The sequence below is a fragment of the Emys orbicularis genome, chromosome 4, assembly GCF_028017835.1.
Source record: "Emys orbicularis isolate rEmyOrb1 chromosome 4, rEmyOrb1.hap1, whole genome shotgun sequence".
NCBI classification, from domain to species: domain Eukaryota; kingdom Metazoa; phylum Chordata; order Testudines; family Emydidae; genus Emys; species Emys orbicularis.
The window spans coordinates 143,502,887-143,646,171 of NC_088686.1; the positions used below are offsets into that span (position 1 = coordinate 143,502,887).

General features: G+C 48.9%; 3 protein-coding genes across 3 annotated transcripts; all 3 read right to left on the reverse strand.

Moving 5' to 3' along the window:
- Window positions 1–10,391: 10,391 nt before the first annotated feature.
- Window positions 10,392–42,345, reverse strand: SLC41A1 (solute carrier family 41 member 1). The gene is made up of 10 exons (XM_065402971.1): window positions 41,962–42,345; window positions 30,980–31,087; window positions 19,388–19,459; window positions 18,991–19,135; window positions 18,762–18,908; window positions 17,949–18,096; window positions 16,768–16,847; window positions 15,716–15,850; window positions 14,351–14,499; window positions 10,392–11,732 (listed from the first exon to the last, which is right to left on the reverse strand). Exons 1-10 carry the CDS (start codon window positions 42,343–42,345, stop codon window positions 11,547–11,549), a joined length of 1,554 nt encoding a protein of 517 aa, XP_065259043.1. The 3' UTR covers window positions 10,392–11,546.
- Window positions 42,346–65,161: 22,816 nt separating this feature from the next.
- On the reverse strand, window positions 65,162–81,377 carry PM20D1 (peptidase M20 domain containing 1). Its single transcript, XM_065403776.1, has 13 exons — window positions 81,179–81,377; window positions 77,925–78,011; window positions 77,019–77,251; window positions 76,090–76,176; window positions 75,129–75,262; window positions 73,077–73,196; window positions 72,102–72,177; window positions 71,744–71,805; window positions 71,358–71,436; window positions 68,616–68,687; window positions 67,038–67,206; window positions 66,203–66,302; window positions 65,162–65,327 (listed from the first exon to the last, which is right to left on the reverse strand). The coding sequence occupies exons 1-13, from the start codon at window positions 81,375–81,377 to the stop codon at window positions 65,198–65,200; spliced, it is 1,548 nt and encodes a 515-aa protein (XP_065259848.1). The 3' UTR covers window positions 65,162–65,197.
- Window positions 81,378–86,048: 4,671 nt separating this feature from the next.
- SLC26A9 (solute carrier family 26 member 9) lies at window positions 86,049–117,877 on the reverse strand. The gene is made up of 20 exons (XM_065403947.1): window positions 117,753–117,877; window positions 115,137–115,276; window positions 114,406–114,516; window positions 113,910–114,085; window positions 111,205–111,369; window positions 109,509–109,661; window positions 108,104–108,186; window positions 105,935–106,082; window positions 102,795–102,908; window positions 101,494–101,571; window positions 100,102–100,197; window positions 97,326–97,432; window positions 96,588–96,657; window positions 95,645–95,737; window positions 94,361–94,480; window positions 93,063–93,380; window positions 92,618–92,672; window positions 90,889–91,034; window positions 87,119–87,196; window positions 86,049–86,096 (listed from the first exon to the last, which is right to left on the reverse strand). The coding sequence occupies exons 1-20, from the start codon at window positions 117,875–117,877 to the stop codon at window positions 86,049–86,051; spliced, it is 2,424 nt and encodes an 807-aa protein (XP_065260019.1).
- Window positions 117,878–143,285: the final 25,408 nt, after the last annotated feature.

Below are 143,285 nucleotides of genomic sequence, written 5' to 3' on the forward strand. Positions count from 1 at the left end.
ATATAAAAAAGGATGAATGTATCACCTGCCCCCCCCCCCCCAAAGTCACAAATAATTCACCCTGCTTCTCTTCCAATTTGGTATCTGGTCAAAATTTTCTGAATTTGGATGAAAAAATGTTCGGTTCAAATTTTGACCAAAAAAGGTAGAGATTTTCCCAGTTTCTTTCCCATATTTTTTGGTCATTTCTATTAATTAATGCGCTCCTGTGAAATGATATCTTCAGCCCATGTATCACATGTCTGAATTGTATTTGCCATATCCAGTTGGCAGTAAATACTGTGAGCTCTTCAAAGACATAGTAACCTCTATGGGTGTATGCACCTGAGTACACAGACAGTGCTCAATAAGCACATTGCTTACTGACTTCAAAGGGATGAAGTGAGGTTTAATTAAGAGCTACAAAAGATATGGAAATATCAGAAGAAAGATACTATGTAAACACATATTGTAATGAACTGCTGCCACGGCCCTTATGCTGGGTAGAATGCAGTCATAGGCCCTATAGTGCTAAGAGCTAATGGAGATTCTCCTTCAGCTCAGGTGGTAAGGGCTTGTGCATTTAAAGCAGGAGGAACTGCATTTGATCCTGGCTACAAAGTCTCAACTTGGCACAGACCAGGAATTTCAGCGTTAGCTAGGATTAAATGTAAACTGCAATTGTATGCTGTTTGGAGCAGGGACTGTTTTTCATCGTATGTTTCTATTACACAGTGAGGTACTCCCATGGTTGAGACCTGTAGACACTATCACACTCTAAATGTTAAATAATGATTAAACACAAAGGATGGATTGAAGAAATAATCATGAAAAAAGTTCTCCTAGAATCTGGGTCAGGGATAAAGGAATTTTGATGTGTTAAAATTTTGTCGTAAAGAAGAAAGAACCTAGCAAGTTTGTAGGTTTTGCTCCCACATCTCAGGCCTGGCTCCATCCAGCTTCCAATCAGGTATCAGACCACCTGTTCTAATGTTAAATTCACTAGGAACAACACAGAGGAGAGTGAGACCAGTTGGCATGAGCAAGATGTAAGCAGCTTGCAGTAATGCCAGCTCTTGTGATATCTGGCCCCAGCTTCTGGAGTCTTGTGATCACAGGATCTCACTTTAAAAAAAATGAAATTTAAGTTGTAGCCCTTGCAGTTGTATAGAAAAATTAGAAAATGCCCTAATGGCTGAAAAACAAGAAGGCAACTAAAAATAACTCAACATTAGAAAAAAAAAATCTCATGATTTTTAAGATTTTTTATTCTCAAGGGCAGAATTTCACCCAGGATTTTTGAACACTCAGGGTTGGAGAAAAGGACCAAAAGCAAGGTTCTGTCTGAAAAAACAGCCATTAAGAAATCTTCCCACAGATTCCAGTGAATAAATAGACAGTGGCAAGAGACCCCTTTGGTTTTTATTCATATTGGGTTGTTTGTTAGGCCTGGTCTACACTACACCTTTAATTCGGATTTAGTGGCTTTAATTCGAATTAACTCTGGAACCGTCCACACAACGAAGCCATTTAATTCGAATTAAAGGGCCCTTTAATTCGATTTCTGTACTCCACCCCGACGAGCGGAGTAGCGCCAAAATCGAATTTGTCAATTCGAATTAGCGTTAGTGTGGCCGCAATTCGATGTTATTGGCCTCCAGGAGCTATCCCACAGTGCACCATTGTGACCGCTCTGGCCAGCAATCTGAACTCGCATGCACTGGCCAGGTGGACAGGAAAAGCCCCGGGAACATTTGAATTTCATTTCCTGTTTGCACAGCGTGGAGAGCACAGGTGACCACAGAGAGCTCATCAGCACAGGTAACCATGCAGGCTGATAATCGAAAAAGAGCACCAGCATGGACCGTACAGGAGGTACTGGATTTGATCTCTATATGGGGAGAGGATTCAGTGCTAGCTGAACTGCGTTCGAAAAGACGAAATGCCAAAACTTATGAAAAAATTTCCAAGGGCATGATGGAGAGAGGCCACAATAGGGACACAGATCAGTGCCGCGTGAAAGTCAAGGAGCTCAGACAAGCCTATCAAAAAGCAAAGGAGGCAAACGGTCGCTCCGGGTCAGAGCCGCGGACATGCCGCTTCTACGCTGAGCTAAATGCATTTCTAGGGGGGGCCGCCACCACTACCCCACCTCTGACTGTGGATTCCGAGCTGGGGATAATCTCATCAGGGACACCTGATGATTCCGCGGAAGGGGAAGAGGAGGAGGAGGAGGACGAGCTGGCAGAGAGCACCCAGCTCTCCGTTCTCCCCAACAGCCAGGAACTGTTTCTCACCCTGACTGAAGTACCCTCCCAAGCCTCCCAAGCCAGCACCCAAGACCATGACCCCATGGAAGGGACCTCAGGTGAGTTTACCTTTTAAAATATAAAACATGGTTTAAAAGCAAGCATTTTTAATGATTAATTTGCCCTGAGCACTTGGGATGCATTCGCAGCCAGTACAGCTACTGGAAAAGTCTGTTAACATGTCTGGGGATGGAGCGGAAATCCTCCAGGGACATCTCCATGAAGCTCTCCTGGAGGTACTCCAAAAGCCTTGCCACAAGGTTTCTGGGCAGTGCAGCCTTATTCCGTCCTCCATGGTAGGACACTTGACCACGCCATGCTAGTAGCAAGTAATCTGGTATCATTGCCTGACAGAGCCTGGCAGCGTATGGTCCCGGTGTTTGCTGGCATTCAAGCAACATCCGTTCTTTATCTTGCTGTGTAATCCTCAGGAGAGTGATATCGCTTAGGGTAACCTGGTTGAAATAAGGGAATTTAATTAAGGGGACTGAGGTGGCCGTTCCTACTGGGCTGTTTGCCTGTGGCTGAAAAGAAATCCTTCCCTGCATTTAGCCAAGTGCAAGGGGGGGGGGGAGGATTGGCCCAGAGCTTTTCGCGTTTTGCTAGCAGGGATCTTCCCTGATACCAGCCAGGCGGTGGGGGGAGGGATAAAGCACTCATCCCAGAGAATTCATGGCGGGTGGGGGGGGGGGGTGTTAGTTTGGTTCCTGCAGGGATCTTCCCTGATACCAGCCACGCGGTGGGGGGAGGGAGAAAGCACTCATCCCAGAGAATTCATGGCGGGTGGGGGGGGGGGTGTTAGTTTGGTTCCTGCAGGGATGTTCCCTGATACCAGCCACGCGGTGGGGGGAGGGATAAAGCACTCATCCCAGAGAATTCATGGCGGGTGGGGGGGGGGTGTTAGTTTGGTTCCTGCAGGGATCTTCCCTGATACCAGCCACGCGGTGGGGGGAGGGATAAAGCACTCATCCCAGAGAATTCATGGCGGGTGGGGGGGGGGTGTTAGTTTGGTTCCTGCTGGGATCTTCCCTGATACCAGCCAGGCGGTGGGGGGAGGGATAAAGCACTCATCCCAGAGAATTCATGGCGGGTGGGGGGGGGGGTGTTAGTTTGGTTCCTGCAGGGATCTTCCCTGATACCAGCCAGGCGGTGGGGGGAGGGATAAAGCACTCATCCCAGAGAATTGGATGGGGGGGGGGGTGTTAACCTTCAGCAGCAGAAAACAAGCTAACAGGAAAACTGCAGCACAACGGGCTTTGCTTGGTATGTGGGAAAGCAGGGCGCAGAAGCCTAAAGACAGTGGCTTACCATGGCAGCATGCAAGGTGAATTCTGTTGCCCCGACCTGCGTCTGTGATCTCTAGCAGCAAAGCCACAGGCACTCAATATTAAGAGGCAAAATGCGACCTTGCACAGAAATCACATGTGCTATGTAATGTGAATAGTATACACCGTGAAAGAGTATAAGCATTGTTCTGAAAAATGTATCTTTTAAAAAAATTCTCTCCTTTTTTCACTCCCTCCAGCAGGTGCAAATGTTTCAAGCCTCCCTCCTCCTTCCCGAAGGCTATCCCAGATAAGGCGTCGTAAAAAAAAAACGAGAGAAGAGATGTTTTCCGAAATCATGCAATCCACCAGGAATGAAAGAGCTCATCTGAATGAGTGGAAGGAGACGGTTTGCAAGTATAGGAAAGAAGCCAGTGACCGTGAGGACAGGAGGGACCAACGTGAGGACATGAGGGACCAACGTGAGGACATGAGGGACCAACGTGAGGACAGAAGGGACCAACGTGAGGAGAGGAGAGACGCTCGAGATGAGAGGTGGCGGCAGGAAGATCAGAGGAGTCGGGAAGCAACGCTGGGGCTGCTGCGTGAGCAAACAGACATGCTCCGGCGTCTGGTGGAGCTTCAGGAACGGCTGCTGGAGAACCGAGTGCCGCTACAGCCCCTGTATAACCCCCCTACCTCCTCACCATGTTCCATAGCCTCCACACCCAGACGTGTAAGAACACGGGGGGGGAGGCTCCGTACACCCTCCCATTCCACCCCAGTGGACAGCCCAAGCAAAAGGCTGCCATTTTTTTAACCTTTTTTTACTGGGCTTTTCCTTCCCGCTGATCCTCCTCCCAAACCCCACTCAGGTTCTGTGCCGCTACAGCCCCTGTATAACCCCCCTACCTCCTCACCATTTTCCATAGCCTCCCCACCCAGATGTGTAAGAACACGGGGGGGGAGGCTCCGTACACCCTCCCATTCCACCCCAGTGGACAGCCCAAGCAAAAGGCTGCCATTTTCTTAACCTTTTTTTACTGGGCTTTTCCTTCCCGCTGATCCTCCTCCCAAACCCCACTCAGGTTCTCTCCCTCTTTTTATAATCAATTCATAAAGAATAAATGATTTTTAAACAATGGTGACTTTATTTCCTTTGAAAGCAAGCTGGGGGAAGGGGGAGGGTGGGTTCCTTACAGAGAATGAGTCAATAAAGGGGGCGGGTTTTCAGGAAGGATAAACAAACATAAATTTCACACTGTAGCCTGGCCAGTCATGAAACTGGTTTTCAAAGCTTCCCTAATGCGCAGCGCTTCATCGTGTGCTCTTCTAATCGCCCTGGTGTCTGGCTGCGAGTAATCAGCAGCCAGGCGATTTGCCTCAGCCTCCCACCCTGCCATAAAGGTCTCCCCCTTGCTCTCACAGAGATTGTGAAGCACACAGCAAGCAGTAATAACAATGGGGATATTGGTTTGGCTGAGGTCTGAGCGAGTCAATAAGGATCGCCAGCGACCTTTTAAACGGCCAAATGCACATTCTACCACCATTCTGCACTTGCTCAGCCTGTAGTTGAACAACTCCTGACTCCTGTCCAGGCTGCCTGTGTATGGCTTCATGAGCCATGGCATTAAGGGGTAGGCTGGGTCCCCAAGAATAACAATTGGCATTTCAACATCCCCCACGGTTATTTTCTGGTCCGGAAAGTAAGTCCCTTGCTGCAGCCGTTTAAACAGATTGGTGTTCCTGAAGACGCGAGCGTCATGAACCCTTCCCGGCCAGCCCACATGGATGTTGGTGAAACGTCCCTTGTGATCCACAAATGCTTGCAGCACCATTGAGAAGTACCCCTTGCGGTTTATGTACTGGGTACCCTGGTGCTCCGGTGCCAAGATAGGAATATGGGTTCCATCTATTGCCCCACCACAGTTAGGGAATCCCATTGCAGCAAAGCCATCCACTATGACCTGCACATTTCCCAGAGTCACTACCTTTCGTAGCAGCACCTCCGTGATTGCTTTGGCTACTTGCATCACAGCAGCCCCCACAGTAGATTTGCCCACTCCAAATTGATTCCCGACTGACCGGTAGCTGTCTGGCGTTGCAAGCTTCCACAGGGCTATCGCCACTCGCTTCTCAACTGTGAGGGCTGCTCTCATCTTGGTATTCTGGCGCTTCAGGGCAGGGGAAAGCAAGTCACAAAGTTCCATGAAAGTGCCCTTACGCATGCGAAAGTTTCTCAGCCACTGGGAATCGTCCCACACCTGCAACACTATGCGGTCCCACCAGTCTGTGCTTGTTTCCCGGGCCCAGAATCGGCGTTCAAAGCCTATAACCTGGCCCATTAACATCATAATCTCCAAAGCACCGGGGCCCGCGGTCTCAGAGAATTCTGTGTCCGTGTCCATGTCCTCATCACGCTGGTCGCTGCGCTGCAATCGCCGCCTCCTCCTCCTCCTCGCCTCTTTTTTCTGGTCCTGTGTAAGCATAAACTCCACGAGAAAGCGCGAGGTGTTTATAATGTTCAAGACTGCGTTCTGGAGCACAACGGGATCCATGCTTGATGCAGAATGGAGTCTGCAGAGTTCACTCAGGAAAAAAGGCGCGAAATGGTTGTCTGCCGTTGCTTTCAGGGAGGGAGGGGGAGGCTGTACCCAGAACTACCTGCGACAATGTTTTTTGCCCCATCATGCACTGGGGTCTCAACCCAGAATTCCAAGGGGGGTGGAGACTGCGGGAACTATGGGATAGCTATGTAAAAGCTACCCACAATGCAACGCTCTGGAAATCGATGCTACTATGGTAGCTTGGACGCACACCACCGAATTAATGGTGCCTAGTGTGGCCGAATACATTCGAATTTATAAAATCGGTTTCCTAAATTCGAATTATATAAATTCGAATTAATCCTGTAGTGTAGACATACCCTTAGAGGAAGCAGAGTGATGGGTACTTCCAATTAAAGGGGACTTTGCGAAACAAAAGTTACTTCTCACCTGCAAATGTCTGCTTCTGCTTTTTCTGTAAAATTTATACATTTCTCTCTCTCTCTTTCTCTATCACACACACACACACACACACACACACACACACACACACACACAGGGGAGAATTAGAACTCAGCATGACAAGTTACACAGCAGGATATAGATTCAGATAAGAGAGACTTTGGGAGTAAATGAAGTCTCACTGGTTTTCACTTGTCCTTAATGCAGTGAGACAGCTTGGGTTGGTTTCAGAAAACACAAGGTGACCCTTGCTCAGACAAGCAGTCAAAAAGCACATCCATACAGGATAAGAAATGGTCCATGGTCTTAAAAAAAAAAAAAGGCAAAAGGCTGCAGCTGTAGGGAACTGGTTGTGGGCTCCAGTACCAGCAGGTCTGGGAGGTTGCTTAGCATTCACTGTGCATGGGCTCGAGCGTCCTTAGCTGGCGTAGACCTTGACAAACAGATGATGGGAGAAGAGGAGATACATGTTAATAGAGATGCCCTGCCATCAGAGATTGTGATTACAAAAACAGCAAAGGGTTCTGACGCACATCATGTGGCTGAAAAAACAACGGCATTCTCCGCCTAGAACTCGCACTGAATTTATAGGAAGCCATCTGAACGCAGCGCTATGGCTGGGATGGGTAGAGGCTAGTGGGCTGCAATATACCTTTTTCATGGAACACGTGTGGCTTGCTATGCATACAAATTTTTACATATATTCCATTGATTGTTACAACACTGAGTTGCTAGAAAGCTTTAGCGAGAGCCAAGATGAGCCCAGAGAAAGATCTTTAGTCAAGTGGCTGCTGGACTTGACATACATTAAAGCACAATGTACTAGGCAAGATGTTATTAATTCAGACAATGTACCACGTTCCAAATCAATTATTAAGCCAGATGTGCCGCATGAATAAGCCACTCATGCAAACCCCTTAGCATAAACAAGGACAAGAGAGCAACTTTGACCAACCGCGTGAACTCCTGCCTTTTGAAATCCACTGAGAATAGATATCAGCTTCCTGGCCGTCCACTCGGTGACCTTGCCACAGGGATAGCCAAGTGGCTAAGCTGCCAGCGCTTCCTTGTTCAAGTTTATAATTCTTGAATCAAAAGGTTATCCTTAAAGCTGATGTGCAAGCTGTCTTGCACATACACTCTCCAGAAGGAGACTACCCCACCTTCACCCACATTTTTTTTCTCCAGTTTTAAAAAGTGGGATTGTGTGTGTGTGTGTGTGTAAGTTCCCATTTTGTTGAAAAGCCGTTTCTATTTAAAAGATGGAAATATTTCAACCAGTTATGTCTCTCTCCGATGCAAGCAGGGACAGCTGCATGCTTCTCCCTTCCGAAATAGGGGTAGGGATCCAGACTGTTGACTGTATGGGACCTTGCTCCAGCAGAGGCCAGGCAGCTCCCTTCCTCAAGGACATCATCAGCTTGTAGGATCTAGTGCTGTGGGGGACTTTCAGTCGGCCTTCTGTCTGCATTACGTAACTATTAGAGAGCATCTTGGCATGATCTGTAAGAGTAGGGGCTTGTCCTGGCATCCCAAGATGCCCTGTGTGTGCTGGTTTGGTGTCTTCCTTCAGCCCTGTGGTAGCTGAATGTGAAGTAATGGTGTAAATTCTTTGGGATCCTCCAGGATGGACTCTGCTATAGAAACTGCAATAGAATTTCCCCAGTCCTCCCTCTGATAGCCTGCAGATCCAAGTTGTCTATATGTAACCTCGCCTTTCCTCTCCTCAGCTGAGCCAGTGCTGTGGGGAAGCCTTGTATCACACTAAGGACTTTTACATGGTTAGGCCACAGCACCGTGAAGTATTTAATTTTAAATTCCCAATACTCTTGTCAAAGTAAAGGAGCATAGCCCAGTTTGTGATTCAGTCTCTTTGGAGACTTTCATAGGGTGAAGTGTTAAGACTGGACCATCCAGTTCAGTTCCCTACCAACACAAAGATGTTCCCTGAATTTTCTAGGATGGAGTCTGGTTTTAAGTGCCTCAGACAATGGGATTCCCACCATTTCACTTGGGAGACTACGCCACTCTAAAAAGTCTCCCACGCAGGGGAAATCTTCCTCAATATTCACCTTACATTTCCCTTTTCCTAACTTTCAGGGATTTTGTCGGTGCCCAATCCAGTACGCAAAGCTTATATCGCTATGGAGGGTGCTTTCTCGGTGATTGAGCTGCTTTTCCACAGCTGCACTAATTTGCCTCACAACCAATTCATATGAAAGGGGATCTATTCCAGTTTTATGCTGCATGAGAGCATATACTAGTGTTATTCAATGGCCAATTCCTTATCAGACAAGAGTGTACATGTCAGCATCAAACCTGTAACCTTGGCTAGCAATAGCCTATGAACTAGATTTCTCTCTGACTCTGTTTACAGAAAAGTGTAAATATCTCCACTGAAGATACATCAGGGTAGAATTAGTAGCGGTGCAAACAAAATCAGGCCCCTTAGCTGAAAGCACAGAGCTTCCTAGTTCAGGAGGACAATTTTCAACTAATAGACAGGGTGAGCAGTGTTCACAAATTATGGCTTGAAGGAAAAAAGTAGGCCACAATCCACATAAATAAATGCCATCTTTATTTTACCAAATATAATTTAAAATCAGTTAAGTTGACATTTGTCAATTCAGTTATATAACTATAAATATTTAAGACAGTCTTTTTTAATTTTCATACAAAGAGGAACCCAATATTCTCTTCATTTGCAGCCAGATCTAAAGTACACATGCATTCGCGTTCAACTGGTGAAAAATAAAAAAAAATAAAAAGAAGTTTTCCTTCAAAGCTTTTTTAAATTTAAATGTAAATTAAAGTTCTTACCCTCCCTGCCCACCCTCCCTTCCCTCAACCTGGTAAAAATGTAGGTACCTCACCCAAGTAGAACTATGGCTCTTAAAACAATCACCTCTACCTCCCTCAGTTTTTCAGCTGAGACCATGGAGGGTTTGTCTCTTTCACTGGCACAAGTCTTTAGTTAGGGAACTGATGAGGCATGTAAAATAGTAGGAGTGGGTCTACTAAAAGCTTACGTGTTAGGGAAGGGAAATCTCAAATATATCTCTCAATACTGGGCATGGAAGCAAGTGAACAGTTTTTTGCGTCTGTTAACGTTGAGGTGCAGGAGAAGGTCTCCAAGAAATTGAGACTTCAGTGCAGCAAAATTTCGACAGACGCCCTGGACAAGTTAGATTCATGAGAAGTTGCTGGGGTGAAGAGATGTGAATTTCAGAGCTACAATCACAAGTGACATTTGAAGAGAGCAGTTCCGAGGCTTTCTAACCTAGAAATGAAAGCCCTCTGGAAAAACACTCCCTACTAGCGCAGGGTCTGCGAGACAGCACTCTATTAAGAACTGCAATTCTGTGATTTAAGGCAGTCTTTATGTAAGCCCGGTCTCCCAAATACCCTGTACAGTTAAGGCCATAAAAAAGAGGCATCCCTCAGTGTGAAACAGAAAACGATTCTTCTACAAGTACCTTTAGACAGTGGTCCCTCAGCTCTTATCTTTTTGGCATGCAAGACACTAAATGTGGTTTGGTTTAGACACCTATATAGGTTCCTGTATTTTTTGGTATTGTTTCCCCAGCAGTTCATGATGGAACTCCCCTTTTAGTTTCAAACCTGTCAACATGCCTGGCAGGGCCGGCTCTAAGCACCAGCCCAGCAAGCAGGTGCTTGGGGCGGCACGTCGGGCTGTTCGGCAGCGGGTCCCTCTGGGAGGGAAGCACCTGCCGCCGAATTCCCGCCAAAGAAGAAAGTGGCGCGGTGGAGTTGCCACCGGAGTGCCGCCGATCGCAATTGCGGTCGTGGCTTTTTTTTTTCCCCCCCGCCGCTTGGGGCGGCAAAAACCCTGGAGCGGGTCCTGATGCCTGGCCTTAAACCAGGTCTCTAGCACTGAACTGCAGGGAAAGCTCTGAGCCAATTCCAGACTGGAATTTTGCAGCATGGGTCTATTGCTGGTCATGACAGATACACTTGGCTGGGCTGTTGCGGTCTTGCTTGGCCCACAGTAAGGGCAAGGTGGGGGTGGTCTTCCAAGCAAACCACTCCCTCCCAAGAGAGTCAAGACTGCCATACTTATGTGGCTGTGGTAGAGTGCCAATATATTGAGCAGCACCATCACCCCCTGAAACTGAGCCTCACTTAGGGCGAAGAAGGTCAAAATCTACACAACACATCAAGTATCACTTCGCACTTGTTGCACGTAATACCCAGCTCTCTGGGAAAAGCCAAAAAAGAGAAAAACAGCATTGTTTTAAGGAGCTTGTGGGAAAGACACAAAAGTTGACCCAGTATCAGAAAATAAGAGCCACTACAAGAGTGCGGGGTGTGTGTTCTGGAAAGAGGAATGCATTTCAGACTTTTTAAAGGGAAAACTAAAGCCCTACATACAATTAAAAATCCAGCAACTTTAGGGTTATGTTTTAAAGCCTCAAATAAACCGGGTGAGCGCTCCTTGTAAGCATCTGGGGGTGGGAGTGGATGTTTAAAAGGCCTCTTTCTGGCACACTCAAGCTAGTTCTCTAACCAGAATCTTCTTTGATTTAGAATCCAGGCATAAAGTGGGGCTTTGGGGGAGGATCTGGGGATGTCCCAAATCCTAATTTATAGAGTGTTCCCTCCTGGGAGGTGCCTGTTCAGTTTATAATTAAAACAAACCTGAATCGTATCTTGAACATTGAATGCTTATGAACCAAAAGAGTGACGCTTCACCTCTAGTGATGGGTGCGGGTTTCCTTTATGATCCGACTACTCAATCAACATTTCCACTAGAACCTTGGTTCAGATGCTACTGCTATAAAATTGCACTTGGTGATTGTCTCTTACACTTTTTTTTGTGTCCTTCCTAAAACTAGATTTTTCTGTACAAACTGGGCTTGAAATATAAACCACATAAAATTCCCATTGAAAATAATGAGAATCCAGGATCAAAGCTGAAGTCCCAAGAGAGACAGAAGGAAGGGAAGGAGGAAAGAAGGGGAGAGCTAGTCTCCCACGTCCGTGTCCCGGTCACCGATGAGCCAGAGAATGTGGAAACTGAGAGCCAAGAGACCTGTCCCAAGCAGGTCACCCAGCGCCGTCAAGTAAGGGATGGAAAAGTTGTCGGGATCCAGGCCCCTACCCCACATCCAATGCACCATCCAGTCGGCAATGTAGAGTAGAATGAGAACCTGGAAAACAGACAAGAGGAAAGAGCCATATTATCTACTAATCCAGACTGTCACGCCCCTTTCTTCCCCAGGACAAAGCTTCCCAAGTTCCTCTATATTCAGGCACTTGCATTTCAGCCTGATTGAAGTGCGAGCCCCTATTAATCCCATTCAAGCCTAAGGAATAGTTTAGAGGAGTAAGAGATGGGTCTTGTTGTTAAGAGGAACATCCTCAAGCAAGGGAAAACCAAAGATTTGATGGTGGGTACATTTCAGATTGTGGGCGGAAAGGGGCATGCCTGCAAGTGAGCATTTAGGGGGCACAAGAAGATGTAAGCTGGGTTTTTAATTCCCCTATGTGCCTTTGAAAACCTCCCCTTACTGCTCTATGCCCAATGCATCACCATCAGTTTATTTTAGGTGTACGAGAGAGTTCACTGCATGTGGGCTGAAAGCCTCCAAAATGAGGAGGCTCTGACCCAGATCCAAGTTTTGCAGCTCAGGTCACAACTCTAACCAAAAAAAAAAAAAAAAGAGGAGCAAGTGGACACAGAGCCAGGGAAGTAGAGGCAGGATCCAATCCACAGTTCACACCAGGGTGCCTCAGAGGTGAGCAGAAAGCCTAGCGAAAGGGGAGCAGAGTTGGAGCAGCAGAGTCCTGGCTTCCTGGGGGCAGGACAGCGTCTCTGAGCAGTGACATGAATCCCCAGACGGTCACGTTCTCACCTTTGCTCTAGGACAACACTCAGGGTATCCCAAGTCAGTGGTTCACACTGAGTCCTAAGCAAAGCCAGGAGAAATGCTCACAAATGCATCTAGCAGATCAGGTACAGACATTTAAAGCCATCAACTTGTGACCGGAGTGAGGGCTGGAAGGATTAGGCCAAGGCCCCCTCCTTCACTACAATCCATTTAGTTACCCATGAGCCCCCACTTTGCTCGCAGGCCTGTAGCTTCCCACAATGCACCTCACTTTCTGCAGGGGGAAGAGCACCAGGGACTTTAGAAAGTGGTTGCTAAAGGACTTCCCTTCATGTGTCCAGCACACAGCAGGGGCTCGCGACTTAGACTAGCTGCCTTGTCTAGTGCGCTCTGTTTCTCTTTCTTGTGGATGCTCTGACTCATTTCCTGGAGCTCAGCTCGGTTGTTGATTTTAGGGGGATGCTAAAACCAGCAACAACTTCCACAAGCACCAGGAGGTGGCTGTGTTTAGTAGGATAACTCCTTGGCCACAGTCTCCCCTCTGTCTGCCTGTGTAGGAGGGGAGGGATATATTGGCTGCCTGAGTTTCTTGAAACGCCAAAAATCCCCCCTTATATCCCTGAGTGCACATTCCTCACCTCAAGCACTGATTGTTATTTTACATAGAATCGGTTAGGAGCATGGGAGCCCAATGCTGGCAGTGCAGCCAGATTTCTCCTGTGTGGGAAAGGCCCAGGGAAGGGAGGAAGAGCCCTACGAGTCATGGGAGACACTGCACACTTCACATCCTGTTTTCTCTGCCAAGCCGTTTGAACACTGCTACAGCCCCGCTAGGCGCTCACAGCTCTTTACAGCCAAGGAGGCGAGTTTCCTGCTCCTGAGGATTTTAAAAGCCAAGTGTAGGCTGCAAAGCTACGGAAAGCAGCAGGTAAGCAGAATGAGTGCCCTGAGCACGGAAGGGAGTCTAATGCACTCATCTTCGCAGGGTTGCCGAAGCAGACAGAAGCACCTCAGTTTACGATGTGCTGCTCTGTTCTATGGGAATTTTAATTCTACTCCTGTGACAACCATTTGTGAGATAGTGGGTTCCCTGCAGGGAAGGCGCTGTAGGGAGGAATGTAACAACAGACGAGGATAGAGAGAGGCACCCTGAACCAGCCAGCCCCACCTGACTGTTCCAGCTACAAAGGTTCTTTTGCCGCCCGCAGCACCGTAGTATCCAAACGCCTCCCAGTCACATGTTAAGTGAGGTGACCGGCGTCTGTCACACGTGGCTTGATCTCGCCCCCTCCCGAGGGAGAGCTGTGTGTGCAGTGGAGTGTTCGGAACAGCAAGGAGCACACTGCGCATCCCAAACATCTCTGTTCTCTGAGGGGCATTTGGGATGCAAGAGGAGCGCTAGATCGGGGCCAGGAGATGCCCATTTCATGCGCTCTCTCTCTCTCTAGTCAAGGGAAGGGGTATTTTGTGTAAGCTCCCTGGAATAGGGATAGTCTTTGTGCTGCGGCTATACAGCGCCTAGCACAACGGGGTCCTGGACCATGACTGGGGCTAGCAGGCATTATGCTAAATGCAAATAAAGGGATATTTTGTATCCGTCCCAGGTGCAAGAATCACGTCATCTGTACTTATAGCTCTGCCCCATGCAGATTCCCCTTACTGAGGAGAAAGTGCCTCACTCCATCCCACTTCTGAGGTCTGTCTACACTGAGGGGCGGCTGCCAGTGGGTCCCACCGAACTGGTGCGGAAACCGTTTTCTCTGCAACTCTAAATGAGACAAACCCTGTTTTCAGGAGCACGGGAGGTGACCCCTTTGCAGCAGATGGCCAGTTTTCCACTGCAGGTGGTGCGTTAGTGTCCGTTATTCTAGCATGGGGATCGCAGTCCCTGCAACGATTCACGCAGAGGAGACGGGTCAGGCAAAGCCATCTCTTACCTGGAGAAGTGCAGCTGTCATGTAGAAGACTACGAAGATCAGGGTGAGCGTGGTGTGCCCGCCTTGCATGGAGCTGATGGTGTAGAGGAAAACCAAGTGCCCAGGAACCACCAGGAGAAAGAGCACGCGGGCAGAGCGGGAATTCACATCTGGAGGGAAATTGAGAGGATGGAGCTCAGGATTTAAACAGATAATGGAACTCTGCAGCCAGCTCCCTGGGTGCCAGCATGGATGTGTCCACTAATCAGCAGACTACGTTCTAGTCCGATCACATGCCACAGCATATTGGAGCCACACCTCTATGTGCTAAGTGCAAGGAGCGTAACAGAAATGCCCCGGAGCTCTGAACACTGGCTTAGAGACCCACCCGTACTGGGATCAGTTAGAGATAACACACTTCTGCTCCTAGCACAGACAGGGCCAAAAGGGACAGGCGAACGAAGAGGCTCTACACAGATCCCAGTGGCCATAAAAGTGGTACCTTTCAGCAGGTGCTCAGTACGCAGCTTTCCGTAATTCATTGGGAGGCTGAATTTACTAAGGGGAATTCATAAGAGCAACTAAAGCAAGGTGCTTGGTGCTCTCAAGGGCTGTACCTGCCCCCTTTGGGGGCTCATTTTTCCAACCCTCTGTCCAGCACAGCCACACCGGACGTCTCCCAACACACATTGTAACAGATAATGCTGACATCCGAGACCGTAAAGCACCGGGCTCAGCGCCACAAGGCCACTCTTCTGGGGGCTGCCTTGCCCCCAGAGGCCAGGCCAGTCCGGTCCCAGGCTACGGGCTGCCCCAGGCATGGTAGAGAATAAATCTCAGCACGTGCACTGCATGAAATGCAAATCAGGATTCCCGCTGCAACGTTCCCCCCACCATGTCCATCCTCACTTGAAACGTCTGGGTCTGCAGCTAAATAATGGAAACATTATGGAGCCTCTATATTAACAGGAACCTTTTCTGGAGCTTCAGTTATACTGGCCAGGCCAAGCCGAGTCGCTGGCTGGCAGCTTCTGCAGCCCAAAAGCACTTGGTGAGGATTTAGAAGGTGGCGGGGAAGAAGTCATTCCAATGCTGGGGAGTTAGAGGCGGCCTTCTTTTCCTAACCCAGCGGGGACGCTCCACCTCACCAAAACAGCACTGACACTGTCTCTGTAAGCAAGAGCAAAGGCCAGGCCAGCGCCTGGTCTCTCTGCCTCCCAGCAGGTCTCAGCTCCCATTTCCCTTCCTTGCTGCTTAGTGACCCCTCCCTCAGTGCAAGCTGAGCCAGCTAATCGTCAAGCCATTTCAGGATGCCGGTGAAGTGAACTGGAAGTCCCCTAGCTCGGAAAGCCCCAGCGCATGGCGCTGGGTAGAAGGAACAGATACCTGAGCTGAAGAATGTGCTGCAGGGGGTGGGGCACTTGCGCGGGGCCATCTCTGAGCTCTCGCCCGGGATTCCGCTCATGTGGAGGTAAGTGGAGATGCGACTAGCCTGGACAGCTACCAGGTTGCCACCGACACCTGCAGGCCAGAAGGGGAGCAGTGAGAGCGGGCGCGTAACTCAACCCCCGCAGAACTCGGGCGCACTTGAGACTTCAGGAGCCAAGTTAAACTCTATTGGCCTTTGAACTTCAACCCTTTTAATGCCTCCGGAACAGCCAGACCAGCAGGTGAACGAGTCCTCTCTTGCTCCTCGCAGGCAGAATTCTTTTGCTGTGTTGTCAGAAAGCAGCTGCAACTGCTTCAGTTACAGATCGAGCTGTCAGCCCTCGATTTCTGGCCCACATTCCACTTTTGCAGAATGCAAAAAGCCAGAGAGAAAGGACACTGCTCTACAAGCCCCCTTTATGACCCCTGCTGCAACTGCATTATTGTAGAGCCTTAAGTGCAGTGCGTGGGACACAAAAACAATGGGCCAGTCATGGCAGTAAGTTGAAAACTGCTAAGAATTTTGTTTGAAACACAGAGCATTACCTGCGGAACTCACTGCCACAAGCCCAAGAGATTCATAGCATTTTTTAAAAAGTGTGCGACATACAGATAATGAGCAGACCCACAGTTCTATTAGCAAAGAAGCCTAAGGCACTAGAAGTTTCAGACCCAAGCTCAAGGAACAGGGAAAGGGCATCAGACTGGATAAAATATTCAAAGACACTTACGTGCATAGGTGCATCTTTGCTGAAGTATCAACTCAAGGGTAGATCACTTGAGATCCTTCCCTCATGTTAATCTATCACCAGGAGCAGCAGCCACACAGCAGAGCAGCCGAGTTGCTCTAACACCCTGTCTCAAGCCTAGGAGCCAAAATCCCATTGGCATCTACAGATGCAGGCTCCTAAATCACTTTTGAAAATGGGCCTTGGGCGCTTTTGAAGATTCTACCCACTGTTTGGCAGGGACTGCTGAGAGGCTCATTGGCAGAGCAGAAGGGAACTCACCATTAATCACCGGCGTAAAGACGGCTATCCCCGCAAAGTTTGGATCCGACACAGTTTTGTCCAATATTAGCCCTCCAACACTGCAAGGGAAGACATTGAAGGAGTTGATGCCCAAGAGAAAATGACCACTCAGAACATCCAGAGACTCCCAAGCAATTATGATGGTCACACTTATGTAGGCATGAGAAGCAGTGCCCACTGTTTGTGAGGCTGGTTACTGCAACTGTACACACGTCACAGGCATCTACACCCATTTACGCAATGGCAGCAGTTGCACATGGACTCTGGGGCCTCTTAAAGTTGGTGCGTAATATCAGAGCATCGAGGGAAAAGGGTTACTAGTGTGTCATAGTAAAAGACAGTTTTGGCAGGAGCCGCAGAGTCAGGTAGGGGGTGCTTTCCCATGATGCAAGTTGCATTTTGGCACACATCACACCAGCTGGTTTGTAAGTTTCAGTCAGACAAAATTCCCCAACAGGAACAGAGATCGTAAATCCTTGTGTACCTAGTGTAGAAAGAGCCTTTTGTTGTAACAAACCCGTCTGGGGCAGTCACTTCCTAGAGATGGCTCTTGTGGTGAAGGCGCTAGACTGGGACTCAGGAGGTCTGGGTTAAATTTCTGGCTGTGCCACAGACTCTCTATGTGATTATGGGCAAGTCACTAGATCTCTCTGTCTCTCAGCTCCCCACCTGTAGAACAGGGATAACAATACTTTCTTCCCCCCATTCTTTGGGAGAGGGACTGTCTCACTATGGGTTTGTAGAGTGCCCAGCCTGGTGGGGCCCTGATCCCAGGTGGGACCCTTAGATGCTAAGGTGACAGCAAACAGACAGGTACTTGGGGGCCCTGTTTTAGGAGATACTTGTTTGGTGCACATTAAAATCTGTTTGACATACAGCGGGTGAAATCCTGCTCTCAGATCCAGAGGAGCACCCTCCGACAGTTGCATAGGTTTAGGAGCAGAATTAGCCCACTTATGCTGGAGGGATGTGCCACTGTTGCTCTATTCCTAGAGAGGGGCATGGGCTGTAGATCTGAATGTTAACATTTGAAGGGGTTCGGTTCCACCATCTCAGTTTCTTATGCACAGCATGCACCATTCGGGCAAGCACCTGAAGGGAAGCCAGGGTGTCCCTTCCTGGTAAGGCTGGGGCAAAACAGTCATTTCGTGCCTTCCTACCTGCTAATAGCCATGGCAATGATGACTGGTTCCCACCCAGAGTACAGCACCTCCCGGGTTACTGGATTCCTCTTGGCAATGATGATCCAGAGCGGTAGCAGGGCTATGAAGAAGGCACACACCAAAGGATTCACGTACGCTTTGTCCTCTGAAAAGAGAAGCAACAGGTCAACAAGCCCTCCTGCCGGATGTCATGGGTCACTACTCAACAGCAGTGTTGGACAGCAGACCTGGTCCCATTTCCCCTTTGACCTCAGGCCCTGGGAGTCTGCGAGAGCCAGACATGGCCACCCCGCCTTCAGGAGGTATGCTATTGTCAAGGCTGCCCTCTCTGGATCAGCTCTTACCGCTGCTGACGACGTGCCCTCTAGGAAAAGCCCGGTTCCCAGCCTCTCACCCCGTCCAGCCTTCACCTGCTGGGCAAAACCTAGCAGCCACGCCTGCCCTCTCCTTGGAATGTCGTTGAAGACATGTCCCAACCAAGGAGACAGCCACAGCTCTGCTACTAGGGACCCGCCCAAGCCTTACGCCAAGGATGCTTTCTAGCTTCTGGCATTTGCCAAAAAGTAGCCCTTGCCTGTCTGACGGGCAGGGTGCACCCAGAGCACCCCCAAGCCTCTCCGCACCTGTGTGGTCTATGAAGATCCTTTACATTTCTCTCCCCTCCCCTCGGTCATCTCTGAGTATGCCTTAGAGAGACAGCCTCAAGATCAGGCATTACATAGATCCCCTTAAAAGCTGGAATGGAGGGCAAGATGCCAGGGAAATGCTGCAGCGCACGTTAGGAGGGGATATGCATCTCTCACATCTCACCCAGCTCTATGTAGAGGCCCCAGCTGATCCCTGAAAGCAGCGCCAAGGTGATGAGGTCCCCCAGGCTGGCAGCAATGGGCGTGGCCACGTTATCCGGGTTGATCCCTATCTTTCTGGATCCGATGATAACTCCGATCATGATCATTCCTAGGCCCAGAGGAAGAAATGGTGAGAGCCGAAGGGCACCGCTGCTCAGACTGAGCGGCCGCGGCCGAGGGTTTAGGCTTACCCAGCACGAGTGAAGCTATGAAGGCTGTGGCGACACTACTGGCACAGAGCAGGATGGCATGGCCAATGCTGAAGTGCCCATCTGGGATCCAGCCAAATATCACGGCAGCAATCGAAGCCAGGAAACCGACCACTGTAGCTTGAACCTAGCACACATAAGAGGTTAAACCAGACATAGGTTGGGAAGAGAGAGAAACCAGTCCCAGTCCCACCTGGATTAGTTGGGAGGAAGAAGAGACCGCAATATACCAGTGGGGGAAACTTTTAGGGAGGATTAATTGCGGCACAAGAAGTCACCGTTTGCTTTTCCACCAGACATTCTGCATCAGTATTTAAACTCTCCTTCCAGTGTCACTGTTGCACAGCCCCCACAGCCAGCCCCATTTCCCCCAATTTACCTGAATCAGAGCCATGTTCCCCATTATCATCCTCCAGAGCTCCTTGGGTGTGTCTATGTGCCCGATGTTAGCCTGTAGGAAGAGACCATGGTATCGGTTAGACTGAACCCCTCTCAGATGGCTAGCGCTCAGGGAACTTGTTCACAGTGGTGGTACATTTGGCGTGGGGCAGGGGAGAACAATTTGAGACCCAAGCCCTCCGGGATGATGGTTCAAGAGAAGAAAAAATTAGCATTCCATCGCTGTTTGTGACATTCCTAACGGCCCCACGCGTCAGCCGGGTGATAGGAACAGAGCAGCAGGATGCGGACACGAGCAAGGTGGCCAATCGCCTCCCACCTCCAGCTGAGAAGGGAATGAGCTACAGAGTCAAGAGGGCTTCCTCTATGGCTTTCGGGGTTCTCAAGGTCCTCAATTCTTGCAGACAAAAGAGACTCCTGCACCCAGCGGCTGACAGATCAGTGAAGGAGGAGCTGGGTATCAGCTATCTTGGTCTACTGCTCTGAGCACAGAACAGGGTGGCAGGAATGTTCCATTTCTAAGTCCAGAGCCACACTCCAGTCCCCCTTAATTGCCTCCATTCTCCTAGCTGCAGAAGCCAGGTTAACACGTATGCCACAAGGGCAGAGCAAGGATTCAGGGTTTGCCAAGTGCTCTGGAGACCAGGGTCTACAAAGACTTTGCCAGCGAATCTGGGACGGTGGCAGGACCTCCTCCATTTCCCCTTTAGCACACGCTGGAATGGGGAGTGAGACATTGCTGATGCTTTCCCAATGGAGCTCCTAATACCACGTCTCACTACCAATTCTGGCTCACACCCATCTGGGTCATGCTGCTCCCACAGCTGGCCAAAGGGCTCAATACCCCAGCTCTGCTATCAGATCGGACCCTAAGCTCTGATAAGGAAGGCCAGGGTGATGGCAATGAGAGTTTTTCCTGTTAAATAACATTCGGTAAACAAAGCTAATGCCCTGTGGAAGCCTGGTGAGTGGTGGGAAGCAGTCACAGCACATGGGGGTCTTTTGGCACCAGGGTGGCTGCAAAAGACACTAATCAGCTTAAACAGAACAGACTGAAAGTTGCTGTAATCTGGCAGCAGACAACTTTGCTGTTTTGCAACATTTGAGCAGAGAGTTACTGCAGAAGGCCCTGCCATACTGTCCTTTGCAGGTCTCTATGCGATTTAGAGACACTAAGTATCACAGCACCCCCAGAGATGCAGAGCAAGGATTGTGGGGCCCAATTTAATAACAGAAACTGATGCAGAGAGGGGAAGTGACAAGCCAAAGGTCACAGTGACCGAGTGTCAGAAACAGAACCCAGGCATCCTGACTGCTAGCCCCTGGTTCAAGCCACGAGCCTACGCAGATCCAGGAGAACATCCGATGCAGTGGGTTCTAGCCCACGAAAGCTTATGCCCAGATAAATTCGTTAGTCTCTAGGATGCCACAAGGACACCTCGTTGTTTTTGCTGATACAGACTAACACGGCTACCACTCTGAAGTGTGTAAAGGGTTCCCTAAAGCACAAACAAGGCCGTTAACAGCTAGAAGGGATATGGTGGCAGTTTCCTTCCCTCCAGTTTCTGTGCCAGAGAGAAATCAAGGTCAGGCAGCTCAAATCAGCATTCTTTCCCCACTGCCCAGTCCCTGCCACTTCTTGTACATTTCCATAGCATCTTCCAAACCAGCGATTGCAGAGGCTCTGACAAAGCACTTCATCCACTACTGAAATGCAGCCATTTCTGGGGTGGAGCACGGCAACTCTAAACTGTTCAGGACAGGAAGGGAAGAAAAACAACGTAGCCAAACGAGTTGGCCGGGTCAATTTAGTAAAAGAGAACAGCTGCCCAAGTTGGAATGTGACCATGACTCCAGGGTAACACCCCTCCTCTTGCGGCATTCTACTCTCATTTGAAATCTATTCCCAGGCCTCAAGTTACCAGGGCACGTGGCATGTGGGTGCCATTCTCTTCAGGAAGGAAGAGCATCCATGCCTGAAAATAAGTCTTCAGACATAGGCCTGGTCTACACTACGAGTTTAGGTCGACTTTAGCCGCGTTAAATCGAATTAATCCTGGACACGTTCACACGACGAAGCCCTTTCTTTCGACTTAAAGGGCCCTTTAAACCGGTTTCTTTACACCACGTCGACGAGGGGATTAGCGATAAAATCGGCCTTAGAGGGTCAGAATTGGGGTAGTGTGGACGGAATTTGACGTTATTGGCCTCCGGGAGCTATCCCACAGTGCTTCATTGTGACCGCTCTGGACAGCACTCTCAACTCAGATGCACTGGCCAGGTAGACAGGAAAAGCCCCGCGAACGTTTGAATTTCATTTCCTGTTTGCTCAGCGTGGAGAGCACAGGTGACCACGCAGAGCTCATCAGCACAGGTAACCGTGATGGAGTCCCAGGATCGCAAAAGAGCTCCAGCATGGACAGAACGGGAGGTACGGGATCTGCTCGCCATATGGGGAGATGAATCAGTGCTGGCCGAAGGCCGAAGCAGTAAACGAAATGGCAAAATATTAGAAAAGGTCTCCAAGGCCATGAAGGAAAAAGGCCATAACAGGGACGCACAGCAGTGCCGCGTGAAAATTAAGGAGCTACGGCAAGCCTACCACAAAGCCAGAGAAGCAAACGGAAGGTCCGGGGCTGAGCCGCAAACATGCCGCTTCTACGCGGAGCTGCATGCCATTCTAGGGGGTGCAGCCACCACTACCCCAACCGTGTGCTATGACTCCCTCACTGGAGAAACACACAGGGAAGAGGGTTCGGAAGAGGAGGATGGAGGAAATGTAGATAGCTCACAGCCGCAAGGAAGCGGAGAAACCGGTTTCCCCAACAGCCAGGATATGTTTGTCACCCTGGACCTGGAACCAGTAACCCCCGAACTCACCGAAGACCCTGAGGGCACACAGGGGACCTCTGGGGAGTGTACCTTTGTAAATATTACACATGGTTTAAAAGCAAGCGTGTTTAATGATTAATGATTAATTTGCCCTCGCAATCGCGGCCAGTACAGCTACTGGAAAAGTCTGTTAACGTGTATGGGGATGGAGCGGAAATCCTCCAGGGACATCTCCAGAAAGCTCTCCTTCATGTACTCCCAAAGCCTTTGCAAAAGGTTTCTGGGGAGGGCTGCCTTATCCCATCCGCCATGGTAGGACACTTTACCACGCCAGGCCAGTAGCACGTAGTCTGGAATCATTGCATAACAAAGCATGGCAGCGTATGGTCCCGGTGTTTGCTGGCATGCAGACAACATCCATTCCTGATCGCTCTTTGTTATCCTCAGGAGAGTGATATCATTCACGTTCACCTGGTTGAAATGGGGCAATTTTATTAAGGGGACATTCAGAGGTGCCCGTTCCTGCTCTGCTGAACAGAAATATTCCCCGCTGTTAGCCACGCGGTGGGGGGAGGGGTGAAGTGATCATCCCAGAGAATTGGGTGTGGGGGAGGGGAATTAGTTGGGTTTGTGCTGCATGTTAACCCTGAAACCGCAGCCCCTCCTTTTACATTGCAAACCCATTTTAAATGGCCAACCCAACAGGTGCTTGGTATGGGAAATGAGAGCACTACTGTTTTAAACCATTCCCACATGTTAAGAAGGTTAAAAAAGCCAAAAGACTGTGTCTTACCATGGCTGCCTGCAAGCTGAAATCTGTGGCCTGGCACTGCGTGAGTGATCTCTCACACCAAACCGGCAGGCCCTCAATATAAGAGGAAAAATGCGACCTTGTAACGAAAGCACATGTGCTGTGTAATGTGAACAGCAAAATTTAACGTGAAAGAGTGTACCCATTGTTCTCTAAAATGTGTCTTTTTTAAGCACCTCTCCCTTCTCCTCCACCAGCTGCAAATGTTTCTCCTTCACAGAGGCTAGTGAAGATTAGAAAGAGAAAGCGAAGGACACGTGATGACATGTTTACAGAACTACAGATGTCCTCCCACGCTGACAGAGCACAGCAGAATGCGTGGAGGCAGTCAATGACTGATTATAGAAAAGCCCAATAGGAACGAGAGGAGAGGTGGTGTGCTGAATCGCGGGATGAACAGAGCAAGTTGTGGGCTGAAGATGATAGGTGGCGTCAGCTTGCAGACAGAAGGCAAGAGTCGATGCTCCGGCTTCTGGAGCATCAAACTGATATGCTCCAGCGTATGGTTGAGCTGCAGGAAAGGCAGCAGGAGCAGAGACCGCCGCTACAGCCCCTGTGTAACCAACAGCCCTCCTCCCCAAGTTCCATAGCCTCCTCGCCCAGACGCCCAAGAACACGGTGGGGGGGCCTCCGGCCACCCAGTCACTCCACCCTAGATGATTGCCCTAGCATCAGAAGGCTGGCCTTCAATAAGAGTTAAAGTTTTAAACTGCAGTGTGTCCTTTTCCTTCCCTCCTCCCCCACCCATCCCGGGCTACCTTTGCAATTATCCCCCTAGTTGTGTGATGAATTAATAAAGAATGCATGAATGTGAAGTAACAATGACTTTATTGCCTCTGCAAGTGGTGCTCGAAGGGGGGAGGGTAGGGGAGGGGGGGTGGTTGGTTTACAGGGAAGTAGAGTTAACCGGGTGGGGGGGAGGGGCGGAGGGTTCATCAAGGAGAAACAAACAGAAGTTTCACACCGTAGCCTGGCCAGTCACAAAACTCGTTTTCAAAGCTTCTCTGATGCGCACCGCGCCATGCTGTGCTCCTCTAACCGCCCTGGTGTCTGGCTGCGCGTAATCAGCGGCCAGGCAATTTGCCTCAACCTCCCACCCGGCCATAAATGTCTCCCCCTTACTCTCACAGATATTGTGGAGCGCACAGCAAGCAGCAATAACAATGGGGATATTCTTTTCGCTAAGGTCTGAGCGAGTCAGTAAGCTGCGCCAGCGCGCTTTTAAACGCCCAAATGCACATTCCACCACCATTCGGCACTTGCTCAGCCTGTAGTTGAACAGGTCCTGACTACTGTCCAGGCTGCCTGTGTCTGGCTTCATGAGCCATGGCATTAAGGGGTAGGCTGGGTCCCCAAGGATCACGATAGGCATTTCAACATCCCCAACGGTTATTTTCTGGTCCGGGAAGAAAGTCCCTTCCTCCAGCTTTCGAAACAGAGCAGAGTGCCTGAAGACGCGAGCATCATGTACCCTTCCCGGCCAGCCCACGTTGATGTTGGTGAAACGTCCCTTGTGATCCACCAGGGCTTGCAGCAGCATTGAAAAGTACCCCTTGCGGTTTATGTACTCTGTGGCTTGGTGCTCCGGTGCCAAGATAGGGATATGGGTTCCGTCTATGGCCCCACCACAGTTTGGGAATCCCATTGCAGCAAAGCCATCCACTATGGCCTGCACGTTTCCCAGAGTCACTACCCTTGATATCACCAGGTCTTTCATTGCCCTGGCAACTTGGATCACAGCAGCCCCCACAGTAGATTTGCCCACTCCAAATTGATTCCCGACTGACCGGTAGCTGTCTGGCGTTGCAAGCTTCCACAGGGCTATCGCCACTCGCTTCTCAACTGTGAGGGCTGCTCTCATCCTGGTATTCTGGCGCTTCAGGGCAGGGGAAAGCAAGTCACAAAGTTCCATGAAAGTGCCCTTACGCATGCGAAAGTTTCGCAGCCACTGGGAATCATCCCACACCTGCAGCACGATGCGGTCCCACCAGTCTGTGCTTGTTTCCTGGGCCCAGAATCGGCGTTCCACGGCATGAACCTGCCCCAGTAACATCATGATTTCCACATTGCTGGGGCCTGTGCCTTGTGAGAGATCTATGTCCATGTCAATTTCCTCATCACTCTCATCGCCGCGCTGCAATCGCCTCCTCGGCTGGTCCTGGTTTTGCTTTGGCATGTCCTGGCTCTGCATATACTCCAGGACAATGCGCGTGGTGTTCATAGTGCTCATAATTGCCGCGGTGATCTGAGCGGGCTCCATGATCTCAGTGCTAGCTATGGCGTCTGGTCTGAAAAAAGGTGCGAAACTAGTATCTGACGGACCAGGGGAGGGGCGAGTGACGACATGGCGTACAGGTACAGGGAATTAAAATCAACAAAGGTGGCTGTGCATCAGGGAGAAACACAAACAACTGTCACACAGAATGGCCCCCCCCAAAGATTGAACTCAAAAGCCTGGGTTTAGCAGGCCATTGATTTGACGGAGGGAGGGGGGAAGCAAATGAATACAGAACAAATCTATTTTTTACATCTTAAGACGACGGTGCAGCATGACTGATAGCCCTCGGCATCTTCTGGGTGCTTGGCAGCAAATACTGGGCGCTTGGCAGTAGCCTTCAGGCCTATTGCACGATCTGCTGCTCAGGGAAGACTCTGCTAATGTGCGATGATCCAACAGGGCGCTTGGCAGAAAATGGCATACTACGACTGATAGCCATCATCATCATTGTGAAGGTAGCAGAATATGACTGGGGGGATGGGGGACTGGGGGACATACGGAGTTCCAGCCACTGCTGGACTGAACATGTCTGCCCAGGTGCCCATGATCGACAGCCACTGCTGTAAGACGAGGACGGTTACCAGTCGTAATAAACCATCTACTGCCAAAAGGCAAAAGGCAAGGGCTGGTGCAATGCAGCCCCACGGCTGCCAGCACCCAGATCGCCGATGAAGGCTACCAGTCATGCTGCACCGTCTACCGCCAAAAGGCAGTTAGCTGCTGCTGCTGTGTAGCAATGCAGTCCCACGTCTGCCGGCACCCAGATGACATATGGTGACGGTGAGCTGAGTTGAGCGGGCTCCATGCTTGCCGTGGTATGTTGTCTGCACAGGTAACCCAGGTAAAAAGGCGCAAATCTATTGTCTGCCGTTGCTCTGACGGAGGGGGAGGGGCCTGACGACATGTACCCAGAACCCCCCGCGACACTGTTTTGCATCATTCGGGCATTGGGATCTCAACCCAGAATTCCAATGGGCGGCGGAGACTGCAGGAACTGTGGGATAGCTACCCATAGTGCAATGCTCCGGAAGTCGACGCTAGCCTCGGTACTGTGGACGCGGTCCGCCGACTAGAGCACTTACAGCATTTTATGTGGGGACACACACAATCGGCTGTATACAACCGATTTCTATAAAACCGGCTTCTATTAATTCGACCTAATTTCGTAGTGTAGACATACCCTAAGGGAGCCTGGGTTTAAGGGGCATTCTCAGGAATTTCTGCAGTCTGGCCAGTTCAATGCAGGGGGGGGGGGGGGGAGAAAAGAGAGGCAACTACAGGAACAATCAGCACATACCCCACAGGTATTTTAGCTCAGTATGAAGCTGGATCTTAAATTCCTGCCATCAGGTCAGGATTAACATAACCTGGCTGTAGTCAGTAGCAACAAGATTTTAATCCCCTAACAGGAAAGTTTTGCTTCCTAATGGTGAAAGGAACTGGCTGGGGAGCATTAATGCAGCTTTAATGAGGAATGTGGAGCCTGCAGAAGCCATTCCAGGCTGCTGTCCTGCAGAACCAGCACAGTGACCACGTCCCAAGCGATTCCTTTGAGAAGGGCTCTCCGCTGCCACTCTACAGGTGGCCTCTTACGCCTAGGAAGGAGCAGAGCAAGAGGGGAATAAAAAGCAAGCCAGATGGGTCGTTGGATCCCATCACACGCGCATGCCGAAGAGACCCCGAGGAGGCCAGAAGGGAGTTTAACAGTTTAAAAGGCAGCGTGTCATTCCCCCCCCCATGCACCAAGCTATAACTGATCCCCTATGGGCCGGAAGCCACGCTAATTTCTCCACACTAGTCAGATCAAGGTCATGGCATGTCAGTAGGCGGCACAAGGAGACCCAGCTGGCACAGACAGGGCTGCTCGCAGGCACAGAGCGTCAGAGGGAGGCAGATAGGCTGGGTCATCGCTCTCTCTGTGCCCTGGTTCTCTTGTGGCCCTGCCGTGGACATGGAGGGAGATAGGAAAGTTTGGCATTCCCCTGACTTTCTGCACAGCATGGGCAGTCTCGGTTCCCTGCTAAGGCCCCAGCCCTGGGCCAGCACCACTGCTGGGAAGGTGGGGGATGGAGGAAGCAGTGCACTCTGCCTTTGTCCCAGAAGAGCTAAGCTCTGATCCCAGCGAGGCAGTGGGGGCTGCATGCTTAGTGCATGGCTGGACAGAGCCAAGCCAGCTAGCTGAGGAAACTGCTCGCTCCTCCACACCACCCCCCAAAAGACCTCACATCCCTTACATGCTCCAAACAATGAGGATGAAACAAAGGGTTTTGTTTCCCCAAGTGGAAGAGCAAACAAAGTCTGGCCTGCACTGACATTAGCTTCACCACTCAGCCTTTGCCTCTGGCAGAATCACAGCTGGCTTCTGCTCCCACCCGGCACAATGAGGAGGGGAAAGCTTGTTCCCACCATCAGCTGGAGACAAGGAAGCTTGGCACCGAGATGACAGCCTCGGCAGCAGGCGCGGCGTGCCAGCCGGTAGTTGGCAATGTCATTTCCCGGCCAGATCTCTGCTTGCTTCTTAGGAGCAAGGGCACCACGGCCAAGAGCTGCAGAGGCTGGATTCAAGGAGGAAGAGGAGTTGTTCTAGTCAGCGGTAACCAGCTGGGGAGTTGTAGCGGTAGGATGCCCTCTGTGCTTCACCGTACAGGCAGAGCTGAACCAAGAGCTAATCCAGATAGAGCCTCTTTCTCGCTACCCACCCCAATGTTGGCCAGGGAGCCCCGATTCTGACGTGGGGGCTAGAGACTAAGCAACCCACCTCTCTGCAAACTAGACGCCTCCAGAACACTGAGCCAGCGTGACGCGGCAACACAAGCGTCACCGTGCACCGGGGCAAGGTCCTGCAGGACACATGGAAATGTAGCGGCTGTTCAGTGTGGGAGAGGGGCTGCAGCAGGAAGAGCAGAAGATGAAGTCAAGAATACTTTGAGAGCCTGCTCTTCTGCCTACAAGGAAGAGCCATGCACTTGGCCTGCTGGCATCGGGGCACAACAGGGGCCATGTGAGTCAGTCAGGGAGGCAGAGGAGGGGCAGCTGGTCTCGGAACCACAGCTGGCATTACTCCCCTGGGTCAGGGCTCAGACATACTAAAGAGGCCTGGCAGAGACAGAGACACGCGCAACTCTGCCCAGGCTTTCTGCCAGCTGTGCTCACTGCTCCCCTCTAACCTGACAGTGCTCGATGAAGTCCTGCGAATGCCTCGCCCCCCAAATCCTCCCTGGGTAGCAGTCTGAGTCAGCAATTTCTGAGCACAGTTTCCTGCGCCTCTGTCCCCCGAAGACCAGGTCCGGGCTGTTTGCTTTGAGGGCTGCACTCTGAACGTGTTAATTCAGAGGGCGGAGAGAGGTAAGAGTTGAGCTGCAAGCAGCTGGTACTGTTGTGCTTGAAGAATCACAGCTGTGGACCCCATTGTGGGATGTGCTGTGAAGCATGGAAACATCCAACAGTCACCTGTTGTCACGCCCTGGAAGAATGGGCTTTATGGAAAGGGAGGAGAATTTCCAATCCCTAACAGGAAAGGATTCCAGGCCTCCTGCCCAGCTCAGCTACAGGGACAGAATGCTCCGTTAGTGCCAGAGCACTGATGAGAAGCAGTTCAGTTATAACCGCGCTAACTTGGTATTCAGGCGCTTAGCCTAGTCCTGTCTTGGCAGTCTGGAGCGCCTGCCCCCATCTCAGTCGGGAAGCTCACTATTTTATGGATCTGGCCATTACACTCACACAGAGGCAATGCCCGATCTTGCCCTTCCATTGACTTCCAGAGGTTTTCCAGCTAGGATGCCAATGCTCTCTGCAGGATTCCACTGGACAGGAGAACTTGCCTCCAACCTTGCCCCTGCAGCACGATTCTCTCAAAGCCCTGCAGCCTCTGCCACTCACAGGCTTTCCCCAGCCTGCTTTTGGGGCATTTCTGAATTTAGTTTCCTGAAGCACAAATCAGATCCCTTTCAACTAGATCAGAACTCTCCCAGCTAAACACACCCACCCCCTTCTGGATCCAGCAATGCTTCCAGGCAGAGCAGCACTCACGGCAGGGGAGAGCCGTACACCAGGCTTTAGGACTTTAAACAGTCTTCCTGCTCGACTCATATTCAAAACACCTTCCTGAATTGCCAGGCTCTTGACAAAATGGCCACTGTGACAGAGAGCAATTTCCCGCAACATTCTGGACACACCTTATCGAATGAAGTTTAATACTTTCAGGGTCCATGGATTAAACATGCAATTGTTGATGTGTTATTGTAGGATTGCACGTAACTTTTCCAGGAGACTGACTAATGTAAACCCTGGGGAAGTGTTAGGAACTTAAAAAAAAAAAAAAAAAAAAAAGAGAGAGTTTGTGACAATGTGTGTGAAGTAGGCTTCATAGGAGGTATTAGAGAGGCCTTTTTAAGCTATGCTCTGGGGAGAAAAATCCACTGTCTACTGAATACCTGCTCCTGGAAACTCCAATTCAAAGACCCCTGAACTGTATAAAAGATGGATTAAACTTCACATGAGTGAGCTAGTGCTGAGCTGAGGCTATTACGAACCTGTACCCATAGAAGAGACCCCTTTGGGGGTTTAAAGGACTATCAATTGGCAGAACCCAGGTCGGAGTTGGGGTGATCCCTGGGAAGCTTATTAGCATGTGTGTAGGTTCTTTTATTGTTTTTAATAGGTTCTCTCTGTAATGTTTTTACCCTAAAAATAAATAAGTGCAGGGAAAGAGCTGGGCAGTAGCCTAACTGTGTCAGTTACTCTGTTATTAGTCTCGGTGCTGGGGTCTGCTTAGACAGTCTGTCTTGAGCTGGGAATAACACAGTGAAGGCAGGGAACTGTTCAGCCTGAAGATACCCCAGTCAGAAGGGAGAGAAGTGTGTCTCCATCCATGCATGGCAACTGCCAGTGCGTGCCCTTGCTGGACCACTGAGGGGAAAAACAGGTGTAGTTGCCATGAACTGTGACAGGCACCATTTTTGCTGACTGCTCATCTGACTTGATCCCAAAGGCCCCCCTGCTTATGGGAGATGCTTAAAATCAGGCTCTTCTCTTCCCCCCCCCCCCCCTGCATCCCAAAAAATGGTTCTTCTTTCTCTCATGACTCAGTACCCCGCTAATCAAAGCAGGGCAGGGCAATAGCTGCGTGAGCTGGCGTCCTGGGCACGGGATCCCCGTGAAGATAGTTCAGGGACAAAGAGAGAGGGGGCAGACAGGAAATGTCTCGACTGCTCTGACTGGATGGAATCACGAAGAGGAGGGGTGACATTTACCCGGACTTCAGGAACACTCGCTACCGTGCAATACTGAAAACTCACTGAGAAGCATAGCGAGGCCCCCCCTCGGAGGGCAAGCCAAATGAATGGACTGGCAGTGGCACTGGCCAGGGGAGAGCTGGTGCAGCCTGGGATAGAGAGAGGAAACTGGTGGAGCCCTGGAGACTGGCAAACCCACAATGATACAGTTCAGAGCAACTGCATAATGAAGTGTCTATATCTAGGCAAATCCATCAGTGATTTAAGCCACCACAAAGTCAGTGGAAGGTGCAAAGGAGTCCACGGGCAACGGCTACATGCCCCCCCCCCCCCAACAGCTCTCTTTTCCCCTCCTCTCCACAGACAAACACAAGCAGACATGGAATTTCCCTCCCCATCCCATCCCAGATAACTCACAGCTGTAGAAAGACGAGATGCCAGCGTCATCTCTAGGTTCCCCTTCAGTCCCAGCAATGCAGGAACCAGGATAAATACTTCAGTCACATTTTTGAACACGTCCCAGTGCTGCAAGACAAAAAGAGTTTATGTATTATACATAGTGTACACACACACACACACACACACACACACACTCTCTCTCTCAGAATCTTGGTACAAGGTAACAGCTGCAGATGGTAAGCTCTTTGGGGGCAAGGATGGTCTTTTTGTTCTGTTTGGACAACACCTAGCACTGTGAGTTCCTGTTCCATGACTGGGATTACAAGGCACTTCCATAGAATACCAGCCAGACTGTAGAGGAGCTTAATTTCTAGCTCTCCTTCCTTCAGAAGTACATCTGTGGCAGGTGAAACACAGAACTGGTAATAACTGTAACTCCCCAGCCTCAAATGCTTTGACTATACCCCCAGCTCTGGCTCCATTCCTTCCGTTTCAAGACCGCGGGACCGCCAAGCTCTTTGCAAAGTGGACCCAAGTGTTGGAAAGCCTCTGTTTTCCTATAGCAATGACTGGAGTCATCCTCCACCTCCTACCGCAGCACAAAGGCAGTGGCAGGATTTGAACACTGTGCCTCTCTTCGTCAATGGTAAGAGCAGTGGCGTAGTCAGGTGGAACGAACAGGGGAAGCGATCACAAAAAAAGGCGCCACCCGCTGCGGCACTTTTACTCACCCGGCGGCGCTTTTACTGACGGGGCGGCGCTCCGGGTCTTCAGCAGCACTTCGGCGGCGGGTCCTTCAGTGCCGCCGAACACACCCGGAGCGAGTGAAGGACCCGCCGCCGAAGTGCTGCCAAAGACCCGGAGCACCGCCAGGTGTGTAAAAAATTTACCGTAAGAGCCTGCTCAACTATAGATCAAGCGTCTATCTACTGAGACCAATAGGGCCTGCTCTTATGAACGGACGCAGACCGGTTAGAGTCAGTTATCGGAGAAGCCTAACTGTGCTACACCTTCGTTCTGAAGTGAATTTCAGGAAAGCTATTTCATTATTTACGCAGTTGGACATTTTGACTCTGTGTAGCCCGTGAATACATGAAACTAGAACAAACCTTCTCTGGGACGCTGTAGGCCCAGCTGAGATCACAGCCCCATTGTGCGAGGGGCTGTATATACACCTCGTAAGAGAGGGTCCTTCCCTGGAAAGCTCATGCTCTAAACAGACAAGACATTTTACAAACACGGAAACGGAGGCACAGAGAGATCCAATGTTGGACAGTCACTTGAAGTGTTTGGCAGAGCCAGGAACTGGACCCAGGTCTCGGTCCCAGTCCAATGCCCCACCCACAAGACCATCCCCTCCGCGTGTGGGGTGCAAACACAGACGTTATGCTGCCAAAATTCCCACTGCCTTCCTCCTCCGCCAACCCCAGAAAAAGACAGCATCACATGCTCTTGGCTTCTGCCGGAGCAGGACAGACTGATTTATCCTGCTAAGGGAGGGAGCCTGCCCTCCCTCGCTCTGGAACCTGCATTGCTAAGAGACATGTTGCTGCCTACTCCGCCCCCACAGCCAACTCGGTTTCCTTGTGCTAGAGACAGAGCTAACAACACTGGGCTGTTCAGGAAAGAGATGAAGAGTAATTGCAGGGTAAAGAGCCCAACAGCAGAGCAGCTGGCTTCCTAAGGCAGGATGGGGAAAAAAACCACTGAGACCACAGCTGAAAAACGGAAGGCTTAGAAAAACCTCAAGGGGTCAACGTTTTACTTTCATAAGCATTGAGCAAAAGGCTTCTTTGCTCCCTCTATTGCCGAGATCCTGCCTGCCCGCAAGGGGAGCTAAGCATCATTGGAATAGATCCGGATGGCGATGGTGGTGCCTCAATCTCTGAGTAAGGCCATCTGCCTTCCCAACAATACGTATGTTATGCAATGTATGTTGCCCTTAGGCAACACTACAGAGAACGCCATGAGTTGCCTCTCTCCTGACAGGATGGTGGGGATGCAGACAGGACGCTTTTCCCTTCCCGTGGTGGCACACGCTGGTATCTCAAAGATGGGGGCACTCTGACCCTGAGCACGGGTCAAAACCAAGTCTGAATGTAAAGCTGTTTCATTGTGTCCTGGCACTCCCCCGTCCAGCTGTACCTACCTGTTGTCTCCAGTCTAACACCTGGACTGTAAGTTCTTTCGGGGCAGGGACGGTCTTTGTGTTCTGTGTTTGTACAGCGCCTAGCACGGGGGGTCCTGGTCCAGAGTTAGGGCTTCCGGGTGCTATGGTAACACAAATTAGTAACAGCAAAGGCTGGGCAAGACTCATACAGGTGCAACGGCACCAGCATTACCGTGCTCTCTAGAAAGCTGCCACTGGATGTTCCCACAATTAACGTATTTGCAGCCACGGCCCCTGCTGCTCTCATGATATCCCCTAAGGCCTTGACTACGATGGGCTGTTTAGATCTCCCACAGCTGCACTGCCATTGGTGCAGCTCTAGACTGGCAGAGATCCCGACAGCTGGCCAGATGTGTGCTCTTGTCTATTCCAAGGAGCCCTGCACACTTAAAACTTACTGCAAACAGGGAGCTCTCTACCTGCATTAGTAACCCCTTCCCTCAGGGAAGGATTTCAATCACCTTGTTTATTTTTCCATTTTTTGTGCCCTTTACCTTCAGTGGTGGGACAACAGGAGTCAGGGAGGACAGTTTCTCTGCCAGGTTCTCAGCACTGCAGTGCTTGGCTTACTCCTGGCAGGAGAGTGGTGGTTTGAGAGGAACTATTTCCAATGGAATTAAGAAAACATCATGGCAACATCTCTATCAGTCTGCGGTTTATTTTAAGAACAGTCATCCAGATTTGGGGCCAAAGCAAAACCAAAGGCCTCACTTAAACCACCTGCAAGCCCTGCAGGTTCAGTCATGAACAGGGTCATTGGCCCATCCCTCCCAGCCACCTATCCAGCCTTGTCGCTGCCCTTCCCAGAATCACACAGAACGCAGCTCGGGAGCTGGATTTGTCTCACTGTTTTTAACCTATTGTCCAGTGCTTAGAGCAACAGCCTGGGACTTAAGCCCAGGTTTAATTCCTTGCTCAGCCACAGACTTCCTGTTTGACCGAGTGCAAGTCACTCGGTCTCTCCATGCTGCAGTTCCCAATGGAGACATTCCTTCCCGGCCTCACCAGGGTGTTGCTAGCATTCTTTAAAGACTGACAATGGATATGGATGAATCTGGTTGCACGTGGGGCCTAAAACATGTCCCACTTTCCTCAGAGGGTCTCCAATCTGAATTGAGTGGGATTTTCCCTAGGCACCTTAGCAATTTAGGACCATCGTAAGCCTTCTAGCGTTCCTGTGAGATGGGCAAGGGTTAGCCCCATTTTGCAGATGAGAATAACGGAGCAGGTCAGTTACCTGCAGCCCTTCCCCCAAACCTAGTTACACAGCAACTCCACGGCAGAGTGGGGACAAGCACCCAGGCCTCTGCTGCCCTTCACCAACCTGAGCAAAATCCTCCCAGCTCCAATTCCGGATGCGATAAGGAGCTGAAGCCAGTGCATTTGAGCAGCCTAGTCAAGTGATCGTTCTCAGCTCCTGGTCCAGGGACCTTTGCATCACCGCGGAGGGCTTTGTTAAATGGCACAGTTTCAGGGTCAGTACTTGAGCACATCTGGCAAAGGGGGTGTCAATCTCAGCGCCTGAGGGGGTAGGGAGGAGCAGCAGCAGTGCCCTCAAACATTTTGTTGGCCACAGGGCTTGTCAGGCCGGCTTCCTTTAAGGTCACAGATAGGAGTGGCTGAGCTCCACTTCCCCGAATGACTCTTTTTAGGCCTGCAGTAGGAGATGCTGCGGTTATTGCACTGCCACCTCTGTGGGGGCATCCGGACAGCCTGATAGGGCCGGCCCTATCAGCACACACATGCACTCAATCGCTGGTTACCGTGCTTCCCACATGCAAGCCGAGGGAGTCAGGAGTCCCTGGGGCTGCTCAGGGAAGACAACATGCTCTTGTTCAATCACAAGTTGGACCAGGAGGAGGAATCACTGGGCAAAGTTCCATGGCCTGTATTATGCAGGTCAGACTAGATCATCTGAAGGGTCCCTTCTGGGCTTAAAAATTTAAAAAAAAAAAAAAAAAAATCTATGGCTACACCAAAATCTGTCTGGGGATTGGTCCTGCTTTGAGCAGGGGGTTGGACTAGATGACCTGCTCAGGTCCCTTCCAACCCTGATATTCTACGATTCTATATGGGCACTTGCCTCTCTAAAGATCCTTTCGTCCGAGCGGGAACAAGGTCTAGTAGTCACAGAATGGGAATCAGAATTCCTGGGTTCTAATCCCAACCCTCACACTTAGTGACCAAATCATTTCACCTCCATGTCTGTGGCTCCATCCATTTAATGGGGATAATGACGCTTGATTCATTGGAGATGGATTGCAGAGGTGCCGAGCACCTGCAGCTCCCATTGACCCACTTCTGCAGGTCACCTTTAAAGCACCGGATATCGCGAGTGATCAGCACTTTTGGAAAAAGAGCTCAGCTATCTATTATTTTATCTGGGGCTCAGTGTGGCCAAGGGGACTGCTGCTGCAGGGCTTTGGAAAACCTCCCCCATCTACCAAGTCCAGGCCAGGCCCTATGGCAACAGTAGGCAGCGCAAGCATTAGCCTGGGAGCTAGAGAACAAGAGAAGGCCGCAGGGTCAGTCTGTATCCAGCAGCCCCTTTGTATTAATTATACAAGAGCCCTGCCTTTGTCACAAGGGACACTACAGCAGGAGGTCCAGGCGGCAGCAAGAGGAACCTCCAGCCGTCTCCCTGTCTTGACCACATATACTGCCATTGTACATTGACCTTTAAAAGTCTACACAGTAAGCTAGTGCCAGGAGAGCTGCTGGAACTTGTAACCAAAACCTGCTACAGCACGTTTGCTCAGCAGGGCAGACGCTGGGCCAAGTCAGGGATGTTCCTAGAAGAAGGGAGCGGAAAAAAGCTGTTCCCAAGGAGGGAAAACAAGACTTTTCACCTGCATCAGCAGCTTGCTTGCTGCAGAGGGCAGGACCCACGGGCTCCTGCCAACTTTCTTATTATAAGATGTTACACAAGCCCAACGTACGGGCATATTTATATCAGCCCCAATGGCTCCTATGGGGCACAAAGCTCGCTGCAGTGGAGTGTGCCCAAGGAACAGGCCTTTGGGGGATAATGCAACTCCCCCCTTCCCCCCGCTTAAGTGCTATTGTGCACAGAACTTCAGGAGAGACCCATGCCATTGATAGAGTCATTCAAATCCCCTCTGGCTCCTGTCAACAGCATGAGAAAAAGTGTTTTTAAGGCTGAAGAGGGGAATCAGACAGTCAACAGGAAGACCGAACAGATCCTGGCAGTCTCAGCTGTCTGCTGACACATCTGCTGACTTGAAACTTGGGCAGTGCCTGATCTGTGCCAGGGCAGAGCCCCAGCACCCGTAGGCTTGGCAGTTCACAGCCCCGGCACCACTGGGCTCGCTGCATCAGTTATGAATGTAAAATAATTGCTAGAGCCCCGGCACCTCTTTCATTCCAAATTAAACACTGAACTGGGAGTAAGATTTTCAGAAGCACAAGAACCTAAATCCCTTTTGCAAACATGACTTAGGCACTTCGGAAACCAACTTTAAATGAAAGTCAGTGAGACTTATGGTCTTAAATCCCATTCACTTTCATTGAAAGTTAAGTCTCATTTTGAAAAGTGCCTTTGGAACCCAGGTGCTTTTGAAAGTTTTACCAAGTCAAGCTTTTAAATTCCTGGTAGTAACGAGAGATAAAAATACAGCGAGACATGGACTCTATTCTGCTTCACATACTACACTGTCAGTTAAGCTCCCCAGCAGAGAGTATTATGGGTGATCGGTCATAGAAGACACAAGGGGTAAATTGCTTCATGGTCAAACCACAGGATGTATTTGCAGCCCTAGCAGTTAGGAAAATAGGAGCGCCTGGAGACTGAATTTCCACCCTTTGAGAATAAATATGGAACCATATCAAACTTTTTTTTATTTTCAAGTCACACAAACTTCCAACAGTAGCCGCAGTTTAAAGTCACGGACTATACTTGTAAAGTTCAAGAGCTAGCACATGCCATCAAAAGCCACCCACCTGCCAAGTGGAGCTTTTACAACAGTCTTGCTGAATAAGAGATGACCCAGGCCTGTGCAAAAGTGCTGTTACTTCAAGGACAACAGCTGCATCTAAAACTCCGTCATGTGTTTTGGGTAACCATATCTGGGTGTTTCAGAGCAGCACAGTTCTGAACAGGAGCAGGGTCCTGATGCATGATGTTTAGTGATCCCTGGAAAGGAAGAGGTGAAGCACCCTGGGGAGGACACAAGTTAGGCCAGGGAGTAAAGACACTTGGCATATTCTGCCTTCTGTCCCCATGCCATGTCCCTCACGACACCCCTAGAGTGTTAGGTCAAGGGGCTGGGCCCCAATCTCCACTCAAAACCAAACCCAGAAGTCAGGCCCCAGGTCACCAGTAAATACTTGGTGCCACCTGCAACCTGGGAAAACATAGTTGTTTCAACACCACTTCGCTTTGAGTCATTTGACCCCAAAATTCGGGGTGCGTGTGAAATGCAGGTGACAAGGAGGTTTCATGTCATGTGCAGTTCTCCTCATGAATTACAGGCACGTGCAGGGACCATGTCCCCTTTCCATATCTTACATAACTTTCTATGGGCTGGACAACGATCAAGGAGAGCAAACATGTGATGCCCATCCTAGCTCTTTCCCTCTCCCCTTCACACCCCCCCTCCAGCCCAATCCCCGCTGGCAGAGTCAAGCTGTGCTTAGATCATGTTACAAGCCACATGGACAGATCATGATCCACCAGCTCCCAGACTCGATGTTCCATCAGAGAGCGGGTTAGTTCTTATGTATTTCTCCTATTATACAGCATACTTGGCATGCCATATCTAGGGCCACCAGTTACATATCTTCCCTCACGCCAATTACGGTAGTACCTAAGCCTCTGGAACAACAGGCCTTGGAGATGCTCTCACTGGACTACAGCCAGTCATGCTGGGTATGTCAAAAGCAACATAACAGCAGGGCCGACTCTAGGTTTTTTGCCACCCCAAGCAAAAAAAATTTTGGCTGCCCCCCACCCCAGCCCTGGGCTCCCCCCCGGACCCCACCTGCCGCCCCAGTGCTGGGCTCTCCCCCTACCCTACCCACACCCCCTGCCGCCCCAGCGCTGGGCTCTCCCCCACTCCCACCCCACCCTCCCCCACCCCCTGCCGCCCCAACCCTGGGCTCTCCCCCCCACCCCACCCCCTGCCACCCCAGTGCTGGGCTCTCCCCCCCACCCCACCCGCACTCACTGCCGCCCCAGCCCTGGGCTCCCCCCCACCAGTGCTGAGTCCGCCCACTCCCCCCTCGCCTCCAGCTGGTCCAGTGCTGGCAGGGTCGGGGTAAATAGTGGGGCTCCCGGGCCGCGCCTCAGCCCAGGTTCCCTTCAGACGGGGCTCCTGCCTCCAGGACCAGCCGGGACCCAGGAGGGCAGAGCCGGGGGACCGCCCGGCAGAGGGCTGAGGAGCCGGGACAGGGCAGCCCCAGAGGGAGTGGAGCCCCAGAGAGCGGGACGCGGGCCCCACACGGCAGCACTCCGGGCACCGGTCCCCTCTATGGCCCCGCTGCTGCTCCTGGCCACCCTGCCATAGTCCCTGGGTGGCTCAGGCCACTTCACCCAGCCCCGGCTGCGGCACTGGGGGGCGGCCCCCTGCGGCACCTGCAGGCGGCTCCGTGTGCCCCGCGGGGCAGCCCCCAGCCCAAGTGTCCCGCGCTCGGAGCCCGCCCGGCCATAAGGTGCAGGCGCTGCTCCCTGATGCGAACCGCAGTGGCCCCAGGGCGCCCCCCGTGCAGGACGCGCTGCCAGGGCCGGCTCTAGGCTTTTGCCGCCCCAAGCAAAAAAAAAAAAAAAAAAAAAAAAAAGGATGGCTGGAATGCCACCCCTGAAAATGTGCTGCCCCAAGCACATGCTTGGTTTGCTGGTGCCTGGAGCCGGCCCTGCATAACAGGCAAATAAAGAGACGTCCACCCCCAGAGAGACACGACCCTCCCTGCTCAGCACACCCCCAGAGGGGGAGCAGACAAGCCTTGCAGCATGCCCAGATGGCATAGTCAACAAACCTGGGCTCTGCAGATGGAAGGGGGCTGTCCCCATGGCTTCCTGCTGTAGGAGTGCCACCGGCTTTGCACACTGGTCAGAACCCTGCCCTCCAGGAGCACGAAGGGGTAGAAGCCTCTCTGATCCCAGAGGGGGCTCCCCCTGCTGAATGGCAAATTCTCAGCATGCTCCCGTGTTAGCAGCAGGAACAGCTCAACGGAGCAAGACAGCTAGCTTTCACTGGGCAGAGACCAATACACCCAGCAGGGAAGAAGCTTTCCTCCCCAACGGCCCCCTCCGGAACTGCCCAGTGCAACGGGTGAGCAATCCCTCTGCACCGGGGGCAGTCTGGTCAAGATAACAAAGGCACCGCCCGTTACCGAGAGGGCTACCCCCAGATCTTACAGGAGAGCGAGTCAAAAAGACAGACTGCCTGGGTTTTTGTCCCATGGCCTTTAGATCGATCATTTAATACCAAGGCTAAAGGGAGCTACTGAGGAGTTGGCAGCACACACTGCATAGTTACACGTCGAGCTGCCAGGTTACTGAGGAATGATGAAATTTGATTTGCTGCCTTCAGAAATAAAAGAGGGCTACCAACCCCGGGAGCTGCTGCGTTACCTCCTCCTCCACCTCCCACCGCGTTACTCCCACCTCCACCCCCACGGTCATTAGGGCAGATCTTGGTTTAGAGGAATCTTCAGGTTGATTTTGGGCTTCAGAAAGAGCAGGGGCTCAAAACCGGTGACTAAAAAGGTTTTGAAGGGGTGGGTTTTTTTAAAAAAAATAAACGTCCCAGTAAAACCATAGGAATTGCCACACCAGATGAGACCGAGGGTCAATCCAGTGGGCCGTACGAGCTGCTTCGAAAGGAGGCACACAAACGGCTTTAAAGGACAGGTCTGCAGGGAACTGGAGGGAGGGTGGGAAGGAGAAATCTCATTCTAACCCCTGCTAGGGAAGGCTCACAAAACCGAGATGTCTGTTTTGATTTAAACATTCCCCGGCAGCTCAGACATGGGAGAACGAGTACACTACCGGGCGTGTCGTCTCCTTGCTGTGCAAATCAAAAGCCAGCCAGAACGATAAGTGACCGCGGTTAAAGTATTTTCATGTTGAATGACCTAAGGTGTTGCACACCACAGCTCAGGACAGCTGTGCGGGGATTTTCAAGCCGGATTTTTATTTTGACAGCAACTCTTCATGAGGACTGCTGCATTTTGCTCAGATAAATAACCTCCCATACCCATAGCGAACTGGTACCTTATTCCTGGCATCAGTTTTTACTTCCCTTCAGCTGATGCACATTTTTGCTGTGTGACATTACAGCGAAAGACAGATCGAAGAAGTCCCTTTTCTATCTTGTTCTGGGTGTTCTGGAAGCTGGTTCACAACACCAGCCCTTCAGGACAGCTGGGAAATGGTTACGCTGCTGATCAGCTTCCAAGGACACAAGTGCTGGGAACACCAGGGTCGGAGTGTGTGACTTTGGCACCAGATCTATGGTCAGTTAGGTCACGTTCCCCACATAAAATCCAAGCAAACTGCACGGCTTGTTCACCCTGCAATGCAAGTCACCGCTCCCAGGGGCGGTTATGATACTCTCCAAGTCCAAGAGGTTAAGGTAGCTGCAGTAGCACACTACAATAAAATCAGATACTCTAGCTTTCTCAGGGGAGCCTTCCCACTGCTCTGCTAGAGTCACTGCTGAATGGTCCAAGGAATCTAATGTGCATTGCCAATATCATGCAGGGCAAACCCACCCACAAGAGGCAGTATCCCGAGTTGCTGAGTTTTAGAACTAGGGTCCCCCAGTCACATTCCCAGAAAGCTGTTTCCAACTCAGCCCTTTAGCCGTTTTCAGGGAAAGATCAATTTTATTTTTCAACTCGGTTCAGTTCAGGTTGGTCTCCAACCCAGCCCTTGGGGCAACATCAGGACGGAGCCAGTCTCCTTGGATAACGAGGGGGCTCTCTGGCTGCACACAGCCCCCTAACTCGTCCCAGTTTTAATGCAGATCAGGTAGCTGACAGAACCAGGGTGCTCTTGAAAAAACATTCAAGCACAGCAGAGGGTGAACTCCACAACAGCTGCTCCGGCTGCACACGTGTTCACTGCTACACTGGCTCTAGCCTTCCAAATATACATGAAGTTTCTCTAATAGCATTGCTCTTTGGTTCTAACAATTCCAGATTCAGAACAGAATGAGACCTGGCTGCGTCAAAATGGAAGCAGATGCCTATTTTCCAACTCTCCCCAAGTTATGAGTTTATCTTAAAGCACTGGAGAAAGAAGTTTGCCATTGGTACTTCTATGGCCCCCATCACAGCAGTAGCCAACCGTCTCACAATCCCATGCATTTATCCCTTCCTGTGAGGTAGGGCAATACTCTTATCCCCCTTGTACAGATGGGAAAATGAGGCACAGAGAGGCTAAATGACTTGCCCAAGCTCTCACCAGAAGTCTGTGGCAGAGGTGGGAATTGAGCTGGGGTCCCCCAAGTCCCAGGCTAACCACTGAACCTTCTCTTTATACACAGAGAAGCCTGCCCTGGGTTAGAGAAAGCTTCCCACATCCTCCTTTCCCAGCGAGCTCTTGCCTTGACAGACCCGTTAGGCAACTTGGGGCAATTCATTCCCTAGCCCACACGCCCAGCCCAACTAGCACTGTGGAGTACTCTGCCCAGAACTGGATAGCAATGCCACATTTCACACAAGCCACCCAGCCACCACCACCCGCCATGGTCCCAGCATTTGAGTCATCACTCTCTTGGGGTAGAATCAAGCCAGGAGCCAGGGAACAGGATTCGGAGCCCAAGCCATGCAGAGTCCCCAAAGTAATAGTAGGTTTTAGCCTTACCTGTACTATGTCCAGCACCATGCCAGCTGCTACCGTCCCAAACCCGGCCAGCAGGAAAGGGAAGAGGACCTGCAGCCCGATGGAGAAGGAGGTCTCCTTGAGAGGGGAGGCAGGCTCGGGGCCCTGATCCGTACTGGTGTCATCGCTCTCGTTGCTCTGGCTGCCGTTCTCCAACAGGGCGTCCTCTTCTCGTACCCCTTTGGCGTTGGCCCGGGACTCCAGCACCACCACCTCCACCCCTTCCCCGTCAGGCTCCAAGAACTCCGAGGGCTCCACGAGCTGCTGCCGGTCCGGACTGGCCAGGCAGTCCACGGGCACAGCCACGATTGGCAGCACCACCCCATTGGTCTGGTGAGTCTCCTTCTGTTCCAGCTTGGAGGACATGCTGAAGGGTGAATGTCCCCCCGACCCTCAACCTGGTGGGGCTACAGCAGGCAGCTGTCCCAGAAAAGACCTTCTGCCCGGGGCTTAAGCCAATGCCCCTTCCGGCATCTAGATACCACCTCCTTTGTTCTTGTGTGCCTGCCCTCGACTGCAGAGGCTGATCCCCTAGCAGAGATCCCCATCAAGCACAATCCAGAAACGGGAGACACCAACCACCAAGCCGGCAGAGAAGCAGGAGGAGATTCCAGATACAACCGCTTGGCTCTGGTTCTCCTGTTCCCAGAAGAAGGAGCCGTAGAAGCACACGCAGTCTCCCGGATTCTCTTCTTTGGTTCTTGACACCTTAGTGCATCTTCTTCCAACACGCAGAGTTCCCCCACCCAGCCCTGGCTCCAGCAGCTGGACTCGTACTCAGTTGCTTTTAAGGGGAAGCGAGGAAAACATAAAACAGAGTCAAAGAGTCTTTCAAACCTGGGTGTTATAAAGCAGGATTTTATAATAAAAAAGTTCAAGGGGAGTGGAATTTGGGTTCTATCCTTTTAAAAGAATAAATAAAGTTCCCCTGATTTCAGCTCCTTGGGTCATTCCAGTTTAATTACTTAGCCAGGCAAGGAACTGGGAGGATCAGAGTTTAAAAATAAAGCACCGCCTGAATGAACTCTCTTCTTCGGAGCTACAGATCTGCTTTCTTCTTCCCAGGGACCTTGCTTTCATGGGGAGACAGTGCAGAGGAGTCTTGGTTGGTGACTGGCAGCGGACAGCACTGGCCTTTTCATGCCTTGTAGCCTCTTTTCCCTGCTCTCTGCAGAACAGCTGGGTCACCAGCAAGCTCCAACTGCAGCAGTGAGCCTCTGCGTCCTCCTGTGTAAGGGAATCTCTCACCTTACAACACGTGGCAGGGATGACTTAACTAAAGGAACAGGAAGTTCCCAGATAGGGTTACTTGGTGAGCCTAGCTAGTGCTGGCAGGGATGCTGGCATTGAGTGACTGCCTGGCTCACACCCACGCTCCAGGGACTGCTGCGCTCTTTCACCTTAAAACAGGAGAGAAACAAGGGATACAAATATTTTATCTAACCTTTCCGCAGTCAGCACAATGGCGCATTCATTCAGCAACACTTCCCTCCCATGCACTGGCCTTCAATGGCTTTACTATTCTGCTCTCCAGAACTATGCTGCTGAGCTACACAACTCCCCCACAACTCCTGGCGCACACAGCGGTGGGACAGTGTCAAATGGGGGAAGGGGGAAGGGAAGGAGGTACAGATACCATACATCTCCCATCACCTCCTCCCAGCCTGTAAAGTCCTGGTTGGGATGGGATGCTCATGCACCAAAGTCACCAGACAGGGTGAACAGATATGCTCAGTCCAGAGGACAAATACCATTGTTCAGCCATTGAGAGCCACTGTTGCAACACGAGGCAAGCAGATGCACACATGTCCCCAGATGGCCTGCTGCAGGCTCCAGACGTGCCGGACAGCAGAGCGGAACATTTCCCCAGCCGACACATGGGTCGGCAGCCTCCGAGGTCAAGAGCCAAGATTTCCCTGATACTTTGCAATAAGCATGAGAGCAAGCCATAGAGCAGGGGTGGGCAAAATACAGCCCGCAGGCCGGATCCGGCCCATCTAACATTTCTATCCGGCCTCCTCTGCCCCTTCGCGATCTCCGAGTCTGGGCCGCTAGAAGTCCCACAGCGCAGTGGGGTGATCAGGCAGGCTGCATGCCTGCCTGCCGTGGCCCCACATCACTCCAGGAAGCAGCTGGCTGCTGCTGGCACGTCTCTGCGCGCCCGGGGGGGAGGAAGGCAGCTCCGCGCGCTGTCCTGGCCCCCAGCACCGTCCTCACACCGGAAACTAGTCAATGGGAGCTGCGGGAGTGGTGCTTGCGGGTGCAGGCAGAGCATGGAGACCCGCTGCCCCTCTTCCCCCCAAGGGGTGCGCAGAGATGTGCCAGCAGCATCCGGCCGCAGCTGCTTACGGGAGCGGCGTGGGGCCATGGCATGCAGGCAGCCTGCTTGAGCCCTGCTGCACCGCCAGCCGGGAGCCAGCCAGAGCCTGCACCTCATACCCCCTCCCGCACCCCAATCCCAGGTCAGAATCCCCTCCTGCACCAAACTCCCTCCCAGAGCCCACACCCTCTCCTGCACCCCAACACTCTGCACCAACCCAGAGCTCCCTCCTGCACCCAAACCCCGCACCCCCTCCATTAATAGAGTAGAAATGTGCGGCCCGTGACGACTCACCAAAATCCGCGGAATGGCCACCCTGCAAAAATTATTGCCCACCCCTGCCATAGAGGGATACCATGGTTAACAGGCATAGTCCTGAGCAGGCTGGTGTGTGTGCACTGCTGCCCTCTGCTGGACAGAATCACAAGTGCTCCATGGACACCATGGGCCTTGGATTGCTAGGGGAGCTGGAAGATCAGAGCTCTCTCCCTGCAACTTTGCAGTACAGTGAAGTAACTTCTGTGTTGTGGTACAAAAACCCCCTAGTGAGTACCGAGTTCTGCTCAGTGCTGGCTGGGGGCTCAAGCACAAGATGAGCACCTGCCCTTCTCCCCAGACACCTGCCCTTCTCCCCATTAGTATCATATGTGGAAGGGGGGGCATGTAATAAGCAAAGGCATTTTACCACACTGAACCATCACTATGTTTGTAAGGTGAATCCCAGCTTTGCTGAACGGATCTTGCAACTACAGTGCTATGACAAGCCACTCAGCTTGTAAGATATACCCTGAACACAGGGTAGAGTGCTGAATGCAAAGCTAGCTGGACCCCCCAGAGGAAAAACCCCACATGAAGCTACAGAGTTTCAACCTGCTCCCTTGACAAGTCTTCCCAGTTTAGTCTCCCTTGTGCTGCAGGAATCTTTACTGAGGGTGGAGGAAAGCTCATTGTGTTACAGTCTAAAAACCACGCCCAGTAATAGTGTCAATACACTAAGCAACGGACACTGGTGCTTAGTTAACCACTACTGGTTAGTGCTTCCTTTTCACCCTCCCTCTGACAGCCTGTGATTCAGGTAACGGATCATTTATCATCATTACTTGCCATGCCAATGCCCACGGGTAGGCCAGCCTGTGATTCAGGAATCTGAGTAATCCAGCCAGCTCCACAAGGCCCCTCCTACCCCCCAGTCCAAACACATGTTTAAGTCACACCTCAAAAGCCTCAACCTCTCCCCACTCACCACCGTGGCTGTTTGGATTGACTATGTCTATTACCCCCAACCTCCAATCGAAGAGTGGAACAGGACCCATCACACACACACACACACACAGTGTTCACCTTCCCTGGGTGTCTCATTCTCCATGAATTGATCTCCTGCCTCTAGGTAATACCTATAACGCCCCTCCGATAACAACCCCAATGCCATTGGCAAAACTCTCCTGCCCAGAACAAATGCCTTTTGAGTCAAGTACATCTAATATCCATCCCGGCTATATCCCATTCAGATACAGAATTTTAAAGGGACTTGCCCCCCAAGTCCATCACCCCCACAGCCTCTGCTGGGAAAAGATGCATCCAGTCTGGGATTTAGAGGGAAAGCTGGAGACTGACCAATAAGCCTCCTTCCCTAAGGAAAAACAAATGCATTCCCATCCCACATTCACCTCTCCTAGGCACACTGTCCTTACCATACATGCCTTGGCAACCCTGCAAAGGAGAATGCACCCCAGCACCATCCAGGCAGAGCCCCACGGTGGGGGTCCTATTATTGGGGCACACCCAGGAGCACCGGAACAATTTGTATAGTGGGGGTGCTGAGAGCCATAGAACCAAATCAAACCCTGTATCTGATGGAAACTACTTCAAGCCACGGGGTGCTAGCTGCAGCACCCCCAGTTCCAGCACCTATGGGCACACCAGGCGCTAGCAACAGCCTGAGGATTAGACTGACATACCGCAAGGAAGCTGCATCGAACGGCGGCTCCTTCAGACACCACCACCCCAGAGGCATGAAACTGAACTGCATAAATCCCGGGGAGGATGCAGGTCCCCCCACCCAAATAAGAGTCCCCAGTGCCAGCAGGAATGTGCACGGGGGCAGAGGGTGATAGGGACATACCCTGGAACAGGGCCGGGCACCTCCCCCAGCGGGTGACAAGCCCCCACCTCCACCCAGTGACCCCCCACATCCCCAGCAGTTTGCACCCCGCTCCCCCCCCATTGTGCCAGGCTCCCGGCCGGCTGCAGGATCCCCGCCCCGTGCACTGACCTGCCCCTGGGGGCTGCTGCCGGGGCCCGTCCGCTCCCTGTCGCTGCCTCTGCCCCTGTCCCGGCGCGGCCACCGCTATATCGCCACTGGCCCAGCCTGCGCTCCCGCGGAGCCGCCGCGGCCAGAGCAGGGAGCTTGACATCACCAGCCTCCAATGGGGGCTCGGCGCCTGCGGTTCTGCCCCCTTGTGATTGGATGCCGCCTGCTGACGCAACAGGCAGCCCACCCCCGGCCGGCGAAGGACTCCTTTGGCAGCATCTCTAGCCAACCGCAACTGGGAAGGAGGCCGGGGAGGCGGAGCGAGGGGCCTGCCCCCTGTCACTGGGAGGCGGGGCTTCAGGGAGAAGGAACCAATCACAGGCTGCCTGCAAAGCTCTCAGTTCCTGGCTGGTTGCTGCGGCGCTGCTGGTGTGCACGTGTCTGGCTGTCGCTTCCCCAAGCAGCGTGGTCAGGTCGCTGGGGGTGGGGGGATTTGGGAGCCCGGATGCCTGGGTTCTGTTCCTAGCCCCAGTGGGTGGGGGGATTTGGGAGCCCGGACGCCTGGGTTCGGTTTCTAGCCCCAGGGAGTGGGGGGATTTGGGAGCCCGGACGCCTGGGTTCTGTTTCTAGCCCCAAGGAGTGGGGGGATTTGGGAGCCCGGACGCCTGGGTTCTGTTCCTAGCCCTAGTGGGTGGGGGGATTTGGGAGCCTGGACGCCTGGGTTCTGTTCCCAGTAGGGTGACCAGACAGCAAAAGTGAAAAATCGGGACAGGGGGTGGGGTAATAAGAGCCTATATAAGAAAAAGACCCCAAAATCGGGACTGTCCCTATAAAATCGGGACATCTGGTCACCCTAGTTCCCAGCCCTAGCGGGTGGGGGGATTTAGGAGCCTGGATGCCTGGGTTATAGTCCCAGTGCTGGGAGGGGCATGAGGTCTAGTGGTAAGAGCAGGGGGCCTGGGAGGCCTGTCTCCTGGTTCTACTCCCAGTTTGGAGGGTGGGGTGAAGTCTGGGGGTTAGTGCTGGGAGCTAGGACTCCTGGGTTGTAGTCTGGCTCTGCCACTGATAGAAGAATACTTAGCAGCATCCCTTTACATTTCTAAACCTGAGAGACTTAGGTGATGTTTTGAAGTTAATTGAGAATTTTATTGCAGGATCAGTCAGTGCTTGGTGTGCCGTCTGGGCCCCACGCAGAACAAGGGTCAACAGTAAACAGGGGTCATGACTGCACTGTTACATCCCAGAAAACAGAATCATTACAATCATACTTTATCCCTACAGAGCACCTTTCTCTTCAATAGATCGGTGCACTTTTCAAACCTTAATTAATAAGGCCTGGGAGATTGTCACCATTATCTCTGTTTCGAAGACAAGGAAATTGAGGTGAACCCAGCAGTAGAATCCATCTCTCCTGACTCCCAGCCCCATGCCATAACTCCAAGCCCATACATTGCTCTTTGATAGCTCTTTACATATAAGAATCTCAACATGCTTTACAAATGTTAATTAATTAAGTCTCCAAAGATTTGTGCCAGGAAGGCATTAGATTTTTTTATCCCCATTTTATAAAGGGCTATGGTGGTGAGCCACTGATAAGTGACACAGCCTCATGGCCACTGAACAATTGTTAGTGGCAGAGTTGAGAATAGAACCCAGCTATCTAAGGCAGGGGTCGGCAACCTTTCAGAAGTGGTGTGCCGAGTCTTCATTTATTCACTCTAATTTAAGGTTTCGCATGCCAGTAATACATTTGAACATTTTTAGAAGGTCTCTTTCTATAAGTCTATAATATATAACTAAACTATTGTTGTATGTAAAGTAAATAAGGTTTTTAAAATGTTTAAGAAGCTTCATTTAAAATTAAATTAAAATGCAGAGCCCCCCCGGACCAGTGGCCAGGACCCGGGCAGTCTGAGCGCTGCTGAAAATCAGCTCGCGTGCCATCTTCAGCACGCATGCCATAGGTTGCCTACCCCTGATCTAAGGTATGATCTACACACATTTTTTAAATGGTATAACCATTTTGGTTAGTGCTGTCATTTTTTAATGATAAAACCCCTAGTGTGGATGCAGTTATATAGGCAAAAATATGCCCTAAACCAGTATAAAGTATTCCCCTTCCTATATGGGAATAGCTATACCAGTATAAAGCCCTTTCCACCGGTATAACAACAGCCACACTAGGGCAATCATGTTGCTTTAACTGTACTGTGATAGTTAGTGCAGTACAATGTATGGTGTAGACAAGCCCTTCTAGGCTAAGCTCTTCAGGGCAGGGACTGTCTTATGTTTGTACAGTGCCCATCATGATGGGGCTGAAGACCTTTGGCACTGCTGCAATGCAAGTAATAATAATGAGTCCTGGCTTCCTGGCAAAGTCACTGGGAAGGCAAGGCATCACTTATCTTACAAGTATGTTTGTTAATGCTGTATTTGTGCTATGAATCCTCATGGAGAAGTTGAGAGAAAAGAGATGGCAACTTGCTATGGACTTTGTGGACCTGGAGAAGGCGTACAGTCGTGTACCAAGAAAACGAATTGGGTGGAGTTTGTGATGGAAAGGTGTGCAAGAAAGCTATGTCCAGCTTATCCTGGATAGGTATGATGGAGTGACTACTGTAGTCCAGACTAAATGGGGCTACAGTACAGAATTACCAGTAATCATTGGCCTGCAGCAGTGCTCAGTGTCAAGCCCCTTTTTGTTTGCAATTGTCATGGATGTGATAAGTGAGAATATATGACGGCAGCTGCCTTGGAACTTGCTGTTCTCTGTTAGTGATAGGTGCAGAAGATGGTGAGACCTTGGGAGCCAACTTTGAACAGTGGCAACATAGTTTTGAGCGGGCTGGACTTAGTGAACGTTGGTAGACCAAGGCTATGATAATTGAGGTAGGAGGACTCACCATGAAGGATATCACAGACAGAAACCATAGAAGAAGAGTGAAAGACTTTAAATACCTAGGATCAATGGATGCTGCTGATGGTGCCCTCCTGAGTAATGTCTGGCATTGTACTAAGCTTCGTGGGGCAAATGGTGTGAGCTGACTCCAGTTGTCTGTGACAAAAAGAAGCCAATATAGTTAAAAGACAGCATGTATACAATTGTAATTTGACCCATCTTAATGGAACAGAGACTTGCCCAGCCACAAGAAAGAAAATCAGTGTGCTGTCCACCACAGAGCTGAAGTTATTGAGATGGTCAAATGGTTGGACACCATGTTAGGATATGAAATGGAGTTTTAAGGGGCCTAATGCAGTTTGTTCCAATAGAAGACAAGTTGAGGGAGGCTAGGCTACCTTGATAAGGGTTTATCCATTGGAGATCGGAAAGCTGTATCGGTAGGATGGCTCTTGCAATAATTGTGGATGGAAGATGACCAAGGGGAAGACCAAAGATTCAACTTGGACTGGATATCAGTAGACCTCGGAGAGGCCAGTCTGCATGACAGCCTGGCCTATGTTCATGAGTTTTGTATGAAGGCTATAAAAATCGCCAATCCTGAAGAGGGAAGTGGCACGAAAGAAGTAGTAGTCCTGACTTCTACTCCTCGGCTCCATCCACCAGACCCCATTGATTCTATCAAATATAGCTGCAAAGGGGAAAATATACCGATAAGGAGATACATGTTCTCATTCCCAAATCCTGTTTATGGCAAACTCCCTCTTCCCCCCAACAAAAACACACCAAATGCAGTAATTCCTGCTGCTGAGAACTCATTGCTCACTGCTCTGTAGGATTCAATTTCTCTGAATGAAACCAGCTTGTCTGATTCAGACAGGTTTTTTGTTTTGTTTTTTAAACTCACCAGTGGAACTTTTGACCAGTTGTTGTTTTTCCTTCCTGCCTTTCCTTTCCTCCCAGGAAATGGTCAACGGCAAGTTACTATCCAGAACTGATTACGTGATCCCAGACTTGGTGCCTTAGAGACAGGTCCTGAACCAATGGCTTCTGCAGCACGGTAGTGCAAGGGAGGGGGGAAAGGGAGAGGAGAGGATGGGGGCAAGGGTGCAACACAGGAACTGCTTCTGGTCTGCTTCCCCATCACACACAGAGTGAGTCTAATATTACTGACACTAGTGACCTCATCTCTTAAAATACAGAAAACAAGGCCGTCGAGGTTGTGGAACAAGAGAGGCGTTCTGATGGAGACCTCTAAAGAGTTATGTTTTGTGTTATTTAACCCCTCTGTGCTCAGGGAATTACAAGCTAGTTTTGCATGGGGAGTTGTTTTTCTTTTAGTATTTGGGATGGTGGTTTCGGAAGGGCACAGTGAATCAGACACTCTTTAAAGCGAGATTGGCATTAATAGCTAGAATTAAACACCAAGCTGTCAGGTATCAGGTAAGCTTTTCCCACAGTGCTCCACTGATGAAGGTCGATCTTGATACAGGTACCTATGCACAGCTCCGCCAGTGTACCTCAATCCCAATTTTTAGCACCTACAATTATTCCAACGGGGGTTCCTGCACACAGCTCTGCTGGTTCACCCATGGTCTGAACAGAGAACAATGGATTTCTGATCAGGTCACAAAACATACACCGAATGCCCTGCCTATATATATGTATATATTTTGGTCTAACGTGTGGTGAGTTGGCAGTTACTGTGGGCCCTAGATAGCCATCTAATCTACCTATCTATTTTTTATATAGTGCTCATCCTCCTGGTATCTGGAATCTGAGATGATGGCAGAGGAGACTTTGGAAGGTCAGATCTTTAGCTGGTATAAATCAGCATGGCTCCATTGATCACAGTGGAGTCAGGGCCGGCTTCAGGCCCCAGCTGAGCAAGCTGGTGCTTGGGGCGGCAGATTGTTCGAGGCGGCATTCCGCCCATACCTAGGGCGGGACGGACGCATTTTTTTTTTGTTCCGCTCCGGCTGCCCTGTAGGGGGCGGCGGTGCGGAGAACCAGAGCGCCCAGCAGGGCAGTCCTCTTCCTTCCCTCCCCGGCGACCGGAGCGGAGCCCTCGCGGCAGGCGGCAGGAGGCGGCGCAGCGGGAGGGGCTGCGTGGCAGCGCCCCTGCTGTAGCCCTGGCCGCCCCCTTCTCTCTCTCTCCCACCCGCTCCCTCCCCCTCCCCCCCCCAGCCCGTCCCCCTGCACCCGCGATCCGGCCGCGCCGCAGGTTTTTTTTTTTGCTTTGCTGTTCTGGCCGCCCCGTTTTTTTTTTTTTTTTTTTGCTTGGGGCGGCCAAAAAGCCAGAGCCGGCCCTGAATGGAGTGATCGCAGTAGAACTACACCGATTTACACCAGATGAGGATCTCACCCATTAGCTCTTTGCTGATCTCCAAACTTGCCCTCCCCTATCCCTGGTCAACTCCTGTTTTCTTGATTGCTCTCCCAGACTCATGTGAAGTGGTGATCTGTCCTCTCTCTTTTTTTAAAAGAGCAATGGCATTGAATAAAAAACCTGGATCCCAATATCCCTGAGCTGTGGGGAAGTTCAGCCCTGGATTCAGATCTGGTTTTGCAGTTTGGGCCCACCCCATCATTTTAGGAAAGTGCCACTCCTGCACTGCGTGAAAAATGAAAACTGCGGTTTAAACTTTGCACATGTGTTTGCTCCAGCTTTACAAAGATCCACATAGGATTTATATTTGCTTTGTTAATCTGGAAATAGTAGTAGAAGAGTGGGTGTATACTGTCCTTTTGAAAATCAGCTGCATGACGCATGCAAACAATGTAATCTATCAACATGGCAGTTAATGTAAATGTTAATATAAACCTCTATTGGCTGAGAATGCACCCGCCTTGTTTTGCTCTGTGCCCGAGATTTGGAAAGCATATAGCTGCCAAGATAGGTGTGTGGGGCATGCAGAGCTAGCACTGCATCTACAGTGTTTAAATTTCTTTTCCATGCAGTGCTGGAATGACCAAATGAGGAACAGGGAAGGAACTCAGCAGCTGATCCTGGAGGTTACAAAGACAGCTGGTGGCATTTAAAATCCTGCTCTCATTTACAGCGAGGAGGAAAATACAGCATTGCTGTTGCCACTGAAAGGGGAATTTGCCCCATGTCTTAGACACAGACCAGAATCAAAACCCTACATCCAAATATCCCTGAACATTGGGAATGTCATACATTGGAGCCAAACTTCACGGGTGAGCCCCATGTGTCCACTGAAGTCAAAGGGAGTTTTGCCTTTAAATACAATGGAATCGGAGTTCTGTCTATGTACTTATTTAAGCACCATTACCATAATAATCTCACAACACACATTAGAGGTAGGAAAGTATTATTCCCATTTTTATTGATGGGGGAAACAGAAACACAGAGGAACTAAGGCCCAGATCCTCCCAAGTATTTAGACTCTTAATTTCCATTGAAATCAATGGAAGTCAGGAGCTTCAGTACCTTCGAGGATCTGGGTCTAAGTGACACAGGAGGTCTGTGGTGGAGCAGGAGCTTGAACCTAGGTTTCCTGTGTAGAATGACTGGCTACTTCCTCTTCCTCCCTTGTCCTGTCAGCCAGCTATATCAAAACTCCAGCTCTGAACTATGGATGGGAGGGGATCCAGGTCCACTTTCCAGCCCCCTCTCTGTGTAAGACGAAGCTGAGTTCTATTTTATGCTCCCTCCCTTAGGGAACGGATTCAAAATTGCTTCCTTCGCAGTCATGTTACAAAATGAATCAGTGTTTAATGGAACGATAAAAAGAAAATGAAAATATCAAACCGTCTGGATTTATTTCCGCTAAAACGACACCAGGCCAGGTTTTCTAACCTTCTCGAGCAAAGCCCTGAGGCCCTTTTAAAATACTTCACTCCTTGGGGCGTGCAAGTGCTAGAGCCAAATCCTCAGCAGGTATAAATCAGCAGAGCTCCTCTGGGTTTGATTGACAGTAGCTGAGGGTCTGGCCCTGGATCAGTAGCAATCACTCAATAACCTTGTGCCCATTTTTTCAGGGGTAGCTACATCTCCCATTGACCACCATTGCACTCAAAATCGCAATGCACAGAAGTGCAAGATCAGGCCAATTAGTTAATCCTCACAACCTCTCTGCTGTGAGGGAGGTAAATATGAATCCCATTGTACAGCTGGGGAAAGTGAGGCACAGACAGGCCAAGTCACCCCCAAAGCCACATCATATTCATCCTAGAGTTGGGAATAGAACCCAAGAGTCCTAACTCCTGCTTTGATGCCTTGGCCACAAGATCATCTTACTTCTTTTGTTCAAGAGAACCTGACTTTTAGGACTCTGTTTGTTTCCCCCTTATCTATGCCTTTTGTACAGGTTTTGAAAATCCATGTGCTCTGAACGCTTGCCCTCCCCACCGAACACAAAAACACCACACACAGAAGTGTGACCTTGTTTATTAACGGCCGGGCCAGCTGCATGCTCAGGAAGTGGAAGCATGAAGGAAAAAACCCCTGAGACGAGAAAACAGAAATAGATAAAGTCCAAAAAGGCTGCACTGACGTGCAGAGATCACACAGGCAGGAGGATGAAAGGGCAGGAAATGGGTTTCCAATTGCTGGGCAGCAGGTACAAAAGGCAGCAAAATGCTTTGGAAAGGAAACAATTTACAATCTGGCCACACTGGATCTCAGAAGATTAAGCCCGTGCATTTTACACCAGCCACATAATTTTTATCAGTACTAAACTGTGACTCTGGAGAACCGCATTGTGCAGGAGCCTAGTAATGGCCTATGGAGTCATTAGCTACTAATTGGATCAAAATGGAGGGCCTGTTGTGCTGTATGCTTTACAAACAAACAGGAAGAAAGTCCTTGCTCTGAAGAGCTAACAGACTAAATAAACAAGATGGACAAAGGGCGGGTAGCAGAAAGGAAGTGTAATTATCCCCATTTCACTAATGGGGAACTGAGGCTCAGATGCTCAAAGGTACCTAATTCCCAGGCCTCTGAGGTGTGCAATTCCCAGGTCTTAGAAAATTTGGGACAGAAAGATTGAGTGAGTTGACCAGGGTCACACAGGAAACCTGTAGCAGAGAGAGGGTTTAAACCTGCATCTCTTGTGTCTTAGTTCAGTGCCTTAGTCACAAGACCCTCCTACAGTTCCAAGTCACCAGACTGAATACAGCCTGGGCTGATAGTGACTGAGAATTCTGGTCTATCGATAGCTGGGTGTGGAAGGAAGGTGCTAGAGCTCAATCTAATTCTTCATGGGCCAGGTGTTCATATTATGAAGAAACCCCACCGTGGTTAGCACTAACTGCAGTCTCAGCAGAGAAGCCAACGGCTGAATGGGTCATGGAGCCTGAATTACCCCTAGATGGGTCACTCCAGGACAGGGTCAATTCACATGGGCAGGAAGCATCATCTGATGCGTGCCCTATTCTGTAGAAAAAACACAGGACTTGAGGGCTGTGTTCACCAGCTCTCAAAGCAAAGGGGAGCACCCATCAACTTTTCTTTGCAGAGGGGTAGGTTGGGATGTGACTGCCCAGCTCTGATGTATTCAGCTTTGACCCACATGCTGCGCAGGGCGTGACGAATACAGTTAACTGTCTCCCACGCAAATGTCCAGTGCTTGCCCCTGTGCTGAAGCATCTGGGCAGAGCACAGCCGGAAAGGCCCTCACTTCCTGTGTTCCGTGAAGCCAGGGGTTCCTGTGTCAACAGCGGCTGACTTGGCGACCGAGTGGCCACCTGTCATGTAGAAACGGAGGACATGCCTAACATTTTTTCACCTCATTCTGGGTACAGCCCAAGAGCTCATTTAGATTCATAAAATGGGCTGGAAACAGAATGTTATCACAGGAGAACTCACAGGCCTGATCGGGGATGACGGGGTGGGTGGGGAGGGGCTGATATTAATGAGCCTGGAAACAACAGCAGTGCCGTTCAATCCCTTCACCCCCCTCCCCCTCACTTGATGGGGCTGCAGCCTCCCCACAAAGCCCTCAAGGAGCAGTGCTGAATTAATCTTTTGTGATGCCCTGGGTCAGCACTGAGGATGTAGATAATGAGAGCACCCAGAACTGTAATAATAAGGATGAAGAACCCATGAGCTTTGGAAAGGATATAAACTCTCCTGCTTCAGGGTATAAGCCCACTAATGGGGGTGAGGATGAAACTTCCCCTGGGTGCAGGTTATCCCATAGCTATCTCCTGGGCTTCACGCATCTTCCTCTGAAGCAGCTGGTGCTGACCACTTAGAGACAGGAGGCTGGACTGAATGGTGTGATCTGGTATAGCAATTTCTATGTGCTTATTTTGCTCTCCTTCTCTGGTCTGCTCCACCTAAGAGCAAGGTATGAAAATAACCTGTCCCACCCTTTGCATCATGAGCCAAATGGGTAGCTGGCATCCAGTTAGCCACATGGTTACCACTTAGTCATCCTCTCGGTTGTGGAGCAGCCAAGGACCAGTCTGCACTGCAAGCCGGAGCTGGCTTGTTAGATACCAGGTTAGCGTGTGACCAGACTATCACCAGGTTCCTTGACATACTGGTATGTATAATGCAAGTTTGGGACACTGTGTCCAAGAGATGTTCGTGAACATCCCCTGGGCTGTAACAAAGCACAACAGAGTTGGAGTAAAAGCACAATGGAAACTGTATGAAAAGCTGCCAGTGTCATATCTGGTGGCTTGGATGTTGACTCTCATGTCCCATCACCCCAGGCAATCCATCATTGCTGAAGAGCGCTTGCTCTTTCGACTCCCCCCCCCCCTGCTTTAACCGCCCCTGGATGCGGTCATTTCCCTTCCTGCTGAGAACTGGACATAGCTTCCTCTGGAGCCCGTCATCACCGCTCTTAAATCAGTCCTAGGGGTCTCTATTGAATGATGCAGGGCACTCCCTTCCCCACCATGCTGAGCTCATTATCTCTGCAGCCCCTGCTGTCCCGGGGAAGCCAGGAGACTGGAAACTAAACCCAAGCCTCCTGCACGGCAGCTTGGTGCAGGTGGGGCATGTGTAATTGAAAAAATTTCCCTGGGACAGTATTTCTGATGGCCACTAGCAGGATTTCTGCTCCATAGGAGGCCCTGTTGTTAACACCCAGCTAGCTCTCTGCATCTCACTGACTGCACTGCAGGAGAAAGCCTACAGGGCACGACAGCATGGCTACTTCGGGAGATTATAGGTAGAGTGTGAGTAGCAGGGACAATGGATCAGTTAGTGGCTATAAACATTTCAGCTTTCTAGCTCAGCTATATCCCTGAATGGCAGGACTGGCATATCAGGGAGGAGTGCAGATTAGAACTAAAGTGCATTGGCAAGAATTCGTGTGGGGAGCTGTGATGGGGTGACTGCTTCTGGGCTAGGGCAGGTGGCAATCACAGCCTTGGCTCTGGCCTTCAGGGCAGGGAACAGACTTTTGCCTAAGCCTCCTGGCTAAGGCAGCCAGCAAACACAGTCTAGGCCCCAGGGCCGGCTCCAGGCACCAGCTTGCCAAGCAGGTGCTTGGGGCGGGCACTCCGGAGAGGGGCGGCACGTCCAGCTATTCGGCAGCAATTCGGCGGACGGTCCCTCACTCCCGCTTGGAGCGAAGGACCTCCCGCTGAATTGCCGCCGCAGATCGTGATCGCAATTGCGATCGCAGCTTTTTTTTTTTTTTTTGCGCCGCTTGGGGCGGCAAAAACCCTGGAGCCAGCCCTGCTAGGCCCACAATCTCCTGGCTGGGGCAAGCCACAAACAAAGCACAGACCTTCTGGCCTAGGGGTGAATAGGCCACCACCCCAGGGGTGGTGTTGGCAACCAGGGGACCCAGACCCCCCCTACTCCACCAGTCCCAGCCCAGGGCTCTGACATTGGCAGATGGTTCCGCCACTGGGTCAGCAGGGATCCCACCAAAATACAGGGTCTCATGCTCTGGCAGCAAAACCGGACTACAATCTGGTTTCCCTGGGCTACTTCCTACCACAGACTGGGCGTAGGGCTCTGTATTCCCAGGGTCCTCCAGCTTCTCCGAGTACACGGCTGACAGCAGTCTGGGCAATTCCTCTCACGGGTTGGTCAGCTCCAGAGCTCTGCAGCAGGCTAGAGACATCTGCCTCATTCTGTGGTAACAGCCCAAGTGAGCTGCAGGGCCAGCCCTTTATACTTCCTACCACCAGGGCCGGCTCCAGGCACCAGCCTGGCAAGCAGGTGCTTGGGGCGGCCACTCCGGAGGGGGGCGGCACGTCCAGCTATTCAGCGTCAATTCAGCGCACGGTCCCTCACTCCCGCTCGGAGCGAAGGACCTCCTGCCAAATTGCCGCCGCAGATCGCGATCGCAGCTTTTTTTTGGCTGCTTGGGGCGGCCAAAACCCTGGAGCCGGCCCTGCCTACCACGCCCCTCTGCTTCCAGCACGGGGGCTGATTTGGAGATGCCAACTGGACAGCTGGTCTGGAGAGACAATGTTACCCCATGTAGTGGTCCCTTGGGCTCAGGCTCAGAGGAAGGTCAGTCTGCCTCACTACACCCCAGAAGGGGAGGACTATCTAGTGACCTGGCCGGAGGGCTGGGTCATGAAGAGGGAGCACCCCAAGCCGTGAAGAAAGAGAAAGGGGTCACAGCTTGAGTAACTGACTGAAGAGGGTGCCAGACCTGGTGAAAGCTGATCCCCAGAGCACGACAAGGAGGTGCCACCTCCTTGGTGGTGAGTGAACCCCTTCACAGAGGGAAGGCCCTCACATGTGTCAGTAGCTGGCTAGGAAACAAAGGGTAGGAATAAATGTTAAGTTTTCACAGTGGAGAGAGGTAAATAGCAGGGTCCCCCAAAGATCTGTACTGGGACCTGTGTTGTTTAGCATACTGATAAATGATCAGGAAAAGGGGGTAAACAGTGAGGTGTCAAAGTTTGCAGCCGATACAAAATGATTCAAGGTAGTTAAGTCCAACGCTGAGGGCAAAGAGCTACAAAGGGATCTCACCAAACTGGATGACTGGGCAACAAAATGGCAGATGAAATTCAATGTTGATAAATGCAAAGTAATGCGCATTGGAAAACATAATCCCAACTATACATACAAAATGATGGGGTCTAAGTTAGCTGTTACCACTCAAGAAAGAGATCTTGGAGTCATTGTGGACAGTTCTCTGAAAACATTTCTATGACTCCGTGGCCCTGGAAGGGGCAGGACTCTGCAAAGTGGACTGGCCAGAGGACTCTATGGTTGGAATAGGCCAAAAGACAGCTGGGGAAACTGAGGCAAAAGTTGCTGCAGCACCACAGCCATCCAGGAGGGGGCATGTTGGGCTGGCAACTTTTTCACAGGACCCATGCTCTAGAACAGGAGTGTCAAAGACCAGAACTGAAGGGCACTAGCAGAGCTGTATATGTGGAACCCTTCTCTAGAATAGCAGGGATGCTGTATGCCAGAATTGAGGATCACTGTCAGAGCTGTGAGGGGAACCCAACTCTAAGATAGCCAGGGATGCTGCATGCTGGGATTGAGGGGCATTGCGTAAGCTGAGAGGGGAAGTTCCCACAGTATCTGCATGAAAAAATGGTCTCACAAGCTCTACAATCTTAAAAGAAAAAAGAGGAGCCAAGAATGCAAGATGGCTGGAGGAAATGCTTTTGTAAATACTCTGTTCCTGCCTGCTCCTCTCACTCAGTGCTTGACAGTCATGGACAATCATCCACAGTCACCCAGGGCTCAAAATAAACCCGGCCCTTTTGAACAGAAGCCGGTAACAGAGCTTTCTTTAGAAAATGCAGATGTGGAATTTGGCCTTTCCTTAGCTGTGCTGCAGTCAGCCCTGTGTGCTCTGGTGTGATCCAGGCCCTGCTTGGCTGCTGCCTACCTGATGGCTGGTGGGGTTAGACAACCATAGACATGTTCATGTTCACTTTCGTAACTATTGTCAGAGGATTGTGAGCTTCATGGACATGGGATGGGGGGTAAGGGGAAAGGACAGAGCAAAGCTGAATACAATAGGGAGAGGAAAACTTCTCCACATACATAAGAGGATCATAGTAGTTCATGATGTAATGAAACTGAGTCCAAGCTACAAAGTTAAGATTCAGAGCAGAAGTTTCCCAAAGTTCATGTGTACTTGGATCAGGAGTTCTGGCTTAGGCCCATTTCTCTACTGGATGATAGTCTGTTTCTCTACAGAAACAGACCATAGTACCTCATAGAGCATGTAAGAGAATGAAGCCATAGTATCCGGCGAGGTTTCTATACTGTGCTCCGTTCCATAATAAAAATTACTTACCCATGTCAGGCTACATTTGATCTTTACAAAAAAGGCCAATGCATCATCCTTACACTGCACTTTATGCATTACCTTAGATCTTAAATACCATTTAAATGGGAGGCCTTTTAGGAGGCATATAACAAGCCCATGGGAAAGACTATATGGGATGGAGAGAGAAGCTATTCTGTAGGGAGAGATTTATAGCTATCAGGGTGATGTGTAACCCTGTAAAAACCTAGACAGGTTAGCGAGACTTGACGGCCAATAATGGCACTAGGGGGAAGGAGAATAGGTGTAGGGGAGTCCTGGCTGATGGGGGAAACCCCACGCTCACCATAAAAAAACGGCTCAGTTAGGAAGTGGGGCAGCTGGAGCAATGGGTTAATACTGCAGGCCTGTACCACTAGAGACCTCAGGTTAAAGCCTATCGAAAGCACCTGAGTGTGGTGGTTTCAAGTTGCATCTCTGAACCTTTATCTAGGACAGACACTGTACAATCCCAGCTTTGGCTCTGGACTGGAGGAGCAGGGCCTAGACGAGGCTCAGACCTGAGGTGCATTGGCAGAACGGTGTGGCACACATTCACCCAGCACCCTGCCTGCCAGTGCTATTTGCCCTTCACTTCCCCTCACAGTGAAATGTGCTTCATTGAATCTCATTTAAAGACATAACCCTGCGTCAAGGCAGAGGGAAGTTTGTGTGGTAGCCGGACACTACAAAATGTAAAGGACATTTTTGCCTGGCTTGCTTCCAGCAGGGCCCTTTTGCTCAGATTGCTACAGACAACAGGGGGCAAATCCCCCTTTTCAGGCCATAGTATTTGCTTATACAACAATGTGACCTGAGTTAGGATTATGCAAACCTGCAGCACTCACTTTGTTTATGCCATGCCAAGGCAAGAGGCTGAAACTTTCAGAGCAGAGACCACTGCTGGGGCCGGTCAGAGGAAGCTGCCTCCCACTTTTGGGGGGGAAGAGGGAGGGAATGGGGTGTGCTACATTCGTATTAATTTTGTTGTTACAATGGGTGCAGGATTAATGACATTATAGTATGTGGACTGAAATTACATGGAGGACAGATGACTGGAGTGAGTTCCTGCCCAACCTTATATATTGCAGTATGTCATGCCACAGACGCAACTAACTTGGGGCACTTAAAATTGAGTTAATGTGACTAAATACAACAAATACTTTAATGTAATCGATACACCTCATTATGCCAGCTTTACTTAATTGTATCATCTTATAGTACAGGGCATTTACTTCTGCTGTGTGCTAGTGGGAAAGGAGAATTGGAACCAGTTTTTTCACATTGTTAGAGTACGGGACTGCTCCGCTTTCATTTCACCGTGTAACCTTAGGTGAGTCATTTAGGCCCTGATCCTGCAAAGCACTTGAGCACCTGCTCAAAGTACAGGAGAAATTGTACTGGCATCAGCAGGGATAGGGTTAGTCCACTGCCTAAGTGCTTTGTTGAACTGGAGTCTTAGTCTCTGTATCTAAATTGTCCCATCTGTACCCTGGGAAATAATTCCCCTTACCTAACTTTGAAAGAGGCGTTATGAGACTAAACTAGCTCTTTGTAACTCATCCGGAGATACTTAGCAGAAAGTATGGCCCCCGGGCCAGGCAATATATTATTCTTATCTCCATATACATGTGTAAAGCCCTTAGCATCAGTAACTAATGTTTATTATATTCATATTTATATTCTAAAGAATCATCTGTAAACTCTAGTACAGGGGTAGGAAACCTATGGCATGCGTGCCGAAGGCGGCACGCAAGCTGATTTTCAGTGGCACTCGCACTGCCCAGGTCCTGCCCACCACTCCAGGGGGCTCTGCATTTTAATTTAATTTTAAATGAAGCTTCTTAAATATTTTGAAACCTTATTTATTTTTACATACAACAATAGTTTAGTTATATATTATAGGCTTATATAAAGAGACCTTCTAAAAAGGTTAAAATGTATTACTGGCACACGAAACCTTAAATCAGAGTGAATAAATGAAGACTCAGCAACCTTTCAGAAGTAGTGTGCTGACCCCTGCTCTAGTACTTATACTCCTACATTTAATGGTTGCACAGCTCCCAAACCATCATTAAAGAGAGACAGAAGGATCAAGGGGTAGAGCAGGACATTGTCAAGTTGCACTCCAAATACATGATCAGCTTGAAGGATTTTTTGTCAATCCATAACCCACCTAATTCTTAAGGTAAGAGTTAACCCTAGGCAGGCCTCTGCACATCTCTCCCTTACAGTTTCCCTATCAAATGGGATGACACTTACCCTATCTCACTGCAGATGGGTGCTTGTGAGAATCAGAGGACTTGATCCAAAGGCCATTGACGTCAGTGCATCTCCATTGACTTCAGCATACATTGGATTGAGCAAACTAACTACTATTTGTTGAAGGGATATGAGCGGGACAAGATTGCATTTGTCAAGGCTGCAGAGAATGAGAGGGGGCGGGAGATCAGGCTGGAGCAGGGAAGAGGAACTGGCAGGAACTAACGAAAGCCCTGATCCCACCACAGTTCTAAGCCCAGAGGCTGAGGTCTGCCCACCCACAGCTCCCTGCAGGATTGCAGCCTATGTAGTGCTAACAAAATGAAGATGAAACATGCTCTATTAAGCGCTAAGTCTTATTAGAAGTCTGGCTGGGAGCTGCTCTTTAATTTACAGCCTGATTAAGATAATTATGTGCTATGTGGAATGTTACTTTGTTTCATGCCCACTGCAAACAAGGCCGAATCCCGGGAGAGCTGAAGGTACTCTACCACTTCAGAAACCGTGAGGGGTCCACACAAAGCCGTGCAGGCAGGGGAGAAACAAAAGGCTACTTAGCAAACTCCCCCACCACTAAAGCCTTAATGAAACCTCAACATTTTCTCTATTCCTTTCTAAACAAATCAATGGGGACATTTTGGGAACATTCTGTTGCTCTTGGCTTAAGGCGGAATGCTGTGAAAGTGGTGATTATGGTTTCTACACTTCTTAATCTTCCCCTTTGAAACATGACAGCTCCTGCACAGTTAAATGGTGCTGCAACTTGGTGTGTCTGAATCAGTAAGGGAGGTGGTCTGCCTCCATCTCCAAGGCCTTGCCTACCTGCGATTGCAGACATTGTTGCAACTGCATTGGTGCAAACCCCTAGTGTAAATAAGCAAAACGTCAATCAGCCACAGTGCATTGGTGCAGCTCACTCTCTGCTTGAAACCACATCAACCTGCATTGGTGCAAATGGCAGCTTTGCCCAGAACTTAGTGTGTTAACCACTAGGTTCCCCCACACAAAGGTGCTTCCAACACCACCTAAACTATGAGATCACCATTTGGATTGGACGTCCATGTGGGTCTTCAATGTGCCGATCTCTGCTGCTGAAGGGTGAATGCGGATAGGAATCACTGGTGTAACAGTCCTACTGTTGAGGGTCTCCTGGCTGGTTCAATTACCAATGGTTCGTCTCTATTTTAGATTCAGCCTGATACTTCAAGGGACAAGGGGGTTTCAGGGGAAAAGCTATGTCATTGCAGCTTTCTAAAGCCACACAGGTAGCTTGTGAAAGTTGACTTTGGGGTGGTAGTCTCCCTACTTGAGAGCTGCCACTCCAAGCACAACAGGTTTCTTCTCAAAGCCAGCCACATGGTAGCACAAAGGAGAGATGCACTTGATTAAAGGCTTCTTGCTACCTAGCTCAGTGGGGGTGGGGAGTGTCAGGTTCAAGGGGAACCTCCTGTCAAGGAAGTGGCAAATCCTGCTGGATATTTAGGCAGACCCCTAAACAGTTTATGGAAGGAAATAGACAAAGTTAATTGACACAGGCTTCGTACAGAAAGGAGGGCACCAGGGAGGGGAGAGGAGGGCTGGTTGGAAAAATGTGGGTTTTTTCCTGTTTTGGCAAAAATTTGTTTTGATGGAAATTTTTTGACTAGCTCTAGTGAAGACCCAGGTGTGGAAATGACTGATGGCAGGGAAGAGATGAACCTCTTCCCAGCATTTATACATTCATGTTAGAATATTAAATAAAGACTGGGAAAAAATCTGCAATCCCATTTTTATTAGCTTCAAAACAAGAGCAGGTTTTATTTTTTATCAGTAATTTAATTTTAGTACATCTGTTGCAAAAAAACCAGTGTGCACATAAACAGTTTGGTAAGAAGGAAAGTACAAGAATCAGTTTAATAAGTGTTTTCCAAGATGACATTTCATTGTACCGTTCCTTATTCCTATACATTCTTCACCAAGAATACAGAGAGCACCTTCCATTCCAATGTATAACTTGACAGACATCTATGGAACAGTGCAGCTGAAAGAGGTTTTAGCTTGTTTCCAGCATTGCATTGCCTGTGTTAGTAGTGCATAAAGTGGCTTTCACCCTATTTGCACTTGGGGATAGCACCTGGATCAGATGCCCCTTCTTGGCAACTGTTTGTTTAATAACGGCAACTTTAGTGAAAGGGAACATTTTTGCAATAGCCTAAAAGAAGGATACTTAATCCTGGTCTACATTAGCACTTTCTGGGAAATCTCTCTCTGGTGCAAACCCCTGGGTGGTAACAATGATGAGTGCACTAGTGCAAAGCATGCGGGGTTAGATGACATGGTGGTAAAAATGCCAATGACCTGTCTACACTTAGGCTGCCATCATTACTAGGGCAATGGGTGGGTGATTTTCTGAAAAGTGCTAGTGTAGACACAGCTTTAGCATGCTAGGGACCTTTCCAGTAAAGTGCATCTCTCTCCTAGGTATCAACCTATTCAGTGAAAAGGGAAAACAGACAAACACACCTTTTCTTAAGATTTACTTTTTCTTAAAGCTGCAATTCATAATTCTGGCACCACGATCACATAGTGCCTCATGGAGCTTACCAAAGAGAGCTTCCATTGACCTCAGCTCAGCACCTTGCAGTGATTTGGGAATACATATAACGATCCATTTGGATGAAATTCGCCCGTGTAGAGGGCTGGGACAAGGTATAGGCACCACTTAAATCCTAATTAAATTCCTACTTTAGTGGGACTTAAGCCCTCCAGATAGGACTTGGGTGGTGCCTAAGCCTTGCACTGACTCTTTCCACCAGGGTGAATTTCGTGGTACAGTAAAGGAGTGGGGTTATGAAAGGAGATGGATATTTCCAGAAAATAAATCTTTATTTTCTGGCCATTTCCACAGTTTTTCCATGTTGTGCTTGTTCTGTGTCTCCTTAACATTCCCTCCCCCAAGCTCCATCCCATAGCATTTCCCTTTAATATTAGCATGTATCTAATGGCTGCAGGTGAAGGTAGGGAGATGAGGTGGTGTGAAGATCAGAGGCTTTTTCCATTGCTCCAATTCTCTTCTGCCATTTCAAGTTTCCCTTTACTTTTTGGCAGGCTTTGTATCTGCTGACAGCAGCCTCATTGCTTTTCATCTCTGTGCAAATTACCATCCACAATAACCTAGTTCCAGAACACAGTGCAATGTCAATAAGTAGCTGCTTTGTATACCCCAAGTCACTGCCATCCCATGAGTCACCTCGATAGTTGCTCCTCTCCCCATTTCTTTTGTCTCACAGCTCATGGGAGTTTGCATGAGGCTCTGGGAGCTTGTCGATATCAGAGTTCTGAATCAGCTGGTAGAGAAACTCCACTTGTTTCTCATAGCCCTCAATTGAGATCCTCTCATTCAAGCCATGGACTCTGTTAAAGTGAGAAGAATATTTTTCATTACAATATGCATGAGCCACCTACATGGGAACTGCAAACCCAGTCCAGACTGCTGATTCCCCAGTTCTCTTTATAAAGGCTCGGGAATGTCAGGACTTAAGTAGGAAACAGTGTGAGACAAATAAAAAAAAAAATCTACAGAACAATGCACTCCAAGCAAGATCTTTTCCTGAGGCCAGCACAAGTGGCTTACTGATTCTAAGGCCAGAGCACAGTGGGTAAGACCATGGAGTGGGTAGACAGGGCAGGAAAGTGGAAGTATAGCAGGCACTGTCGGTCCCTGCATTAACATACCACAGGCCCTTTGAGTCAGAGTGCAGAACAGCTACCTGAACACTCTGCTCCTATTTCAGTTCCACTCGCATGGAAGATAAAATTGATGCGCTAGCAAGTGAACCAACTCCTAGCATGGTTAATACTTTTGTATTCACATAACTCCCAGCTTTAAAGGGTTAATCAAGTGGGAGTATCATGTTTGTGCCGGCATGTGGACATGCATATTAAATAAGGGCTTCACACTAGAACCAAACCTTTCAGAACCCGGAATTGTATTTGTGATCCAGCCAACCCTGCAAGTTCAGCTGTCCCACTGGAAGGGATGTTTGAACCAGGTCCTGTCTACATTTTAAACAGAGAAGAACCGGGGCTAACTCTCTCCCACAGCAGTTCTCACCCATTATGTGTGCAGCATTCAACTCCGCAGGAAATGGGTGGCTTTTGTGATTCTGAGGCACCCATACTGCCACACCACGGTATACAAAGTTGGGTTTCATTCTCTAGGCCAGCACATGCTAATTTTCTTTGACAAATGTCCCTAGAGCATTCCCCACACAAGCAGAATATAATACCTGGGTAAATCGTCCGGTTTAAATACTAGTGGGTTAAATCGATAAATGGCATCTGTGAGATTAGTGAAGTGCCGGCTGTCTGTGTTTCCAATACAAATACCTGGAAAACAAACCCACAGGTCAGGTTGTCTCAGCACAAGTGAAACCAATTAGCCTTCAAGGAAAAAGGCTCGGCTGATGTTGCATTTCTACACTTTGAAAACTTAAACTCCTTTTGAAAACAAATTATTGTTCCCACATCAGCACAGGAAATAAAGAATGCGGGAACTCTTTCAGCAACGAGAGGAGCTGAGCACCACACCTCGTTGGCTTCAATGGGAGCATCTGTCAGGATCAGGCTCTTATTTTTCTGTGTGTCAATTTCAAGCTTAAGTCCCTATCCCATATACTGTGTAGCCTGGAACAGCTTGCATGATAAGGGCTTTAGGTAGTTAGGTACAGCACAGATGAAGAAAGATGCTTTTGCCAGTCATGGAAGTGCAAACTGAAGAGCTAAAACGAGAAGACATCCCCTGCCACTCCTTACATCCCTGAAGAGGTTCCCTGGTATGTTTTGCAGGGAGACTCAATTCAAGGTTCATTGTTTCTGCCAGTTTCCTGTTTGCTTTTTTCTATTTCCACCATAACTAACAAACACTAACACTAACACACACACACACACTTTAAAGCAGAGAGATGGAACCTAACAGAAGAGGGTACAACAGCAGTTTCCAGTCATTAACAGCTGGGATGGAGGGATACACAGAAATGGAAACAAAGCCCCTGGGGGGCAGGGGGAGGGACAGGAATGTGGAAGTATAAGAGGAAACAATAATCATCATGTGTTTGCTCTTACCTGGAGCTACGTTGCTGACATAGGGGAAAACATCCAGTAGGGTTCTTTGGATAATCTGGACTCCAAAGACATCATTATCCCAGGGGCTGATAGGGAGTGGGTCAAAGGCTTCCTGGAGATGTATCTTTACTCTGTCATCAGCAATAGTGTTTTTGACTATCTCTAGCACCTATGAACACACCCAGAGGAACAAATAAGCAAAGGGAATGAGAGTTTTCCTTGTGGATGTCTGTGCAGGTGCCAGTTTCAAGGCTTCAACATGTAGTGGCCTCATGGTGGAAGTCTGTTTTCCTCTTACACAATGCGCTCCTGGCATTAAAGGTCGAAGTACTTCCAAGGCAATCACTTATGGGTCAGTGCCTCAAAAGGCCTTCCTTAACCCCTTCAGTACAAAAGGACACCACTGTGTAGCTGGATCAGTCAAGTGAATGGAATACAAAAAAAGCTTTCAGCATGATTGTTCAGAGAGAGGGGTTTGATATTATTCACAGATAATGGGCTATGTCAGACCTACTCAAGTGTGAGAGATCAGGTCACCGTCTAGTGGCTGCAACTGACAGAAGATAAGCCTTAATACTATTACATAAGCATGTATGGTCCATGGCAAGATTCCCAAACCATGGATCACCACTGGTAGTATGTGAGCTCGATGTTTCATCAATTCACTTCACAAATTTTTTAAGGCGGGGGTATGTGAACCAGTGAAGTGTGGGAGCCACTTGTCTATGGGTTATTCTGAAGAAGAATGACCCCCAAAGGCTGCTTAACCTAGCTGCAAGTCTATATTTCATAGAGGGTGTCCCTCAGAATCCGGGCTGTCTCCTGTTCTCTCCATATTTAGAAGGTAGTGTTTAGAATCCAAAGTGAGTCTTCAAAAAGAGTCCTGTAAAACAAGCCACTGAGGGTCTCTCTCATTTATACTGCATTAATCACTGTGATATCTGGCACATATAACAAACATTAAAGCAACCAACAGGCCCAAAGGGACAATCTCCCCTAGTTACAGGCCCAAATAAAGAAAAAGACACAGTGGACACGTGCATCTTATGCTATCTGCTCAAAGGGAAAAAAACCTTGGATAAATTTGGCTCTGGTAGACTGCAAGTTGCAGAACACTCCCTTCCCCTAGACTCTAAACTTGGGGACAGCCAATGAGAGCTTTCTGATGGAAAAGACCTGCTGCAACGGGGGATAAGGTATTCTCAGCTGGCCAGATGCCATTACACTCAGAGATTTTCAGAAGACAACCAATAGCTTGACTTGCACCTGGAAACATAAAGGAAGCCAGCACAGATATTACATGCTCACATCTGTCATCTGCAAAATGCAGGCAGGCAATTTTGCACTATATGAAACTGCTGAGGGGTCATCTATGGGAACCCTAGGTAGAGTGTATTACAACTGCGCAGTCTGGAGATGGCAGAGGCAAGATCTACAATACAGAGGAAAGCTTGCAATCTCCAGACCAGTCAACAACTGTCTATTTCAAAGGTACAGGAAAGTTAAGTAAATGACATGTCAGGGACAAATGTCATGATGAAAAAAAATAGGTGAACAAATGTAACATGCAGACATTACCTCTTCAACCTTTTGTGATGGGTGGATCCGAAAATTCACAGTTGCTTTTGCGGAAGGTGGGATGACATTGGACTAGGGGAAAAAAGAGGCTCAAACAATACAGAGAAAGCCATAAGTAGAGTCAAAGGCCAATCACAGAACTGCCACTGTAATACTACATCATCCTGATATGCACTGCTATCAAAAAGTTTTAACTACTGCTCATGCAGTTCCAGGGCTCAGGATATAAGGCCCCAGCCAGCTCCCATTGAAATAAATGCCCAAACCTTCCACCATTTGATCTCTGTAAACATTAGTCATTTACAACACAGGTAGTTACATAAGGATTAAGCACTTTTCATTTAGAATTTTTTCTCTATGTGAGGAAGGGTTTGGCTTTTTTTTTTTTTTTTAAATAATAACTTCATTTTATCTGATGTCACTCTTCCAAAAAATCCTCCTTTATAGCTGAGTCCATTTCCCCAAAGGACACCAGGCATGACCCATGTACGTCACTTAATAGCATAAGTACAGATATGGAATTCCTGTTTTCTACAAAATATATTTTATACTTTGTTAAGTATGCAAGTTACACAGTCTTTGAACACACACAGTAAAAAAGCAAACAACATGTTATTTCTCTTCTCACCACTCAGTGTCACTGTTTACCTATTACATCTTGTTTTCTAGACAAGTGATCCTTTTCAGTAAAGATTTCCTTTGAGGAATGCACAAAGTAGGCCCAAACTATTAATTGCTCTCATAGACTCATAGACTTAAGGTCAGAAGGGACCATTATGGTCATCTAGTCTGACCTCCTGCATAACGCAGGCCACAGAATCTCACCCACCCACTCCTGTAACAAACCCCTAACCTATGTCTGAGTTATTGAAGTCCTCTAATCGTGGTTTAAAGACCTCAAGGTGCAGAGAATCCTCCAGCAAGTGACCCGTGCCCCATGCTGCAGAGGAAGGCGAAAAACCTCCAGGGCCTCTGCCAATCTTCCCTGGAGGAAAATTCCTTCCCGACCCCAAATATGGCAATCAGTTAAACCCTGAGCATGTGGGCAAGACTCACCAGCCAGCACCCAGGAAAGAATTCTCTGTAGCAACTCAGATCCCACTCCATCTAACATCCCATCACTGACCATTGGGCCTATTTACCTGCTAATAATCAAAGATCAATTAATTGCCAGAATTAGGCTATCCCATCATACCATCCCCTCCATAAACTTATCAAGCTTAGTCTTGAAGCCAGATATGTCTTTTGCCCCCACTACTCCACTTGGAAGGCTGTTCCAGAACTTCACTCCTCTAATGGTTAGAAACCTTCATCTAATTTCAAGTCTAAACTTCCTAGTGTCCAGTTTATATCCATTTGTTCTTGTGTACACATTGGTACTAAGCTTAAATAATTCCTCTCCCTCCCTGATATTTATCCCTCTGATATATTTATAAAGAGCAATCATATCTCCCCTCAGCCTTCTTTTGGTAGGCTGAACAAGCCAAGCTCTTTCAGTCTCCTTTCATAAGACAGGTTTTCCATTCCTCGGATCATTCTAGTAGCCCGTCTCTGTACCTGTTCCAGTTTGAATTCATCCTTCTTAAACATTGGAAACCAGAACTGCACACAGTATTCCAGATGAGGTCTCACCAGTGCCTTGTATAATGGTACTAACACCTCCTTATCTTTACTGGAAATACCTCGCCTAATGCATCCTAAAACCGTATTAGCTTTTTTAACGGCCATATCACATTGGCAGCTCATAGTCATCCTGTGATCAACCAATACTCCAAGGTCCTTCTCCTCCTCTGTTACTTCCAACTGAAGTGTCCCCAATTTATAACCAAAATTCTTGTTATTAATCCCCAAATGCATGACCTTGCACTTTTCACTATTAAATTTCATCCTATTACTATTACTCCAGTTTACAAGGTCATCCAGATCTTCCTGTATGATATCCCGGTCCTTCTCTGTGTTAGCAATACCTCCCAGCTTTGTGTCATCCGCAAACTTTATTAGCACATTCCCACTTTTTGTGCCAAGGTCAGTAATAAAAAGATTAAATAAGACTGGTCCCAAAACCGATCCCTGAGGAACTCCACTAGTAACCTCCTTCCAACCTGACAGTTCACCTTTCAGTATGACCCGTTGTAGTCTCCCCTTTAACCAGTTCCTTATCCACCTTTCAATTTTCTCATTGGTGTTCCAGAGCTGCAATTCTCAACCGTGCAGTTTATCAGGTTAAGACCTTGACTGTACCAGCCAGAACCTGCTGCCTCTCACTCTGCTGTGCTTGCTGTAACCCATTGTGGAGTTTAGGGATATCAGTCTTGTGATCATGGGACAAAGATCCCAGCTATAGTAGGAAGTTGTCCTGTTGCTGACAATGGGTGGTCCAAAGTCTCAATCACGCTCTGTGTAAAAGGGTTGAAAATGTTTTTTATCCTGTCTACATTAGCACTTAAACCATTTTCAGCACCAGTTTAGAAAGAACTGGATAACAAATATTGTCATCAGTGAAACCATTTTCTATTGTAAACCCTAAGGTGTGAACTGGGCTATACTTTCAGATGGAGTGAGGTTGGCAAAGCATGAAGGCCCAGTATAGAGGCTGAGTTTAAAATTAAGTGTAGGAGGAGACTAGAAAACCAACCATTCATAGTGGTAAATCTAGTAGTATGTGGGAACCACCATTCTAAATAATACAAGCGTTCTCCTCACGCTACATGGAGGAAAAATCAAATGCACACATGAAGCTACCTTGATTCCTGCATTAAACATGGTGATTGCTGTGGTGGTCCGAATCAAGGCATTAGTGGAGGGCTTCTGCTCGAAAATTCTGCATGAAAATAAGTTTTTAAAAGGAGTTTTGTATTTATAAAAGATATAAATGACAAAAGTGAGAATTAAATTGATTAGACCAACCTATGCATTAGCAGAGCAGCTACAGTATGTTTCAATTATTAATTAAAGCAAGGTAAATGCTTTATAGTCTGATAAACTGAGAAATAGGATGGCTGATTTCCAGGAAAGATCAGGCTTATTGGCAAGAAAGCTAGAGGACTAAAGTTTCTAAATGGACATTGGTTCCTATATTTCATGGGGGCAGAGGCTGGGAGTGTGAAGAGGGGATGTGTTCCCTTTACCTGCTGACGATGGGCGAGAACAGCCACAGGTTGGTCATGACGAGATTGAGAGGAAAACGGAACTAAGTGGTAAGAGAAAACAAAGATACACCAATTATCAAAATTCCAGCTTTGGAGACTAAAGTGATGTCACGACTCAGTGCAGAACACAGGGCTAAGGGATCCGTCTATGTACAGTATGAGAGGGATGCTGCAGAGGGAGAACTATTGCACTTAAGCTTTGAATTCTCCTTTCTGAGTTAAAAGATTTTAACAGAGATTAGGAAACCCCCCTAGGTAATTTACGTCTGGGGCTACTTTTAATTTATTAATATCAATGATGTGAAACTTGAGAATGAAGCTACAGTTGAATACTTACCTCTGAAGCCAAGTGCTCAAGAATCATGATTTCTGGTCCATGGCCAAACAGATTGGGCATGGGATTCTGCTCCAACCTACAACAAGCAAATGAGCATTTGAAAAAAAAAACCCTCATTCTACATTATTGCAGAAAACAGGTTGCATTTTGATTCATAGATTTGACCAAGAGCTTGAAATGTAGCCATAGCTCTCTTAGTTCACAAATCAAGGAGAACAACTTCACCATGGATTTCAGAGCATTCCTGTCTCATCCAAAGATATTATTTTGGGGAGGATGAAGAGATAGCCAAGGCTGGCTCCCAATGGGAAGGAAGGGACAGTAAGGGAGATGTGGAAATCTATAAAAATGGTAGGCCAAAACGATAGCAAGTCTCTCTTTATTTCAGGCACTTCTATAAAACAACACCCTTGCCCCCATCAATCTATTCTTTATCCATTGGGATAGGGAGGCTGAGAAGCAGGAGCACTACCTTGTACCACAGCCTACAGGATATAACATTTTGATACCACATCATGTTTATTTGCCTGCATAGATATCACCTGTAGGCAGCAGATACAGTCACCAAAGATTCTTGGAGAGAAATTCTGGCAACAGACAAAAGGACTGAACAAAAATAGATTCATGTCACCTTTGCGGATATCCAAATTCTAGGGCTACTGAGTGACATTTAGGTCCCTGGTGTAAGTCTGAATAGCCCCGATGATGATCTAATTTATGCCTGGCTTTTTAGGGTCCCTAGGGACCATTCCAGGAAGTGTGAATAGCTGGAGTGCAGAGGTGCTCCAGCCATGCCCTCTTCCCCTGACCACAACCCCTCTGCCAAGGGTTGTATATCTGCACACTTATATGAGCCATAAGCTTCAGTTTTAAACATACACAGAGAGGTACAATATATAGCGCTGAGGTCAAGTCTGTTTAAGGAGATTTTGCATGACAAGCTTAGGTCTGTTACACAGCCAGGTAAACTCTCACCTGGACAATGCCGCTGCAAGAATACCGATACTCGTCTCCTTAGGAGGGGCAGAGGAATGACCTTGCTCTTTTTCCACACTGAAGTTCGCTGTAATTGAACCCTTCTCTGTGATAGCTATTCTGATGAACAAGAAATAACTTCATCAAGCCAATTCCAAATATTACATAACCGGAGTTCTTCAGCCTCTACAGACTGTAGACAGAGGGGGCTGATATGCTTATTTTTTAAAACCAAATAAAAATACTCTAACAGCAGCACAACAACAACAAAAAGCATTTAAAGCCACACCTGAGTGGTAGGAGCATTGAGGTCTTGGCTTTTTCTCCAGATTTCACATCACACAACTAACACACTTGCTCTGGCACAGCTGCAGTACCCTGCTTGTGACAGCACTGTTCAGAGACTGAAAGTAAGTGCACTCGGAAGGCTCTTTGCTTACATTTTGCACCACGGCTGCAGTATTGTTGACAGACCAAGTGTCTTAAAAACAAATGTCATTTAAGTATAAGAGCATTTCATGGTAATTAAAATGAATTAATGATTACAAACACCTCTGTGGAGGTTGACAATAGGAAATACTTATCCTATGCAGTGTTTTTAAAAGCTTAAATGATAGCATTTTAATTCTTGTTTGATGTCAAGGGCCAACTGCTGTCTTATTAAAGCTAAACTGCATTCATATTTCAATATATAGGTATCATATTTTCCACTGGGAGACTGGCCCATGCACTTGTCCATTTTATATGCTCCCACAGCCAACCCGAAGATTATGGGGGTCTCTTTTTCACTACCGTTCTGCATGAAAACCAGAATGCTCCCCACAAAGACTAAATTGCAGCTTTGGAGAAGGAAATGGATTGTAAAACTGAAACACCTATACGCAGTCAGATCTGACCCTTCTACCAACAGTGTCTGATAGTGACCATGTTTATCACATTTGTTTTGTCACCAAGTTCTTTATATCACAATTCCAAATCCCATTAGCGCCTGGTTGTCTTTTCCCTGCTTTTTAGAACAACAAATAAATGAGACTGACTCATCACAGGGCTTCCTAAATTAACCACCAGGTCTTCAGAGGATTGTCTACCACAGAGGGAAAGGGACAGAATTCATAACTCAACAGATACCCCATTTCCTCATTCTTTCCTACTCAAGATAAAGGGTCACCTTTGCATTTCCTCAGAAAAGGTATGAATCAAGCTTACAAGCTGCATGCCAAAGACAAACTTGTTACATAAACACTTCACAGGTAAATCAGGGTTGCTATCTAAGCTTTCCAAAGAGAAATAGCATTGACTGCATGCCCCATTCTGCCATGTGCACAACCAGCAAATGGCAGTCAGGAGGCTGACACACTGATTGCCACAATGGTGAACCAGCCTCAGGTTCTGCTGTCAAAACCTCAACTACACATCAAAGTTACTAAATTTTTATCTAAAGAAAAAAAAAACAACCACAAAATCCCTGGGCAGCTATAAATGACAGCCTAGAAGACAGCTATGTATAAATATGGGCATCTCCATCCTTAGCGCTGTGACCCAGCTGCAACCCAGCCAAACTCACCGACTCAAGTAAACAAAGAGGTAGAACAGGAGTGTGATACAGTGATTGGTGGGATGAAAACCTAAGGGTGGGTTTCCCAGCCAAGTGCTCTATGCATTAGCTAAGGAGGCCCAATCTTTGCAACACCGAGGGCTGCAATGAAAATCTGACAGGAGCTTAAGAGCCACACACAAATGTATGTAAGTATGTAAATATACTTAATTATTAAATATGCACACAACCCGAACATTTGCTTGTATTTATATTTTCACTGAGATGAACAGAAACTGCAATCAAGTCACCAGCAATAAAACCCTGTAGTTCATCGGCTGTGTCTTCACCAAGGAAGAAAAGAGCAGCTGCAGGCCACATTTTAAGATGCCATAGAGGGCCTTTATGTTGTATTATGGACACCGCTGCATTAGTCCAAACTAGCAGACTCTCTTATACTTACCCATAAAGCCAGGGATCAGGCTCATTGTGTTAAATTCTCTTCTTTCCTTACTTACACTGCTACTGGATTCTTTATTCCCACCAAGAACCCATCTAAGATAACGCTTCCCTCATCTAGCAGGAAAGAAAGCTTCACTCCTCTAGTTTTCAGCAGAGCTGCAATCTTCATTGCTCCCTTATGACCAGATACCTACGAGAGTCCAAATCAGAGGAATTGCCATGCTGAATCGCACAAGCAGTCCATCTAGTACAGTATCCTGACTCTGACAGTGACCAGTGCTACATGAGAAAGGTGCAAGAAACCCCAGAGTGAGCAATTATGAAATAACCTGTCCATGGGATGAAGTTTCTTTCTAACCCCTGTCAATTAGTGGTTGCTTATGTTCTGAAGCAAGAGAGTTTACATCCAGTGTAATATAATTGAAGATGTTCTCATTATTCATGAGAAGCCTCAATGCTACCCCACAGCAATGAGCTCTACAGCTTAATTAGGCATTGTTTAAAAAGGTATTTAATTTGATCGTTTCTTATCTTTCAATTTCACTAAATGCCCTTCTTGTCTTTATGAGAATGGGCAATTCTGCTACCCTATCATTCTCTATTTCTAGCCCTATGTCATTAATGAAGACTCTGTTAGATAATACTGTTCACCTGGAACAATCAAATGCATCTTAACCTGGATTTTCACATTTCACTCATACACTGTACTTTTTACGTCTGACAGCCATAGAAAAGCCATACCAAAGAACAGTACGGATTTACCCTTTTCCTCTCTCTCCACTGAGCAAAACCCTGATGCCCAGGTCACTGAGAGCTGAACTGTCAATATATACCTATGACTGCAATGCTCTAAAGAGTGATTTGTCAATGCAACAGTGATCATCAGGGGGTTTCACGGTAAATAATCCTTAGAAAGTTGATTTAGTCAAGTACAAGGACAATGCAGGCAACTGGCTATCCAAGAATCAAGCTGCTCTTATAGGAGGAAACGAGAGCGAGACAGACTGAGAGAAATACCTCTTCATCATGTCCAATGCCAATATAGAAAGACCTGCGAGGTCTGTAGTGTCTTCTCAGCAGGAATTCTAGAGCTTGCAGAATACCCTGTGGAACAGAGGCAGCATGTTAGTCACTGTGTCCTTTTGCTCTCTGAGGTTGCAAAGAAGAGCTACTTCATATGGCAAAGAACATGAAGATGTAAAGGAAATCCAGTACTTTCACAGTCCTCAAGCAGGCTTCATTCTTTTAACTGTTTCAGGGTTTATTTTCACTCCACCTAGTTGATGATAATCATATTCTTTTGCAAACACAATCCAAGAGACTTAAGAATCCTCAAGACTCAGTGTGTCACATAATATCAGAATAAATATATAAAATAGTATAGGCTTGATCCTACTCCTACTGGAGGCCAAGGCAAACTCCAACTGACTTCAAAGGGAGCATGATCGGGGTCTCTATGCCTGAAAAAACCCCACTTAATTGAGCCTTTTTATTGCATCTAGACTGCATATGGTATGGCTCTCGCTAGTTGTAGCAAACCCATTACTTTAATGAGGATTAACTTTTTATACAAAAACATTACTAAGGAAGAACAAAGAAAAATAAGAACAGTGGGGATGAATTTTGTAATCTGTTAACACTTGTGTTTTTCCAGTCTCATCTATTTTTTTTCTTCCTAAACTGTGGTCATTGTCTGATCAGCAGTGGTTAGTTTGTATTTCTGCTGTCTTGCCACATTCATTTTGCCTCATACATTGCAATGGTTAATTTTGATTTAGTTGTTTATGGGATTATTACTGCCATTCTCAATAGCTAACTAGTTCCAAAACAGAAGTTCTCAAATCACAAAACTATGGGACTGTTAATTATTTACCCATCAGACCCTGAACAAAAACATTCCTTAGAGTTTTTCATCGCTCTGAAATGAGGTGACGGAGAAGACATACTATAGCAGAATTTTTGTTGTCCACTGTTCCTCGTCCATAGATGAAACCGTCAAGTTCCTTAGCCGAGAAAGGAGGGACATGCCACCCCTCTTGGGAAGCTGGGACTACATCCATGTGAGCAAGCAGCATGTAGGGCATGAGCTGGGGGTCAGAACCCTGGACAGTGAAGAGATGGCTGTATCCCCCAATGATCTCATGTTGAATGAACTTGGTAGAAAATACAGCAGGAAAAACTGTTTAAAAATAAATTCAAAAGAAGAGAGAAATATACAAAGGAGAAAAATCAGCAAGATCTTTTCTATTCCACCACGAAAATTATTGGGAATATGACACAAACCTGTTAGCGGAATTTTGCCACGGACTTTAATGGAAGCAGGGTCTATAGTGAATTTTAACACGCATGGCAATAAGACTACAAAGCTTGATACGTTGCAGGCAGCAAATGTGCAAGCTTCCCTCAAACAGCTTTACCAAACTGTCCCAATCTGCAGTGGAAACCCTCACTAGAGCCTTGTCTCCCTTGGCAAAAACAGGGCCTGTAATTCACCACCACTGCAGCTGTATTGGACGATGGAACCTACAGACAGGGCTCAGACAGGTTTAGGCTTTTTTAATCACAAGATTGTCTAACTGTCTTCAGAGCAGGGTCATGACATGGAAGTAAAAAAACACCTATGCCCTGTCTATGCTCAGTTTCTACCATCAGTGGAAATACACCACAGTTGAACTGCAGGTCCCATTTTGGCCCTTATGGTAATCCAGTCCCCTTTTGAGAAAAATCAAGATAAAAAGTGCTACACCAAATACAGTACTATTCCATTATATTCAGAATCTAAACCTTCTTCTCAACTTGTTGCCAACCTCCTGCCCTTTTATTAAAAATATGTAGGAATGTAAATTCTGTACCTTTTTTAATATAATTCCCAAATTCTGCCAATGCTGTTGTATTTTGGTCCTCTGGAGAGAAGGAGACTGTTTGGATTTTGATGGCACCTTAAATGAAAATATGAAGTAGAGGATTTTTGGCAATGATGACAATCAGTCTGACAGTCCTTTTAACTGTAATTTGAATAGGTAGGAAAACTAAGATCCTGAGTATTTTGTAGACTTTACAGATCCCAAGACAGAAGGGTAGAGGTAGTATTATCCTCAAAGAACTGACCACATTTTAACCTCATTAAGTACATTCTGGCTACCCTATTAATGCCTGTGCAGTTTCATATAGAATGTTCTTCTTTATTACTTGTTCTAAATTGTTGTGTCTTGTTGCTGTGCATTGTTAAAAATGCTACTGCTTTCCACTCTGGAAGCAGCTGCATTTCACTGGATTGTGAAGATTGATTCCTTGTCAACATAACTATATTACTAGATGGGAATTGAAATATAATTGCACCATCTTTTTCAATAAGCTTCCTAATGAAAAACATTACTTTGGGCTCAAGCCTGAGTACACTCCACTCTCACTAAATGCTTAGCACCTCACAGGATCTTGCTGAGTGGAAAATGTGAGTTGCCTCATCAGATTTATATGGGAACAGTGGTGTTAACTGAATCATCCTTTACCTCAGACACTGCTGCTCCATGATGGCTCATTATGCCCCACTATGGGCCTGCTCCTGCTCCCATCTACTTCATCAAAGGTCTCTCTAAAGAGGATTTTTTTGGTTTCTAATTAAAAAAAACATTTCCACCTGCTAGGTAATAATTCCATCAACTAAATACAGAAGAGCTTTTCCTCTATTTTAATAGTTGTAACTATTGTTTGATGCCTGTGTCTGGTTTTCTACTAGCTGCCAATCCTAATGTAATCCATATACCCCAGAAGCTTCCTGCAAAGTCTTTGTGTCTGAAAGCACAAATACACTAGCTGTATGACAGGATGTCTGCAAGGCAGGGGTACAAGATTTGAGCGAGAAAGGAAGAGGGGGCACTAATTTATTTAGTGTGGCAAAGGGACATCTGAAGATGTACAATTGCAGAATGCAGACAAACTGTGTTTTGTATGTAAGAGGGATGAGGTATTGGAGAAGACTGTCAGTGGGAGGAAACAAAGGCTGCAGGTATGTGAAATTCTGGTTCCAGTTAAGACAAGAATATCTGCTGTGGGAAAGCATAATAATTCATTTATTGCCTGGTTTCATCTTTGCAGTACAGTCATTTGGCAGATTCTAAAACATTTATACAGCTTTCTGGACAAGTTTTTCCCTGCCATCCACTGCAAATATGGTACAGCCTCATGGATTCACCTACTTCTTATCATCCCTCTTCTATAGACTTAATATTATGTTTATGAACAAGGGATGAGGAATGGGCCAACCAACAACAACAATAGCACTTTGCATTTACAGATCATCTTTCATCGAAAGTGCTTTATAAACTAAAACAGCTATACCACTCTGAGACATCCAGGCCCCTGGTTGTGGAATCCCTCAATATCCTCTCTTCCTTTTTCATTAATATCTACATTGGACCACTCAGCAAGATTGTCAGAGTCAGGTGTTACCGATACACAGATGAGACTCAGGTGTATGTTTCCTCCACTATCTCCAAGACACATCTCCAGGTTTTGCTTAGGATATCTAGTGGGGTCAAAGTATATGGCTGCAAATGTAAATATACCAGGTATTTTGAGACAGGCATTGCATCATGCAGTGCTAAAGAATCTTAACTGATAACAAGCAATGACTTATACAGAGGAGCTATTAAAACAATATTATTCCCTTCTTTCATTTGTCAGCAGAAAAAATAAATCATCTTTTTTTTTTTAAAAAGAAATGATTTTCAATCTTTTTCTTCTGCAGTTTTTCTTTCTTCCCTATCACCCATAGCATGTACTTTCTGCAGTGTCATGGAAGCAGGGCAGGGAGGGATGTAATATACAAGTGAAGTGCCTTATGGGGATAAAGGGAGGTTGTCAGTTTCAGGGTGGTGTCAGCTGCCTCAGTTGCTGGAGGGCAGTCAGTGGAGGGGTGTCAGAGCTTGAGGATGGGTTAGCTGTTTCCTTGGGCATGTGCCAGTGTCTGAGAAGAGGTGCTGGGAGGGGAGCAGACCAATGTCTAAGCAAGCAATAAGGGGCTGAATAGATGCTTAAAAGTAAAGTGACACAATGGGAAGAAGACACTGGGGGGGGGGGGAATAGTGTCAGTTGAGGGAGCACTAATGCTCAAGCGGTTTCTGTCTGTGCCTGAGGGTGCATGGTACACATGGGAGAGAAGTGCCCACTGAGGAAATTCTGCCAGGAACACCAGACTAGAGAGGTCAGTGCCCTGGGGGTTTCGGTAAATGGATGGCGTTAGTAGCTGATGAGGAGGCGTCAGTACTTAAGGGATTTCTGGGGGCTCAGTGTCTTCAGGGCAGGCTCAGGCCCTGGAGAATTCAGCTGGAGGATGAGTCCTGAGTGGAGGGGGATTTCAGAGCATTCAATCTCAAGAGGGCCCTGGGATGTTGTCTTAGCCCCAGAGGAAATGGGGGGAGGCAGCCTAGTAGAAGTTGCTTGGGGGAGAGTCATGATGGAGTTTTGGTGGCCAAAGGTGGGGCAGTTAGGGAATGTAACTTTAGGGATCCAAGGGGGTGCACTCCTCAGCAGAGATGGCGTGCTGGTCAGGGGGGGAGACTTAGCCACGAAGGGGCAGGGGCTGAAAAAGGTCCGTCATCAGGGCGGATCAATCAGGGATGGGGGGAGTGAGGGTATTTGGGATGGGATGACAGTGTCCAGGATTTGTCGAGGGGTGGAGTTGGTTCTGCTGGTGGGAGCCTGCCGGGAATGGGGGTTTGGCCCCAGGGGGTTAGCCTGGTTGATGTGTGTGTCTGTGGGGAGGGGGGGTCTGTGGAAAGATTTAGTCTGGCAGCATGAGTTCTCGGGAGCAGTGTTAGTCTGGGGAATCCCTGGTGGGGCTAATCTGGGGGTGAGGGGTTGTTTGGTGGGAGAATTAGTCTGGGGGTGGGGATCCCCGGGGGGTTTAGTCAGGGGCAGTTCCCCTGGAGATCAGAAGGACAGTCTGAGGGGACTGGGGAGTCCCGGGGGGTTGGCTGGGGGTCCCCCCGGGGTGGAAGTTAGCCGTGGGCCAGGGAGCCCCAGGGGCGGGGGCTGGCCTGGGGGGTACATGGGGGCCGGGGGGCTCCCCCGGGGATGGGGCTCTGAGGGGTCCCGGCCCCTTCACCTCTCAGCGCCTCCTTCAGCTCCTGTCTGTCGCGGGCGCTGAGCTCGAAGCCCAGCGCGACTCGCCGCCACCAGAGCCGCGGGCCCGGCGGGGAGCGGAGGACGTAGGCCCGCACCAGCAGCAGGGCCAGCGCCACCCCGCAGAGCCCCAGGCAGACGGCACAGGCCTCCCCACGCAGCATGCCCCTCCGCTTCGCCATGCCGCTCCGCTGGCCTCGCGCGCCGCCCGCTAATCACCAACCGCCAACACAGAGACACTGGCCAATAGGCGGCTTCGTTCGGCCTTCGCGGCAAAGCCTGCCGGGAGTTGGAGTTCCCTGGCCCTGACAGCTGTTTCCGGAAGCTTGACAGCTCACGTGCCGTGCCCAGAGCAGGGGGCTGGAGCCAGGGCTCTTGGGGCCTGTTCCCAGCCCCGGGCAGAGTGTGGGGCCCACCCCAGGGGCTGGGGTCTGTTGCTGCTGACTCCCTTTGTGACCTTAGGCAAATCACTTCACCTGAGTATCCCCATGTGTAAAATGGTAATCGTACCTACTGGCTAGGGATGTTTTGAAGCTTAATTAATCACACAGTTTAACACACAACGGGATCTGCAAGTGAACACCACCATAGAAAGCAACAGAGGGTCCTGTGGCACCTTTAAGACTAACAGAAGTATTGGGAGCATAAGCTTTCGTGGGTAAGAACCTCACTTCTTCAGATGCAAGAACCTCACTTCTTCAGATGTCTTGCATCTGAAGAAGTGAGGTTCTTACCCACGAAAGCTTATGCTCCCAATACTTCTGTTAGTCTTTAAGGTGCCACAAGACCCTCTGTTGCTTTTTACAGATTCAGACTAACAGGGCTACCCCTCTGATACTTGACACCACCATAGAAGTGTATAATTCTGTATGCCTAAGTCATGTTACATGTGTTGTGTTTGTTGCTGCCGTTAGCAGCAGGGGGGCAAGATCTGTTCTCTAACATAACTCAGTTCACGCTCATCTAAGTGCAATTTCAGTGTACCTCTTGTTGGGGCCAGCAGACTAGGAAATCCAGCTATGGCATTAACAATATTTCTAAAATGAGAGAACTCTTGAGAAAAAGGGGCACCCTTTACTGATAAATAACCATGTGATTTATATAGGAGAGTTGTGTAGCATGGATTCTATAAGAGTAATTAATTCTGCAAAGGCGTAGAAGCATACAGAAACTCTAGGATAGCACGGGTAAAATAAATTAACTATAGGCATACTACCACCATACTACCAAGTAGAATTGGCATAAGGGTTCTGGGAAAGTGTACTCCCAAATCAGTAGATAAAGCATATGATCAGTCACATATTGTTTATTATCAAAAAAAGAAGAACCAAACCAATATTAAATTAAATAAATTACACAAACATTTTGAGCTGGTTATGCATCATGCAGGTATCAAATAAGGCTTCAAAGTAATTACATATTAATATCACTAGACTTTCAGAGACATAAAAGATCATTGGAAGTTTAGAATTTTCCACCCCAATGGACTCTCTTTCTGAGTTTCTCTAGTTCCCTGGTCAAGATACCCTGGAAATGAAGCTTTCTGAGCTGGCCACATAGAACCTTTGAAAGAGAAATGCAAGTCATGCTAACTTGTCATTCTGTTTTGTTCAGATTGGTGAATGTCGCCTTTGAAACGAACGTTCGGGGACCCATAGGCTTGTCAGGGTTCTACATCTAAAACATTTGTGCTACTCAGTAGCAAAATGGTGACAGGAGTTATGCTTTCAAAAATACCATCTGTCAGCTGCCGAGGGCTGCATTTGTCACCAGAATTGGCACTGGGCTACAGAAACCAAGTATCCCTCTACCCGAGACTTCAAGGTGACAGAGTATGTAATTATTGCCACTACTTTCATGGCATCATTTGTGACATCCCATCCATCATGCTGCTGGGAACTGCAAAGGAAACAATACATCCTTTGCACAGGGATCTGTCGCTCTGAGGTTTCCTGTATTTGAACTGATACTTTGGCTGCCAGGCCTGTGGGACTGTGAACTGAATCTTTAGCAGACACACTCTGATTCCTGAATTGCAATTAGGAATATCACTAATTCAAAGTGAGGTCACCACAGAGCTTTTCTTATAATGAAAAAGTCTCTTGTTCCATTGCACCAAGCTGTTTGTTTATTCAAAACAGCAAGAAGGAGGAATGTTCAGGCAGCAGAGAAGTAGACCAAGAGTAATTAATTATGGTGCATTAGCCTGAAGGATAATTTGAAAGAATTAATGTTCTGATCTTAGCTTGTAGGACATGACAGTCCCAGCAAAATTATGATTGTCTCACTAAGGTCAGAATGAGAAGTAACCTTTTTTTAGTGTGTTGTTCTTCTCCCATCGAAAGAAAACTGTACTTCTATTTGTTTAATAATTTTCTCCTGCACCATGTAATCAGAGACTGAGATAAAGCAGTGGTGACTTAATTAATGAGGTGCCACACAAAACCCAGGCAGCTCTGATGTTATAACATGGAATGTTTGCATAGCCTGGATGAGTCATGCAGCTCTATTTTCATTGCAAGTGGGGCATCATTTATCTGGGAGCCACAGTACAGCTGCATTTTCTTTCCCTGATAATGTTATCTCAAAGACCCTTTTATCAGGGTGGTTTAAGACTGTTTTATGAATTAAACAGATTTAAAACCATATAGTAAAACACAAAAGTGTTATTAACATCTTAGGTTATTAGAACAGAAATAACTTTTTAAAAGCAAATTTTCTTTGCATTTATTAAGGCCATTATTTTTGCATTCCCAAAAAACAGACTAGTCAGTTTCACATTTGCTTCTAAGCAGTTTCATTTTCTGGCCCTTATGCTTTATCCCAAGGCTGGAAACACCACAGGGGAAGGTTTAAAATCCAGACAAAAAACTTTTCATCAGAACTTTAAAAATATCAGACAAAATTCTGCTAATCTTAATTTTTGGAGAATTGTTTTTCACAAAACCTGAATTTGAGGCCTAAATGTATTAATAAGTGTCCCTTTAATCCTCAACATACTGTATTTTTCAGCATTTACATATACTTTAAATGCATTTCCTCTAGTCATAGGCTTCAGAGAATCAATATGGGGATGAAAGGAAGGAACTATAACAGAAAACTAAAATAGCAATAGTTATTAGCATCACTCACACTTTTATATATAAAAGTATTAGGATTTAAAAAAAAATTAAAAAGATCTCATCTGTCTATGGGTTATCAAGTCAGGCTTGTTTGCCCGAGAGGTAGATTGTCCTGGTAGCATCAGTTTGTGGTGATTTTTATTAAAATTCATATAGCGCATGAGGGACCAGACACCATAGCAGACCCAGCAGACGAGCTTTCTCTTGTCACTTAGGTGATTACCTAAAATCTCTTCACCTTGAAGCTCCAAGTTTGGAGAGGTTAGTGCTGGGTATCACAAGAGCTGCTGACTCCTGGCATACTCAAAATATGCTCAAACTTTAATTATACTGCTCCTGAGTTATAGCATCATCAAAAACCATTGGATGTATGCACTGAGCTGTCCCTGAATTTGCTAGGGATGGGCAAACTGGTTAGGAAAACCCGCTCACCCTGAAACACTTACCTATTTCTAGAGCTGAATCTAAACTGAACTTTTTAGTAATGTCCAGATACTGAGAATAGGAAAAGGAAGCATCAAAATACCACAGGAATAGCTGCTCTCGTGATATTCCCAGACTAAAGGCCTGACCCAAATCCTGTTAAAGTAAAAGGCAAGATTCTCCTTGACTTCAATGGGCTTTGAATCAGGCCCTAATTCTGCTGGTGTTTTGAATAAACTTTATTTTAACTCAGGGCCGCCCAGGTGGGGGGCAAGTGGGGCAATTTGCCCCGGGCCCCGCAGGGGCCCCCACGAGAATATAGTATTCTATAGTATACTTTTTTTATGGAAGGGGCCCCCAAAATTGCTTTGCCCCAGGTCCCCTGAATCCTCTGGGCGGCCCTGTTTTAACTACCCAAACTATTGGGAAGGCCAGTGTGTGCATATAACACCCACTAGAGCTGGTAGGAGCTCTTGGTCATGTGAACGAAGGGTGCCTGATATCCAAAAATAGTCTGAGCATGTAATACAGAATGCAGCATTACTCCCATGCAGTGGTACCAAGGATTTTAGGGTAACAAAAATAGAGCACTGGCTCAGTAAATGGTACCTGTAATAGACAGGACAGCGCAGGAGGACCTGTAGGGTAATAGAGAATACAGAGGTGGTTTTGGGCGGCAACCCGAAGAAATTCACAGGCTTAAATTCAGTGTGCAGATTCCCAAAAAGTCAGTGCACATTTTAAAATATTATCACCATGCAAACCTGCGTCACTGCATCTTGAGAGGGTTATTTGTGGTTGTGAATTAAAGCCAGGAAAGGCTTGTAAATTTCCTTATATTTCACCTCATTGGAAAAAGGAAGGAAAATAAAGGTGATGCCTAGGTTATGCAATCCATATGACTGGGTATGTGAGTGGATTCTGGAGGAGAAGAGACAGAGATAGGGTTGACAACGATGACGAATATTAATAATCCTTCTGCCTGGAGGCACTTGCCATTAAATGAAGTTGCTGCTCTTCTACACCTAGATGAATGTTATTTCCTGAGTTCCTGCTTCTGTTGTGTTCTGCTACCTGCTCCAAGAGTCTGTTGCTCTGAATTCCACACACAGAGGGAAGGAGGAGAGAGGATGTCAGGAGGAGAGGTGTGACTGCCCCTTGCCTCGCAAACTCACTGCTACCCTGGGTTGGAAGCACAGAAAGGCTGCTCTGCGCACCACTCAGACAGGGGAAGCATCTTCATAAAGGAATATGTGAGAATAGTCAGTTCCGGAGGCTTTGCCGGCACTTTAACATTCCCCCAGGCACTCACAGCGCTGTCTGGGCCTCCGAACGGAACATGGTTCCAAACATCTCCTAAAGGGACAACAAGATGGGTTTGGTTAGAACGGTACCAGCGATTTACACATGTTGGTGTCCAACCACACAGCCACTACACTTGATCTCCACATCTCTACCCAGCATTACACCTTCTTCATTTCCTTTTGAGGGGTAAAGCTCAGGAAGGTTATTGGCATTGTGGCTGCCTGGTTTATAGGGTTTCCTTTGCATTGTTCCCTAATAGGCTGAAAGGGTCAATTTTCCAATGACTGTCTTTCTCGAGCTAGACTCTCAGCGGATAGAAACAGTGTAGCCCCCATAAAAGTCAATGGAGCTACGCTGATCTATACCAGCTGAGTGCTTGGACCAAGATCTAGTGATAGGCCTCATGCACCACACTCTCCAAACTTTGGAGGCCTTCAGGACCTGAACTTTGTGGCACAGGCCCATCTCTAATATGAACCCAGGAGTTCCTCTACTGGAATCAACCAACAGCCCCTCTAACCCGGTATCCTGTGACACTGGCCAGTGCCCGATGTTTCAGAGGAAGACATAAACCATCCACCACAGTGTGTAATACCATACCACGGAGGGTGAGGGTTTCTTCCGGTCCTCACCCCACCCCCCAAGCTTCTGCATTTAAGCATGAGGACTGATAGCCCACCAGCCTCCAGGCACATGACAGATAAAAGGCAGCAGAGACAGCAGCAAAAGATGAATGAGTCTCTCATGAGAGGAAGGACAGTCTTATTGTTAAGGCACTAGACCGGGAGTCAGGAGATGCAGGCTCAGTTCTTGCTGCTGCCACAGACTGACCTCCCTGTGTGACCTCGGGCCACTCACTTCCTCACTCTGTGCCTCAGCCTCCCATCTGCAAACTGCATAACACCTCCCGCTCTCACCCACCCTTGGTCCATCTCATCTATACTGGTTCTAAGCTCTACGGGGCAGGGGCTTATTATGTGTATGTACAGCTCCCAGCATAATGGGGCATCAGTCTTAGTTGGGGCAGCTGGGTGCTACCACAATACAAAGTGATTCCTGGTCCTATTACTCACCTCCTCCAAGTTCTTGAATTCTGCACTGCTTTCATCCACAGATTCGTCATAGATGGAGAGCTCTGTCTGACTTGGTCTCTGCATGGGAAGAAGTCAAAATTATTAGCAGGCACAGGACCAAAAGGGATAAAACTGTAGCTAACCCGTGAACAGCCTATGAAGTTGCCCTATATAGTTTGGAAGCACAAATTATTCTTCGACATGGGCCTGGACCAAAACATCAGACCCAAAACCAGTAAAGTGGATACAGAAAATGATTGGGCAAGTGCATAGGTGCTGATTTGCATTTACACTAGGGCTGAACTACACCACTCTGGCATTACATTTACCTTCACAGCCACTTTGTGGCCCCTTTTGGCTGTGAAAGTGATATAAAGAGGCAATGCAAATGAGAATCAGACCTATTGCCTTTTGGATCTTCTTTGTGAAAAAAGAAATATATATATATATATTTGTTCCAGTGTGAAACTACCTCTTTAAAGTACAGTAACTGGAATCTGAGGCCCAACTGAGTTAACAGGGACCCTGAAAGACACCCACCGCCCGTCCCAACATTTAGATTCAATAAACAAAACTAAAAAAGAGTCAGTTGTTTCCTTGTCCTAAATCTCAGTGGTAGCCAGGCGGTTTCACCTTCAGCAAATTTCTTAAAAAGCAAATAATTGCTGTGCAGCAGTGATAAGGTCTTTCCTAATATCAGCCCAAGGTTGGGGCTGCAGAAGTTTTATCAGGTGTAGCAATGCAAATAAGTGGGCTGGGAGCAGCCCCGGGCTGTGAACAGGTAGTTACAGTGTAGGCAAGGGAGAGGTCAGACCACAGTTCGCTTGTTCAGGGAATAGTGAACTGCAAGACTGGTGTTCAGAAGCGGTCACTTAAAGCTGTGTGCGTCACACTGTCTGTGTTGGTTCACATAGAAGCGTTCGTCACTGTGGTGTCTGATTGCCTCTCCTTCACCAGGAGAAGAACAAAACAAATGATTGCACAGCTCCGTGTCTATCTGTGATGCCCTCATCAGCACTGCAGATGCTATACTTAAAATTCCAGCTGCCCCGTGGTTCCCTGGGACATTGCCCCAAGCTGCTTGCCCCAAGCCCTCCCTGACCCTCGCACGAGGCTGTCGCTGCACAAGGCTATCATTGCTTGCTCAAGCCCTGCCTCCCCCCCTGCGCAAGGCTGGCATCGCCCCTTGCCCCCTCCCCCCCGCACATTCCTTCGCACCCCACTTTTTTGACAAAAGTGGGCCTTTGTCCTGTTTGCTCTTGCCAACTGATCAAGTCAGCAAGAGCAAATGGGACAAATTCCTCCTTTTGGAAAAAAAAGTCAGGACGACTGGGACAGGGCTTAAAAAAGGAACTGTCCTGGCCAAAACTGGATGTACGGTCACCCTATAAGACTCTCCAACCCCCACTCTCTTGAACATACTCCATCCTATTGGTTACTTTTCCTGCTACTCCCCTTGGGGTGTAAGGTGCACATATTGTGTGCACCCACTGAATGCCTCATTAGTGCACGGGCCATGAGTCAGTCGCGTACGTTGTTTTAGGAAGGTTTTGCCCTTGTGCTGGGAGCTAAAAAAGCACACCATTTTTGTGTTTTTCGGGAGACAGCATAAACTAGTGGATAATGCACTAGACTGGGATTCAGGACGCCTGAGTTCTCTTTCTGCCATGTTGCCGTGCCCATATCACTTCATCTCTCTGTGCCTTTGTTTCCCCTGCAACCCTGTGTCTGCCTGTCTATTTAGGTTGCTAGCTCTTTGGGGCAGGGACTGTCTCTTAGTATGTGTGTATCAGGGCCGGCTCCAGGCACCAGCAAACCAAGCATGTGCTTGGGGCAGCACATTTTCAGGGGTGGCATTCCAGCCATCCTTTTTTTTTTTTTTTTTTGCTTGGGGCGGCAAAAGCCTAGAGCCGGCTCTGGCAGTGCGTCCTGCACGGGGGGGGGGGGCACCCTGGGGCCGCTGCAGTTCGCATCGGGGAGCAGCGCCTGCACCTTAGGGCCGGGCGGGCTCTGAGGGCGGGACACTTGGGCTGGGGGCCGCCCCGCGGGGCACACGGAGCCGCCTGCAGGTGCCGCAGGGGGCCGCCCCCCAGTGCCGCAGCCGGGGCTGGGTGAAGTGGCCTGAGCCACCCAGGGACTATGGCAGGGTGGCCAGGAGCAGCAGCGGGGCCATAGAGGGGACCGGTGCCCAGAGTGCTGCCGTGTGGGGCCCGCGTCCCGCTCTCTGGGGCTCCGCTCCCTCTGGGGCTGCCCTGCCCCGGCTCCTCAGCCCTCTGCCGGGCGGTCCCCCGGCTCTGCCCTCCTGGGTCCCGGCTGGTCCTGGAGGCAGGAGCCCCGGCTGAAGGGAACCTGGGCTGAGGCGCGGCCCGGGAGCCCCGCTGTTTACCCCGACCCTGCCAGCACTGGACCAGCTGAAGGCGAGGGGGGAGTGGGCGGACTCAGCACTGGTGGGGGGGAGCCCAGGGCTGGGGCGGCAGTGGGTGCGGGTGGGGTGGGGGGGAGAGCCCAGGGTTGGGGCGGCAGGGGGTGGGGGAGGGTGGGGTGGGAGTGGGGGAGAGCCCAGCGCTGGGGCGGCAGGGGGTGCGGGTGGGGTAGGGGGAGAGCCCAGCACTGGGGCGGCAGGTGGGGTGCGGGGGGGAGCCCAGGGCTGGGGTGGGGGGCAGCCAAAATTTTTTTTGCTTGGGGTGGCAAAAAACCTAGAGCCGGCCCTGGTGTGTATACAGCACCTAGGTCTCTAACAGCTACTGCAATGTAAATAATATGTGGGTGATCAGAAAGGGGGTATGTGGTGATTGACAGTGAGAGGACAGTGAGAGGGTAATCATAATAATTCTTCTTCTTCCTTCCAGGCTGCCATAGAGTCCTACAGTGCCTCTGCTGCTCTTTAGAAATGCTGCCTCACCCACTCCCCCCCAACCCTCCGGTGGCGGTAGAAATACACTGGGAGAAGGGCCCAAAGGGAAGCAGGGTTTCCAAAGAGGAATGTCTCTCAGTAGCATATTTCCCCTGGCTGAGCTGCTGTTTGCGCACACGCATAGTGGCAAGTCTGGATGTTTTAACACGTTATCATGAGATAAACTCGGCAGCCTGGCCATTGTTTCCATTCGAGTTACTATGCAATAACCAGCTGGTATCTTACTAAATAACCTATGTCACCCCTGTATTTACAGCACGTGCCACATTGCTGCATGTCACTTTCCTTGCCCCTCCCACTGGTAGTCTCATCCAGTAGAGGGGGACGTGTTCTGCCTCTAGTTTCTATGGACTGATCTCTGCCCTTGTTTGCATCTATGGCTCCCCATTGGTAATCAAATTATGAGCAAAATCCTGCTCCCAGTTACACCTGTGCAATGCTTTTGACTTCAACAGGGTTGGACAGTGACCCCCATCTGGATGTTTGGTCTATACACTTGGGCCTCTGCCACTTGAGCTAATGCAGGGGTTCTCAAACTGGGGGTCGGGACCCCTCAGGGGGATGCGAAGTTATTACACGGGGGGTCGCGAGCTGTCAGCATCCACCCCAAACCCCATTTTGCCTCCAGCATTTATAATGGTGTTAAATATATTTAAGAATGTTTTTAATTTATAAGGTGGGTCGCACTCAGAGGCTTGCAATGTGAAAGGGGTCACCAGTACAAAAGTTTGAGAACTACTGAGCTAATGGAATAACAGTAGTAGGTTCTTATCCTCTCATGGGTAGTGCATGTGTGTAGCTGAGGGCAGAATGCAGCCCTGCGGTTCTGCAACCTGGTGGAAAGCCCAAGGCGTACCTCTTCTAAACCAGGAGGACGGAAGACTCCTTTGGCATTTGCCAGTGCAAACAGAACAGCATCGTGGATGGTCAAGAAGATGTGACTTGGGTCTAGGCCCCCTTCTTCGAAGACTCCGCCTGTGCTAATATCATGGTACACCTGAGCTGCAGAAGGGGAAAAGACGCTATGAGCAAAGAGAAAGAGACTGAAGGAGGAGCTGTTTGAAAGTAAATGGGGCTGATGGAAAGTTCCTGAACCTGTAGCAATCCCGGTGGGCAGACGCTTACCAGATCAGAAAGGAAATGGTTGGGAATTCTCCCGTACGCAGAGCAGAGTGCCTGCACAAAGCCTGTGCATTACTGGTGTCTCATTTAAAGCCAGAGGGCCCACTGCTGTTGATGCACTTGCAGGTGTGTAAATGAGGGCAGAATTTTGTCCTACGTTCTGTGCTATGGTTGGTTTCTGAGGTCGTGACTGAAATAAGATGGTTTGTTGGGCTGAGCAGGAGGAAGGTGATTGCACTGGCATCCCAGGGAGGGTTTTCAGTGGTTCACGGGGGCAGCAGTGGAGAAGGATCTGACTTGGACAGGCAGTTTTCCATGATTTGGGGATGGGGAGGATTCTGGCAGAATTTTTGTCCTGGGGTGAGGCAGGTCAATAGTGCAGGCAGGGTGGTTGGAAGAGAGAAAGGAAGGGTGAGGAGAGACAGATTTACTGCATATATATGTATTCTTATAGGTGCAAACTATGGTACTACAGCTATATCCAATCCCAGATAAGATGCTTACATTTATACACACCAAGCGCAGACTTTTTCCAGTCTACATTCCCCCTCCTTTCTTCCGTCCATCTGTTCTGATTTTCTCTGATATGTCAATTACACATTATTATGGAGAACAATGAAGCCCAGGAAAGTCTAAGGGTATGTCTACACCCAGCCGCTAGTTCGGCGGCTGGGAATCGAAGTTCTGGGTTCGACTTATCGCGTCTTGTCTGGACGCGATAAGTCGAACCAGGAAGTGATCGCCGTCGACTGCGGTACTCCAGCTAGACGAGAGGAGTACCGCGGCGTTGACGGGGGAACCGCGGCATCGACGGGGGAGCCTGCCTGCCGCGTGTGGACCGAGGTAAGTTCGAACTAAGGTACTTCGAACTTCAGCTACGTTATTCAAGTAGCTGAAGTTGCGTACCTTAGTTCGAATTGGGGGGTAAGTGTAGACCAAGCCTAAGTATAATCCTGTCCTATGGTGGGCCGATAAACTTGCATGTTTATAACCATTAGCCACAGCCGTTAAGCTCCAAAGAGAACACAACGGGGCCTGAAATAAATGTTTTCAAGCGGAAAACATATCCAAAAGCCCCAATCACAAAGAAAACCATCCCCCTTTTCATTTTGCCTTTGTGTAATGAAATAGCTCTGTAAACCCTTTCTTCTTGCTACAAGCTTGCTTTATTCTCAATGGCCCTGAGCTATGAAATCCCGCTTCCTAAAATAATCAGCATGGAGTGGCATGTGACGGAAACCTCATCACTTAGGAGATTTCATAGTAGCACTGGGGAATATACTGTAGGGCACAATCCTGCATTAGTCACAGAAGAGGACTAGATAACTGAAAACTTCTTAGGTTCTCTGCAGTTTCCTCCCACCCTTTCCATTGATTCAATATAAGAAATATATCACCACTACACCTGTGTCTGAGAAATGGGGGAAAGAGCACAAAGAAATATGCTATGCTTGGATGCTTACCATGCACGTTTGCCAGGAAGACTTTAATCCCAATCTTCTGGTAGCTGGAACACAGCTGGACGGGAAGATGGAGAGAGAGGATAAGAAACAATAATAATATTTAGAAATGCTTTGGACTTATATAAGGCCTTTAATCCAAGGATCTGAACCCACTTTGCAGATGCAAATTCATACATCCTCACAAGCTGCAAGTGAGGAAGATAAGAGGAAGTTACTGACCTGTAACTGGAGGTTCTTCAGGATGTGTGGTCCCTATCTGTATTCCACTGTATTCCTTCTCACTGGCTCCGGGAGCATGGTGCACCCGTGTAAACCCACAGTGGAATACAATAGGGACCATCACTTGAAGAAGTATCTTTATTCCCATTGCATGGAAGGGAAACAGAGTTGCAAAGAAGTGACTTGTCCAAGGATTCACATGCTGAATTAGTGGCAGAGAACTAACCTTCCCCAGAGCTTTTGTGCCCATCAGATCCACGAAGCACACTCCACTCATGTCCAGGATAATGGTGTGGAAGCTGACATAGGGCGGTGCTGTGATCATCGGGTCAACGTTGGCAGCTGGGATAACACTGCAAGTGCTGCCCCGATGGCTCGAGATGCTGCCCTGTTCACTTGAGGTATTGACCTGCCCGGCATTGTTTGCGGGGGGGCGGAATGTGATGTAGGAGATGCTGGTGCCGTTGGCAGTCGTTTGATTATTGTTGGTGTCCGTCGGAGAGGTGCTTTCAAAATCTTTCTGGAGCTCTTGCACTGACAAGGTCTGCAGTCAAACAAAGGCAACCAGGTCAGGATGCGATTATCAGTGCTCTTGACCTACCTCATGAGGCCAGCATCCAGCCCAAATTTTGCAGGTGAGCTACAGCATGTATTTTAGAAAGACATCCATCAGGCCAGTTTCATCGCTGGCATTACTCTGTACAGTTCAGTGGCGTTACAGCAGGCGCGAGCTGCTTTTTGCCTGTGCCCAGAGGATCAGCCAGTTTGTCAAACATCGTCAACGTCTCAAACTGCAAGCTGCATTCTGGCCACCAAGCCCCCCCCCACTCCCACTTGGCCCATTCGTTACCCTTGGCTGGGCATTTAAGGTACCCAGAGGGCAACAGGACATTCGACAGCCTCCCTGACCATGAAAAGAGCAGCCAAGGGGTGAGATGGAGAAAGCCCTCAGGATCCAGTCAAGAGGAGAACAATGTGGAGGCACAGCCAGGGCTGATACAGCCTCTGCTTCCTGGATCCTCTAAGTTGTCTTCCCAGGTACCAATTACCTTGACCAGCTGTGTTCAAACACGGGAGGCCACTTCGACAACTTGCCAAAAAATTCCTCAGGGCTATATCTACTTTGCGTATATATTCACATACATTTTAATAATCAAGACTGGATACACTGTGCCCATATTCGCCCCCTTCCATCACAGATGTCATTTTGGATTCACTAGCCACAACATGAAGAGGAGACCAGATCACTAATGGGTGATCTTTCCTTGCAGCTACAAGCTATGGGCTCCCAGGCTGGTCATTCCTGAACTAGACACTCTGGGCAAATTGAGCTGAATCCTGCTCCTACCGAACTCAATGGGACTTTTGCCCCTGAGTTTGGTGTGAGCGTGGTTTGGCCCTTTGTGTAGGTCACTGTAGCATGCGCTATAGGTAAGAGAGGGAAGGGGGAAGCACCCCGGGGAGGTTGAACACCTGGACGTATGTGGGGCTATACAGCAATCAAAGGAACCCAGAGCGAGTTACCTTCTTGTTCCCGAAGAACAACTTTTGCAGCTTCGTTGTTTTTTGTGATGCCGCCTTCTTCTCCTGGTGTTTCACGTATTTTTTCCTGGCTAAGTACACTTTGCTGGGGTCTACCCCAGTCTGCGGAGAAGGAGAGATAGTGAGTTGGGTTTGCTTATGTAGCTCATCTGTCAGTGATGTGAGCTCAAGAGCCTCGTACCCATATATGAGAAACAGAAACGGACCACTGCCCATGCTGGCCCATGGTCCAACAACACTTCCCTTCTCAGGAGCACAGAATATGAAGGCAGCAGGACTAGAGGGGCTGGAATGGAAGCGATTGTGCCCCCAGCTTACATACTTCCCATTTCAGGGTGAATCTCTGCCTCAGCTGCTATGTTCACACTGCTATTTTTAGTGTGCTAGCATGAGTCCTGCTGCAGTGTAGACATACCCTGAGCGGCTAAAGACCCAAGCTCTTGTAGCAACCTGCACAAAACTTGGATGGAGGAGCACAGGTTGCAGGAGGAGGGAAGAGTTTGGAGGAGGCACTGGGAAGTCAGTCTGTGTGAACATGGCTGGTATGCTAGCGGCCATTGCAGCACCTCTGGCAATAGTTGTTTTAATAAAGAGCTGGTTTAGTTTAACATGGAATCATCTCATGTTATTACCCAGCATGTGGTACATGAGATGCGATAGTAACAGTGGGATTACATTGCAGCTGGCACACTAGCTGTGTCTGAGTCAGGTGACCAAAAGTCACATGACAGCAGCCAGGCGGGTGCATCAGAGGAGGGCTGTAGAGAGACCCACTGACCAGGGAAGAAAAGGACTACGCCCTGGAAGGATAGAAGGGATTATTTATGAAACCCTGCTGATTGGGAAAGGAACTGCTGGTACCTGAGAAGGCAAATGAATTGCTTATGTTATGGAACCCGAAGGACTTAATAAAGCAGGCCCATGCAGGGGAAACATTAATTAAAACTCCTAGGTGTTTGTGACATGATTGGACAGCTAAGCTGGAAAATGGAGGCCATGTTGCTATGCTGGGAGGTGGTCTGCTGTCGACTGCACTCTGCAATGCTCCTTATCAGCTGAGGCCTCAGCTGAGCTCCCTTCCTAGCTAAGGTGAGTGACATGAGAAATGATCTCTGCCCTCAGAAACTGAACACACAGTCTCCCACGGTGCTCCCAGGCCGTGCTGGCTTTGGGCAGTCAGATCGGAGGCTGAGAGCCACATACTTTTGAAACCAATTTGTGCTTTCCATCATCTCTGCAAACAGAAGCTGGCTAAGGTTTTCTTACCTTCGCTATAACCTTCTCCCTGAATATCTCTGAGTTGGCAAAGTACAATGGGGAGCAGTAGGTCACAATTTTAATCCCATCAAGTTCCTGGACCTGCAACAGACATCAGAGTTCAGACTATGCACAACAACTCAAGCCTTTGCATGGGCTTGTGGGGTTTGGGGTTTTTGCAACAAGAGAAAATACAGGTGGGGTGAATAGATCTGGCAAAGAAATCTCAGGTAACCTTCAATAAGTGCTTATCTGTGGGGAACACAACTAGAGCTGGGTGAAAATTTTTGCCTGAGACTTTTTTTGGTGATAAATCCAGATTCGGCGACACCAAAACGTTTCACAAATTCATGTCCGTTTTGCCAAATTGTTTTGGCTGGGAAAAAAAAAAAACTTAAAACAAAAAAATCAGAAAAAAATAAAAACATTTCATGTTGACATTTTTGAAACAAAATGTGTTAATTTTTTTGACTCCAAATGACTTTTTGTTTCAAAATTTCTTTAAGTTTTTATTACAAATCAAAAACGTTTAAAAATGGACAAAATAGAAAGGAAACGTTTTGCTCGACCCAAAGCAATTATTTCTGGGAATTGCCAGTGAACTGAAAAATCAGTTATTTGCACAACTCTAGACACAACTGCCAGCTCCCTCTGCTTTACCATGGAGTAATAATGTAACCAATGAACCAGCCCTGCAGGTGGGGCAGACAGGTGGAAAATCTGGGGGCCTTCTGCTTAAAATGAGACCGACAGGTAGTAAATGATCACAAAGGCCTCCACAGAAGGAGCAGGTCTACTGTTATGGCTTCTGAAAATAACAAGCTGAGCTGAATCAGGAGAGACAGTAACACAGCCTACAGCCCCTTTGAATCACTTATTGGTCAGGTCATGCAGGAATGAGAAACAGGGGGGCTTGCATTTTTGGTTGGGAGATTTTAGCTTCCACACTTACCTTATTGTAGGTTTTGGGGTTCTTGTAAATGTCGGTGGAAGTTACCTGACCCAGGGCAGAGCCGTTACGACTAGGGGGAAAAAATACAACAGATAGATTCAATTTAAGACGGGGAAGAAAAATGCTGCTTCTCTTGCTGCCATGCAAGTGTGCAGCGTACGAGGATTACTGTTTATTTATATTATGGTAACACCTAGAGGCACACGCAAGACTGGGTGCTTCAATGTGTTTGGTGCTGGTGAGAGCAAGGTTAATTCACAAGACTGCTCTGTTCTTTGGCTGAAATTCACCCCTGTGCAGAGGGCCAGCTGGAGGCCTATGCGCCAGTTAAGGCCTATGCTGAGGGGAGTAAGTAGCACACAGGCTTTGTGCCAGGCTCTGCACGGGGTGGATTTCACCCTTTATGAGCAGTGGATTCCTTAGGGAAGGACACATGGAGCTGGTGTTTTTCTGGGCAGGGTAAATAGCAGCGGGTAAATACACCCGCTTTGGAGTAGGCACCTGAGTTACTGTGCACAGAAATAAAAACCAGGTAGTAATTAACAACTGACATTCCTGTTTGCACATTGAGATGGGAGGGTTTGGAGCCTGCATTTTCCCAGGGCCTCCTGTCAGATCCTCCTTTGAAAATCTAGCTCGAAGGCCATTGATACTAAGAACCCCCAGGTTGTTTTGTAACTGGAAAATGTTTTGCAGTTGCGTGGCCATATTGCAGCTTGGCACCGAGATGCTACTTACAACTGAGTGTGGAAAACCACCACCAGCACAGAAAATCCCACTCCGACAGCGAGTCCGAACGGCAGGCCCAAGAAGAAAGCCGACAGGAAACTCACCACCCAGACCAACTGTGGAAAGAAGAGAATGGCAGGTCACTTCTCTGTGCCACAGGCAGTGGGCACTCTGATGAAGCGTTGGCAAGGACAGATGGACCAGAACCAAACTACCTATGGCTTGGGGATTAAAAAAACCTAAATCTAAATTTTGCAGCTTAGACCTTTTTCTACTTGTAAATTGCTGTTTGGTGCACAAGAAAAGTTTTCATGTGCAGTGTCTGTTCTTGGGAAACTGAGGCACAAGTGCCATAAACTCAAGTTCCTCAGCTTTAGCAAGGTGTCAGTCCATTTGTACAATACTTCAGATACCCTTCAATACCCAGACTAGCTCACTCAGTTTCACTAGTCAAGACAGGACTTTTGCTGCTAAGTCACGCCTTTCTGAAAGCCCCTGCTGCAGCTAAGTCTTTTAGTAGAGATGTGCATCTACTTGAAAACATTTTTTAACAGTTGGTATAAAAGACCTAGATATGTAACTGATGCAGAAGCAATGCCCTTTGAGAAGCGTTTTAGAATCCTCATCCCACCCACAACAAGAGTAATTGGCCTGATTCTGATTTCATTCACACCAGGGGGTAACGCCACTGAATTCAAATCCCAGATTTACTCTGGTATAAGAGAGAAGAGAGAAGCAGAACCAAAACCTTTCATTTGATCAGTGACTTCCCCTCCTCATAAGCCCTTTATAAACTATGTGATACCTGAAGAGTGATCCATGCAGCCAGCTCTGAGGTGAAGCATTACAGCCATCTGATATCACATAGCAATGTCATGACAACAGTTTAGGACAGGAAGTGGAGAAGGTCACTGTATCCAATTGAAATTCCAGGGAAAATTTAGGTCAGCAGAATGCAATTAACCTAACTGAAATTTGGCCAGGATACTGGGATCAACACCCCTTGTGTTACAAAAAAGGGTAGTGCAATTTTTCTTGACCACAGGTGACCAGAGCCCTGCTTTATTATCTGATCCAAAAGACGGCACAGCTTGGACTTATGTCAGTAAGATGGATCTGAACTCAAAAATTGGATCCAAGCCTCTTGAACTTTATGGAAGATCACAGATGGATCCAAACTTTGGGTCTGTCTGGACTAAGGTGAAAACAGGTGTTTTAAAAATTGGGTTAGGTAATAGGACTGGAGTTTGTCTTGACTAGGAAAAGTGGTCTGGTTTAGATTGAGTTCAGTGAACAAGTTGTCTAAGCCCAACCTAAACTCAAATACTTTTAGTAGTCAAGACAAATCTTTAGGCTCTCCTCTAGGCTACAACAAAACCAGCGGGCACCATTTAAAAAGAGTTAAACTGTGTCTAAACTAGCTACTAAAGTGGTGTTTCAAGTCAGGTGAGTTCACTTAGTTTAGAAATGTACCTTTTTGACTAGTCAAGACAGAGAGTTTGGGCTTGTCTATGCTTAAAGGTTTTGTTGTTTTAACTATGCCATAGTGTGGGTGCAATTATACCAGTATAGTATAAAAAAGTGCTTATACGCGTATAGCTTATTTCACTTCAGGTATTTAAATAAGCCATACAGGTATAAGGCACCTTTATGCCAATAGAACTGCATCCAGACTAGGGCTTTTACTGGAATAACTATGAATATGTCTACGCTACAAGTGCCTCAGTGGCACAGATGCAGCACCATAGTGTAGACAGTTACTACCATGATGGAAGGGGTTTTTCCCTCACTGCAGTAAATCCACTTGAGAGGTGGTAGCTAGATTGACAAAAGAATTGTACAGCTGCATCACAGACCTGAGCCATGTGGCTAGGTCGAACTAACTGTTAGGCACACTCCTAACCCGTAGGTATTCTGGGACTGCTTTGAAATATAGATCGGCCCTTTGTAGCTCAGAGCCTTTGCTAGTGTGTTGTTATGTGGTGCATTCACGTGATGGATTGAACTATTCACACTGCTTTAAAAGACCCTGCCTGGAATCATCACCCATCTCCTCTCCAGCACCTGTTTGAACAGTATTTTAGGAAAGCTCAAGTGAGTCCTTTTGGATTCCTTGTTTCTCTGATAAAGCAGCTTCCTTGGGATTTGGCAGGCTATTCTGGCCCAGTTTGCACAGATACCACCCACCAGCATAAGTCCTGTTCAAACAAAATCTTTAAATGTCAGACATTTCCAAATTCCTTTCTGTCTCCCCCATGCTCTCAGATTGGGTTTATATGTCAACCAGTGCCTGGGATCCTTATCTTTCATGATGGCCTCTCCTTCCCCTGGAGGGCTATTGGCTGAGTTTTTAAGTCATGACTCGGAGATATTGAGTAGGGCCGGTTTGTCTTGTTCTTGACAAACAGGCTCTTAAGGTTGATTGGCATTTAAATAGGGCAAGTAATAGTTCAGATCTCTGCATTACATGCATTAAGTGCGACAGGGCTCGACTAGACCAGACAAATTCGACATTGCACCTTACTTGTGATCATCAAGCTAAACACCGACTAGCACTGAGTCGGAGGCATTATTGTGCTTATAGGGTGAAACTCACCCTTCTGCATGCGGCCAGCATGAGGCCTATGCACTATTTGAGTCCTATCTAAGCCCTGCTTTGAGGGCTCAAGTGGTGGTGCCTATGTCTTGGGCTGCCCCACCACGCAGGGGTGAGTTTCACTCCTATTGAAAAACGTCATCAGATTCTGCTCCTTCTCCCCCAGGACTCTCGCGGTGGGGGACTCACACAATCCAGCTTGCTTTTCTTCCACAGGTAGAAGGGATCAGCCAGCTGCTTGAGGGAGTTTTTCAGGTTCACTGCTATCAGGGCTCCCAGCACAGCCTGCCAAGGAGACGGTATCAAATTAGACTCCAAGACAGGAATCATGAAAGTGTTATTGCTCAAGGGGAAACTGCTTGTTGCAAATATTGCCTGCTGTCAGGTCTGGCTGCCAAGAGGGATTATCAATGGGTGATGAAGCTAACGAAGATCATACTTGAATCTGGATCCAAAATAATTTGTTTTATCCCCACCAGTTCCCTTTCGTCTGCCAGAGAATCAGTGTGGACGTGGCCCCTTCACACTATGAAACTATGCTATGGGGTGGCTCGGTTTACCTGGGCTTTATGCAGAGGCCAGGGACCATCTTTTTGTTCTGTGTTTGTACAGCGCCTAGCACAGGGGAATCCCAGTACATGATTAGGGCTGGTAGGTGCTACTGTAGTACAGCTAATCATAAATAATTAACACCAGCTAAGTATCATTATTAGAGACAGGCCTGAACCAAATACCTGGTTCTGAACACACCCAACACTAGAGCAGCTTGGCTTCAGTCTAAATAAATGGACCAAACCAACACCCTGAATCCAAAACCCCAGAAGTTTGGGGAACTTTGGGCCAGATTTCACAGCCCATACTTAGTTACTAAATAATCACATAATTACAATAGTAAATAATTTATTCATAGGGCATCCCCCACCTGGACGTACATAATTAAGGTCAAAATGACGGGAAGAAAAAGGCAGCATGGTCTAATACTTCCCTGAACTCAATGCTTCATTTGTAATGAAAAAGGTGCCGGGGCTCAAGCAATTAGGTGCCGGGACTCGAACAATTTTTTTACATTCATAACTGATGCAGCGAGCCCAGCGGCGCCGGGGCCTCTGACCTGCCAAGCCCAGAGGCGCCGGGGCTCTGACCTGCCAAGCCCTGGCACAAATTAAGCACTGTCCCAATCCCATCACTTTGCTCCCTCTGGGTTTCAAGTTTTAATAAACCCAATTTCTAAACTCCAAGTTCACTCCAAGCCTTTCACTAGTTTTTGTGCTGAAACCAGGAATTAGCTCAGGTCCTCTTGACACTTGATCCAGATTCACTCAGTGGACCTGGTTTTGAGAAAACCCCAGATCAAGTGAGTTTCATGGGATGGGGATGAGGAGTGGGGAGGGGAGCGTTGTTTATTAGAGCTACGTGCAGCTTCATCTGGTGGCTCTTTGATTTACAAACAGCAAGGAAGGCTGACCTGGTTTGGCTGGACATAAATGACACAGGAAATGGAGCAGGTTAGTTATACCCCGTGGTGTCCCTACTTACATTCCCTCCGCCCTCCATGGCCCTCCTGGTTGCATGTGGTTTTACCTTTGGAAGGGGGTTGAGGTAGATTCCCAAAGCCAGCATGGTTATCATAACCACCAGCGCTACAAAGAAACTTGCCATCTGAGGAAACAAAAAGAATAATTACAGTGGTAACCTGGCATTTTTAAACCTTATGTCATTCCTTAAACTGGGGACCAATTAAATTGGGGCAACTACGGAGCTAATGGCTTGAGCAGCAGGATGGGGCTCAGGATTCTGGGGTTTTATCTTAGTCCTGCCATTGATTTGCAGTGAGGCTGGGGCGTGATACCTAATCTCTCTGCCCCTCAGTTCACTTGAGCTCTGTGCTTTTGCCCAAGACTTGTCCCTGTGACAGGCCCCCATTAAAAGTCACTGCTGTTAGTGCCAGATGAAACAAAAAACAGCTAAATAGTGAAGAAGGGTCTGGCATCACATGAACAGTGCCCACCTGGAGATCGTAAGGAGCAGGGAATTCTTCTCGGGGAACCCAGTGGAATGACCAGCATGTTAGACACAGGAGTGCCTGCTGGCATGGAGAAGAAGAGCTTTCACACTGAATGCATTTAGTATTAGTGAAATCTCCTGGATTAGCAGCAATGGAGAACAAAGCGCTTCCCTTAGGCCTGATCCTGGGAGGTGCTGAGCACCCACAATGCCCAGTGCAGTCCCAGGGAGCTGCCTACACTGAACAACCTTAAAGATCAACAGGTGCTTGCTCCACAGCATGGGCAGCAAAAGTGCCAGTGCTAATGTGCCCCAACCCTGACGAGGAGGAACCCCGCTCTGTGGGAGAGAGGGCAGTTCGGTCTTGGTGGCCCATGTGTCCTTGACCTCTCTGCTGAGTCTGTCAGCACGACAGCCAGTCAGGAGCGTGGTTTTGGTGATGTAGACCCTTGCTCAGTGGAAAATGGGTTGAGATTCACCAAACCCATCCCATACAGAGGCCATTGGAGACATCCATCAGATGGTAACAACTTCTAGCCAGATAGAGACCCAGTCTGGATTCCAGCTGGCACTCTGGGGAGTAACAGCTCTATGATCATCATTAATCATGTGAGCCAGCTAGCCCCTCAGAAAAACAGCCTTCAGGTTCAAATTCTGCTCTCAGTGACAATGGTGTCAATCTGGAGTGACTTCGCTAAAGTCAGTGGAGTTACTCTGGATTAGCAACAGTGGAGTCTGAATCTCTGGCTCTGAATTTTAGCAGAGAATGGCTCCACTGGACACATTCAGGTGCCCCTCTGTGGCCGTCTATACACTAATCGTGGAGGTGTCATCACGGTTGCTAGTGCGAAATTGGGCGCCAGGAAGAAGAAAGTAACCTGAGATTTTCCTCCAGCCCCGTCCACAGCTAGGGTTACAGACAGAGCACAGCAGATCACATGGATTTTGAAAAAGGATCCAAAGAAGTTACTGCAGCCCAGGGCAAGCATTTCCTGTGGAGAGAAGAGGAAAGTGTTTGTCAGAGGAGGAAGGAAGCACCTAAGTTTCCTCTAGCAGCAATTAAAGGGAGGTGAGAGAAGTAGGTCACTGGGATTCCCCTCCTCTGCTTGGTGAGCGGCATTGTCTTTGCAAAGCCTCTGCCCTGCACACAGCAGTCATTCCTGCCCCTCCTTCTCACCCAGAGGATTGCTCCTTCTCCTCCCAGAGGCATTGCTGGATTCCCTAAGTTATGCCCATGATGACACATCAACTCCAGCCAGTGCCTGGCAACAAGAGACCCGCTGGATTTCTCTACAAAAACTAGGTCTTTAGGAAGTTTTAACAAGTTGGCAAATCCTTGCCATGCAAACATCAGAAACAAAACAATCATCACAACCGTTAGCTTTTGTTTAAAGAGACATTCTACAGGAATATAGTCATCAGATCTTTCTGTCTCACAGGGTGTTACCATATTACAGAGTGAGCATCATTACAACACCTATACTATGTCGTCTCTAGCGATTTTATTAATACTCCCCAAAACTGGACAGGTGCTAGAGTGTTTTTTTGCAGGTGGATGTACTTTGTCTGAGTATTGAATAAAAGGTAACCAAATATCTAAGTATCTATCTGTCCTCTGCCTATTTCCTAGGTACGTAATTGGTGTGTTTCCCTAACCACAACCTCCCATTGTTGAAGGCCTCAGCAGCCAAGCAACTATTAGCAGATGAGAGATTAATTCTTCATTTCCTCTTGTTTGACCATTTCTGCTGGGAAGCCCCAGGAGGATTACCAAAGGTTCATTTGGTAACAGAGAGCCAACAATTTGTGATATTTGGTTACAGCTTGCATCCAGCACTCTCTGATGACTGGACACGTGCACCGTATATACATAAAATATCCTCTTTCACTGCAGTTTCTCTAACATTTATCCCTATTCAATCTATATGTATTTTTTAGCCTGATGGGTTTGAGATACCATTGAAACACTATCTTAAAGACATTTTCTTTTATTGTGCTACAGACTGTGCTTGCTAGTCCTCCTTTCCAGATCAAACCGCATTCCTCTGGTGTCATTTGTCTGTCTAGGTCAGGGGTTCTCAAACTGGGGGTCGGGACCCCTCAGGGGGTCATGAGGTTATTACGTGGGGGGTCGCAAGCTGTCAGCCTCCTCCCCAAACCCTGCTTCACCTCCAGCATTTATAATAGTGTTAAATATAAAAAAAAGTGTTTTTAATTTATAGGGGGGGTTGTACTCAGAGATTTGCTGTATGAAAGGGGTCACCAGTACAAAAGTTTGAGAACCACTGGTCTAGGTCCTTTCCCCAGCTGTTTCACCACTTCTGGATGATTCAGTGCTGCAGTGAGGCTGATAGCTGGACCCAGTTCCCAAATATCCTGCCTTAATTTGTGTCTGCGACCAGCTGCAGAGGCATTTTAAAAAGGAGGGAAAATGAGGAATAACAAACGTTTGGAATCCCAAATGAACCTAACATCTTTACAAGGGTGCGTTCTGCATGAGTCAGACAGGCAATAGTCTTCCCCTCCTTCGCACTCTGCCTGAAACACATGGCCGGAACAGAGAGCCGTGTGCTGATCCGGGGTGTGCCTTCTGTCGCACGTGCAACTGTTTCCTTGCATAGGTCTCGAGCAGATCAGGGAGCACTGATATTAGAGTGCCTGGGAATGGAGGCCTCCCGATGCGGTCAGTTGGGCGGAAGGAGAGAGAGAGGTGGGACTGTCGTGGAGGGAAAGCAAAGCAGGGGGATCACACCCCAAACTCCCCCCAATCCTGTACAATCTCCCTCTAGCCCACAGACAATCTGCATACAACAACAAACCAGTGCACTTAGCCCCGGATTCATGAGCAACCCTACCACTATGCAAGTTTGAGCGCAGGAGAGAGAGACACAAATTTCAAAGAAACAGAGTGTGTTTAAAAGCTCCCAACTTATTAAATAGGCTTCCATTTTCACATCCATTATACCCAGCAGCATCTTGACCAGAGGTGGGCAAACTACGGCCCTTGAGCTTCCGGCCGGGGAGGCTAGCCCCCGGCCCCTCCCCTGCTGTCCCCGCTCCCCCGCAGCTTCACTTCGCCGCGCCGCCAGCGCTCTGGCCCACCACTCCTGCCAGGCAACGCAGCGGTGTGTCTGGCTCCGGCCGGGCGGCGGGGCTGCGAGCTCCTGCTGCTCTAAGCAGCATGGTAAGGGGGCGGGGAGCGGGGCGGGGGGTTGGATAAGGGACAGGGGTTCCCGGGGGGCAGTCAGGGGACAGAGAGCAGGGGGTGGTTGGATGGGGCGGAGGTTCGGGGGGGGGGAGTCAGGGGACGGGGAGCAGGGGAGGTTGGATAGGCGTGAGAGTCCCAGGGGCACAGCCGCCCAGAGGGGGGGGGGCAAGTGGGGCAATTTGCCCCAGGCCCCGTAGGGGCCCCACGAGCCCTGGCCAAGAATCCCTGCTAGAGGTGCCTTTTTAATTTTTACTCACCCGGCAGCGTTCCGGGTCTTTGGCGGCATTTCGGCAGCGGGGGGCCCTTCAGTCGCTCCGGATCTTCGGCGGCATTTTGGCGGCGGGTCCTTCAGTGCTGCCGAAGACGTGGAGCGAGTGAAGGACCTGCTGCCGCCACCGCCGCAGACTCGGAGTGCTGCCCGGTGAGTATGTCCGCTCCCCCGTTTTATCCCAGGCCCCTGAATCCTCTGGACGGCCCTGCCCAGGGGGGCCTGTCAGGGGGCGGGTGTGTGGATAGGGGTCAAGGCAGTCAGGGGACAGGGAGCAAGGGGGGTTGGATAGGCGGTGGGGTCCCGGGGGGGCGGTCAGGGGACAAGGAGCAGGGGGAGTTGGATGGGTCAGGGGTTCTGAGGGGGGCAGTCAGGGAGCGGGAAGTGGGAGGGGGTGGATAGAGGGTGGGGGCCAGGCTGTTTGGGGAGGCACAGCCTTCCCTACCTGGCCCTCCATACAGTTTCGCAACCCCGATGTGGCCCTTGGGCCAAAAAGTTTGCCCACCCCTGATCTTGACTATATCCCTTTAAATAAATGTTACCTGGTTGGGGTCTACGTTATAGCCATGTTTGGTTCCCAGGGTTCGTCCCATGGCCAGGTTGATCACGTAGCCCACAATGGCAAGTGAAAAAGCTGTGCCAACCATATCTTTCCACTTGCTCACCAGTGGGAGTGTGGGGACTGGGAAGCTGCAGCCAAAGAATAGAGGAGAAAGCTGTCAGGACATAGGTGTTTAGAGATGGAGCCAGTGGACAAGGATTTGACTTTATATATACAGGATTCACTTCACCCACTACTAAAATGCAGTCACCTCTGGGAGGAACACAGCAGCTGTTTAACAGTGCATAGCAGCACTGCGCAACTGTTCAGGAAAATGAGTGAAGAATGACCTATCCAAATGAAACTGCGGGGGAAATTTAGGTCAGTGGACTCCAGCTGGGATTTGGTCAGGATGCTGGGGTTTTTGCAAAAAGTGCCAGAGGATTTTAAATGATCCCAAGTGACCACATCTTTTGCTCTCTCTTTAATCTGAAAGACTGCACCTCCAAGCAACACAGCCCCCTCTAGTGCCATGCAGAGCCGTTGGCTCAGAACCGACCGAGAGAGGAGTGCCAGGAACTGCATCACCAACACCAAAGAATTAGAGCTCCTCAAAAATTTTCCAGCGGAAGAGTCAGAAAATTTGACTAAATCGAAACATTTCACAGGAATGAGACAATGTCAATGAAATTTCATTTTGAAAAAAGATCAAAACGATTCATTTTGATAAGGTTGAAACCATGTTTTGACTTTCTCATTTTGAAACAACTTTTTCATTTTGACTTTTATTGTATATGATATAGTATAATATGCAGTGTCGTTGTAGCGGTGTTGGTCCCAGGATATTAGAGAGACCAGGCGGGAGGTAATATTTTTTCTTGGCCCAACTTCTGTTGGGAAGAGAGACAAGCCTTTAAGCTTACACAGAGCTCTGCTTCAGGACTGAAGAAAAAAGAGCGGAGTGCCTCAAAAACTTGTATCTTCCACCAACAGAAGTTGGGCCAAGAAAAGATATTACCTCCCACCTTGTCTCTCTGATAGAATAATTGAAACACAACATTCCAATTGAACCTAAATGGAATATATCTCTACAAAGAATACCAACGTGATCCCCAGGCTTACAGAATTTACCATGCTTTGCACATGCTGAATAATATCCCAGCTCTAGCCTTGTTTATTATTTCGACACAGGACTGGTGCTGTGTGTCCCTTGTAATTATAAGATTGTGCAGCGCAGTATTGTATGCTTTGCACAATTATAGCTTGGTAATTATATGCTGCCCTTTATAATCCACTAATGCATTGACTCAGGTAAAGAAAGAAGGATTAGGAGACATTTTCCACTCCAACCTGGCCTAGATTCTGTTCTATTTTGGTTCTTATGCCTCACCCTGCACAATGGTATCTGAGTGCAGTGCTGCAGGGCTATTGCTACAGCCTGGGGTTAGTCCTTATCCTAGGATATTGTAGGATGATTTACGAATGCTCAGGCAAATTAGTGCCCTCTTTGGATACCAATCACAAAAGACAGTCGCTCCCTGCTGTAGTTATTATTACTTGTTACAAGTAACTTGTATTATGGTAGCGCCTAGCGGCCCCAGCAGAAACTGTTGCCCCATAGTGCTGGGTGCTGCACAGACACAAAGTATAAGACAGACAAAGGAAGGGAGGATTTTACATTTCCCAGATGGGAAACCAAGGCCTGGAAAGATAAAATGACTTGCCCAAGGTCCCTCAGGGAGGCTGTGGTAGAGCTGGGACGCAAACCCAGGTCTCCTGCGGTCACTGTACATACCCCACTGGAGACAAAGGTCACATTCAGCTCCTGCCTTGTGCAGAACCTGAACCAGGGTGGAACCCCTCTCTACCCCCTTGTAGTGCCCAGTGGTGCCTTTCTGCATGAGGCTGTTTGTTAGGGGCATAGATTTTGCTGAGGACAAGGCAATCACTCAGGGAGAGCTACGGAGGAACCTCAGTAAATGGGGCGAAGGTCAGTAATAAAATGGTGTCCCTTTCACTGAGTTCTCTATTTCAGCAGTCAGTGTCCTTCGTTATCCCTCACTTCTGTGGGGGTTGTATCCCAGATTGCAGCACGGGCTGGTAGGGGACTATCCCTGGTCCAGAAGGAATCAGCCCTTGGAAATGGATTCAAGCCTGCATGCGCACTTACCCCATCTTAATCTTCCCAACGACTGGCATGTTGTATTTCTCAGGCATGTTCAAGCAGCCGGAGACCGCGGTAGCTACTATGACCTGAAATCACAGAGAGTAAAGGAGCTGTAAGGGGAAGCAGCATTGTCAGATCCTTACGCAGCATTGCACGGACTTAGCTGTGCGGGATGGTGAGATAGTGGCTAATGCCTACTACAGACGAGAACGATACCCGTAAAGCCAAATTCAGCCCTGGATCAAGCGGGAGAAACATCCATCTGCTTCAATGGGTGTTATGTCCGTTTATGTCACGGATTAGTTTACCCCCACAGACATTAAAGGAGTGCACTGGCAATCCAAAATATGAGGAAGAAACAAAGGGGGGGGGAAGTTTCTCCTCCTCTTGAGGATATAATAATACTTGGGCTTCCCTATCCCCTTTCATCACAGGATATCCAAGCACTTGATGAGTATTACTGGAGCCACACAAGACAAGGTTGATCAGTCATGTCATCCCCATTTTGGAGAACTGAGACAGAGCCCTGAAATAGCAGCAAGCTGGGATAGTGAGGAATAGAATCCAAAGTTCCTGACCCCTAGTTTCCTGTCCTAAAATCTCGGTAACACTCCCTCCCCCATGGAAGCTTGTGGCCATTCTACACATGCTCTGAGGGGAGACTTAGCCCTTATATGGTTGAGAGAGAGCCCATAGCAGGAATGCGGATGGCAAGGCCTCTGCAGATATGAACCTAACCCGCTGTGGCTCTGTGGGGGCTGGGGAGATGTATAGTTTGTCATGGTTTCACTTAGAGGTGAACCACAACAGGGTGACTGAATCCGTCACACACCCACCTGGGATTTGGGGGTCCCTGAGCCAAATGTTCTGACTCAGGCCCAACCCTCGTTCTGACATGAAATTCAGTGGGGTCAGCAGTTTCTCTCGGAGGTTCTGGAGCTGCTGAATTTCTGAAACTGAAGCCAAACTCAGGGGCCCCGATGTCCCGTCGCCCTTGAATTGTGCACCCGGGCAAAGTGAGTGCAGGGTGTAAAAGGCAACCAAATCAGAAGTGTAGTGTTCTACACCCACTTTGTCCTGGTGTAAATGACCATGTGAAGCAGGCACTGGTGCACTGGGCTCAGCGGTGCGAGCCCCCCCGAACCGAAACCAAAAAATCTAATTAGAGTGACACTGCCGGTGCCTCCTGCTTCCCCAAGCATCCAAGCCATGCAGGTGTCCTGAGTCCGACATCATGCCTCACCAGTGTCAAAGCAAGGGTGCTTTGAAATCTAGGCCCTTTCCCTGCCTGTCCTAGAGAGGCACCTTCCTGCAAAGGCTGGGAAGAGATGAGGGGAAAAGGCTCTTTCAGGGAAAGGTTGTTTCCTCTCTAATGGACAGAGGATGACAGAGCTCGGATGTCACTTACTATGACAATCTCCATGGGGATGGGCACCCGGATCTTCTTCATGTATTTCATGTTGAGCTCTTTCACAATAATCAGGAGCACAATGCTGATCAGGGCGAAGATCAAGGAGGCCACGTTGGTCTTGGGGAGATTTTTGCAAATATCAATAAATGTCTAGAGGGGGGAGAAGGGACAGCAGTCAGCAAAATGTTGAGAAGGGCTACTTGGAATTCCAGTGGGCAAAGCAGAGAACACCCCCCCAGCCCACTCTGGCCTCCCCATGGACATCTCTGAGCCACAGGTGCTGGGGGTGCTGCTGCACCCTCTGGCTTGAAGTGATTTCCATCATATCCAGGGTTTACAGTTTGGTTCAATGGCTCTCAGCCCCCCGACTATACAAACCGTTCCAGCACCCCTGCTCTGAGCATATGAAACAGGCACTGGGGAATGAAACAAACACCAGAAATCCCAAGACAGCCTGCTTCTGTGTCTGGCTACTTCAGTTATGCAGCCAAACTTCCAGGTGCATAGGACCCGCGGAAGTCAATGGAAAGGACTATGGATCGGCCCCAGAGAGGGGCGGGGCCATCTCCTCAAGTTCGCGTAAAGCACATCTCCACTGACTTCAGTGCAGCTACCCCATTCATAGCCGTTGAGGATCTGGGCCTATATATTTAAAAACATTCAGTGCCCTTACCCATGCCCCTAATGACATCTTTGATTATTGAAACTCAAAGCATTTGGAAAAAAACGCTCATTTTTGTTCCATCGTTAGTGCTGATTGCATCCTTTTTTGTGTTGTTTCGCTCATCTGGGACAGTGAAAATAGATTCACCAGGGCCTGATTCCCCTCTCATACCAGTCTTATGCCACGGTCACTCCATTGCCATATATCAGTCAGAGGCGGATGAAATATGGATCAACCCCATATGGGTCTCTTTTTTTTCCGCTAGTCCCTAATTCTCATCCACTTCCCCAGTGCTGCAGCGCCTGACTTGCAAAGAATGCTGGGAAATGTTTAAATCCAGACGGAATACCTGCGTTCATTGGAATACTAAAAATCACGGAGGTGTCTCTAGGGACTGTAGGTTTGGATTTTCCTGCACCGACCCCAGGGACGCTCTGACATGCCCGACTCTCTGCTGACTCATCTGATTCTGGGATTCCAAACCTAAACAGGCTAAGGTCAATCCAGCAGTGTCGCCTTCAATGAACAGAACCTTGCCTCAGAGGAACTGCCAGGCTGGAGCAGACCAGGGGACCATTTAGTTCAGTGTCCCATCTCTGACAGTGGCCAGTACCAGATGGATCAGAGGAAGGCACAAGAGGTCATATTTATGGGATGACCTGCAGCCACGGGTAGTTTCCCCCGACCCCTAATAGCTAGAGGCTGTCTCGTGCCCTGAAGCAGGAGGGCTAATATTCCTTCCAAGACTCCCTCAAGACCCATCAATGATAATAATTAAAAACGATCAGGGCTCAGGTCTGATTGTGGTTTTATTTATGACAGTAGCGGCACAAGGGACTCTGGGTACAAACTGAGAGTGCTGGGAATGGAGCGGACTGCCATGTGCTTGCACCCTCTCAGCCCTCTGCTCATTTGATTTAGGATTCATTAAGTAACGTCCCCATGTATTTGCTGACGCAGTGTCTGCAGCGTGCTAGCCCCTGGGCCGAGGTGTGGAGAGAAGGTCCCTACCCCAGCGAGCTCACTTACATAGACGGTGGCCAAGGGCCCAGTGTAGGCCGGGATCGTCAAGCCAAAGACATATTTGAGCACCGAGATGAGGATCTGGAGTCCTGCTGCAGTCATGAAGCCCCGGATGAAGGATTCCGAGAGGTAGATGGCAACGAAGCCAAACTGCACGAATCCCAGACAGATCTAAGGATGGACGGACACACGCATTACAGTGAAAACGTACTGGAAACAGCCCAGACCCCGTCCCCAGGGGCCATCACAGAGATCATTAACGGAGAGCTGCTGCACGCGACAGGCTGGCCCCTGCAGTGTGGGGCAGCCACTTGGCGCTGGGCACTGGGGCGGTCTGGAGACAGAGCCAGCGTAACTAGCCCAGGGAGAGTCATGCCAGGCTGGGAGCATGCTCTGGTGGCAAAGAGCCAATACAGAGGCTAGGGGAGTGTGGCTGGGATGCCGTTTTGTTCCCTTGGGGCCACTAGTGTCGCCCGGCGAGTGCTCTAATCAATGACTCTCTCTGCTCACAGGATTGGGAGAGTGCACAGGGTGAACTTTGCACCATCCTGGCAACTGCATCCTCCCTCCAGCCCTGCACCATGAGCCAGACGCCCGCTCTGAACACAGGCAGTGGAAATACAGACTATGTCCAGGGCCGGTGCAACCACTAGGGCGCCAAGTGGTTGGGGGCGCCAAAAAGCGGTGCCCTGGCTCGGAAGGGAGGAGCCGCCTTCCGGAGGCACCGGAGAGCCAGAGCGTCGGCTTGCGGGGGTGGCGAGCCCCAGCCATGGAGGAGCCGGCGTGGCGCAGGGGGGCAGCAGCCCTGCAAAGGCGGCGGCGCCGCTAGCTGGGTCTAGCCGGGCCCCCCGCTCCTCCTGCCCAGGCTGCGGCCTGGCGCCCCCCCACCCCCAGGGGCTCCTGCAAGCTGCAGCAGATGCATGTGGGTGCCGGCCCCTGTGCGCCCCCCAGCTCCCCCCTTGCCCCGCTCGGGCTCTGCGCCTCCCGGGCATGTGAGTCGCCGCCACTGCTGCCCCTCCCGGAGCTCCCCGCTCCCGCTGCCTCAGCACTCTGCAGGGGAGGGGCTGTGCATGCGGCAGTGTGTTTTGCCTCCACGTGGAGCCAGTGTCTGACCAGCATGGGCATGGTAAGGGGAGTCACGGGGGGGGGGGAGTCAGGGAGCAGGGGGAGGGTTGGATGGGTCAGGAGTTCTGTGGGGGAGGTTGTCAGGGGGCGGGGGTGTGGAGAGGGATTGGAGCAGTCAGGGGACAGGAAGCAGGGGTGGTTAGGTCGGGAGTTCTGGGGGTCCTGTCAGGGGGTGGGGAGTGGTTGGATGGGGCGTGGGAGTCCCGGGGGTCTGTCGGGGGTGGGGGTGTGAATAAGGTTTGGGGCAGTCAGGGGACAGGTAGGGGATGGAGTTCTGGGGGGCAGTTAGGGGCAGGGGTCCCAGGAGGGGGCAGTCAGGGGACAAGGAGCAGGGGGGGGGTTGGGGGTTCTGAGGGAGGCAGTCAGGGGGTGGGAAGTGGGAGGGAGTGGATGGGGGCGGGGCTAGGGCAAGGCTTTCCCCCCCGTCCTGTTTTTTTATTGTTGAAATATGGTAACCCTAGGTGAGCGGGGAGCCGGGGGGCGCATGGGGGCCGGCGCCCACATGCATCCGCTGCAGCCTGCAGGAGACCCCCGGGGGGGGGGGGCGGGCCGCAGCCTGGGCAGGAGGGGCGAGGGGTGCAGCCGCTCCTCGCTAGTGGCGCCGCCGCCTTTGCAGGGCTGCTGCCCCCCTGCGCCATGCCGGCTCCTCCATGGCTGGGGCTCGCCGCCCCTGCAAGCAGGACGCTCTGGCTCTCCGGTGCCTCCGGAAGGCGGCTCCTCCCTGCCGAGCTGCTGCAGCGGCCCAAGCCCAGCAAAGCCAGTGAGTGGACTCGGGGCGGAGGCCGCCAGGGTGTGGTGGAGAGGGCTCGCGGGGGGGGGGGGGGGCTGTGCACCCTCCAGGGGAGTTTGGGGGCGGGAGGGTGGAACCTGGGCTGGGGAGCAGCCCCTGGGCATGGCTGGCCTCTGGGGGTCTATAAAGGCTCATTGGGATTTGCCCCTCAATGAACCGATGTGTGTGTGTGTGTGTGTGTGTGGAGGGGGGGGGGGGCACAAGGTGGAAGTTTTGCCTAGGGCACAAAATATCCTTGCACCGGCTCTGACTATGTCTCTAGCGCACACCCTGCCTAGCACACACCATGTCTAGCACACGCCATGTCTAGCATACGCCATGCCTCCTATGGGCATTGCCACGTGCTTCATTTTCTACCACCCCATGTGCTCCCATGCAAAGTGTCTTTGGAGTAAAAATACACCTGCAATTGCTATGAGCTGCTGATCATGGAAGAACAGAGACCCCAATGTGCCTCTTTTTTGTTCAGAAACTTTAATATAGGATGGGTCCATCTATCCAGATCCCTATTATAGTTTAAGAATCACGATAGTGTCTGAGGTCCAGTGTTTCTGAAGTCAGGGCCAGCACCACAGGACCCTTCCAAACCCTTTGTCTCCAGGTATCACCTACTTGGAAACAGTCCCAATTGTTGCACCTGCTGGCACTGCCATCCCCTTCCTCGAGGGTGTACAAATGACAAAATCCCACTGCAGTTGTCCTGCGTAACCAGTCACTGTTCAACTTCATACAAGGGGAAGGGTTAGGCTTAGCTCAGGCCGTGGACACTGTAGCTTTAGTGCCGAGATGTCCTTACTTGTATGATGGCTGTCAGACAAGCTAATGTGGCGGAGATCTCCAGTCTGGCTGCCTCCATTGCTGTGTTGTTGATGTTTATCTCATTGGTGGTATGGTTAAAGTATTGGAAATCGGATTCAGGAGCCAGATCATGGCAGACGTTCCCAACGATAATGCTGATGACAGCAAAGGTGCCTGCAAGACAAAACAGTAACAGGTGACTTACATGTATGCAAAGCATCCCATCCTGAAAAGTATTAATGTAGATTGGGAATTACCCACCACTGCAGTGCAGCCAGTTCTGTAGCAGAACATGGCCGTGGTTTATCAGTTCATGGTGCAATGCGATACAGCAGGCACCAGAGATCTAGGACCTTGATTAATGCACCAGAGAACAGGCTTGGTAAAACAGTGCCCTATCAGGAGATATGGTACAGCTGGAGGAGGTGCTCGGGCAATGAACGTAATTGGAATGTACAGACATTCAAATCTCAGAACTAGAAAGGGGAACTTACCTGGGACCATCTGGTGGATGCCACCTAGGATGAAGTAGGGTATCAAAGGGAAGAAGGAGGAGTAGAGTCCATTGATGGGAGGCAGATTGGCAAGCAGCGCAAAGGCCATCCCTGAAAAATGCAAGTGAAATTGACTTCAGATCTTCCATCTCAGTTACAGCTGCGGTCCCTGGGAATTCCCTTACCGGCACGGAACAGTGGCCCAGTTAGTTCTGCAGCCTGTCTTTGACAATGGACTAAATGCTTCAGGGGAAGATGCAAGAAAGCCCATAATGGACCTTTATGGAGTGGGCTACTGTACCAAGGCAGCAGGATCTACCAGCCTTCGTAGGGATGCAGGACGCTTCTAGTAAGGACTCATCCTGTTAGCGGAAGTTAAAAATCTGCACAAAGCTGCTGAGTCAGTTCTGCTGGGTCTTTGTGGCAAGTGCAGCTTGTTAACTCTCCCAGGCTATGAGATGTGACCCTCTGGTGAGAGGGAACTAGGGGCAGAGCCAGGATGGCCCTGCTGGGAAACCCAGGACGAGCCAGCTTTGAGGAGAAAGCTTTGGGCTGAGGTTGTATGTTCTGTTGTTACTAATAAAGCCAACCCCAGGAAGGGGATAAAATCAGCCATCGACAGCACGTCCGGACTTTAATTGGAGCAAGGTGGGAATGTTCTCTCCTCACAGCTGCTCCAGGGGGGGAAGTGACTTTCTAACCCCCACTAGGGAAAGGAAACCTGGTCTCACCTTGTGGCACTTGTATTGTCCCCGCACTGATTCCCCCAAGGATATCGGGCACAATGTAGTCTTTAATTTTATATTTGGGGAGCCAAACGAGTATTGGAAACAGACTGTAGATGATGACTTTGAACCTGGATGATGAACATCTAGAGAGGAAATGAACACAAGTAAGGAAGGAGGGTCCTAATAAAAAGCATTTCCCCTCTCTACGAGGTTTCCTATGCAAAGGACAATGGTCCTGATTTTCATTGCCTCTTGCCTTAGGAAGCCATTTACACTAGACCGGAGTAGATACGAAGCCAACCTGGGTATGAAGCATCACCAGGCTGATGTGGCAGCATTCTGCACACGCTTCACACTGGCACAGGTGTTGACACGAGGAGCAGCGCAAAGATGAACCAGGCCTTTTACTCTTAGCTGCTATATTGCTGTGACCCAGGTAGGGATGGGTCAGAACCATTTATCCAACCCATCCTCAAACTTTGGAGCAAATACTACCTGGATCAAAACTGTGTTCAATTCTGCTTCACACAGCAATACAACAAAACGGGAAACATAATCCAGATCAGCCCCTCTCCAAAGCTTTGGAGGTTCAGATAACATGGGATCTGGATCTGCCCCACTTTCTGACTGCAGTTCTGACCTTGCAAAATCAAAACCCAACCAGTGAGGTTTAGCATCATCTAAACTACCTCTGGTTTGCCCTAGCTCTGATCCTGGATTATCAGAAGCCTTGGACCAATACATTTTAAGACTCAGTCTAAAAAGAAAGAATTTGCAGCTTTGTTGATCACATCCAGCAGACATAAAACTAACAAACAAACAAGTATTGGAAACAGACTGTAGAAGTCACATAAACTAATTAAATATTCCTGAATAAACCATCTGAGCAAACACAGGGTCTTGTGAAAAAACAGGGACGGACAGACATTCCTCAGAAGCTGCCCCTGATTATTAGCACAGGCTGAACGTCACACGTGTTGGAAAAGGGAAGTGGATCTCTAGGATTTGTATATTACCCTAGAATGCATGGTTGGACAGGGTTTCTATTTTAGAAAGAGGAGGTGAAGTTTCCAAAACAATTACAGGGATTTAGACACACATGTGCTATTGAAATTAGAGTAAGATCTTATATCTACATCACCTGAACTGTTCAAGGATCTCAGGCAGTATCTTTCTTCAGTGGTTAGAACATAGGACTTGCAGGGTTTCTCTAGGTTCTGTTCTCCTTTCTGCCACTGACTCATTATAAGGCTTTAAGCATGTCAGTGAACCTCAGCTTACCTATCAGTCCTATGGATCTAACAATATATGTACAGCCTTCCTCAGTTAATGTCTGCAAAGCCCGTTGAGATACTTGGATGAAAGATGCTTTTTATATAAATGCAAAGCAAAAGCATTCTTCTGAGCACAGCCAGGCTGCCTTCATTTCTGGTGTCATGGCACACTGCAGACTGATTCATTTGAAGTGAAAACCATAAACTCCATTTACCTTTCAATTACACTGCAAACCCAATCAAATATATATTCATTACTCAGCTCTGGTTATCCCAGATGTATTAATCACCAGTGGCTGTGCTGCATTTTCTCCCTGGGGTGGTGCTGTTCCGTACATCAGCGAAGTGAGATAGAGAGCAGTTATTTCTGGGGCTTATTGAAAAACTCCCTCCACTTAAAAAGCACCTGGATGCCACCCAAATCTAAAGTCAACATGGGAACAGCCACAGCCTCTGAGGCATCAATGTGTCGAGTTTAACAAAGGCTCGCTAGCCTATGGCTTTGCCTATCCAACGCCCAGAGAGCACCTCAAACAGCCGCCCATCTTGATTTCAGAGTACAGAAATCTTTCCACTCCAAATATCTGTGCTCAGTTAGCTATTAGCTTGCAGGGCCTGACTCTCCGTTACTCCATTGCTGTCCTGGGGGCAGAGCCAGGACTCTATACATGTTGGAGGAGTGTTAAAGTGGCTTTAAGCCAATTTTGCACTCCCTGTATTCTGAGGCAGGGCCCTGCGCCCAATGTAAGTGAAAGCAGCTGGCCTACGCTAGACCCCGGGAAGCAAGGACTAGCCATAATGCAGTGCACTCCAGCCTTGCCCCCGATTCACTCCCTATGCTGGGAGCTGATAACAGGGCAGATGCAGAGCCCTTACACTAGGTCTATGCCAGTTAAGGAGTCCCTAGACACGTGGGGGTATTTTCAAGGGGCCATTTCTGATTATTTCAAGGTCCTTTTATGCAGCTAGAACTGCATGACAGAGCCTTTGTGTGTGTGTGAATCAAACCTCCAGGGTCGTGGGCTGGTTCAGTGGCAGCTGGTTGCCTACCGCCCTTTGTGCCTTTGAAAAAATCTCTCTCCTAATTGTGAAATTGATTAGAAAATTACTAACAGGTTGTCATTGCTTCCCCTATGCTGCAATGCCTGGGTTGTAAAATGCCACAGGAGACTATTTATTTGCTTAAAAACATGTTTCCCCTGGAATTTTTTTTAATGGAAATGTATTGATCTTAGGGTTCGCATTCTCTCCTCCCCTTCTCTCCACGCCCCCGAACACCGCACTGCTGAGCCAAAACTGACCTGGCAACATGCTCCGAAGGAGACTCAGTAGCATTCCACATTACCTGAAAAGGTTCTTGACTTTTTCCCCAAGCGGGTAACTTCTCTTTTTCTTCTCAAACTCTTCATCAAAGAAGTTGACAGAATACGCCGCACGGTCGACGACATAGCGAGGTCGGGCTTGGTTCATCTCGGTGTCCTTCAAATCTTTCCGAGATAAGACAAAGGAGAAGAAAGGAATCAACGTGAGCAGAGCTGGCCACCAAGTGAAGTTATAGGAGAAGAAGAAGAGAGACTTGGTCTAGCCTCCTTCATCCAGGCATTTAGGATTTCCTCTGGCGTATTCTGTCTCCTAAATGTCTTCTTTCCCCTTCACAAGCAGGCTTCTGGAGCAAGGGATTGTCTGTTTCCAAGCTGGGTCACCACCTCTGGGACAAAATGGATTTTTGTCACCTGCTTTATAGTGAAACTCATAAGCGAGACAATGTGGTCTAAAGGAATGTGCACAGGACTAGGTGTCAGGAAGTACAGTTCTAATCTTGGCTCTGACAATGACTTACTGTTTGGGCTTGGGAAAGTCACCTGATCTTTCCATGCCTCAGTTTCACCATGCATAAAATGGGGTTAGTGATACATCATAGCACTGCTGAGAGGATTAATTAGCATGTCTGTGAAGCACTGTGCAGTGGGATATATTAACATTACGAGTACAGAGCAGCTTTCATCCAAGAGGTTCCAGCTATAGCGCCTCATTAATTCATCTACAAACATAACACCCTTAGTGTTTCATATTTGCATTTAGAGACGCTATTCTGTCCTGCTCAGAGCTGTGGGCTAATATCTGATTCCTGTCAGAAGCTGGGAATGATTTTCTCTCACACAGAGATGTAACAGTTGCTGACCTATTTGTATGATAATGATGCCGAACAGTCCTGTTTGACCAGTCCTATGCAATATCTAGGTGTCGGCAGGGGAAGATAATAAACTCCCCATGGCTCACTTTAGTGTAAACAAAGCCATCAGAGGAGAGGGGAGAACCATTATGAGCTGATGAGTCTGAGGGTGGGGAGGGGGAATGCATAAATTTGAAACAAGGATGTGGATAATTATTTTTGTCTGGCATTTATTTAAGTATGTCATTGCCCATCACACACGCCGAGGACGGGAAAGAAGCTGGGATTTCAGGGAATAGTTATCAAGAAATGAAATGCACATTGCTGAAAGATGTGAATTCGGCAGAATCTTGTCTATAGCTCCATTCATGTCAATGGAGCTATGTAGATTTACGCCTGGACCTTTGTTTCAAGAGACTGGGCACAATAGGGTCAGGTTTTGATTGTGCAAAACCTTGTCAGTGGATATTTGGGCCTTACCGAACCAAAACCAGAGTAGGTTTTTATCCAGATCCTGTTTTACCAGAACTCTAAATTTTAGAGGAAATCAAATAGAAGGTTCTGGAGTTGACCCATCTGTGTAACAGCTAAATCCAAAGTGGTTTTGGGTATTGCATTGGCTGCGTTTTAGTTTAGAACCAGGTGCCATTTTACATCCAAAATTCTGGGAGTACTTGAATAACAAATTCTCCTTATGTCTGTCTCGAAATTGTTTTCTACTGGGCCCAGGAATATCCAGAGCATCCAGTGTAAACTAGGATTAAGGCCTTGTTTGCATGGGGAAATTGAACAGAAGTCTATAGTGGAATAAACTATTCCAGAATAGCTCCCTATAAAAATCACTCGGTTCCAGAATAAAAATCACTCAATTCCAGAATAGTGCAATGATAGAAATAGCTCTGGGGTTCTCGTACTATGGGTCGTGACACCTAGGGGGGTCATGCAACCAACGGATGTAGTCACGGCTATCCTGAGTGTGTGGAGGACACCATTTTGCTCTGCACAGCATAACCTCACACATACGGTGCGTGCAAGGTCACGCTGCCCGGAGGATGCCATTTTTCGCTCCAGAATGGCATCTTCCATGCCGTCGGGGGTAGCAGGAAGCAAAGCGTCTGGAAATAGGGTCATGCAGGCAATAAGGAACTGCTGCAATAGCTCTTCCAGTCAATTTCCCCGTGTAGACAAAAGCCTATATGACATAGAGCCCATCCTCTGAGAAAGCCTGAGGGAAGGGGCTGGTCAGAGAAAAGGAATACAGGTTTCCAGAGGAAAAGCTATGTGCTGGCTGCATCGAGTATATTGTCAACACTGCAATCTGAGGCGTGATCACAGCTTGGTTAGACATACCTGCTCTAGCTTTAACTAAATTAGCAGTGTAGACAGGGCAGCGTGGGCTGTACAAATATGCCGGGCCACCTGGGCATGTGCTCCCATTGCTAGCCTGCTCTGAATCTCGTGCCGCCACATCTACGCTTCTAATTTTCAGCCACGCCAGCGCAGATACAGCTAGCCCTGGTATGTCTATTGAGCTGCAATCACACCTTGAATTGCAGTGTAGACAGACCCTCGGTCTGGGAGTGATGCCATTAATGTTAAACGTTTTGGGCCCATCCCTGGGGCAGCCCACTGAAGTCAGTGGATGAATTTGGCTATTTGTACTTTCTGTGTATTTTCTGCACTGTAGCCCAGTCCGAGTTCAGAATGGAACTAGATTATCTCATGTGACTGCCAAAAGGAAACCATTTGCGTGAATGAGGGTGGTAGGACTGGGCTTGCTGTCTGGCATGCCAGGGGAAAAATCTCTCTGTCTGGGCATGTCTTGAGGTGGATAAAAACAATGTGACATCCAGGCCACAGATCTGGAGAGACGCTGCTCCTAAAATACCTGAACACAAGGCACATGGCCTGGGGCAAAAGCTAGTCAGGAAAAGGGAATCATTATAGCCTGCAAGGCGCTTTAGAGGCTGTGTATGAGGATTGCACCATGCACCACTGAAATGCAGGGCAGAAGATGGCACCTGTTCAGGAGAGTACATCAGCACTACACAGCAGTTTGGGATGGGAAGCAGAGGATACTATATCCAACTGAACATATGGAATGATTTTAGGGAGGCAGAATGTTAATTAACACCCTCAAAATGTGGACAGAGCACAACCAGCAACACCCCATCTCTTGTGAACTAGGGCCTTGTCTACACTAGAAAGGGTTTGCTGGTACAGCTATATCAGTATGGCTATCCTGGCAAATCTTCCCAGTGTAGACACAGTTTATACCAGAAAAAGAGCTCTTCTGCCTGTATAACTTATAACAGTTGTCAAATGAAATCAGCTATACTGGCAAAAGGACTTCTTTTGCCAGTCCAACTGCATCTACACCAGGGCGTTTGCTGGTATCAGAATGTCATAAAAGAAATCACGCCCCATCTGCTATTACTACTAGCAAACATGTCTAGCATAGACTGGGCCTACGTGAGGCTAGGACTGTGGTCTTCCATTATTCGAAAGATGGAATCCCAGCAGCATAGCCCCATTCCCAGGCCCTGGCTCAGTAGTGACTCAGGGGAAAGAGTGAAACAGTTTCCCTTTAGCGTGTGTGTCTACCCTGTAATCAGAGGCGAGATTGCAGCATGTGAAGACATACCCAAGAAAGCTTTGAGCTAGCTAGCTGGAATAACTATAGTAGGAAAGCCATGGCAACGTGGGAGTGAAGCCCTCCCAGTTTAGGCTAGGAGAGCCTACATATGTGCTCAAGCATCTAACTTAGATGCTTGAGCACATATGCAGGCGTCCTAGCCTAAACGGGGAGGGTTTCACTGCTAGTGGTACCCGAACTAGCTAGTTTAAAGCTAGCTCAGGGTATGACTCCACAGATCCAGAACCCAGGCCCTATAGAACTACTAGGCAGCAGACAGCAGCAGGCTGCCACCCAGTAGCAGCTGTAATTAGCTTGCACTCCACTGCCCATGACCTGCTATGGACACAGCCCATGGAAAGTCCTGCATCAAGGGGTCTGACCGGCAGCAGCCCCAGGACTCATCATTGCCTCCCCACTCGATATAAACCCAAGGACATTTGTGGCTGCCATGACCATCTTTTCTCCCTGTGCAAATCCTGGCTTTGACCTTGGTTCGATTTTCACTTTGCCTTCTGACTTGGACTCTGATCCTTGGACTCTGATCCTTGGTATCTGCCCTGGCCTGGAACCTGACTATGAAAGTCCTCTGCTACTTCCAGCCTCAGGTTTGATCCTACTCTGACCCTTGGCCTGACTGCCCTTGTTGGGATCCTGACACTCAGGTATGTCTCCATGTGCTGCAATCACACCTCTGATTGCAGCATAGATATATCTTTAGAGGTCTCCAAGTCCAACCCTGAGAGCTGATGAGATCTTAGCCCAAGGTCATATGGCTGCAGGCTATAGCTTTGTACAGAGCAGTCACACACTCCTATGGGAGTCTGCTGTCCCAGCCTCCTAAACTGTGCTTTCCTTCCAGGCTTTCTCCAAAGACAAAGGTTCGCGCTCATAAGAACAGAGCTGGTGGTGCAGATGGGACTAGACAATCTCAGTCAGACAGCGGCTTCCAAGCAGCCCACCTTTCACCCCAGGCAGGAAGATTATTGAGTGCAGTTGGGGTTTTTTGCAATGGTTTAACTCTTTCTTTCTCTGGACACTTCTGGCCCTACCCATACTGACTATTGTGGAACAAGCACCTGGTAAAACCAGGAGCCTAACAGATTGCCTGGAATGAGTATCGACCATGGCTTGCTCCCATCTATACTAGCTCCCAAAGCATTTTCCATTCTAATAGAGAGGGACGTTAATGGAGACCAATGGCTGACACCATAACAACAGGGCTACATTGTGCAGATGCGCCTTCTACATACCTGTCTAGTCAAGCCCAAAAATATCATGCCTCCCAAGTGTGTTACAGACCAGAGGACTGAGCCAGAGAGGTGCCAAGCATGCTCAGCACCTATAGCCTTTGCCCCTCAGGCTCGACACTGCTCAGGATCAGGTCCTAAACATACTGGGTGAAATCCTGGCCCTGTTGGAGCCAGGATTACACCCATAAGTGTATGCCCAGAGGAATGATGTCACTGTTAGCTGAGAGGTAGCCACCTCTGGGGTGGAGTCTGGAAGATTTGAACAACGTGCAGTAACATAGCACTGAAGTTTGGGGCAGGAAGCAAAGGATAATGCAGGCAGCTGAAATGGCTGGGGGAATATAGGTCAGCAGTATGATGGTGCTAATGGAAATTTGGCCAGGAACCCGAGGTTGACAACCCTCATACGGTGACATGTGCTACAAAAACTCTAATGATCACATGGAGCCAGACCTAGGTTGCACCCATCATCCAAAATACAGCACCTCCAACAGCGCTGGGCTCTCTAATACCAGTCTTGGGCGTGGGTCTGTGCTGACTCAGAGGAGTGTCACTTACTGCATGACCAAGACCATTTCCCCCTGACACTAGGTAGGTCTCTATCCATACTGACCCTGCCTGGCTTACATGACAGGGAAAGGAGTGAGGCAGCCGTGGTCTGACCATGTGCAAGGAGACCTTCCCTTCCTGCATCATTGGTCACTGGGTTCAGAACCCTCCAGGTGTCAGCACTTCGACTGGCATCCCCTTTCTTGTTTTTTCCATTATGAAGACAGGGTCATTTGAGACTTGGCTCAGGCTCACCCTAAACACACCCCCGGGCTGGACCCAGATTTCAAGTTCATTCCCTCCAGGTTCATTCTAGATTCTTTAATCCCCGCACCCCTGGACTTGCTCCAGATTCCCAGCTCCCCATAGCTCATTCTGGAAGCCCAGTCACTCCAGACTCACTTGAGATTCTCAGTCACTCCCCGCTGGACTTGGTCCAGATTGCCAGCTCACCTAGGCTCACCCCAGGAGCCCCATCCCTCCAGATTTCCAGTTCTCCCTCCCACCCCAGGTTCACTCCAAAATTCTCAGTCCCCTACAGCTTGTTCTGGATACAGAGTTACTCCTGGCTTCACTCCAGATTCTATAAGTCACCCCCACCCGGGCTTACTCCAGATTCTCAGTGCCCCATGGCTCATTCTAAAACCCAAATCAAGTCTCAGCAAAAGATCACAAACTCCAGTGACCCTGGCCTAAGTTTCAGGTGTGTGAAGCTTTATTTCTCAATCCCGTTGCTCTCTGAGCAGTGTGCCTGCCATGCCATCAGAGGGACTGAAGTCTTGCCGCTGAGCAAAAGTGCTGGTAAATGTGAAAAAAATAATAAACACAGCAAGTGTGGAGGGGAGGGAAATATTCTCATGATTAAATTCATCTTGAACAAACAGGCCGATGATGTCAGCCTCTCGGAGAGAGTCAAGTTCTTGAGTTGGCTTATCAATGGCCTTGCCCTAGATCAAACAGCAGGCTAAACCTTTGAGATTTCAGAAGTAAAGAGCAGGAGTCACCTGATTGTGCAGTGAACGAAAGGGTAAGCCAGCTGTCGTGGTGGTGAAGGAGTAACACTGAGGTGAGCAGGTGGAGACATACCCAAGATAGCGTTTTGCCTTTGTCACAGCAGCAAAACGCTGACCAGAGACAATGCAAGTTATCTACGGGGATGGGATCCCAAAGCCAGTAAAATGCTGTGCTGCCAACCATCATTTTGATAACTAGGGGCCAGATTCTCCAAAGAACTCAGTTTCTGTTTAGGCACCAAAACAAGTGGCCAGATTCTCAGGAATCTCTGCATGGTGGAAACACCTTGAGTGCGGAGCTCTTTTGAGAAGCCAGGCCCATCAGTGTTTCAGTGGGCGTTGCAGGGTGCTAAGTGCAGTGCAGTGGGAAATATGGCCTTGATTATAAGTGACGAGCAAAGGGAAATCTGGGCCTAGAGAGTAAAAGTAAAGGAACGCTCCAAATCCTTAAACCAGGGCATACAATTCTGAGCACACACAGAATTGAGGCAGAACTGTTTCACAGCAAGGATATGGAACAGGCAAAATAAATTGTTCCATAACGTCAGACAAGCACAAAGTATCAGTTGAGTTGCAACGTTGCATGGTGCCCTGTGAGCTCCTGACCAGTTAACTCGTGTCCTGCCAGTTTCAGACCACTCCAGGTGTGCCAAGCACAGGTTTTTCTCCTAGCACCCGCCTCGCTGCCACGAATGGCAACCCCTTATCGCTTGTCCCGGCACTGTTGATAGCTGTGTCTGGGGAGAGAAAGTCACATTGAAGTTTCTGCTCAGTGTTGATAGGATCCGACAGCACAAAACAACTGTTTGGTGCTGACAGAGTTGGAGCAAGAGGGAAACTTCAGATCCTGGGTGCATGAGTTAAAACTAGCAAAACTGGGTGGGAACTTGACTTTCTCTGAGAGCAGTTGGACTGTATCTTGTTTAAAATAGGGCCAAATTCACCCCTGGAGTAAGTGAAGGGTCTTCAGTGGAGCACCACAAAGGAGGAATTTGGCCCATTATGTTTAGGGAGAAAATGCAAATCATTTATATGTGACTTTTTTACACATGATGTGTCTCACTCCTGCCTCCTGTGGTTTTCTCCCTGATTTCTTAATGTCTCAATAAGTTCAGGGTCTCCAAACCTTAGATTAAGCGTCATTAAAAATGTCTTTTGCCTCTGGGTCTACACTAGATGAGGAAGTTTTACAACAAACCATTGCACATACAAGGCTGTCCAAGCAATGTCTGCAAAACCTCATGTACCCATAAAATGCCCATCACAGGTGTAAAGCTTTGGGTGCAATACCCAGGATTAGCCCTATTGGTTTAGTCCACGTGAACCAGTGCTGTCTAACCATGTTGGTTCCCAGTGCACATGGGAAACCACAAGCACTGCAACTGCACTAGCTCACTGGAGCCTTCTCTGTCCTACCTTGCAGTGCTGACTCTAGCCATTCTGGTCACTCCTACATAGATACCTCAAGAGGCCCAGCAAGCAACGCTACAAACACAGCTGCAAGTGGAGTGTGGGAGTGGATGAGCCTCAATGCCTCTGTCAGAGCCAGCAGCGCTGTAGGGATGCCCTGGAGGCCGCAGGGATGGACAAGGGAACCAACCATGTCATGCAGTTGGGATCCCTGCGATGTTTTCTCAACATGCTGTGGGTGTGACTCTGGAGAGGGGAATGTGACTGTGCTGAAGAAACTTTAAACAAACCAAACCTGCTAAAATCATGTCGGGTCACTTCCTGCTTTCCCCCTGTGGAAATTAAATAGAAACCATTGAAACGGCAGGGAATTTTTTGAGAAGATTAAGGGCCAGATCCTCAGCTGGTGTAAATTGGTGCAGCTCCACGGAAGTCAACAGGGTTATGTAGGTTTACCGAAGCTGAGGATCGGGTGCTAAGTGTATTTCTATGACACTCCCATAGTGGCAAGTTCTCTTGCCCAAATTAAACATCATCTCACCCCTCTTAACACCCACCTGTTAGGTTCATGGCATGCACACAGAAAGTTAGATACTCTTTCTGAAAGGTTGCAACATAACATTATTTTATCTCTTAGAATTCAGAAATCTAACACACAAACAATCAAATGCAGAGAGACCAAGCAGGCTGCTCCCTAAGGCAGAGAGGCACCACTCAGCCCACCTTGCTCTACGCTGGCTTTTTTGCAGACTGGACTTTTTGCAGAAGACCCAGACTGCACACTTCCCTACAGAGGTCCCTGAGCCTCTAACTAGGATCAGGAAACCCCTTACATTTAAAGTGATAGCTTGTAATTTAAACACAGTTTTCAACATACCATACTACTCATCCTTTATTTCCCCTTCACTTCATTTAGCCTCTCCTCTGGTTAGCCGATCACACAGGATCCAGGAGAAAGAGGGGTCTTTTCTAAACCAATGCAAGTTGTTTCAGAATGTCATGTAATTCACTCACGCCAAGGAATGCTGCTCAAACTCACTCCACCTTCCTGCTCGTGCTGGTGTTCACTATCTGCATTCTAGTACCACCTAGAGAACTCAGTCAAGATGAGGGCCCCATGATGCTAGGGGCTGTACATACATATCGTAAAAAGTCCCTGCCTCAGAAAACTTAGTCTTTTTCTATTTCTACTGCACTCATCTTTGTATCCCAGCATCCGCTACCATGACCACTTCCCCAGCCTCTCCTGATCACGTCCTCCCAACCCCAATGAGTTTACCTAGGAAATGTTCTAAAATCCACAGGTTTGTCCACTTCCATCTCCAGTCCTTTTGAAACCCAGAGATTTCAGTGCTTAGGCACTTAAAAGTTTTGCTGCTTTTATTATGCCAGCATAGTCAAAACAGAACCACAACTCCCATCTCCACTCCCCCCCCCGCCAAGTGCAGACATAGTCTTACCAGTATAAAAGTGCTTATAACAATAGAGCTGATTTTGATTTGGCGATGCAAAATCAGTCATCCCAGGATACAGCACCTTATACTGGTAAAACTGCACCTATGCTAGGACTTTTACTGGAATAGCTATACTGGTAAAAAACAAAAAACCAAATCCACACCCCTAACTAACATAATTCTGCTGGGAAAACTTCTTACATGTAGACCAGAACTGAGACATGAGTGGCCACATTTTAAAGTGCCCAGTGGGAGTGATTGGGGGCTGCTAGATGTCCTGGTATTAGGGGCTTTGTTTTATGGGATACTACTAGCCACACACACACACACACACACACACACACACACACACACACACACACACACACACACACACACACTGATTTTTCACACTCACTATCTGGTCACCCTAGAGGCTGCGCACTTTGAAAATCTAGCCACATAATAAGTGCTATAAGGAAGAATAAAAAACCCAAAGCTTGATCCCAAGCAAGAGATTTGACCCCCAAAAAAGAAGAGGTGCCAGACACTCCCTGAAGTCCCCGGGTTTTATTTTCTGTGGGAGGTGCTCAGATACGATGGCGGTGGGTACAAAACCCTACGGTGATTGGGTCGCTGTGGCAGAGGTGGAGCATCTATGCCCTGTTCTGCACCTCACCCTTCCATAGCCCGTATTTTCTCACATTCTTACTCTCAGCCCCTACAGTCCAAAGTGAGGAGTCCAGTGGCCATCGTCTGGCCCCTTTGCTTCACAGCAGCTAGGTTTTGAAACAATGGTTTCTTTTGGTTTAAATATTTGGGAGTGTTAATAGATGATTTCCATAGACAGATGGTCCTTCGGGGTGGGGGGGCGGGAGGTAGGAACAAACCTGAGCAGTACTGGGCAGGAGCTCAGGCTCTGCACTCTCGCTGCTACCGTTGGGCCAGTGCCAATATTTGTTGTACCACTTCACAGGCGTTTCAAACCAAACTAGCTGTGCACTTGGTAACCATCATAATAAGAGCTGCAGACATCTGCCAGTTACTGCAGGTGAAGCCAAAGCATTTGGTTGAAAAGGGGGTTTATGAAAGAAAATGCTTCCACTCCCTGGGCCACATTCTGGTCTCTGGTGTAAATCTGGAGTAACTCCTTTAGAGTCTGTGGAGTTACTCTGGATTGACTATCTTATAAATGAGACCAGAATTTAGCCCAGTCTTTCTGTGATTTGTTTAAATAACCCACTTGCTCTCAGCCCTGCCCCAACTTTTCATATGCACAACTTTTCAGCTGCATCTAGTCCCAGTTTAATTGTGGGAAGAAGGGGAGGCTGGTAGGCATGTTACAAAGGAACAGATTTGGGGGTGCAAGGAGGCTTGGAGCCACGTGCTTGCCAAGCAGGAGTAGACATCAGGGTAGCAAGTGTGGGAAGGACCCACTCCCTGCACTAGTCTCATGGAATAAAAATGAGCAGCTCTGCCTGCTCCAATGCAGCGCTGCTCCAGTGCAGAAGAACAATACACTTCTTGCGTCAGAACAATTCAGTGCAGGTGCCAGGGTGACAGTGCTGGAGACTGACACCCTCTGTCCATGGGCACCACACAGATGCAGCAGAATGCTGCTTTCCCCATCCCACGGGGCGTCAGTCCTGATCCCCCAGGAGGCATCTCTAGGGCTTGGGGAGGAGCTGAGTCTCCAGGTCCTCTACAATCCTTAGCCTCTCTGCTGAGACTGCCAGCCAGGGGGTCAGTAACAGTGGTGAGGCTGATACGTCTCCAGTGGGAAGCCCATGCACTCCTTCCTCCAGACCACCCAAAATAACACCACCACCACCACCACCAGCAGCCTGGCTTCCAAGGGCCAGGCCAGTCCATTGACTTAGTGCAGTCAGAGCTGATCTGGATCAAGGTCAGCAGCCCCTTGGCAGGCTACAGGGTTTAAAAGCCATAAGAATCCCTGGGGGCCTCTCTTCTCTCAAGTGCTGTCAGGTGGGTGGCTGCTGGATTCTACAAAATCACCCAGTTTAGGAACAGTCTTAGGGGCAAATCCCAGTGTTGCTGGAGTCAATGGGAGTCTTGCCACTGATCTCAATAACATCAGCGTTTGGCCCTTGGAAAGTTTTCCATCACCGCTCCCTGTCCCCTTATGGAGGCAGCATCTCCACAGCTCTGCGGGAAAGGACTGAGAACTGACTTAAAGAGACTAGAGGGGTAAGGGGGAAAATCTGCCCCCCAATAGATCCCTCTGGCTAGGTGTTCCCGGAGCACTGAGACTGCTACTGCCCTTTGAAGAGCACATGGGCAATGGAAAGTCTCAGGAATTAGGAAGTTTGCAGACTGCAGCATTCCTGCAGCACCTGAGAACACTCTTATCCAAGTTGCCTGCTTAGCGCTCTCTCATGTACACAGACACACTCCCTCCCCCAGGGAATCTGATCTAAGAGAAGGAAAAACACCGTGCGGGTCACCTAGTCCATTGTCCCCAACAGTAAGGGCAGAGGAGTGCATCCAGGGTTTGAACCTAGGCAAAAAATCATCTCCGCCCATACCAGCAAGCTCTTGAAAGCACTTTCTGCTGACCAGCAAATAACAATGTAGGTAAGAGCCTCTTCAGGGATCGTGCCAGGGGAGAACCTGTCCCGAGGTTCTCAGCCTATGCACAAGACAGAAGTGGATCGATTTTAGCAGCACACAGAGGCAGAATCACCACAACATAGTTCCACTGATCAGAGTATAGAGAATTGGAACCCTAATTAGGGTCCATGTTGGGCAGGACTGTTCCTTATCATACCGATCCTAAGGCTGGGTCTAATCTAGATTTAAAACTCCCAAACAATGGAAATCCCACTGCTTCCCTTTGGACACTGTCCCTACATCTCTGATAGGAAGCACCTTCAGATTTCTAGCCTAGAATTTCTTCTTAATTTCATCCCACCTTAAATAATTCCCCTCTCCTCCTTGGAATATTAGGCTGGGACAGACTTTTATATCCCCCTCCCCCCAAGCTCCTGCGATTTATTCCTTAGCCAAGCTATGCAAACGCCACCTTGCAAACTGGGGTGGGGGGGGAGAAGGGGGGAGCATCGCAAAGTCTGATTTTGGTTGCAAACTCCTTGGGGCAGGGACTTGCCTGCAAAGCACCATGGACTGAATGGGTGCAGCACAAACCTGAGTAATAGACCAGACCCACAGGCTCTGTAATTACTAGTTACTCTCCATGCTCTTGCAAATTGCCACCAATCTCAGCGGGAGTTTGTGTGAGTAAGGACTGCAGGGTTTGATCCCATAATAATTAATTCCCATATTTGGCTCTTGTAGCCTTCCTTCATAACTCAGGCCCCTTGATCTTTGCTGTTGCTAATTCCTTGGCATATCTGCTGCTGCAAATCCCCTTTGGGGGGAAAAAAAATCATTCAACAACCAGGTCTCCAAATATTGAAATTCACACCCTGTGGCTGTGCAACCACAGTGCGAATCCCCCACGCCCACCCAGACAAAGAGCACCATTGTTGGGAGCAGGGACTTACCTTCACCTTTGCTGGAGGGAAGAAAGGGCTAATTCTGCCAGGTGAGCTGCAAATGTGTCAAGAAAGCCCAGGCAGAGAGTTGCTCCCCAGGTAGAGGTGTGCAGAGGACTGTGCTCAAATATAAACCAGTGAGTCATTTATAAATCACCTCAGTCAAGGGGACTGAGGGCTGTGCTTGGCTCCTGATTGGCTTGCTGGGCTTGTTACGAAGTGATTGCAAGCAAGTACACCCAGGCTAAGCCCAGGAGATAGCAAGAGAGATAAGGAGAGATCTGAAGAAGGACAGCTTTTTTAGCCCCCCCCCCCCTTTCAGAATTAGGCTGTTTGATCCCATTGTACAATTCCCTCAATACACCCAGGCCCTCGGAGACAATAGAACATATTGAGTGTCCCCACGGGTCCCCCCAGCGTTCGGACTCCCATTGTGGGGAGAAGATGCTTTTGTTGACCTGGGCTACGGTTTCCTGGCGCATTGGACAGTGACTCCAGCCTGTCTTTGTGTTCTGGCTGCCTCTCAGCATCGGACAAGGACAATGGAGTGCATTGTGCCAGGTCCTGGACTCCCAGAGGTTGGGCTTTGAACTGAGGATTGGCAGGGGAAAGCGGTTGCTTTCTTATTTCCACATTCAAAGGGATGAGAGGGGTGGAAAGGACAGAGGAAGCCACGGTTGGTCTGTTAGGCGGCGAGCACTGAGATTCCCCACACCGATGGGGCTCTGCCTGGAGAAGAGATTGAGAGACTGTCGTGTGAATAAGAATCACATCGGCAGTGATGTTATAGTGAGAGTAAAGTTGTCCAGGGCCATCAATCCTCATTGCTTCAGCGCATGATCTCCAGGGAGGGTCAGGAGGGAATGTTCATCCACTCTCCCGTTATACAGAACTGCACATGCGAGTGCAAAAGGAGAGTTTTACAACATCCTCAAGTGCACCCACCATGGGATACTGATGGAGAGTAGTGATCAAGCTGTAATCCATTGGTCTCTTTCCATATGGTCCAGAGGTTGGGTCCAATCTTGTAAGGTGCTGAGCACCCAAGTCTCTTTGAAGGTGACCAGCACCTCAGAGAATCCAGCCCTTAAGATTTTAAAAATATGTATTATTATTTTTTATTACTTATTTATATTATCGTAGCACCTAGGCCCTCAGTCCTGGCCCAGGAGCCCATTGTGCTAGCCGCTGTAGAAACACAGAACACCGAGGCAGCCTGCCTCCAGGAGCATAAAATCTAAGTATAAGACAAGAGGCAACATATGGGCATAGTCAGATGGGGGAGCACCAGGAAGCAATGGTCAGCATGACAGGCAGTGGTCTCTGTACACCCGCAGCCGAGTTGTTGTCAAGTTTGAAAAGCCGGAAGAAAGATACCAGTGTGGAGTGTGTGTTGCTGGGGAGGACTCCAGCTAGGATTGGGGCATGTTCATGGAGTTCTCTTCTCCAGACGAGATACGTGGTTGCAATTCCCTTGCCTTTCAGCCTCTGCACTTCCTCAGGATGGGTTGCGGGACGAGTGGATGAGGAGCATTATTATTTTTTTGTATTACGATAGCCCCTGGCAACACCCAGTCCAAGCTCAGGGCCCCGTTGTGTGAGGTACTGTACAGACAAGTACCAGATCCTCCCCCAGCAACAAGGAGAGCAGAGATTGTGCTGGCCCCAGCCCTGCTCGGCCCCAGGGATACCAGCCTGTCCAGACCAAGGGAGCAGCAGGAGGTGCCTTTGTGGGGACATCTGTGTCTCTGAGGCTAAAGGAATCGATACACTTGTTCCAGTGGAGATGGGGTGCCCATCTCCCCCCACTCCTGATGGCAAATGGAGATGCTCCTGGGGAGAGGGGAGGGAGGGGCAATAGTGGTTGTTGGCATAGAAACGAGGCCATGTAGGCTCAGGCATTTGGGCACCAAGAGGAGAGACATTCCCTCCCCTCTGTGGATTATTTATTCAAAATGAACATCTGAGACAAGGCTGCTGGTGGGGGGGCATGACAGGGAAGTGTTTGGTGGTGGGACGAAGGAGGGACATAAGAAGGAAAAGCAAGCCCTTCTCCCTTTGTGAATGAAAAACTGGGACAGCCCACAGTACAGGGCAGGGTGGGAAGATGTTTAAAATCCAGACGGGATGTTTTTCTAAATGCTCTGCTCTAGGAATTATTGTGGGGCAGGTCTCTGGCCTCTGTTACACAGGAGGTCAGACTAGATGATCACAATGGTCCCTTCTGGCCCTGGAATCTATGAAGACAGTGCCTGCCTCATGGGGCTGGCAGTCCAGGTGTCAGGCAGGACGTGACAGGTCGATGAAAGAGACGGATGGGCTGGGGAGGGTCGGAGAGTGAGGTAACCAAATGAACAGAGTTAAGCAGGAAAATAGACATTCTGGCTGGCCATCTGCCTCACCAATGCCCAAGGCCTGTAGGCATCATGGCTGAGGAAGGTTTCAAGGAGGGGTTCAGCCTTACTAGTGTTCTTAAAACCCACTCTCGGGATGAGGGCTTGAGGGGCTTTTCAAGAAATAACTCTGGCGCAGTCAATGCCCAGCTCTTTGGTGCTTGGCCACACCCAGCCCTCTGCGTGTGTGACCCACAGACCACGGACACTCGGTGCCAGAAGATGGGGAGGGACCCAGCATTGCCATTCCAATATGTGCTGCCCACTTGTGAGCTCAATAGCGCTCAAGACTCATGTTTCCCCAGGTGCGCACAGAGAACTGGTAAGGGGACAAACTGAGAGTGAGAGGAAAGAGAGGGGGGCAGAGGGGACAAGGAGGATGATGGGGGGATGGAGAGAGCCGGGTTGGGGTGACAGAGGGCAGAGAGAGGGATGGGGATGGGTAGACAAGGCAGAGATATGACACTTTATGCCAAGTTCCCAGCAATTAACTTGCCCTGAGCTTCCCTGGGGAAAGAACTCTGATGCCTTGTTTATTCCAAATCACAGGCCCCATAGACACCATCAATTTCTCACCATTAACCATCATTAATTCAGGAAGCTAATCACAGTGTCCAAAGTGAGCAAAAGAAATGTTCTGCCAGTCCAGCCGATAAGTGGGAGCCGGGGGTTGATTCATTGCCTTCTGAGAGACAGAGGCAATAATTGCCCAATGGTTCTGTAAATATCATTAATTACCTGTATCACTTTCTTGTAAAAGGGCAGCTTGATATTAATGAGCGTAGGAAGCCCTCAGAAACAGGAACCCCGTGAGGGCCATGGGCAAAACCATTCCAGGTTCAACAGCTCAGTGTGGTTCTAGCCCGGCTCCCTTCAGCAGCAGGGATGGTGATTTGCCTCCTGAACTCCATTATTAGTATCATTTGCGTGACGGTGGCACCTAAAGATCCCCACCGAGACCGTGCTTGGCTCTGTACAGACAGTCACTGCCCTGGAGAGCTTGCCATCTAGACAGACAAAAGAGTGGGAGGGGAACCGGAGGCTCAGAGAGGGGCAATGACTTGCCCAAGGTCAGTGACCAAGTTGGAAATAGGACCCAGGAGTGCTGGCCGTCCCATGCCTCCCTTCTAATCATGATCCCCTCGTTTTGTAGACCTTTTAGCCACAGCATTCGCAGAGTAGGTCTATTCGAGGTGTGACTGCAGCATGTGGAGACCTACCCAAGCAAGTTTGGATCCAGCCAGCTCCTATAACAATGACAGTGAAGCCACCCACGGCAGCATGGGTTAGCCACTCAGGTATATACCCAGTGTCCCAGGCAGGTCTGTACAACCCATGCTGCTGTGCTGCCAGGTCTTCATTGCTATTGTCACTGGAGCTAGCGCGATCGGAGCTAGCTCAGCTACGTCTACATGCGATGCAGTGCGGGCACACCAACAGTTGGCAAAACTGGATGCATTAGGGTTGCCAACCCTCCAGGATTGTCCTGGAGTCTCCCGGAATGAAAGTTTAATCTTTAATTAAAGAGCATGTCATGGGCTGACACATCCAGGAATACATCCAACCAAAGCAGGCAACCCTAGGATGCTCTCTCTGCCCTGTAAAGCCCCTGCTACTCCCCCAGCAGGGAATGGGGCACCATGGATCCCCCTGAATGCACTGAGCAGTGTGTGTGCCACAGCAGAGTATAGGCATCATGGGGTCAACCCATGACACTGAGCTCAGGGAGGAGTCCTTGCCCTTGGTTTAGACTTGACAAAAAAATCCAACCGGTTTGCAACGTACCCAAAAAGTGGAACCCGATAGTCAGTGTCAGCTCATTGCAAAATTGAGGGCAAAGCTGCAGTCTAAAGCAATGGCAGCAGCAAGTGAAACATAATCGGTTCCAGACAAGGAATCTGCCGTCATTTCTGCCCCTTTGCACGGTGTGCTATTTGTGTCAGGCCGTGGTGCCGCGTGAGCTTGTACGGGCTCCCGGCAGGCACGGGACGGTGGGCCCAGAGGCCTATTTGCTGAGCTCTGGCAGATGGAATAAGAGTTTTTAAAGATTAATTATATTCAGATCCAAAATCTGAACAGTTTTAGTGACCCGGCAGCAAAGCTACCAGGCTCTGAGCTATTGGCACATGTGCAGATCCAACCCCTCTAGCCGCCTGTTATCCTGCCTCCAACAATGACCAGTCCTACGTACCTTGGAGGAAGATATAAGGAACCTTGTAGCAGACAAGTATGGAATAATCTGCCCCTAGGGGAAGTTTTCCAGTGACACCCTCAGCCCTATGCTACCTGTGTAACTTCCTAGAGACCCACTAGTTCAGGGGTCCCGTATGCACAGAGCCACAATCCCCTCGGCCTCGTTCTGGGTGCAGAACAACCTGAATGAGGACAGCACACAGGATACGGGATGCAAAGCCCTGTAAAACCTACCCATGGCTGCTCCTGGTGCTAGGTGCTTTGCAGGACACCAGCTTTGGGGGCAATCTCAGATGTGCTCTGTAGATAGAACATTTGCTTCCTCCAAGATCTCCCCAGCAGGGTGTGGAATAGAGCAGCCTCTCTAAACAGAGGCAAGTCACTAGCCTTTGTGGCATGAGAGTGGTGGTGTCAAGGACAAAACCCAGGTTATTGAGAGCATCAGTAGAAAGCTGCAAACTGGGGCTTAGCCTCCACAGAAAGAACCCAGGAGGCAATAGCTAGTGGAGATCCCAGCTCAAAGGGAGGCAATCCAAAGGCAGAGGCAATCCTCCAAGCGATTGGAACTTCTGTTCCGGAAGTATGGCAGTTTCCCCCTGCACGAGGCATTACACCGAATTCCTGGTGGGCGTGATCCTGTGAGGTGTTCAGCCCCCTAGCTCAGCCCCCTACTGGATCAGGCCCCATAGGGCTATTGAAGATCTTTTGCCAATTCTTGCAAGAGTAGGCACCACACTGCCGACCTCTGGCTCAAGTAACTATGATTCTTCCTTCAGTTCCCCCTCTCCCCAGCCCCAGCTGGAGGCTGCATTTGCCTGTACTTCCTGTCCTAAACTGCAGGGCTGTGAAACAGCTGCCATATTCCACCCCATTCCGTGCTGGCTGGGATGGAGAGAGAGGGTGTGCGCACGTGTGTGTGCACGTGAGAGACAGAGAGGGCAATCAGTGTGCAGGAAGCTTTGCGAGATGTCAGTGAACACTGAAAAGATGGGAAAGAGGAAATGGGGCTGCTCTGGCTCGAACCTCACGACCCTGATTGTGCATGCTGTGCAGCTCTTTATCGCCTGCCGTGATAACAATACCAAGCAGGGGCTGTGTGGGTTTGTTTACAAGTGATTAATATTAGTGGATGGATTGCACTCTCTGCGGTAATAATTCAGTACTAATTTATTGCTAAGAACCCTGGGAAACCTGCCCTGGAGTTCATGGCTATGACTTACAGGAGGGAGGGAGAACGGCTGCCTTGGGATGGAGGGGACAGGAGCACACGGGGATGCATGGTGGGGTTACTCATATGGAGTTGCTGATCCTGGCAGGTGTCCTGCAGTCTCCAGGGATCCTAGTTGCTTCCCCTTTCTGCGGCTCTAGTTTTGCTTCTGGGGTTTCATTTCGGTTTGTTGTGCAGAGATGAGTCCTCCAGGCAAAACGAACATCTGGATTCCAAACATGCCAACGCTCATGAGCGTTGGGATTTGGGTGTGGGTCAGACCCATTACAAAGCAAAATTCAATCCATGCCTGCAGGGGGTAGTTGACACCCCAAATAGCAGGGGTGCTCCGATCAAAGATTATAATAATCCACCCCGTTATAAAGAGAAGGGGGCAAACTGGGTTCCATACCGGGTTTCTGAAACTTGCACAGCGAGGAGTCCGGTCCTGGGGAATCAGTTCAGACCCAACCCTTGTCCTGTATTATAAGTAGAATATCACTTCATACCATCAATGATGAGCCTATGACAGCTTGTCCTGAGGATGCTCCTAATTTATTGACTGGTCCCTCATTGTCCTGCTGGAGGATAATGGGGGCAGAGACCTCTAGAAGCTCAGAACCTCTTCTGTGTGTGCAGCTCTGATTACATTCAGTTGTTGTTTTTTCCTAACCTGCCTCTGGACTCTGTAACTCTTATTCCAAACACCCCTGGGCTTATATACGATTCAGTAAACAACATTCCTTTTGCTCAAAATGGTACAGAAAAGTTATCTGATGCCCTGTAGTCCAGGCTACCATTAGCCCGATAACTCTCCCTCCCCCAATCCATGCTACAATCAGCATCAACGTTTTGCCCCCTCCCTCCTTGCATTTCCTTCCGTTCTGCTCCCCCTTTGCTGCCAGTGGCATAAAATAAACTAAAAGGGTTAAGAAGAAACAAAACAACATTTTCTAGCCTCAGAGCTGAGTTTCCTCTTTTCCTCTTTCTGTTTCTATTTCTTCTTCCCGTTCACTTGTCCTTTCCGTCTCTTCTTCCACCATTTCCTGAGATTGGAAGCTCCTTGGGGCAGGGACCGTATTTTTGCTCTGTGTTTGTGCTGCACCTAGCACAACGGGCTCCTGTTCCAGGACTGGGGCCCCTAGGCACTGATGATCATTTTCATTATCAGACCATTTTATCTTTTTCATCCTGCGGTTGTTTCTCCCCATGGGTCACGGCAGCCTCCCCACTCTCTGTCTAGGTGGGTTGGGCGTGAACAAGCCAGAAGTGCCAAGGATTTTCCAGTGGAATAGGTGAAAATGTAAGATGGTGACTGGAGGCTAACTAGCTTCTCCTAGCCACTGCCCACCTGATGTTCTGAGCCACCCTGCAGTGAGCCACCTGCTTACCGTAGTCTCCTTTTAGCCCAGGAGTTGTACTTCTTGGACAGGAACCAGGAAAACAAAGTGACCCAAAGTGTTTGTGAAAACTCTTTTTCTTTCTTAGCAAAGCTGCTCCCTTTCAAAGTATCTGCTATTATCTCCTTCATGCAGCAGGGGCTCTGGGATCTGACATGCTCTACACAAATGCACAAAGGCATTTTGATGCTTCAGCATTAACATTTGTAAGTCTGAAGATGGGGTGATTTCATGCCGGTGATTAGGAGACATTCCAGTCAAGGCCCCACACCCTGGACATTGATGGGTTGGGGAAGAGGGGGTACATTTGAGCACTGGTTATATACACTGCCGTAGATGTAACTAGGTGGGTGAATTTTCAGCTCCTGGTCACATTGCATGTGCCCATGCAGACCTTTGCAGAGAAAAGAAAAGAGGGATGAACCTGCCAATGAAGCCTTCATGAAACAGGACTGAACAGATTGGGCCAGAAACTCAGCATCGCTCCATAGGCTTCAATGGAACTCCCCTGATTGACACTGGCTGAGAATGTGACCCATTTAGGCCTTGCCTCCAATTGCAAACAAACCACGTTTGTCCCCCGCGTAGCTGCATTTGTTGCTGACGCCCGTGGACAATTTGTACATGACGTGTTCTCGTGCAGAGAAGAGTTAAGCAGCTAGCACTGTATTCTCTCTCCCCACACCGGCTTCCTGCAGGGCAGGGGCATGCGGCCATACTCTGCCTCCTATAAAACGACTGGCCTGCCTGTGACTCGATTACATGAGACCTCCCAAGAGCGTGGCTGAAGGTTCCAGGTCTCCACAGAAGACCCATTGTTTCAGGGAAAGTCCTTCCTTATCCTTTTATTTCATCTAATCCTTCCTGATCCTCTAGCCGTTTTCCTGCTTTGACCATCTTGGTTTGAAAAACAACAGCCAAATACCCCTATCCGCCATGCCCCATCCTTCACCTTGGGAACCCATCCTGCACCTTTGCATCATCACATACGCCAGGGCAATGAGACAGCCATTCTGATCTGGTAGCTTTGAGGTGCATTGGCCATTCACTTCGCAGTGGGGTAAATGATGGCACAAGGATGGAGGGAACTGGAGAATCAAGCCCTTTCTCTCTTCCCCAGCAGACAAAGAACCCCAAATCTTTAAGCTGAAGGTGGCCTAGATAACCTTGTCTTCACTGCAGTGCTGCAAGGTCTGGTTTCGCAAACTGGCACAAGGGTCAAAAGCTTTACCCATGTAGGAATGAGGAACGGAAAGTCCTGGGAGGAAACAGCTGGATTATTTACAGCACCAGAATAAAGGACAGCATGCAAAGAGGCTCCCAGCTTTCCAGTTTCATGCAGCTCCAGCAGGACTCTTGATGCAAAATTACTTAAGGGACTGGATTTAGTGCTGGTGAAAGGCATTCCTTGTATAGGGAGCCCTCTGTTTATCTACAGGGTAGGTTTCCCAGTTCCCACACACATACTGTCAGCCTGGCTCAGCCCTGATGCATGGGGCACTTCCTCTGTTGTTGACAAGGGCAGTTCCCGGCCTGTCCACTGAGTCTGTCAATTAATGCAAAGCATGGTGGTGAGACCTACCAAACTCATCGCATCAGTGCCACCAAACATTTAGTAGATGGGAACAACTTTTAAGCCCTAGTGAGCTAGGCTGGATGCATACAGGTGCGAGGGTCTGCTGCTCCTTAACAATGTCCCGAGGCATCTAGCTTCACCAACGATACCCTTTTGAGAATAAGCCTTGCTTTCTGGAAAGGTATGTTTATTAAATCAAGCTCTGACCTCTTTGGAGCTTACAGGCAGGGTCTGCCACTCTCTGCATACACAGGCAAAATTTCCCACACGTCTTCTTCAGACAAACCCTATAATTACTGGTGCTCCACCCTGCTCTTTAAAGGGACAGCTCCCCAAACCAAAACACTAAAAATACAGCAATCAGACTGCTATGAACACATCCTCCACATGTGCCTCCAAATACAATGTTTTGCAATATAAAATAATTTCATCCATTATTGCAGGGTCGTCACATTATCCTATGTATACATCTCCCGCACAGGTCAGCGGCAGCATTCGAACACAGGACTTTGGTCCTAGAGGATAGTCCACATCCACGTCAGCTGGGGGGGCAATTGGTGGGAACACACGCCATTATGCTCCATGAGGGTCGACAGGACATGCAGGCTTCCAGTGTCTTACCCAACTATTTGCAAACTCACATTAGCATTCTGGGGCTCAGGATTCCTGGGTTCTTTTCCTGAGTCTGGGAGCAGAGTGTGGGCTTGCGGTTCGAGACACCATTGCCAAATATAGTTTGCTCCTTGTGGGGAATGTCTGCAGGGAGAGGATGTGGGATGTCTGGATCTAAAACCATCAGTCTCTATGGCTATGTCGGCAGAACTTATGTCGCTCAGGGGTGTGAATATTCCACCTCCCTGAGCGGGGCCGGCTCCAGGCACCAGCTGAGCAAGCTGGTGCTTGGGGCGGCAGATTGTTCGAGGCAGCATTCTGCCCAATCCTAGGGCGGCACGGCCGCTTTTTTTGTGTGTGTGTGTGTGTTCCGCTCTGGCCGCCCTGTAGGGGGCCGGAGCACCCTGCAGGGCAGTCCTCTTCCTTCCCTCCCCGCAGACCGGAGCGGAGCCCTCGCGGCCGGCGGCAGGAGGCGGCGCAGCGGGAGGGGCCGCGTGGCAGCGCCCCCGCTGTAGCCCTGGTCGCCCCCTTCTCTCTCTCTCCCGCCCGCTTCCTCCCCCAGCCGGTCCCCCTGCACCCGTGCTCCGGCCGTGCCGCAGGTTTTTTTTTGCTTTGCCGTTCTGGCTGCCCCCCCCCCCCGTTTTTTGTTTGTTTGGGGAGGCCAAAAAGCCAGAGCCAGCCCTGTCCCTGAGCGACATAAATTACACCAACATAAGTGTTCGTGTGCACAGCGCTATGTCGGCAGGAGAAGCTTATGCTGCTCGCAGAGGTGGGTTTTTATGCCAAGGAGAGACCTCTGTCACATCGGCAGGGATAGTTTTCACCAGACGTGCGGCAGTGGCCCAGCTTGATTGGTACAGCCGTGGCACTGCAGCGCTGTACACACAGACATGGTCTAACACTTCAGCTAAAGGACCACGCCCATTATTACAGGATCCTCCCCGTCGTAGGGTCCCAGAGCTTGGGCTGCAGCCCAAGCCCAAATATCTCCACGGTTTACTGCCCCACAGCCCAAGCCTCGTGAGCCCGAGTCAGCTGACCCCTGCCAGCCCCGGATGTTTAACTGCAGTGTAGATGTCCTCAAAGATCCTCCCCGTGTTAGCATGGGTTATACAAGTGCAAAATTTGGGCTGTCTGTTCCAAAAGGCAACATTGCAAAGTGGACGGGACTTGAATTTGTTGTATTAGTGACCAATGTTCTATTCCCAGCTGCTCCTGAATTGACCTTGTGCATTCTCTCAGTTATCTTATCTGTAAAATAGGTGCAGGATAATTGCCTCCCCTAAGGTAGCAGTGTGCGAATGCTGAATAAGGTTTGTGAAGGCACAGAAATATTAACAGCATTCAGCAGTAGAGTTGGGATTGGAAGTCATGCAAGCCAGGCTTGTAGCTTAGTACACTGTCCTCGAGGGGGCTAGGTTATAGCGTGGGGTAAGGCTGCTGTCTCTCTCAAAGAAAATGCATTACATTTAGTGAGTTCGTCGGCAGGAATGAATGATAGCTCAGAAGAATACATGAGCGTCACACAAGATGAGTATCACCTGGCAGGTCTGGAGGTTGCAGAAGTTTGGGAAAAGAACTCTGGACCTGAAAATACCCTTGCCTGACAGTGAACATAAACAGAGAGATATCGTTGAAGCCAATAGAAGTGGAACCTTCAATGAACCGACACACATTGCATTGCTGTGGACATCGGGCAAGAAACACTGAGAGAATCTCAGCAGCTCGCTAAGCTCCGTCTAGTCCTGTCGGTGGTTCTGAGCGCTATTGCATAGCCTGACATACTTGAAAGTAGGCTGACCAGATAGCAAGTGTCAAAAATCGGGACAGGAGGTGGGGGGTAATAAGTGCCTATGTGAGAGAAAGACCCAAAAATCAGGACTGTCCCTATAAAATCGGGACATCTGGTCACCCTACTTGAAAGTGGAGGAGAGAGAAAAAGAGGAGAGTCTGGAATAAGGAAAGAAGAACTTGCAGCCTGGGTAGACCAGTAACTGAGTGTGGTTATAGCAGCGCTGCATGAGTCTGGCTTTTTGTATTCTACTCCTGACTACTGCCCTACTGCTTGGGGAGGTCATTAAAGCCAAAATGTTCAAACCTGAGTGACTGATGTTAGGCACCTAACTAAACAGCCTGAGCTCCCACCACGCCAGACGTATCCTGGAGTAACTGAGAGCAGAATCCAGCCCACTATCACTCGTAAATAAAGAACTGAGAGCCTGATTCTGTTCTCACTTATACCAGTTTTAGGCAGGCTCTGACTCCATTGTAGTAAATGGCGTTACTTCTCATTTATACCAATGTAAGTGTGCCCAGGATCAGGCCCTGGGTATATGTCATTTACCCTAGAAAGAGTTTGCAGGCAACATGAGTTTAGAACTCAGTAAAACCCACTAGACAAGCACAGTATATTTTGTAGCTGGGAAATCTGGCCCTTTTGTCATGCCAGGGCATACAAATCTTGAACGGCTGCACGCCTGTGCCTCATCCGCAGTTCTAAAGAAAATATTGACGAGTTTAGGGCTGGCCTATGCACACTTTTGGTACCAATATAATTATATCAGTTTAGTTAAATTGGTGCAACCCACTACTCTAGTGTGGACACGGCTACACTGATATAAAGCTGTAAGTAAAGTTACACCGGCATGAACACTTTCATATGGGTGTAAATGCATGGACACCAGGGGATATAATTATGGGTACACAGACTGTGTGTAGATCAACCCTTAAAAGGCCTGTTAGCATTTAACATAGAAGTCACAAGGAGGGATTTTCATACCTATTTTTCAGCAGCGGTGTAGCTGACCTGGCACTGCCAACAGGCTATGAGACATTAGGCTTTACCTTTGTGATCATTTTATCTGTAGAAAAGCTGTCCCTGACGCAGGACTGAATCTTGTCTGTCCTGCGTCAAAGGCAGGAGAATTTTGGGGAGTAAAATTCTACATTTTGAAAATAATTCTGCATTTGAAAGTAGATACATCCCCATGGCTAGGAGAAAGTGCTCATAGGGTTGGGATGTCAGAATAAGATCCACAGAAGCAGAGTTGGTGGGTAGAGGGCAGGTGAATTGGTTAAAGGTGCACAATAAATTCATTCATAATATGGCATGGCATCTCATCACGTGGTTCTGCAACTGATCACATGGTTCTCACCTCCACGTATACATATTGTGACAAAGTTCCTCCTCTATCTTGGTGGGTCCTGCGCTTATTGGTGAATTTTCTTGCCTCAGAGATTCACCATGTGGGTTGGGGAACAGCCCAGAGACCTTCCCCTCTGGAAGAACCCACAGTCCAGGTCAATTGGGAAGTTTGGGGGGAACCCGGGCCCACCCTCTACTCCGGGTTCCAGCCCAGGGCCCTGTGGACTGCAGCTGTCTATAGTGCCTCCTGTAACAGCTGCATGACAGCTACATGACAGCTGGATGACAGCTACTTCCCCATGGCCTCCTCCAAACACCTTCCTTATTCTCACCACAGGACCTTCCTCCTGGTGTCTGATAACGCTTGTGAT

Coding starts and splice junctions, on each gene's coding strand:
- SLC41A1 (XM_065402971.1), bottom strand. CDS start 42,345: ATGTCCTCCAAGCTGGAACAGAAGGAGACTCACCAGACCAATGGGGTG. Junction 18,909..18,990: donor CATAGCTTCACTCGTGCTGG/GTAAGCCTAAAC, acceptor CTCTGGGCCTAG/GAATGATCATGATCGGAGTT. Junction 16,848..17,948: donor ATTGCCATGGCTATTAGCAG/GTAGGAAGGCAC, acceptor CTTCCCTTGCAG/TGTTGGAGGGCTAATATTGG.
- PM20D1 (XM_065403776.1), bottom strand. CDS start 81,377: ATGGCGAAGCGGAGGGGCATGCTGCGTGGGGAGGCCTGTGCCGTCTGC. Junction 66,303..67,037: donor TGTCAGCAACGTAGCTCCAG/GTAAGAGCAAAC, acceptor TTTGTTTTCCAG/GTATTTGTATTGGAAACACA. Junction 65,328..66,202: donor AAACCGGACGATTTACCCAG/GTATTATATTCT, acceptor TCACTTTAACAG/AGTCCATGGCTTGAATGAGA.
- SLC26A9 (XM_065403947.1), bottom strand. CDS start 117,877: ATGAACCAAGCCCGACCTCGCTATGTCGTCGACCGTGCGGCGTATTCT. Junction 115,277..117,752: donor AAAGTCAAGAACCTTTTCAG/GTAATGTGGAAT, acceptor TTTCCTCTCTAG/ATGTTCATCATCCAGGTTCA. Junction 102,909..105,934: donor ATAACGTAGACCCCAACCAG/GTAACATTTATT, acceptor TTCTCTCCACAG/GAAATGCTTGCCCTGGGCTG.